Source organism: Anolis sagrei, chromosome 2 (genome assembly GCF_037176765.1).
Source record: "Anolis sagrei isolate rAnoSag1 chromosome 2, rAnoSag1.mat, whole genome shotgun sequence".
NCBI lineage: Eukaryota > Metazoa > Chordata > Lepidosauria > Squamata > Dactyloidae > Anolis > Anolis sagrei.
The window spans coordinates 70,231,402-70,353,297 of NC_090022.1; the positions used below are offsets into that span (position 1 = coordinate 70,231,402).

Sequence of the window (121,896 nt, forward strand, 5' to 3'; positions counted from 1 at the left end):
CACTTTATTTATATTCCACTTTATCTCCCCAAGGGGACTCAGAGCAGATTACAACATACACAGATAGGCAAACATTCAATGCCTTTCATACAGTGGAATAACAATAATAGACAAATAACATAGTAAAAGGTAAAAGCTTCCCCTTTCATCTCTGGCTTCTTTTTCCATTTCCAAGCTGAGGAGCCTGTTGTCCATAGACACGTCCTAGATTATGTGGCCACTATGGCTGCATGGACGCCCTTATTACCTTCCTGCCAAAGCTGTACCTATTGATCAATTCACACTTGCATGTTTTCAAACTGCTAGGTTGGCAGGAACTAGGGCTAACAGTAAGAGCTCGCTCCGACCCACGGCTTTGAACTGCCAACCTTCTGGTCAGCAATTCAGCAGCACAAGGTTTTAACCCATTGCGCCAACTGTGGCCCCAGTATTCAGCAAATTTGGTAAAAATAATATTTACTGAAAAATTCTACATAAAATAAACATTGCATAAGACATAGAATTCAAACAAACCAACTTTTTGCCATTGATTGTCATTCATACATAATTTGAACGCGAAACTCAGACTTTATCAGTGTAAAACCATGGATTCTTTAATTTAAATCTTTTATTTACCTAATATAAATCTTTCAAATAACTATATATAAAAGAAAATTGGAATTTATAACTTTCCCGCAACAACCATTCTTTTATAGTTGTATTGTAAAATCCTTCAGTATATCTTGATACCTTAATTGTTTTTTCTCTGCCTGTTGCTTCTTTTCTAGAAAAAAAGCTTCTTCTGTTGAAACCATTTTTCGCACAATCTGGCTTTGAATCTTGTCCATATTTTCATTAAAATACATATCACATGATTATTAAAATCTACATTTACCATAAATCTTATACTCAAAATATCAATGCCATTCAAGCTTCATTTCATGAGCTTTCTACTTCAAAAATCTCTTATTCCCCAATAACATTCATTCTTTTAACTACTCTAAACATCATTCAAAAAATTTCATAGCTGGTAACCTAAGGCTCTTTGCTTGTTCGCATCTTGGAGTAGTTTAGTCTTCACCTTTGGTTCCCTTTTCTGCCATTCTTTAAAAATATTTTGTTAACTTAAAACGCAGTTCTTTCGCATTTTCCCATCTAAATGGGATCTTATTCTCCTTATGTATCAGATGAAATCTCATTTTTCTTCCTGTCATTTTAAAAAGCTGTGAAAGAAGTGCAAACTCCAGACCAAAGCGTTTCTCACTCATGCATGTGGCTACATTGCTCTGAGGTTGGTAAGAAAGAAACAGCAGTGTGTGTAGGTAGGTGTTCTTACATTTTGCTTATTTTCTTTTCAGTTTCCCCCCTTTATTCTCAGTTTTGAAGGGTACATAAATGCAGCTTGACACCACTTTAACTACTCGATGCTGTGAAATCATGGGAGTTATAATACAAGGCCTTCTTTGCCAAAGGGTATTGGTGTCTCATCAAACTAAAATGTGAGCCATACAGGTTAAAGTAGTGTAAAACTGCACTCATTCTACAGTGTAGATGCACCCTAAGAGTGCTTTCCACACAACAATTTTACCATGCAATTGTCCTTCCGCCTTTATTGAATTTTGGAGATGGCATTATCTTCATCTTATAACCCAGCAGTGTTTCCCCTTTGCTACTTCCATCTTGTTAATTCAACAGACAGACAAACAAAAATGACAGAAAAGTGGCACTATGTCATTTTGAGTGGCAGTGCTGGTAGGTTTCCTTGGAAGTACACTTTGAAGATCATGCTGGAGATCTTGCTCATCCCTATATACCCCGAGGATTCACAGGCAAGTGTTGCTAACAGTTCTTTGACAAAAGGCTTACCATAGCTACTAAGATCATGCCTTACAGTAGATTTGGTGTGGGCATATTTCTACTTCCAACAGGTGTTTGGCACCGAGCCCTCAATGTACCCATGAAGTAGACAGACAACAATGGCAGCCTCAATCCCTCCCCCACCTTCTGAGCAGTTGTTGTTCAGTGTCCGAACAATCTGTTATGTGCTCAGTGGCACCCAGCTCCTGTTTGGGTAGCTCACGTTACTGTATAGCTTTTATCTCATCCCCCAGGAGTGTCACATTCCTCTGCCAAGGCTGGGCTGGTGATTGCTAGATGGTGAAAATTGCATTCTTCATTCTGGGCTTCAAATTTCTGTTCTGATTCATTTGTGGAAGAATGGGGTCAGAAAGGTCTGGGCATCCTCCTCCTCTTCTGTTTACATTTAATTTGTTTATTTTGCACATGGAGCGTTTTCTCTACTTAGGTTATCTGGGTCATCTCACTAGAGTCAGGAGCTGGGCTACATTGTGGGAGCATCAGCCAGCAGAATTGCTTTGGGAATAATAAAACTGATTGCTTTCACTCACTCTTTTCTGATCACAGTATTTCAGGTAGAAAAGAATTTTCGCCAAGATCAGACTGGCAGGAGATCCTCTTCAGCCCAGCTCCCCCTTTGCAGGATGTGAGTTGGATGAGGAAAGTTGTGTTCTCAGTATGCATTTCAATAGTGCCTCTGCTCTCTTTTTATATGACTGTGATTCAGGCTGAAAAGTGTGTGCATACATATTGTTGGAGCATGCAAGGAATCAGTGAGTGTGTGTGTGTCAACTGTAAAATAAGATGCATGAAGCTGATTGGCCGAGCAGGTTGAGCCTGGGACTTTTGGATACTGTTACATTTTTGTTCAGGCTTGAGTTATGCAAGTGCAGAGAGAAAAACAGAGAGAGACAGAGTTTGGGGTGTGCTCTCGCTTCATGAGCTGCTAAAGGAGTTTATCCACATGGACAGAGAAAGACCATTTTAAACCTCTCATAAAAGGACATTATGTGAGTTGGTGCAACTGATCACATTGTACATATGTTGTTCTGAATTAAGAAGAATAAACTACTTGTTCTTTATTGTTCCCCTGTGTGGCATATTTTCTTTCTCTGGCAAGGCAATGTATGGGCTGATCAAAAGTGAACTACATGTGGTTTATTTTACATTACGCTACACATATGTGTAGGTAAGGCTGGACATATGGCACTTTCAGAATAGACCTCCTTTTGATCATTCTTTATTTCTATTACTTTTTACACTGTGTTATTCATCTTTTGAGAGCCAGTGTTGTGTAATGACTTAAACGTTGGACTACAACTCTAAAGAGCAAGGTTTGGTTCTCTACTTGACCACAGAAACCCACTGGATGACCTTGGACGAGCCATACACTGAGCCCCAGAAAAAACATGAAAGTGCCATGCGTCCATTGCGATTTTCCACTCCAGTGAATCTGTTAGAAAGTGCTCCTTGCCACAGAGGTCAATTGAGCCCCTAGTGTCAAAACTGGTTCAAAAGGTCTTCAAGCTACAAACCTGATCCTTTAAGTAGAATTCAACTCCACTAAGAGCAAGCAACTAACCCAGCTATGGGACTCATGAAATGTTTATCAAGAGAGCTTTCGTCTCATCAAGACTGATTTACTCTCGCCCAAATCATTCATTACCATAGACTTTATAGATGTTAAAAAATGTAACAAACAAATCACCCAAAATTGCAGGGTGGCAGCTCAGTGGCAAAGCATATGCATATACTGAATAAGGTCTCAAGTCAAAATGAGCTGGTAGACTTAAATGGAGAACTACCTCTGTGCAGAAGGGCCAATGCTGCCCTCACAGTGATATAATTGATGCTAGGAAATGGAGAGAAATTCGATCAATGAAGCAAAATGAAATAATACCAGTGAGCTTAGTCATACTCTGATGTCAGAATCACTCATATCCATTTGATGTCATCCGGTCTGCAGTTAGCGTTGAGAGGATTTTCTCTGCTTGGTGCTTTGGCCCAGTTTTGCCTCTCCTCCCTTTTTCAGTGGGAGTGAAGCAGGACAGTCTCTGTGGCATTTCTAGAAGCGGCAGAAAGTGTGAAAATAATTTCCATTAACTGTCTCTGAGTTCCATTATCTCCACTGCTTTCCTTATCACCATTAGGTGATAGAAGACAGGATGAGGGGGTCAGCTGAAGTCTCAGCAGGCCAGATTAGGGCTGTTGACCAGAGGTCATCCATCCCTATTAGGACATGAAGGGGAAGATCCCCTTATGAAACCCTACACTGGTGTTTCTCAGTCTTCGGCCCTCCATGTGTTACATTTCAGCTTCCAGAAATTCCAGATGCCCAGTGATAAAGGTAGCCAATGGGAGTTGAAGTACAAAATAATCTGGAAGATCAAAGGTTGAGAACCATTGCCTGAGATAGCTATTACCTCTAGTATACTTATATATAGTCTGATTTTGTATACATCAATTTATTGTGGTAAATCTGAGGGAACTAAATGATAAATGGAGGAGCGAGCTAACTCGTTTCTTGGAGCTTTAGGCACTCAGTTTGGATTGCATAGCTCACCACTCAATCCATCGCCCTTTGTGTAATCCACTCAGCTGCTTGCTGTGCAGCTCCTGTTAGTTCTCAGCTGGTTCTTTTGTTTGGGCATCAATTACCCCAAAAGCTTTTGCTCAGCCAGCCAAGGTACAGTGTAATTTCTTATCAGGATTACTATGGTACAGTTATAGCAGAGTTGGAGACTTGGAGGAGTGATTTGTCCCCTCTAATCCTCCAGATGTTTTAAACTTAAGTTTAAGAAGCCACACCTAGCATGACTAACAGGGATTCTGGGAGCTGAAGTCCAAAACACCTGGAGGACCAGCTTACTGGCCGAGAGCATGTTTGGGTAGGATCTCTCAAGACAAAGGTGCTCCAAGACAGCCAGATAAAGGGGGGCGCAGATAGCACAGTGGATTAAACCACCCAGCTGCAGAAAATCTTGCCAACCAGAAGGTTGGTAGTTCAAGCCGCAGGTCAGGGTGAGTTCCCATCATCAGTCCTAGCTCCTGTTTACCTAGCAGTTTGAAAACAGTAATATGAGTAGATGTTTTGATGATGATGTTTTTTTGGTTATTGCTAGATTGATTTTAGATTGTATCTTGTAATTTGCACCCTGTTCTTTAAATGTTGTACACCGCTGTGAGTCGCCCCCGGGCTGAGAACAGCGGTATATAAGCACAGTAAATAAATCAATCAATCAATAGGTACTACTTTGGTGGGGAGGAAAAAGGCATCCATGAAGACATGCCAGCAATTTGATCAGGAAGGCGTCTACGGACAACAGTTTCCTCAGCATGGAAAAATGGAACAACAGCACCTCCCCACAGCCTCCAGATGCCAGAGATGAAAAAGAGGGAAGCCTTTCCTCTGTCTATGTACTGTCTGTCTCTGTTGTTAATTGTATAACAGCATTGAATGTTTGCCATATATGTATTCTGTAATCCGCTCTCAGTCCCCTTGGGGAGATAGAGCGAAATATAAATAAAATTATTATTACTATAAAAGAATTCAGTCCATACTTGAGATTATTGTACTCCCCCTGTCTTCAGCTTGAGTATACAATAGGCCGGGCATCCACTTTTGTGGGGGTAGAAACGCAAGACCCGTATGGAAGTGGGGAACAATAGAAAACATTATTTTTTAAACCTGGGATAGGACCTCTCTAGTAGAACTTTTAGCAGAGGTTGACCAGAGAGTCAAACAAAAGAATCTAGAGATTCCTAGAGAGAAGGTATTTATCAAATCTGCATATAATCAAATTTGCAGAGGTTAAACCCACAAATGTGGAGGGCTGACTGAACATGTGGTGCATTCAAACTAAATTGGATGCTCAGGTTTCACCCCTAGCAAATATGAGAAGAGTATGTGACAAGTCAACTGAACTCTTCCCATGAGATGTCAGTGCTGGCCACGGTAACACATGCTTTTTAGACACCTCTCATTTGGCTTGTATTTCATTTCTGACAAGTGTTTGCAACTTTCTCCATTTCCAAAATGCTGGAGCCTAATTATTGACTAGGGCTGGTTACATGCCAGCTAAATTAGCTATGCCTCCATGTCCAGATACAATGCAAAGCTGTAGTTATAATTGACAAAGCTCCCTATGACTTGAAACCGGGTTATCTGGAGAAATGTATTGTCCTTGTGAACCTGCTGATATCTTCAGGGAGGGCTATCTCTTGGTTCCCGTCTGAAGCAGTTTTTGAGGTTGTGAGAGAGGACCTTCGTTTTGTCTGCTCCTGAGCTGTGAAACGTCCTTCAAATGAACCTATTCTGGCATCTTCTCTGAGGCTGTTAGGAATTGTGGGAGTTAAAGTCCAAAGTTTGCCCATGCCTGATCTAAAACCTACTTCTGTTAAGTGCATAAATGCTGTAACAACAACAAAACTTTATTTATATACCGCTCTATATCCCCGAGGGGACTCAGAGCGGTTTCCAAGTAACATCATCAATACATACGGAGTAAACAACATAAACATAAAATTAACAAAGCAATATAAGCATAAAAAATCACAACAGCACATATGTATTTAAAATAATCCTACCTGTTCAAGGCAATTTTAAAAAGCTGGGTTGAAGCTAGTGCAATTTCTAGGAGGCCCTGGAAATTAGATGCAATGTTATAGCAGGTAACAACAATAATAGGTATAGTCTATGGCTGTTCACATCCAATGTCCTTTTGTCATCTGACAAAATGTTCAGTCAAAAATAAAGATATAAGAAATGCATATAAAACAAAGGGCCAGAGCCAACTAAAGTCCACTCTCATTGGATTTTGTGTAAATGGATTACCAAGGGGGAGGGATGCTGAGAAGGGAAAAGAAAGGTGATCCAGTACTCCCAGTTGAGATGGAGTCAAAACTTCTTGGGTTGTATAATGAATGCAATTTGAAACTACTTTAATTTCCATAATTGAATGCTATGTGAAATAAAGGTAGGTGTAGTTTGGTGAGAAGAGGCACGAAGAGAGGGCAAAAGGGAGAAACGTGCCAAGAGGAAGGCATGTCAAGTAAATCTTTCTCCTGACCGCCTTCCAATTGGAAATTGATGTCCTCATTGTGAAGGACCTTGCGGATCCACAATAGGTCTCTACAGTCACTGACAGATCTGTCACCAAGACTCAATCTCTGGAAGACAGTCATAGTTGGCTACCACTGATCGCCCATGATGTTGATGATCATGAGTTTAGGGTGGTTCCCTCTTTGGGAGAGAAGGAGAAAGACCATGGACTTCATCAGATGGCAGGCACGTGGCCAGGATTTTAATTTGGGGGGGGGGGTGAGGATCTACCCTAGCAAACCTTTTGTATCATTATCCCAATACCCCCATGCATATGGCATATATTGAGCATGGTGATCAGATCATGATATGAATAAACATAACAGTTTAAATAATGTACCAGTAAGGCCTTCTCACGGACCACCCTGAGAATTTCAAGCCCCTCAAGTGCCAAGGAACAGTGGGGGAATCCATGGGATGTTGGAATTCAATCCCACACTGCCCAAGTCCCCAGACCTCAATGAGAAACATGTTAGTTAGCTTAGAATAGTCTGAGGGTTTGCCTTCCCCATGTCTCCTGAATAACAGTTGGGAATGTGTGTGTGTGTGTCAGGAGTGACTTGAGAAACTGAAAGTCACTTCTGGTGTGGGAGAATTGGCCATCTGCAGGGGCATTGCCCAGGGGATGCCAGAATGTTTTGATGTTTTACCATCCTTGTGGGAGGCTTCTCTCATGTCCCCAAATGGAGAGCTGGAGTTGACAGAGGGAGCTCATCCATGCTCTCCTCAAATTCGAACCAGCAACCTTCAGGTCAGCAGTCCTGCCAGTACAAGGGTCAAAGCCATTACGCCACGGGGGGGGGGGGGGGCTCCTATTCTTCTATTTTTGGTTAGTTTACCCTAACAAAATCCTAACATGTGCCAATGGGGGAAACTGTTGGGCAGTGTCCTGTAGGGCCGTAGCCGGGGAGGGGTTAAGGTTTCTAACCCCCCCCCCCCCAAAACCTGGTTTACTCAAGAATTTTAACTGGTTAGTCAAGTTAAGAGTAAACCAGGTTTATTTTTTAAGGGCAGGGTTGAACTTTTAAGCCCCCTTCCCCTCTGGCTACAGCCTTGGCATTCCGCATCATCCCCTTACCATCCCACGGTGTTGCCCATCTGCCCCTGGCCTCATCCCACACTGTCCCTGATATAGTAAATGAGAACATGGGTAGTGTTTGTTGTTGTTTATTTGTGCAGTCGCTTCCGACTCTTCGTGACCTCATGGACCAGCCCACGCCAGAGCTCCCTGTCGGCCGTCACCACCTCCAGCTCCTTCAGAGTCAAGCCAGTCACTTCCATCCATCTTGCCCTTGGTCGGCCCCTCTTTCTTTTTCCTTCCTTTTCCCCGAGCATCATTGTCTTCTCTAAGCTTTCCTGTCTTCTCATGATGTGGCCAAAGTACTTCATCTTGGCCTCTATTATCCTTCCCTCCAATGAGCAGTCGGGCTTTATTTCCTGGAATATGAACTGGTTGGATCTTCTCGTGGTCCAAGGCACTCCCAGAACTTTCCTCCAACACCACAGTTCAAAAGCATCGATCTTCTTTGCTCAGCCTTCCTTATGATCCAGCTCTCACATACATAGGTGACTATGGGGAATACTATTGCTTTGACTATGTGGATCTTCATTGCCAGTGTGATGTCTCTACTCTTCACTATTTAATCGAGACTGATCATTGCTCTCCTCCCAAGAAATAAGCATCTCCTGATTTCCTGGCTGCAGCAATCTTTGCACCTAGAAATACAAGTCTGTCACTGCCTCCACGTTTTCTCCCTGTTTCCCAGTTATCAATCAGTCTGGTTGCTAGAATCTTTTTTTTTTTATGTTTCACTACAACCCAGCTTTTGCACTTTCTTGGGTAATAGTACAAGGGTTGAATGAAAAGTAATGCCTCCACCTTTGTAACTCAACAGATGGCAGTACTGGTACACGGCAGGTACTAGCTTGTTCAGTAGACTCTCCTCTACAGTTCCATTTTGGCGGGAAGCCTTAGCATTGAACGGTTGTGTTATTAAAGTGTGAAGTATGGAACCTCAGACAGCCGGTCAATGCAACTTAAACAACGTGCAGTCATTGAATTCTTGACAGCAGAAGGTGTCACCCCAAAGGAGTGTCACCCCATCAGAGAATGCCAGCTGTTTATGGTGATTGTGTTGATGTGAGTACTGTGCATTGTTGGGTGAGTAAGTTTAAAGATGTTGAAGTGGGAACATCTGACTTGCGAGACAAACAAAGAGTTGGATGTCCTGTGACAGCAAGCACTGAGTTTCAGAAGCAAAAGGATGACAGGTTGATTCAGGACGATTGTCTTATCACTCAGAGAGAAATTTCAAGAATAATCAGCATTTCTGTTCCCGATAATGAAAGATCATCTGTGGGGACATCAATATGTTTCTGATGAAGACATTGAGAGAACTGTGAGACACTGGTTGTGAAAACAGAGTATCAACTTCTTCCGTGACGGCTTCGGAAAACTTGTTCATCATTGGCAGAAATGTATCCAATTGGGTTGTTGTAGGTTTTTTCAGGCTATATGGCCATGTTCTAGAGGACTCTAGAACATGGCCATATAGCCTGAAAAAACCTACAACAACCCAATGATTCTGGTCATGAAAGCCTTCGACAATACAATGTATCCAATTGTCTGGTGATTATGTGGAAAAGAGAATAGTGGTAGTTAGAGAGCACATTCTAAGGATTATTTCTTTGTTGATTTATTAGAATATTCCCATCCAAACCCAAGTAACGAAGGTGGAGGCATTACTTTTCATTCAACCCTCCTCGTTACCCATATTCTCGGGTCAGCTTCTCAACCCGCTGCCCAGACACAGCCCTGAGGGATCCCCCTGGGAAGTAGCCCTGTGTCATGCGATGGGCTCTGTTGGGCTCCGTCCTGGCTGCGTCTCCGAAGCGTCCTAGGATGGGGAAAAAGCCCCGTGTGATGAGGTCGCTTGTAAACAATAACAGATCCACCGCCCTGAGCCACAACAGTGAAAAGCGGTGCCAAAGATGCCTTGATTGTCCGGTGTAGACACGCTCTTGCTCTCCCCGGGAGGGCTCACTGAGCCAGCCATGCCCTCCCATCACTTCCAGGAAAAGAGTGCCAAATTGGTCTGGGTGGCGAGGGCAGGGAGGGAGGGAGGGAGGGAGGGAGGGCGAGCGGGCAGCCCCCGTCCTTGGCAGATGGCCTTTACCCAGTGTGCATTGTTTCCCTGTAGTCTCCCTCTCGCTCTCCTTTATCCCTTGTAATTGGATCCTGGAGGGAGGGAGGAAAGGGAGGAGGAGGAGGAGGAGGGGGAGGAGGAGGGGAGGCTGCTCCTCTGCGGCGGGGCGGAGTGTGCTTCCTTTGGGGGGAGGGGGAGAGAGGCCGAAGAGTCCCGAGGCTTTGGCCCGCGCCTCCCTCTCGCTCTCGCTCTCGCTCTCTCTCTCTCGCCTGCCAAGCGTTGGATTTCATTGTTCGGGGCTGATGTCACTCCCAGTTGTCACAGACGCCTCTCCCGGTGACAATGTGGGACTAGGAGGCACAAAGGAGCCCTCCGGACAGAGCCCCAAGGTAAGGGGGTCCTTCCTGGGAGGCTGCGAAGGGGTGGGCCAAGGCACGGGCAGGCGCTTCCCTTCCCCAAGATTGCCCCCAATTCGGAAGCCCCGTCCGTTCCTTGCTTGCCGCGAGCGAGGCTCCGTCTGGAGGCAGCGCCGGGAAGAGGAAAAGTTTGGAGGGACGCCACTCTCCGCCCCGGCCGGGGGAAGAGTCCGGGGGTCTTTGTCCGGCCGTGGGGTCTTGCTTCCCTCCATGGCTCCCTCCAACTCCCGCTTTTGTCCTGGCAACGGCTGCTGCCCGGAGTTCGCCGCCACTTCCCAGCCAGGCGCGTGGATGGGCTCCGCGTGGGTTTCCTCCCCAAGATCTGCCTTTCCTCCTCCTCCTGGGGCTGCAGCGAAGGGTCCCAACTTCGCCCCCCTTTTCTGTTCCTTCCCCCCAACTTTATCCCCCTTTTGAGAGTCGGGGAGTCGAAGCCAAGGTGTCTCTCACTCAGTAGATCCAGTTGGGATGGAGTCCATTCTTCCCGGGGTTGAATGAATGCAGTCTAAAACCTCTTTAACTGCCCTGGATCCAAGCTATGGGATCCTGGGATGTGTAGCTTGGTGAGGCATCAACACTCTTTGGCAGAGAAAATGACCGACCTTGTGAAACTACAGCTCCCACTGGGTCCCAGAGTATCGAGCTATCAAGGCCATGGTCCAGTCCTCCCAGTTGGGATGGAGTCAAACCTTCCCCAGGTTGAATGAATGCAGTCTGGCACCTCTTTAACTGCCCTGGAGTCAGCTATGGGATCCTGGGATGTGTAGCTTGGTGGAGCACCAACCCTCTTTGGTAGAGAAGGTAACAGACTTGTGAAACTACAGCTCCCACTGGGTCCCAGAGCATTGAGCTATCAAGCCCATGATCCAATCCTCCCAGTTGGAATGGAGTCAATCTTCCTTGGGGTTGAATGAATGCAGTCTGGCATTTATTTAACAGCCCTGGAGCCAGGTATGGGATCCTGGGATGTGTAGCTTGGTGGGGCCTCAGCCCTCTTTGGCAGAGAAAATGACTGACCTTGTGAAACTACAACTCCCACTTGGTCCCAGAGCATTGAGCTATCAAGTGGTAGCAAGCTGCATTCATTCTACAGCAGGCATGGGCCACCTTGGGCCCTCCCTCCAAGTGTTTTGGATTTCAACTCCCACCATTCCTAACAGCTTCAGGCCCTTTCTTTTTCCCCTTCGGCCGCTTAAGTGGCTGAAGGGGGAAAGGAAGTGGCCTGGGGCTGTCAGGAATGGTGGGAGTTGAAGTCCAAAACCCCCGGAGCTATGTTTCTCAACCTTTCTAATGTCGTGACCCCTTAATACAGTTCCTCATGTTGTGGAGATCCCCAACCATAAAAGTATTTTGTTGCTACTTCATAACTGTAATTTTGCTACTGTTATAATGTAAATATCTGACATGCAGGATGTATTTTCATTCACTGGACCAAATTTGGCACAAATACCAATACGGCCATATTTGAATACTGGTGGGATGGGGGGGGGGGGTTGATTTGTCATTTGGGAGTTGTAGTTGCTGGGATTTAGAGTGAACATACAATCACAGAGCATTCTGTACTCCACCAATGATGGAATTAAACCAAACATATCACACAGAACTCTGATGACCAACAAAAATACTGGAATTGTTTGGTAGGCATTGACTTTGAGTTTTGGAGTTGTAGTTCACCTACATCTAGAGAGCACTGTGGACTCAATCAATGATGGATCTGGACCAAACTTGGCATGGATATTCAATATGCCCAAATGTGAACACTGGCGGAGTTTGGGGAAAATAGACGTTGCCATTTGGGAGTTGTAGTTGCTGGGATTTGTAGTTCACCTACCATCAAAGAGCATCTTGAACCCCACCAACAATAGAATTGGGCCAGACTTCCCACACAGAACCCCCATGACCAACAGAAAATGCTGTGTTTTCTGATGGTCTTTGACAACACCTTTGACTCCCCCCAGAGATCCCGATCCCCAGGGTTAGAAACACTGCCATGCAGGGAGGCCCAGGTTGGCCCATGCCTGTTCTACAGCATAGCGGCACCCAAGGAATGTTCAGTGCTGAAGGTGGGGCATTTGTGGGGATGAGTGTGGATGGAGGTCTCTCTGGAAGCCCCTTTATTCCCTGTTGCTCCCTATTTATTCTCAGCTCTGGAGGGGGCACCAGATCTCCTCCTCCTCCGCCCTCCCTTTACTGGGCATCCTTCTCATGCCACTCTATTCTCAGCTCTCTCCTGGCGCTGGCCACCTGCCCTTTCCATTTGTTTCCCTTTCCAAAAGCAGGAGGCTTTTATAGCTCCAACCTGTCAGCACAATGGGGACTCCTAAGCTCTTAGGACTTCTCCCTACTTTTTTTTTTTTTTTTTGCCAGTGCACCTCCTTCTCTTTTCTGGTGGGGAACTGCTTGCCTCATGCCTGGCCTCTCACAGCCAATCCTCAGGAAAGTAAGCGGCTGAGGAGGAAAAGGAAAGGGCCTGAGGCTGTTAGGAATGGTGGGAGTTGAAGTCCTAAATACCCAGAAGGCCCAAGTTTGGCTCCAGGGACTCAGCAAAATCTAACTCTTTCTCTTCAAGTCTGCTAGAGATACGGGGGGGGGGGGGGGGGATTTCCTGAGGTGTTCATCACTGCAAAGGAAAAGAATTATGGAGAAATAATAATAACAACAACAACAACAACAACAACTTCGTTTTTATACCCCTCCTCCATCTCAGGGCGGCTTACATAGGGACAAGCCTGAAACAAACATGGTGAAAAATATACACTCGGATATAAAATACAACAACATAATAAAATAAAACAGTAACATTGTATATAAAAGCAACCATCAAACCAAAACCAATGAACCTGCAATAGTAAACAATTCCTGGGCTCATGTGGACAACTCAATTGTGAGGATAGGGCTGGTGGGTAATGTGCATACATACTTCTTCGTGAAGTTTTCATGTGCCAAACGTTGTGGCAAGATGATGCCCAAATGTCAAGGCATAGTTCTCTGGGAAAGTGCTGCTCTTAGGGTTTGCCATAACATGAAAGGTCAAGGGAAGTTATGGTTCCTCTCTAGTCTGCTATGGAATAACACTGTGTCCAATTCTGAGCACCACAACGCAAGAGGGATATTGAGAAGCTGAACGTGTCCAGAGAAGGGCAACTGAAATGATCAAAGGTTTGGAAGCCAAGCCCTATGAGGGCTGAGGGAACTGGGTATGTTTAGTTTGGAGGAAAGAGGCTATGAGAGCCATATTTAAATACAATAGAGTCTTGCTTATCCAACCTTCACTCATCCAACGTTCTGTATGATCCAACACAGTCTGCCTCTCACCCGGATTCACTTCTGTTTGAATACATTGCAATGTTTTGGTACTAAATTCGTAAATACAGTAATTACTACATAACGTTACCGTGTATTGAACTGCTTTTGCTGTCGATTTGTTGTAAAGCATGATGTTTTGGTGCTTCATTTGTAAAATCATGACATAATTTGACATTTAATAGGCTTTTCCTTAATCCCTCCTTATTATCCAACATTTTGGCTTAACCAACATTCCATCAGCTCATTTATGTTGGATAAGCGAGAGACTACTGTATTTGAAAGAATGTCATAAGCAAGAGGGAGCAGACTTGTTACTTGTTACTGCTTGCCTCTTGCCTGGCATCTCACAGCTAATCCTCGGGAAATATTCATTTTTGGTCCCTTGTTCTTCACAGCCCTGCCTCTCTCTTCCTTTGCCTCTTCTGTCCCTTATATCTCTGCCCCATTCATCTTCCTTCCTGCCCTATTTCCAAGCTGGCAGCGCTGACAACGAGGCCCAGATTGCCATTAGGGTAATCCCCTGGGGGACAGGCTGGGTGATGATGAATCTCTACCCGGTTCCTTCTTCCATTTGCCACACAGCCTCCATTTCCCGCACCTGCCCCCTTCTTTTGGTGGCAGACTGCACCCCCCAACCCCTACATCCACCCTTTTGTTCCCAAACATTGCTGAAGGCCTTCCCTACCCACTCTGTTACTGACCAAGACCAGAGGACCGAGCCTCACGTACAATATGCAAAAGTGCCGATGGAGTTGGCAATGGTACAACCAACGGAAATGGACCTTGTCTCAGCCAGACTGGTCTCACAGCAGAGACGTTGCAAGGAATTCTAATAGACTCAATTCCCCGGCTATACAGAACTCTCCTCCCCTTTGTATTATGGAATAGAACACATTGATGCATGTTGGCAGTGGCGATCCTGAAACAAATTCCCTTTGTTGCCTACTTAGTTGCCCCATTGTTGTGGGGTGGGAATGATTTAGGCCGCAAAGATAGTTGTATTTAGACTCCGAGGTCTTTGGTATGTTTATACAAGTTCTGTTGAAATCAATGAGTGTATATCAGGCATGTGCAAACTTGGGCCCTCCAGGTGTTTTGGACTCCAACTCCCACCATTCCGAACAGCCTCAGGTCCTTTCCTTTTCCCCCTCAGCCGCTTAAGTGGAGGATGTTAGGAATGGTGGGAGTTGGAGTCCAAAACACCTGGAGGGCCCAAGTTTGACCATGCCTGGTGTATAGGCTTACTTTCAGTGAAAAAAATAGAGTGTAAGTCTTCAAATTCAAGCCACTTCCTGAGTTAAATGAGATGGCAATGTACCAAATGAGTTTCTTTTTTCCCCTTATCCAGCTGAAACATCATAAAAAATAGAACCAATGGCAGGTAGTGAACACAATATATGATACGTAAATAAATAAGAGAGATATATGTATCCTTTATCTTGTCAGAGTTTTTAATTAGTTTTAATTAATTGTTTTTAATAATTACATGTAGCCCGCCCATTGTCTCTGTGTCTATTGTAATTCTTATATTGTTATGTATTCATAGGTTCTATGTAATTATGATGTTGTTTATTGTTTGCGTTTTCGGTTGTGTTTTGGTTCTCTTTATTGTAATTCTTGTTTGGGCCTGACCCCATGTAAGCCGCTCCGAGTCCCCATAGGGGAGATGGTGGCAGGGTACAAATAAAATTTATTATTATTATTATTATTATTATTATTATTATCCATATTGTTGCTACTATTCCTTCATGGAGCCCATGGTGGCACAGAAGGTTAAACTGCTGAGCTGCTGAACTTGCTGACCGAAAGGTCAGTGGTTCACCGGGAAGCAGGGTGAGCTCCCGTAGTTAGCACCAGCTTCTGCCAACCTAGCAGTATGAGAATATGCAAATACGAGTAGATAAGTAGGTACCACTTCTGTGGGAAGGTAATGGCGCTCCATCCAGTCATGCTGACCACATGACCTTGGAGGTGCCTACAGACAAAGCTGGCTCTTTGGCTTAGAAATGGAGATCAGCACCATCCCTCAGAGTTGGATAGAAGTAGACTTAAGGTCAAGGGGAAACCTTTACCTACTCCTTCATGCCAGAACAAATAATTAAAGCATATGAGAGTTAGGATATTTTTCACTCATTCCGTGGACATTCCTGCAGACCTTCTGCCCAGCCAGAATGAGGAGACATCCTTAGTTTCAAAGCAGAATTATCTAGCAGATGTTTTACAGAATTCACCAAATGGCTGGAACGTGTTTTGTTTGTTTTGAAATGACGGTTCCTGCCTGTTAGGATTTGAGCATCCTCCTGCATCATTGCTTCTAATTAAAGACAAAACATTTAGGATACTGTGTTCTGTCTCATGTGACCAGCATCCTCCTTCATAAGGCCTTTTCTTAAGGATGTCTGCGGGGTGTTTTCTACAGTAGGAGCACTGTTCCAGCAAAGTCATCATCCTGCTTATGGTGCTTTTATAGCCTTGGCTCAATTATCCAAATTCCCCTTTGTCCCCAAACATTTGCTCCTTTGTCCTTTGAACATCCACACATCCTCCACCCTGTCCTGTCCTGTCCATGCAATTTGTGTACGAAACATCAATATTCAGAGCAGCTCTGAGGTCATCTTTCGAAGGGCTTCTACTTTCCTCCTCTTCACTATTCAAGGAACACACCAAGAATTGTTCTTGTGCTCCAGTAAGAGATCCCTCTCATGAGAAAGCTGGGGGTGAGCTGGGGAGGATTAATGAGAAAGCTGCCCACGTAAGCAAGCTTCCACTGGCAGCTTATTAAAACTATGTTATTCTTTGTGCCCTTCAGCTGCATTTGTAAGAAACGGGAGGAGAGATCTTAAGAGTGGCTTTGTGAAGAAGTTGAGATCCAATCAATGACACAGATGCCTCAAGAAAGACTTTGTCTTCATGCATTTGTAGAGAGATAGCATTGAATCACCCTGCACTTGGGATTTATCATATTTTCATCACATGACGATGTAAATAGTACAAGACTCAAATGTCTGTCCACCAACAGCTCCAATAATGTGTGATATTAAAAAGATCTGTTGCAAATGGGTGTTTCTACAGTGGTAACTACTGGCTTCCTTACGACTTCTGTTTTATATTCCTTCCATTGAACAAGGGATTTGTGTGTGATACTCCTTTTAGGATTACTCAGGCTGGAAGAGATTCTGAGCAGTCCATTCTTAGCCAAGAAGATGACCAACACCAATATCGTAACTGTAATTTAAGATAAGACTGTCCAACTCTGATTAAACCATTATTCTAACCTTTTTCAATATAAATGTGCTTATGTATCTTTCCAATAATAATAATGTTGTTGTTGTTCATTCGTTCAGTCGTCTCCGACTCCTCGTGACCTCATGGACCAGCCCACGCCAGAGCTCCCTATCGGCCGTTACCACCCCCAGCTCCCTCAAGGTCAGTCCAGTCACTTCAAGGATGCCATCCATCCATCTTGCCCTTGGTCGGCCCCTCTTCCTTTTGCCTTCCACTTTCCCCAGCATAATTGTCTTCTCTGATAATAATAATAATAGAGTAAAGTAATAAATGTTATAGTAACAATAATAATAGAGTAAAATACTAAATGTAATAATAATAATAATAATAATAATAGAGGTAAACAGTAATATAATAATAATAATAATAGTAATAATATAGAGTAAAATACAGAGTAAAATAATAGATAGCTTTGACTCAAGTGTAAGCCAAGGATTATACTAAAAAAAAAGGGCTGAAAAACTCAGCTTATGCTCAAGTATATAAGTACTTCCAATAACATCCATTGCTCTGTGTGTCATTAAAATGAATTGCAGCCCAGTTGCATTTTGTTGCTACTTTATTTGGTAGAATTGACTCTGGAAATGAAGCAGCCTTTGAAGCAAGAGTTCACTTTTATTGAACACATAGTCCTCCAGGTTTTTGGACTTCAACTCCCACAATTCCTAACACCTGAAAGGCCAAAGTTTGCCCATGCCTGACGCAGAGCATAACCTCAACAGAAAGGAGTTCTAACCAACAGGCAATTATAATTTTAACAGTGAAGCTTTGAGAATTTTCCCAGTGTTGTTTTTACGAATTATATTTTTTGAGGAAACAGTTTTCTATTTAGCAATGCCCTTGTGACTTTTATCTCAAAGCAACAAGCTTTTCTTGTATGTCATCTTTAATTTTAGTGCATTGCCTCCCAGACAACCTCACCACAGACCCTTTGCAAACCAGAGTTCATGGAAAATGTGTTTCCTGTGTAAGATTTAAGTGGGATTAGATATTGACTGCAGGCTCCCATAAAATGCAATAAACTTCGTGCCAACAAAAGCTAGCTACTGTGACCTGCTAACAGTCTGGTCACAGCGTTTATTTCTAAGTTATGGATTTTAGATCATTGAAAATCACTTTTACATTGTAAGCTTTGGGAACAGCAAAAGTGCTGAGGTTGATATTCTTAAAGGGCATTTTTTATTGTTGATCATTCTCAGAAGTATCTATTCATATGTTCACCCATTCCTGTGATGGGTTTTTAAAAATGGAATTTAACCATTTTTACCATGAGCTTTGAACCTTTCATGAAGAAAAAGAAAGATTATTGTTAAATCCTCCCACTTCTAAATTTAATGAAAAATCTAACACAATAAAAATACCCTGAAAGCAAAGAGCACACAAATGGAAAGTTTCAACAATCAATAGGTAAGAAAAACAAACAAACAAGAAAGGAAAAATGCATTGTATATTAGCTGTAATTACCTAGTTTTTGAAATCTGTAATTGTATTTTTTTAGCTTTGAAGATAGGCAATGCAAACCATGAACTCTTTTTGAATGTACTTTTCTATGGGTTTTCCGGGCTGTATGGCCATGTTCCAGAAGCATTCTCTCCTGACGTTTCACCCACATCTGTGGCAGGTATCCTCAGAGGTTGTGAGGTCTGTTGGAAACTAGGCACTGAGGTTTATATATCTGTGGAATGTCCCAGGTGGGGTGCTTTTCTATCTTCTGATCCTTGGTATAGTGTCATAATGACACTGATTTTCCATTTGTCATAATTCATTCCTTTGCGGAGAGAAAAAGCGGGGTATACATAAATATCACCATCATCATCTGACCTCAGTGGTGTGTATTTCTAACTGGATATTCATGAGATGGTACAGTGAGATCCACATAACTATGGAATTGATATTTGTGCCCAGCAAAAATTGTTCCCTCTTGAAATATGCTAAGTTCTCCAAGACAACTCTATGGTTTTCTGGGACTGGAAGTGAGGCAATTTGATAGCATTCAGTTGTGGCCACGATTTCAAGAAATTGTGGGTAAACTGGAAATCCATTCCTATGGATATGGGGATCTTACTATACTCAGAAAATAAAAACATATACATGACAAAAGGGGAGTCTATTATTTCTGTAGAAATTAAATAACAAAAGACACCAGCCAAGCTCTTCCTGACAGGGAAGTTTTCTGTATCAAGAATTCTCTGTTGAATTTTGTTTATCCTAACGGAGTGGTTGTGGTCTTCATGGCTTGCAGAAAGTCCTTGCTCAGGCCCTGGGACCCCCAGGTGGGGCTGGGGAGAAGATGCCATCTGAGACCTTGGGGAACCACCACTGGTGGGTTTACAATACTGAGCCAGGTGAACCAGTGGTCTGACTTGATATGAGCCAACTTTTCAAGATGTTTGTATCACTCCTGAAAAAGAATAAGCAATGAGTTGTCTGCAGTTTTTCCTCTTAAGGAATGAATGGATTCAGGGAATAACATCAGCGCAGAAATGCAAAGCTTGCCTCAGCATAATAAATAGGAATGCCCCCCAATGCAGTAGGGCTTGCTTATCACATTTTAAAATAAGCAAAGCAACACACATTGCTGCTTCTCTCCCATGGAAATGCCCTTAAGTCCATAGTATAACATAACCTGGGTCTTTCAGGATATATCCTTCCTGTGACGTGAAGGGGCATAGAATAGCAGCAGTGAACATGGTTGGAGGTGCAAAGGATGGGTCTTGTCTAGTTAGGCAAAGTATGCTGCAACCTTATCAGCAGAAACAACTTAGTTAGAAATTATTGCAGTTGTAACATCATAAATCAAATGTCTAAATATAAGTGTGCATATGTGTTTATGTGTTGACGTGTGTGTGTGTGTGTGTGTGTAAGTCTAGTCATGTCCATGGTGCTCTAAGCCAAAGAATCGGCGTTGTCCATAGATACCACCAAGGTCATGTAGCCAGCATGACTGCATAGAGCGCTGTTACCTTCCCGCCGGAGTGGTACCTATTGCATGTTTTTGAACTGCTAGGTTGGCAGAAGTGTGGGCTAACAGTGGGAGCTCACCCCACTCCCTGGATTTGAACCACCAACTTTTTGGTGTGTATATGTACATTTGCAAATAAAAGAGAAAATGCCAAAGAATGACCACAGAAAAAATAATGCAAAGTACCTACGGTAGTAAAAGCACAGCAAATTTGTTCACAAAGAAAATAACTGGCTCCTCTCCAGTCTGGAAAATAATATAGTCATGATAAGTGGAGAGAAGAAAAATATTTTTATCCTTAAGGGAAAAAAGCATAGAAAGCTAACATCCTTCTGCATACAATATGTGCAACAGAGAAAACTGAATTAGGGAAGCATCATTCTTCTTTACTGTCAATAACCTCTTATTCCTGTGTACACATTGAAAAGAACACTTTAAAAACTGAGTACTTTTGCTTTGTCCTGATTCGTTTAGTAAAATATTATTTTCCTAGTAGTTTCCTGACTTACAATAATAGAATCAAAGAATCATAAAGTTGGAGGAGACCACAAGAACTAGCCAGTCCACCCCATTTTACCATGCAGGAACACACAATCAAAGCACTCACATCAGTTGGCCACCCAGCCACTACTTTAAAAAGGACTTGTTTTTGTTTTGGTTATAATAAGAGCTGATAATAAAAGGGAAAAGGTCTAGAATTTCTCTTGGATTTGTGACTGCATTCTAGCTTCTTGAAAGATCCCAATACAGTATAATCCCTGTATCTATGGGGGATGGAGTCCAAGCCCCTCCATGGATACCTGAAATGGTATTTATTTGTTTGTTTATTGCTGTCAAAAGTGAATTGAGAATACAGTTATAATGCATACATAAACCACAAACAAAGTTAAAATCTTGGCACTGTACTAAATGTTCTTTGACCAGAAGCTGGCCACTTCAAGGGCCTCAGGTTTTGCTGTAAGAAGCTCCTCCATTGAGCATGTGGCAGGGCTCAGGCTGCATTGTAATAAGTGATCTGTGTTTGCTCTTCTCCACATTCGCATGTCATGAACTCCAGTTTTGAGTAATAGTCAACCCTAAATTTTGATCCTACTTGTCCAAAAGCATACCAAAGAATTGCACTGGAAAATCTAGAAGGCCCACAAACACTTCCAGGGGTGGCTTTTTTTTTTTTTTTTTTTTTTTTTTTTTTTGGAGCATGAGTAACTGAAGTCATGGATTCCAAATCTCTGGATAAGGAGAGTTATACTACTGTACTTATGACCTTGCTGGCTGAAATTAATAACACTGACTTATTTAAACATCAAGTTTCGTTTTAGAGGCAGCATGAGATTTCTCATTCTCCTTTTGTCTTTTTTATACTGAACATTTTATACTGAAACAGACTTACGAGGCTGTCTCCCTGCAAAGTGCTATCTTGAGTTACCTTGCAATACATTGGCCACAGGACTGATTTGAAGTCTTTTCTATCCTTCCTTTAGATGCATTCTGGACATATTTGTCTTCAAGTAGTGAAACTTTTTGCCATTCTGAACTGTTGTTTGTCTCTGTATATGGTTGTTTAAAACAAAAAGCTAAGCTGGCAAATATGCAGGGTGTACCTAATCTGAATGGAATCCCCAGTGTCGTAGTGGGTTAAAACGCTGAGCTGCTGACTTGCTGACCAATTGTTGGTGGTTAGAATCCAGGGAGAGGGTGAGCTCCTGCTGTTCGCTCCAGCTTCTGCCAACCTAGCCGTTCAAAACCATGCAAATATAAGTAAATCAATAGGTACTGCTTCAGTGGGAAGGTAACTGCGGTCCATGCAGTCATGCTAGCCACGTAACCTTGGAGGTGTCTACGGACAACTTTGGCTCTTCGGCTTAGAAATAGAGATGAGAACCAACCCCCAGAATCAGGCACGACTAGACTTAATATCAAAGGGAAACCTTTACTTTTACTTTATTTGAAGATGCATAGTCGACATTTATGGGGAAAGATTCTGAAAACACACTAAAAATAACAAAGCCACTTCAAATGAACGTAGTTTGCAGAGTTGATAGGTGGATCAGGGGAACTGATTCAAAAGGGATTATTTATGGATTTTAGAAGCAGAATTTCATTAGAATGAGAGGACTACCAGAACCATATTCTCAAACTGTTTTAGGAATATTGTCCATGATTTTTTTTTCTTGTGACGAGCGACTTGAGAAACTGCAAATCGCTTCTGGTGTGAGAGAATTGGCCGTCTGCAAGGATGTTGCCCAGGGGATGCTGGGAAGTTTTGATGTTTTATAATCCTTGTGGGAGGCTTCTCTCATGTCCCCATACGGGGAGCTGGAACTGACAGAGGGATCTCATCCATGCTCTCCCCGGATTCGAACCTCTGACTTGTCAGTCTTCAGTCCTGCAAGCTCAAGGGTTTAAACCAGGGGTCCTCAAACTAAGGCCCGGGGGCCGGATGCGGCCCTCCAAGATCATTTCCCGGCCCTCACTCAGGGTCAACCTAAGTCTGAAATTACTTGAAAGCACATAACAACAACAACAGTCCTATCTCATCAGCCAAAAGCAGGCCCACACTTCCCATTGAAATACTAATAAGCTTATATTTGTTAACATTGTTCCTCATTTTAATTAATGTATTGTTTTTAAGTGTTTTTTACACTACAAATAAGATATGTGCAACAAAGGAATTAATTCATGGTTTTTTTTTTTTCAAATTATAATCCGGCCCTCCAACAGTTTGAGGGACTGTGACCTGGCCCTATGTTTAAAAAGTTTGGGGACCCCTGGTTTAAACCATTGCACCACCGGCGGTGGAATCAGGGCATATGCACATTTTATTTATACAGAGTATTTACAATTACATTTGAAAGTGGTCTTATAGTAGTTGTTCTGTTCCTTCAAATAATTTGTAACTTATGGTGGTCCTATTGCAGAATTTCTCTGGGGCTGAGACTCTGTGAGTTTCCATATTTAGCCCAGGTTCTCAAATTCATGATCCAGTGTTCAAATCACTATGTCATTGGGCTTCTCTTACAGCACTACTGTCCTATTTATATATGTACCTGAAAAAGGGAGCTGCAGTTGGTCAAGCTTTCCCGTGTTTAATGCGTTTAAGCAGCAAAATATTGTTTATTTTAAAAAACCAGTCTTGTTATGGTAAGGAAGAGGAATCATTGCATGAAGACTGGAGAGCTCGAAGACAGTAGACTTGTTTAGCGACACATGTGAGCTTCAGATGATGCCCAGTGTGGATTTTTTTCCTTCTTCAGCTGGTAAAATATAGCTCTCTCCTCATGCTCGCCTAGCCTTTGACAGTAAGCTGCGTGCTTTGATGGAGAGCTCTGCTGAGCCCTGGGAGCCAAACTGCTGTCAATGGATCAGGGACTAATAAGAGGTGTGGGCCGATGATCCTTTCCATTGGCAGATATTGTCACTCATGCCATCTGCTTTCTTTCCAAGCTGCCATTTGCTCATACTGTCCACAGCATCTCTGCTCTCCGTGAGCTCTGAGAAGTCAGCTAAACAAGGGATTTCCCATTTTGCTGAAATTGCTTTGCCCTAGTTTTCAGGAGGTGGGGAATTGCTCCCTACACGCAGAGCAAATTCATTCAAATACACGGTATATCCAGGCCAGATTACTTATGTTGCTGAATACTAAGCATGTTTCTCAGGGTGGATACAGACAAGCAATTTAAAATCATTTTAACAGTTTGGAACTATTTGGAATGTAAAAGACAATTTAAAACACTGTAGTGTAATATACATAATTTCAGGACATATATATTTATATTGTGGTTGTATCTCTTTAAGTTGTTTTCATCCTTCGGCAACCCTAAGGTGACCTTATCACAGGGTTTTCTAAGGATAAGAGTGTGTGACTTGCCTAAGATCATCCCGTGGGTTTTCATGGCCAAGTGGGGATTTGAACTCTTTCTCCAGAGTCTTAGTCCAGTGCACAAACCACTACACTACATTTCTTTGGATTGTTATGTTTATATATGTGTCCCAAAGTTTGGATTGGATCATATGACCTCAAAATGAATTCAGCCAAGCATTTGGTAATTATAGAGATATTATTGTGAGTTTCGAAAGGTGAATTGTTTGTTATGCATTCTTTCAATTCTTTTCTTTTAAAAACATCATTTTATGGTCACTCTATAGTCCTGTTATCATAGCTATCTTGGGTCTTATTATTTTTTAAAAAAAATGCTACCAGAAGCTTTAGAAAAATGAACATTTGCTACGTTTCCTTCATTCCTTCGTCCCATGCGCAAACCACATGTGCTGCCTCAGAATTTAAAATATACGACTTTATAGATTTTTGTTTTCAAAGAACAGTGAAATGTCTCTGATAATCACTTGAGGAGCCTCTTTAAGGGTAAAAATAACTGTACTGGGATTATAGGCATAATGGTCCAAATTCCAAATTAACCTTCACTGCTGTTACATCATTGATTTTACTGCCCAAACTTCCCAGCTAAGTCAGATCTGAGCCAGTCTCTTTGGTCACCAACAAAAGCTCAGGGTATAAATGGGATTACATGCTTAATAAGGTTGTATTTCAATCACATGCACAGAGTTATATTGATCATCTACTTTGGTATGAGGAATTTTCTGCTCAGAATATATTACTGTAATGGATCATGTGAGAGGCCGACAGAATGGGCTGCATATGAATGCGTGGTAAATTATCATGCACAGTTAGAGGCAAATTGAAATACATGTTTTATTACTTAATGTGTAGCATAGAAGTAGATTTAGCTATTATGCATTCAGTAATAATAAATTCTGCCTATGACAATTATCCTCTGCTTGTTCCCTTTTCACAATATCTCTAATTTTTCTGCCATGTTTTGCCAATATAGCTCAGTCTTGATCTGTACACTCCTCACCATTCGGTACTAACTGTGAAAACCTGGCATGGAACAAAAGCAGAAGCATCTCTTCAAGGAGAATGTTAATGTTGGCATAATTTGTTTAAATCAAAATAATATTTGGCTAGAACACAAATGCCATAAACTATTATTTTGGCAACAGTTAAATATTTTATTGCACTATTTTGAAAACAGATGTTCTGCTGCTAGTTGGCTTGTCGATGACGGTAATAAATTATGGTCAGACAGTTTAGTAATATATTATATTTAACTGAAAAATATAAAAAGTTATCACATTGGAAGAAATGGGACCAAGTTTTTGGGCTTGTATGGAAACCGGGTGGTGCAGCAGGTTAAACCACTGAACTGCTGAACTTGCTGACCAAAAGGTTGGGAGTTGAAGTCCAAACCACCTGGAGGGCCCAAGTAATGACAATGCCTGGTGTATAGGGTTACTTTCAATGAAAAGATAGAGTGGAAGTCTTCACATTCAAGCCATTTTCTGAATTAATGAGAAGGCAATGTACCAAATGAGTCTCAGAGTTTCTTTTCTTCCATTATCCAGGTGAAACATCATTTAAAAACAGAACCAATGGCAGGTAGTGAAAGCAATATATGATACCTAAATAATTAAGAGAGATAAATGTACCCGTATTGTTGCTACTATTCCTTCATGGAGCCCCCAGGGGTGCAATGGGTTAAATCACTGAGCTGCTGAACTTAATGACCGAAAGGTTGGAGGTTTGAATTCAGGGAGTGGGGTGAACCCCTGTTGTTCGGCCCAGCTTCTGCCAACCTAGCAGTTCGAAAACATGCAAATGTGAGTAGAGTAAGCCATATAGGTATTTTGCAGCAGCAATTGATCCATAACGTCTCCCACTGTTCTGCCATATGCCATATTTGTATCTAAACAGGTAAAGATATTAAGCCAACCAAAAAGCAATAAGAAGTTATATGTATCAGGAAAACCAACATGGTGTAGTGGTTTTGAGCATTTACTAAGACTCTGGAGGGCTCAAATCCCCGTTTGATCATGGAAACCCACTGGGTGATCTTGGGCAAGTTACTCTCTCCCATTCAAAGAGGAGGAAGAAGGCAAACCTCTCTGTTACTAAGAAAACCATGTGTTAGGTTTGCCCTGGGTAGGCTGTAAGTCAGAAATGACTTGAAGGCATACAACAACAACAACATCTGCATCAGAATAACTGGAACTTAGTTATAACATACCAATAAGGAATGTGGATTGTGTCTTCTTTAACAATAGTTCAGTTCCACTATTGATAACCTTCTGAAATGTATATGTCCAGTAACAAATAATAATAATAATTATTATTATTATTATTATGGAACACAAAACGCCAGACATCACAATTGTGGAAAAGAAAAAAGTTTGAATTATTAATGTCGCCATTCCAGGTGACAGTTGCATTGAGGAAAAACAACAGGAAAAGCCCAGCCATTATGAGGACCTCAAAATCACACAGTCCTAGATGCTTGGGAAGTGTTCAACTTGTGATTTTGTGATACGAAATCCAGCATATATATTTCATTTGCTGTGACATACAGTGTTTTGTGTCAGAATAATAATAATAATAATTATAGTTATAATAATTATTATTATTTATACCCCACCACCATCTCCCCGAAGGGACTCAGGGCGGATAACATGAGACCAAGCCCAAGTAATTACAATAAGGCAAAATAAAAAGCATACAAAACAGATAATAACATCAAATAAAATGCATAACAATAACATAGCAAAGTCCCATACAGATAGTTGACATGGATGTGAGAATAGCCCAGTGCAAAATAAGCAATCCTAAACAACAAAAATCTTTACCTTTTAAACTTTTAAATGATATTAGATGTATGGAGACATTCTAAACCATGTACGCCAGTACTGTAAACATTCCAAATTAAAACCCAATCCTAGGAATGATTATTCGGGATCAGTGGTACTTATTCCCACATATGTGTTATTTACGTGGAGCCACCACACAGTTGAAATCAGCGCCAAAATATCTGGAAGTTATTTATGTTGTTATCAAATTTGTAAATACATTTTTTTGCACTGACCCAGAAAATATGTGTAGTTTCCTTTTATATGCCAAGAAGACTCCTTGATTCAAAGCCACCTAATTTAAATTATAGTATTAGTACTATAATAGAACTTGCCTCCTTTAACAAAAGAAAAGAAACATTTATGAGTGGGGTTTCCATGAAAAGCAGCATTGATACAGTTATGTTATATATACCAATAATTTAATGTTCAGAATTGGTCCTGACTGGTCCTGTGTGGAGATATGTTTCCACACAGTAATCACTCGGTCAGTAAAACTTAGATATGTACTATTTGCTATGCATTCCAGAATAAAAAAATGGTTCTGAAATGTTTGTGTTTATGTGCTAACGAGTCAACAACTTGCACATAAGGTATTGCCACATAACCTAGACTTTATGTTACAATTGTAATTCCTTTTGTAGTTGCTAGGGCTTCTGTTTGATATTTAGAAATACATATGTCTTTTTTGACATAATATTACCGTGAGGAACAGCCAAGGCTCAAAATGTGTCAAGGCCCTTTCATAAATATGAACTACTTTGGATTCCCTCTCATTTTTCTTCCTCTTCCTCTTCCTCTTCCTCTTCCTCTTCCTCTTCCTCTTCCTCTTCCTCTCCCTCTCCCTCCTCCTCCTCCTCTTCCTCCTCCTCCTCCTCCTCCTCCTCCTCCTCCTCCTCCTCCTCCTCTTCTTCTTTTGGTGAAATGCAAAAACAAGGCCAGCACTTCAAGGGCCAAAATTGTAACTGGGCCCTATAGTTGTGTGTACCTTCAAGTTGCCTGTCAACATATGGTGACTCCATGAATTCCATGGGATTTTCTTTGGCAAGAAATACTCAGCAGTGATTTTGCCTGGCCCTTACTTTACCTAGTATTCCTTGGTGGTCTCCTATCTAACTACTAACAACGGCTGACTCTGCTTAGAATCATAGAGTTGGAAGAAACCTTGTGGGTCATCCAATACAACCCCCTGCCAAGAAGCTGGAAAATCGCATTCAGATCACCCCTAACAGATGGCCATCCAGCCTCTGTTTAGAAGCCTCCAAAGAAGGAGCCTTTACCACATTCCGGGGCCCTGCTGTCACTGCTGAACTGCTCTCACAGTCAGGAAGTTCTTCCTAATGTTCAGGTGGAATCTCCTTTCCTGTAGTTTGAAGCCATTGTTCCACGTCCTAGTCTTCAGGGCAGCAGAACACAGGCCTGCTTCCTCCTTCCTATGACTTCCCCTCACATATTTATACATGGCCCTCATTTCTCATTTCAGCCTTCTCTTCTGCAGGCTACACATGCCAAGCTCTTTAAGCCACTCCTCATAGGGCTTGTTCTCCAGATCCTTGATCATTTTACTTACCCTCCTCTGAACACATTCCAGCTTGTCAACATCTCCCTTAAACTGCAGTGTCCAGAATTGGACACAGTATTCCAGGTGTGATCTGACCAAGGCAGAATAGAGGGGTAGCATGACTTCCCTAGACCTAGACACTACACTCCTATTTATGCAGACTAAAATCCCACTGGCTTTTTAAAACTATCACAGGATATTATTGGCTCATGTTTAACTTGTCCACAAGGACTCCAAGATCTTTTTCACATGTACTGTTCTCGAGCCAGGCATTGTCCCCCATTCTGTATCTTTGCATTTCATTTTTTCTGCTTAAGTGGAGTATTTTGCATTTGTCCCTGTTGAACATCATTGTGTTAGCTTTGGCCCATCTCTGTAATCTGTGCAGATCATTTTGAATTCTGCTTCTGTCCTCTGGAGTATTGGCTTTCCCTCTCAATTTGGTGTTGCCTGCAAACTCGATGATCATGTAAAGAGGAAGGGCCCAATTTGTGCTGTAGGAGAAGGGGAAAAGAAGGTGAAGACTTAGTTAAAAAAACATATTGAGGGAGTATCTTTGCATTGCATTTTCCTGACTAAGTGGAGTATCTTGTATTTGTCCCTATTGAACTTCACTTTGTTAGTTTTGGCCTATCTCTCTAATCTGTTAAGATCGTTTTGAATTCTGCTCCTCTCTTCTGGAGTATTAGCTATCTCTTCCAATTTCGTGTCATCTGCAAACTTGACGATCATACCTTCTAACCTTTCATCTAAGTCATTAGCTTCCAAGATCAGCCAGGATCTGGTGCTGTTTGGGCAGGACTTTTCAAACATTTCATGTTGGTGATACACTTTTGTATCATTTCATGAAGCAGTTATTCAGTTTTCTGAGCAAACTGAAAGTTAAACCAGGTATGCGCAAACTTCGGCCCTCCAGGTGTTTTGGACTTCAACTCCCACAGTTTTTGACAGCTGGTTAGCTGGCTGGGATTTCTGGGAGTTTAAAGTCAAAGTTTGCCCATGCCTGGGTTAAACCAACCCCTTACAAGAGATACAGGTGCATACACAAATTGTAATAATGTGTGAGGACACAGCATATCCCATTTATTTTTATAAAAATATATATGATTTATTGCTCATTACACATAGACACAGCCATTTCTTGCTATGTTCATGCAACAAACCTAAATGCCACAGCCGACACACGAACGTGTCTTAGACACCTAGTTTGGAAACCTCTGCTTGAGAGTCTTGAAATAAAAGCTGTGATCCAGGCCTTCCCCTGTGTACCTCTCAGATGCAGGGAAGAGGGGGAAGGGACGGAGGCATCACCCAGACAGGGAAGAAACAGTTTGGTGGCTCCTGTGCTGTTGTCTAGCCTGCCATAACTTGTTGTTCTTCCAAACAAAGCCCCAGGTTTTCCTGACACTCAATCTCCCAGGCAAGAATAAAGGCGCTGGATTCTAAATAAGCCCCCTGAGAGTCTTTGATAGGACAGTTGCCGCCTGGGACAGCTGAGGGAGATCAGCGGGGGTTCGTGTGAGTGACCGAGTCTGCATTTACACAGCTGTTCCTTCTCGCCTCATCACTGGGTTAACTAGCATTTTCAGCCTGTTTTGCTTTCGGATTTTCAGAAGGGGCTTAAGACACTTTTGGCTTAGGTTATCTTAGAAATCAATGTGTCTAACAGAAACAAGCTAGAGCCCCTCTTCTCCCTTCTGTTTTCCTGCCCCTCAAGAAGGCCATAGAGGTCCTGGTGGATGAAGAGAAGCGGTGGATGAGGGGAAATGCAGTGGTTGGCATCTCTGTCTGGGTTTGCGTTCCAGAGATGCCTTTGATGGGCCTGATCAGAAAGTCACAGATTATTAGCAGCAGGACTGGAATTGAAGCAGGATGATGGAGGTGACACAGAGGGCACTGCTAGACCAAACACAGATTCAGTAAGCCTGTGCAAAATGCAAAGGTAGGGTTTTTTTATGCAAGGAAGGTCATGTTTCCAACAGGAAAAGAAGCCTAAAACTCAAGTTGATTAGTGTGCTGGTTCACAGTATCATCAGAAGATAGTGAAGATGAGGAGGAATGTAGTGAAGCATAGAAAAGTCAGCTTGGTAGAGAAGATTGCTCTTAGAAATACGGTGCTAATATATATAATATATAATGAGTTAATATGGGACTGATAATTCTACCCTCCATCATGAAGCATTACAGAAAAACTTGCGCATCTATCAATGCAAGAAGACTCCCAATGTCATCATTCAGAAGTGGTAAGAAAGGAGCATGAGACAGTATACATTTTCAATAGCTGTTGGTCAGAGAGCACAGATCTCATTTCTCTTTTGAAAAGGAAAGAGAATAAACAGGAAAAAGTGGCACAGATTAACTGAATAGTCAGCCCTCCACATTTGTTGGTTTAACTTTTGTGGGTTCAATTAATATGTTGTCTCCAGAAATCTTTAGGTCACTCTGGAGGAAAGTACACTTTTCTTTGTGGGTCCTCCAGTATGATTCCTTGGTCTACTTCTGACCGAAGCAGACCATAGAATCACATTGGAGGACCTAAAAAGAGCCAGAAAACTTCTGTTGTCTAGCCTGCCATAACTTGTTGCGGTGGCCCAGTCTGGTGATCTAGAAACTAAAGTAATTAGAAAGTGTTGGTTTCTAATATATGTAATATCTTTATGCTTGTGGGTAAACAATATTTCTTGCTGTTTCTTTGTCAGTGTTGATGTGGAGATTGTCTGGTTTGCCTACTCTGGAACATGAAACATATAATTGTCCTTCTTTGGGGGTCCCTTTCAAATCTATGACACCATATCTCTCTCTGTGTGTGAATCATATATATCTATCTACATCTATGGCTGGATGGCTCTTTGTCAGGAGGGCTTTGATTATGTTTCCTTCCCCGGGTGAAGGGAGTTGGACTGCATGGCTTTAAGTATTTTCTGTTGGTCATGGGGGTTTTGTGTGGGAAGTTTGCCCCAATTCTGTCTTTTTGGGGGGTTCAGAATACCCTTTGATGTTAGATGAACTCCCAAATGTCAAGGTCTATTTTCCCCAAACTCAATCTGTGTTCGTACTTGGGCATATGGAATATTCATGCCAAGTTTGTTCCAGATCCATCCACATCACTCTCTGGATATAGGTGAACTACAACTCCCAAACTCAAGGTCAATGCCCACCAACCCCCTTCTAGTGTTTTCTGTTGGTCATGTGAGTTCTGTGTGCCATGTTTGGTTCAGTTCCATCATCAGTGCAGCTCAGAATGCTCTTTGATTGTAGGTGAACTATAAATCCCAGCAACTACAACTCCCAAATGACAAAATCAGGTTTTTTTGTGATGGTCACTCCTAGGGTTAGTGTCCAAATTTGGTGTCAATTCGTCCAGTGGTTTTTGAGTTATGTTAATCCCACAAACGAACATTACATTTTTATTTATATAGATGTGGGAATGGTTGTATGGTTTAAACTAGGCATGTTAGGAATTGTGGGAGCTGAAGTCCAAAACACTCGGAGGCCCAAAATTTGCCCATGCCTGGTTTAGACCTTTACGAGTTCTAGATCAAAATGAGGAACATAGACTCCCACGCATGCCTTTCACCATTGGCAGACCACAATTCTAATGCCCATAGTTAGAGTTCTTTATAATCATTTCTTTGGATCTAAATTACTCATTATGTTGAGCTTGGCTTTGAACATGAGACTCTGCAGTATTCTGTAGTACACATGGGCATAATTTATTCAATGCATTTTTAGCCACCTTTCAACAGTCATTCTAAGGTTACAGTCACTTGCTTGGAAATGAATCACATTCTGTGATGTTTACTTAGCAAATCTGCATAGGATTGCATTGTAATGTATATCAACATTGATTTTTCAGAAAGCGGAACTGATCTTTCACTTTGCCTTTGGATGTTTGCTTCTTCTCCATCCCCGTGTTTATTGGTATGTCCTTTTTTCCAGTTAGTGCTCATTATGTATTCAAGCTGTTCACTGTTCTTTTCGAAAAGAAGAGTTAATGAAATTTTTATATGAGCCATTTTTACAGTAAATGGTTCTAGACACTTAAAATGCAGCCCATAACAGACGTCTATATATTTAATGGATTTTTTGGACCAAACAGTCTTGTAGTATCTCCTAAAATATCATGATTTCTGCAAGTATGCAACTGCAGCATTGATGCAGAATCTGAGAGTGGGTTAATTTCTGTCGAAAGGGTAAGTGGCTGTAGTCCTTTTAGGCTTGCAAACTTAATCAGTAATGAACAGCATTGATTGTTGGTAGTGATATTTAGTTGAGGAGAAAGCACCCAAGAGATTTTGAAAAGTTCCCTTTTCTGGACCCTGACCTTCTATTAAACAAAGTATCTCAGGGATAATGTATTGCCGAAGGCTTTCATTGCCAGAATCACTGGGTTGTGGTAGGCTTTTTGGGCTGATTGGCCATATTCTAGAAACATTCTCTCCTGAGGTTTCACCTGCATCTGTGGCAAGCATCCTCAGAAGTCGTGAGGTTTGTTGGAAACTAGGAAAATTGGGTTTATATATCTGTGGAAGGTCCAGGGTGGGAGAAAGAACTCTTATATAGGGATACTTGTCCTATACTGTTCCAGTGATTACCCCACATCAACACCCAGCGGGGATTATCTCCCAGCAGTAATCCCTTTATGACATTTTGTGCATTTCACGAAGTGGACTGTAGTCAGCAGAAGCTTATGCTATAGTAATTTAGTTTCCATTGGACTCTTGGTTAGAAGATCTAAATTACTCAAAGTATCCCTACTCTAAACCTGAGGGTGAATGAAGAGTTTTGGGAGGTGAGATTGTTCCGGAGGCTTGTATTTTTAGTTGTAATTGTGTATCTCGTCTAGCTGCTGGATCACTTCTCTCACATATTATTCCGGGTGGATAATATACTCCAAATTTCAAAGGAACTATCTGACATGTTTTGGAAATGGATTTCACCACTTGTGATGCTGTCTTTAAATGCAGTCAAAAACCCAGAGTAGGTTCACTCCCAACTGAAAATGGAAGCTGCCAATGCTCCCTCTACTTAGTATTATAGCACTGCAGAACAATGCTATACTACTGGCTTCAAACTACAGGAAAGGAGATTCCATCTGAACATTAGGAAGAACTTCCTGACTGTGAGAGCTGTTCAGCAGTGGAACTCTCTGCCCCAGAGAGTCGGGTGGCTTTTAAACAGAGGCTGGATGGCCATCTATAGGGGGTGCTTTGAATGCGATTTCCCTGCTTCTTGGCAGGGGGTTGGACTGGATGGCCCATGAGGTCTCTTCTAACTCTATGATTCTATGATTCTGATCCACTTCTGCAGCCACTGTTTAAATGAACCTCTTTGAAGTTCTTCATTTGTACTATCAAGGCAATTTTGACAAATGGCTACTGTAATAATGGGTACTTCAAGTGCCCTGGCTGTGACTGCTGTGCTCATGTTTTGCAAATTCAGGACTGCCATGATTGAGTCACTCCATCTTTTATGCAAGCTTCTTTTTGCAATTACTTCAAATCTACTGAGCAGTAACATTTTTTTCAGAGTTGTATCATCAGATGACATATCTGAAGCACAATAGATTCCATTTAATCATTAGGTTCAAGTGAGAATTCAGGCTTGATTCGTTCTTAAACTCATGTATTTATCTTATTGGTAGTCCATCATAACTGTAGAACTTTCTTCCAGCTCCACATTCCAGATAAATTGATTTTCTTCCTGTCAGTGTTCCTCACCTGCCAGCTTTCACAAATACACATAGAAACAAAAAATACTACGACATGCCTGATTCTTCATTGGTATTTAATGAAATACATTTCCACTTGAGAATCATTGGAATATGTGTTGACAAAGGCTTGCATGGCTGGATTCACTGGGTTGCTGTGAGTTTTTCAGGGTGTTGTTCCAGAAGTATTCTCTTCTGATGTTTCTCCGACATCTGTGGCAGGCATCCTCAAAGGATGTGAGGTCTGTTGAAAACTAGGCAAGTGAGGTTTATATATGTGTGGAATGTCCAAGGTGGGAGAAAGAAATGGTGGGAGAAGGGAGAGAATGCTTCTAGAACATGGCCATACAGCCCAAAAAACCCACAGCAACCCATTGGAATATGCTTTGTAGTGAATTCATTGTTAGCCTATTCCTCTGAATGGAATATATGTCAATGGAATATGTGTAATAATGACAAGAAAATAGACATACTTTCTGTATGTTTAACAAAAAAAATGACTACCGCTGAAAAAATAGTAGGAAATTAATCTAAAGAGCTCTGCCAGATATATCTTATATAAACAGTTCAACTTTCTTTTGCTAAATTCTCACTGTAGTACATCCAGCTTCACTGCCAGTGTTAATTCACAGTTTAATTTCAAGCTGAGAAAAATCTGATACATGACAAGTTGTTTGAACATTTTGCATTTCAATGTGATCCTGTGAGCACAGGCAGTTGATTTATTTAATTTTTTATCTTGCCTTTCTCCAAGCAAACAAGTCCAACATTTTTATTTATTTTATTTATGGAATTTATAGCTCACCTTTCTTCCAATACGGGACCCAAAGCATCCCTTAGTATAAGTGAAAACAAAATAGGTAATTTATTTATTTATTTATTTTATTTCACAGTTTTGTATACCGAGCTTCTCAACCTCGTTGAGGGACTCAGCCCGGTTTACAGCCATAAAAACATATACATTCATTAATATATCATATATCACAAATTACAAAACAACTTTAAAAACACTAAATATAAAACTACAGTGGTCAGTCGTCCTAATAAGATGGATCTATATCCACTTCCATCCAGGGTCCTATGGTGTTGTCTCATTCCTCGAAGGCCTGACTCCACAGCCACGTCTTCACCCGTTTCCTAAATGTTAGGATGGATGGGGCGGTTCTGGCCTCCAGAGGGAGAGAGTTCCAGAGTCGTGGGGCCACCACCGAGAAGGCCCTGTCCCTTGTCCCCACCAGCCGCTCTTGCGAGATGATCTTAGTAATCTTGATGGTTCGTAGGGGAGAATATGTTCGGAGAGGTAAACAGGGCCGGAGTCATTTAGGGCTTTATAGGTCAACACCAGCACTTTGAATTGTGCTCGGAAGCTAATCGGCAGCCAGTGGAGCTGGCGTAAAACACTATATAGGAGAAAACTTTAATACCACTAAATAACCAATCAAATTAAAGCATTAATTTTAAACAGTTAGAAATAGTGATCATATAGCAGAAAATAAAGCACATCAATTGATCACTTTTCTTCCACAACCAGTTACATGCCTAAATCTTGTTTAGATAGGAAAAGTATTTGCTTGCAGCTGAAAAGAGAGCAGAGGGAAGCCAAGCAACAGTTTGTCTACACTGGCTCAAAGCCAGCATTGCACCAGTAATCGAACCTGGATGTTGACACGACACATAGGTACTTCCTGTCCATGATGTGGGGTAACACTGGCTCCACTCAATAGTCATTGGACTCTTCCCTATTACTACTGTGAGATAGAAATGAGAAGGGCCAGTCCAAAGTATTGCAACTCTCCTGACTCTGGATTTAGTTGAACATGTAGATGATCCCCGAGTCTTTCCTTAGAGGGAATGTCATAGTTTTGGAGCAACCACTGAGAAAGCTTCTTCCTGTATCCCCATCAACTGATTCTGTGAGAATTTTGGAATGAGAGATTGTTGTGTATGTTCAAGTCCTTGCTGATTTATGGTATGTTCAAGTCCTTTCTGATAGAGTCTTGAATTAAGCTGCATATGGCTTTATAGGTCACAACTAACTCTTTGGGTCATGCATGGAAACAGACTAATTATCAGTGAAGTTGTTTCAACAAGGGAGTTATTATATTTTGTCTTGACATTTTGTAGTTGGGGCTGGTTGAGAACCAAGAGATTTTGCGCAATAGAAATAAGCCTAACAGTGCATTCATTTGTTAGTTTTTTCCTCTAAGCGCTAAGGTTAGGCAATGCTTGTCTCTTTCAAACAGGAATTCTCAAACTTTTTCAGCTGCGGAGACTTTTTTGAAGCAAAAGTTTCTTGTGAAGGCCCAAGAAATGTTTATATATTATGTTACTAGCCATCCCCTGCCACGTGTGCTGTGTCCCAGTTTGTGTATATGTGCTTTGTGTGTGTATATATTTGTGTATATGTGTGTTTGTGTGTATATATCTGTGGTTTTGTGCATGAATTGTAATGATTTTTTTTAATTTTTGGCTTTTAAAGTCTCTTCCACTGTGGTTTTTTTGTTTTTTGTTTTGTTTTTATGACTAATGGTCACTTGTTGGCCTGATACGTGTATTGTGTCCAAATTTGGTGTCAATTCTTCCAGTGGTTTTTGAGTTATGTTAATCCCACAAACGAACATTACATTTTTATTTATATTGATGGAAAATTTTACACCCCATATTTCTGAAGTCAAGTCAGATAAAATGTCAAACCAGGCATGATCTGTAGATTTGTGTATCTGTCTAGCTAGTTTATATATAAAGTCCCAGGCCGCATTGTTTCCCACTCTGGGTGAGGGGAAAGAGAGACCATCAGTAAAAGGATCACATAGGAGAAGAGTGTTGAACTTTCTCCTACTTGATCTTGTCTCTGAGGCACTTATTTCCTGGCTCCCATAATGGAAGTGAGATGGAAATGGAGAAGAGTGTTTGGAACAAAGGATTTAAAGGGATGTAAGGCAGAGGAGGGAAGATGTCTTGGCAACCTCTCCCTCATTCTGCTTTTTCTACTAAAATAAGACTGACTTTTCTTTTTATGTGTGAAGGAGGCAGGCGCAATTTAAAAAGCGCATATTTCTCCTCTTCGTCTGTCCTTTAATCACAGTGCTTTTAGTGTGTTATGATTCTACCAGACATGACATTCTTTTGATACTCTCCATATTTAGATTCGGTTAAAAAGAGTGTGGGATGATGATGATGATGATGATGATGATTGCAACTGTTATTAATTTGATTTATACCTCAACCTTCCTCATAGGTGGTCAACACACATTTAAATTATGCATATTTAATTATGCAAAGTAATACATTTTATCCATCTAAAATACAGTATGTTGCATCCTAGAACAGGAACAGGACCCTCTAACCATTCATTACACCACACCTTGAATGAAGGAAGAGTCCTTTTTATTTGAAGAATAACTGGAGCCAACAAAAAGATGAATATAAAATAAGTAGAAGTCCAAAAGCAAAAAGCCAAAATAAAGCAGCAACATAAGCAAGTGTCCAAACATAGGAATAATAACAATGTCCCAAAGCTTGCAGAAATAATCCAAATGCAGTGAAAAACCAAGAGCCTTCAAACTAAAACCATGAATAGACTAGCCAATGCTAATCCCCTTGAAAGGCTATGAATCCTTAGAGACGAGGCCACATGAAACAGGAATATCCAGGAGACTTGAGCTGATTCCAAACGATGCCTGGTGTAAAGAAAATTCTCTAAGAGCTCAATTTAAGTCCCAAAAACTGGTTCCTACTCCCCCCAGTTTTTGGCCTTAACTGCCAAATTCTTTCTGATCTGCGTAAACACTGGACTTCTCGACAGTTCTGGCTGATTTCCAGACGGCGACTGGTCTTATCTATCTCCTCATTAACTGCAGCAGGTGTGAAACTATCTTGCAAACTCAAGCTTGGAAAAGGGACTAAACTTTCTTCCCTTTCTGTGACAGGAACGTTCTCATGAAAACTTAGCCTTTCCCCTGACCCTTCTCGAACAGAGTCTACAGTGACCTTATTGTCCAAAGTGTCTCCATTTTGCATCTCACCCTCATTGATCACATCAGGTTCACTACCCAAGTCAGATCCAGAAACATTAGAAGGGGAAAACACAATCACAGATTCAGGCTTAAACACAGGCTGAGTCCCAACACAGTAAAAGTAATGCCCACCAGCAAGGTAAATAAAACATTAGCTCAGTGGTTCTCAACCTGTGGGTCTCCAGGTGTTTTGGCCCACAATTCCTAGAAATCCCAGTCATTTTACCAGCTGTTAGGATTTCTAGGAGTTTAAGGCCAAAAACATCTAGGGGCCCACAGGTTGAGAACCACTGCTTAGCTTATTCCCTGAAAGCTTGTATAAATAAATGTGTTTTTAACTTGTTGAGGTTTTGCAAGATGCTCCTTTGTGAAGCGTTGCCAGCGTAGACAATCTCTCATGTCTGTTCTTCAATAAAATAGTTAAACTATTTGTTAGTTACCAAAAGTAAACATAACAATAACTTAGACAGGGCCCTCACTTTCAGAACAAGATATGGTGTCTGTCTTGATCAACAGATGTGAGGACACAGGAAGTAGGAAAGTTTTGGAGGGGACTGAATTCTGCGTGGCCACTGCCTGATGTGGCAAACTAAGTGCCCTTCTCCAAACAAGGTATGGAAATTGCTTCCCATATCACTTGTGTGTACAGCAGCATCCATCCATCCATCTGCGCTGCAACATAACAGAGACATATTTTTTGTGCAATTGCTATAGACAGCCCCCCAAAAGAATGGAATGAGTAGATAAGGAGGTGACAACAAATAAAACCCAAGGAGCTATATTGCAATAATTCATATTTCTGGTTGGTGTTTGTACAAAGATTAGAGGAACATCTTTTCTTTCATTTTAAGAAACAAAATTGTTGTCCATCCCTAAACTGAAAATCACTCCAAAATCGTGGTGTGACAAGTAGATTTTTGTATTCTGCATTCCTTATGTGTATGAAGCCTATCAAATTGGAAATTATTCCAGCACTAAGGAGTTCTGGTGTCTTTTCTGATGCTGTTAACCAATACTGTTAAGAAGGTTTGCTGCTCTCTGAACATTGAGCATTGTTATTACTGCCATGAGGCTGATTACCTTGTCTATTGATTTTCATAGCTAGTGTAATGGTTTAAGATAGTGATAGATATTTGGTTGGGCAGTGTAGTCCTGTGCCTCAGTCTGCCTAACAGTCTGTTCCACAAAGAAAGAGGGGAAAGGGTTTGACAGCAGTTGTGCTCATTTCTGGTCTATCAGAAGCAAAAAGTAAAATATACATCTGTAGGCACTTACTGTACAAACCTGTAGGCACTCATTGTACAAACAATGAACAAACTGACAGCTGATTGCACAAAAGCTGATTTCAGCTGTTGTAATGACACGGGACACTACAAGTGTGTTATTAATATACTTTGGATGCATCCACATTGGCAAGTTTTCGTATGCTCTTGCTGAAAATCATATGACGAACTAGTATAATCCACAGTCCATCTTGTGTCCTGTCACTGTTTGTCGTGGTATAACTAGTTCATTTTAAACCCTTTGTGAACCTGCCTTATTCAGCTATGAGCCTTCCCTGAGTTACAAGCATCCGGCTTACAAATGACTCAGAGTTAAGAGCGGGGGTGAGACAACAGGAAGTGAGATAAGTCTACTTCTTGGAAGAGAAATTCACTCCAGAAAGAGTTATTATCATGTGGAAAGGTGTCTCCACTGAAGCTTTCTCACCAATCCTTGTTTTCACAACAAGCCAAATTTACAAAATCCAATTTTCACAGGGACAGAAAGTGAGGTGAAATCTTCTGAACAGGGCGTTGATCCTTCCCTATGCTATCCAAAGCTTATATATATGAGTTACACTTTAAAATGTACCTGTTCCACTTACATACAAATTCAACTTAAGAACAAACTTACAGAACCTATCATGTTCGTAACTTGGGGACTGCCTGTACTTGAGTTGTGAAGCATTTTTTACTTTTCACCTTACTCACAGTAATTGAGTTCATGCTTTATAATTGCTGGTACATATCTAGTACTATATACATTGGCCATTGAAATCTGCTGGGGTTTGATTCCAGGCTCCACTTAGATAACAAAATCAGTGGATGCTCAAGTCCCATTATATACAATGCCATAGTGAAATGTGTCTCTAGTTTTAAATGGGAAAATCAACATTTGCTTTCTCTCTCTCTCTCTCTCTCTCTCTCTATATATATATATATCTATATATCTATCTGAATATGTGGATATGGAAGGCAGACTGTGAATACTTGTGTGTAAGTCGAGGGCATGACAGAAATTTGACCCCCCCCCCCCCCAAATGTGAGTTGATCTATCCATGGGGCAATGCTGGAAATTGATGACAATGATGCTGGTTTGATAAGCTCGGTGCAGTGTGAATGGGGCATGACAAAAGTGGGAGGGGGGTGAGGAAAGCAATCTGCTTTTATTAATGCAAAGGCAGTGGTAAGAGGCAGAGAAGAGAAACCCTTCTTGGTGTGACATGGAAGCAGTAGCTTCATCCCATTATCCCTCCCTTGCCCAAGCTAGAGAAAACAAGGCAACACCCCCACCCCACCCCCGTTTCTTCATCTTCCGTTTTGACCCTTATGGCATCCCCAGGAGAAACCTACTATGTAGTTTCCCTGGCAATGTTTGTTCAGAGGAGGCTTTCCATTGCCCTCCTTTGAGGTCGAGATAATGTCATTTGACCAAGGCCATCCAGTGCAATTTGAGCTTTGGTATCCAGAGTTCTAGTCCAATGCTCAAAACCCCACACTGCACTGAAGAGGCACAATTTTCAGTTTAGTTTTCCTAGAGTGTCTAATGAAGCCCCATATTTCCAGTTCCTAAACCTTGTGGCCTTCATCATAATGTATCTTTGGCATTTCTTTTTTAAAAGGAGAGTGCATGTACCTCATTACTTGTGTCTGTTTATTTCAAATTTAACTTAAACCACTTAACAGTTTAAAAAACGGTGAGTTCTTGTGGGTCTTTTCGGGCTATATAGCCATGTTCTACAGGCATTTCTCCTGACGTTTCGCCTGCATCTATGGCAAGCATCCTCAGAGGTGAGGTCTGTTGGAACTGGGAAAAAGGGATATATAAACCCTTTTTCCCAGTTCCAACAGACCTCACCTCTGAGGATGCTTGCCATAGATGCTTGCCATAGATGTTTATATAAGATAACACTATGTAACAAAATTTAAATTTTTTAAAATCAGATTTGAAAGTTTTATTTCCTGTCTAATTGTGCAGTACTGATTTTTAACATAGTTGTTATACTTTGTTTTTGTGAATTCAAACTATGTTGAATTGGTTGAGACTCTAGGAGATATTCGTTAAAAAACCATAGCAAAATGTGCTGTGGGATGTCCCGTGAAAACAAAGTTTTTGCAGTTTAATAACTTTTCCCATGTTTTTATGATAGAACCAATTAAGAAATGACATTTATAACCCAGGAACAAAAATCGTGTTACATAGTGTAATTTAAGTGAACATCAAAAAATTAAATATTGCTCACCAGAGGGCTATGATTGAACGATTGTGACAGATCAGGCTTTGCTTGATTAGAACAGTGACAGGACTACTGGTTCGGAAGAACCTTAGAGTGACAGGTGAGATATAGAATTAGAAGCTCTGATGAATGTTGGCAGTTTTGTCTGTTTTTTTCCTTCCCAACTGCTTTCATCCAGCACTTAAAGGTCTGAGCCAGAATCTACATGGTTTCTGTTTTCTGTGCCTTGCCATCATCTATGGAGATACGCATGTATGCTTTTTATGGTTTATATCAGAATGGTTTATTGAATAGAAACTTTTAGTGATTATAAGAAAACTTCTGTATCAGAGATTATATGCCTCTCAATCCTACTTACTAGACAGCAAGAAAGGAAGGAAGACAGTCACGTACATCTTAGTGGCTTCTCAAAGACACTTACTTGGCCATTAAGAACAGAATTTTAGTTTGGGTGGGCTTTTGGTCCGATTTATATTAGCTTTTTTCTGTGTTCTTAAATTTGAAGGCCACTTTGAATTATTAGGAATTCTTCCAGTGTCTATAATTCACTCCAGTGTTGTTATTTAAACACACTGGCAATTACTTCACAGATTGTGTTTCATGACATACAGACCCTTCGGGGATCTCACGCATGGGGACCAGTTCTGGAGGAGATTACCTCTTTGCCTACCCTGAAAATAGATCCTTGGAAAGAGTATGATTATTGTATATTGGACTGCCTTGTAACATCAAGTCAGATTGCCGGGGAGGTCAGGAGTTTCAAAAATAGCCTTTTATCTTAGTCCTATTTTTAATTCTTGCATTGCCTTTGTTGTGGTTGAGCTCACAAACCAGAGGAAAAAGAATTTCCTCCTTCTCAATCCATTGTCCTTCAGCTGTATCCCTCTCTATTCTTATGTTATGTGGTATTTGAAAAGAGGAGGGCTTATATAACATTTATGGGCCCCTCACTTTCCTGAGGCGTGACAGTTCCCAAGAGTAGCCCTATTTATGAGTTTTATATTGAGCTTGAGAGAGCAGGCAGACACCCAGACAGACAGATGGCACCAAATCAGCATCAGTTTTCCCCAAAGGCAGTGAGTGGCCAATACCTTGAGCCCCCAAATGCTCATTCTTTCTAAGAGGTGCCAGACTTTCTCCGTTGCTGGCCATATTGCCGTTCTCAGCTTGTTCCTCTCCTCCCTCTCCCCACCCCTGCATTAGTCTCAGTCCCACATGGGTTGGGAGCTGTGTTTGGCTGGCTCCACTGAAAACACACTACATCACTAAGCATTAGCAGGCATACACTTAAGAATATAGGACCCTTTGCAGCTCTTACAGTACTTTCCATTAAACTGTAAACTAATCATGGATTAAAGGAGGACCACTTTACTTGATTCTTTGCCAAGACCTGTTTCAGTCTCTGCCAATGCTTTTATCCATCTCAGCAATTCTGCCCCTCCCATTTGAATTCACTTTATGCTTTTATGTTGTTCCATTTGGAATTGTCTATAAAATATAGATTCTTAGATACAGACAGGTACACAACAGAACAGAGGAAACGGCTGGAGAGGCACCTGTTCTGTGAGGGAGGCATTATGTTCGCATTTCTGTGTACAAACCCACACGATCTCTTCGATCATCTGGAGGAGCCCTGCTCACGCTCCCACCTCCTTCGCAGGCACGATTGGTGGGGACGAGGGAGAGGGCCTTCTCGGTGGTGGCCCCTCGACTCTTGAATTCACTCCCTAAGGACATCAGACATGCCCCAATGCTGGCAGTCTTTAGGAGGAGCCTGAAAACGTGGTTGCTCCAGTGTGCCTTCCCAGAATAAGGAAAACCCTTAGCAATATGTCCTCAAATGCACTTTAATATTGATTTAGGATTGTCTGCACGCCCTCATCTTTCTCTGAAAACCCTATCCTAGTTTACCCTACCTTGTTCATGCCCAGCATTTTTAAATTTTAAATTTTAATTATTACATTTGGCCCAGCCATAGGTTTTTAATGCTGTATGTTATTGATATTGTTATTGTTTATTGCTTATTGTGTATTTTCTGTTTTTAAGTTTATTTTAACTGTTTTGTATTGACTATTTGTTATCGCCTTTGTTTATTGATGTGCTGTGGGTTTGGCCTCATGTAAGCCGCACTGAGATGGTAGCGGGGTACAAATAAAGTTTTATTATTATTTATAACTGCCTTCCTAGCACAATCTGTGGTACCTTTGTATATGTGTGTGTAGGTAAGTTGCCTGTCGATGTACAGCGACCCCACATATTTTATAGGGTTTTCTTAGGCAAGGAATACTCAGGGGTGGTTTTGCCAGTTTCTTCTTCTGAAGTATAGCCTGCAATGCCTGGTATTTCTTGATGGTCTCCCATCCAAATACTAGCCAGGGGCAAACATGCTTAGCTTTCCAGATCAAGACAGGATCTAGTACAGTGATTCTCAACCTGTGGGTCCCCAGATGTTTTGGCTTTCAACTTCCAGCAATCCTAACAGCTGGTAAACTGGCTGGGATTGCTGGGAATTGTAGGCCAAAACATATGGGGACCCACAGGTTGAGAACCACTGCTCTAGTGGTTTTAGGGCCTACCAAGGAGATGATGAATGCCACTTGCATTGCTGAGGAAAGGGAAAGTATTCAGTGTTGGCACACTGTGATAACTAGAAGTGGTCCATGCTGTCCAGAGGAGTGAAGTTGACCACATCGTATTGACTCCAGTAGAGCCCACAAAGCATATTTGGATCTAAATGTGTTGTGCCCCTCCTAGGATTCTCCCCCCCCCCCACCCCTCAGTCTTGCTCATTATAATAAAGCCCACTTTGTTATGAATGTATTAGTATGCACAACAACATCTGATTATCTGTTTATCCATCTGTTTATAGCAGTGGTTCTTAACCTGTGGGCTGTGGACCTTCAGTGGACCACAAGGACAATGAAGATGAAGGAGGTCCACGAGCCTCCTTCATCTTTATTTTATTTTATTTCTGCTCTTTTCATGCCGCCTGCCACTCCTTCCCTGTCACTGACCATGGCATATATTCTGTATCAGAAGCTAGAGCTGATGTGGTCTATCCATTGTAATTTTCTGAGTCAGCACCCCAAATCAAATCTAAAGTTGACCAAAACTGATTCATAACCCTTTTGGTACTAATGTTGGAGAGTGGTCCCTGGCAGGCCCGTAGCCAGGATTTCGTTTCGGGGGGGGGGGGGGTATATTTTTTTCAGGGGGGATTTGGGGGGGCTGAGTTTCGGGGGGGGGGCTGAGTCTGAGTGAAAGAGGGTCTAGCCTAGCAAACCTTTTGTATCATTACCCCAATACCCCCATGCATATGGGATATATTGAGTATGGTGATCAGATCATGATATGAATAAACATAACAGTTTAAATAATGCACCAGTAAGGCCTTTTCGCGAACCACCATGAGAATGCCTGGTCCCTGGTCAAGTAGTCCCTGGTCAGATGGTTCCTGGTCAAAGTGGTCCCTGGTCAGGACATCCCTGGTCAAAGTGGTCCTTGGTCAAATGGTCCCTGGTCAAAAAAAGGTTGGGAACCACTGGTTTATAGTATGTTGTTTTTCTCCTCTACCTTAAGAGTGTGGGGAAGAATCTCAAACTGAAAGCACTGTATTTAAAAAAGTGTATTTAATAAATATGTGCTTCTAGCCCTTACTGTTGTAGATTGCCTCGATCTCTCACAACACCAAATACATGCATACATATAGACAGAAATATATGGTTCCAAACAGAGAACTGCACATGATCTCCTTTTCTGCACACGAACGCACGCACACAAGTGCCAATTTATGTGTGAATGTGTAATGAGGTTGTGAGCCATATTATAGCATCCTAAAATTTTATTCCTTTGACCATTAGCAAATATGAATATATGTCTGAAGAATTAGAATATTTTCAAACATCAGCCATCTTTTTCTATATATACACACAAATGTATAAATGTGTGTATTTGGTGATGCTTTTGCTAAATGTTTTCTGTAAGTTACATCTGGAAAGGCTGTTGGGCTTTCTTGCGTATTACTGTTTTCCTTCATCCCATCATCATTATTCTCAAGAGTGCTCTGAGACAGGAAGCATCAAAGGAAGTTATATGAAGCCCAGCCACTTCTTACTAATCACTATAATCCTGCCAAGTCGTAGGACTGATTTACACGCAAGCTTGTAAATGCTAGACACTTTTCTCTCTGCATGTCTGTAGATTTGGCGACTTCAACACCTTCTACACCCGGGGTGTCGGTTTTCTTAGAAGCATATCCATGCATTCCTACACCATGGCATCACCAGACAGGATGAGCAGCTCAGATAATGGACTAGAAGAGACAGAGCTCAGCATCACCCTCACTCTCCGAATGCTTATGCATGGCAAGGTAAGGAAACGGAGATAACTGTAGACCTGGTCCCATGGCACTCAATAACAAAAATCCAATTTGGTCACAATTATTGTGAGGACATATTTCTGTTCAAACCTAAGTCCACAAACCCACTGGCATATCTCCAAACCAAGATGGCTTGAAATACTCCCTCCACAAAAATATAAAATATATTTCTGTAGTATATAAGGAATCATGAGATGGAAATATAAATGAACAGCTTTCATGTTTAGTAAATTAAATTAGCACAATACAAAGGTTTCAATAATTAAAGAGGTAGGACTGGCGATGGTGAGCTGGAAGAATAATTTACTCATTGAGCTGATAACTCCTAAATATTTTTATAATTTTGTTTTCTGATAAGAAGAAAGGGAGATTTATTGTTTCTGATTTGAAGTATGTAGACATTGTCAAACTCTTGCTATATGTGTAATGTGCGTTCAGTTCACCTTATGACATGCCCATAGGGTTTCCTTAGGCAAGGAATCCCCAGTGGTGGCTTTACCAGTTCCTTTCCCCAAAATATAAGCTATATCTCCTGGGAGCCATTGACAGTCCCCCATCCAAGTACAAACCAGATCTGACCCTGCTGTATGATCTTATTCCCTTCTAATTCAATTTCTTTTTTTAAATGTTTTTTTCCAGGAAGTTGGCAGCATCATTGGCAAGGTAAGTCTTATGTCGGTTGTCGTGTGTCTTATTCTCTTTTCGTGTCTCAAACTGTGCAAACCTGATTAGTTTTGTGTCTTCGATCTACAGAAAGGAGAGACTGTGAAGAGAATACGAGAACAGGTAAGTGTAATGAGGGAAAAGTAGCCCCATTCTGAATTTTGGGTTGGATTGGCTTTCTGTTATATGGCCTCCTATGCCATGGAATAGCTGAGAACTCAATTAATGAATGTAGTACTTACTTACTTAGGCGATTCCTCATAGCCCGAGGATGATGGTCCTCCAAGTGTAGTGTCTGGTGGTGACGCCATAGGTGGCTGTGGAGCCCTATTCTTGATCTGCATGTTCGCAGTGAGAACATCGGTTTCCAGGTGGAAGGCGGTCCCAGTCAGGATTGGCTTGACGCACCTTCCTCTTGGCACATTTCTCCCTTTCAACCTCCATTCATGCCTCTTTGAATTCACAGCTAACCTCCAGTTAGAGCACTCAAGGGCCAGTGCTTCCCAGTTCTCGGTGTCTATGCCACAGTTTTTAAGGTTGGCTTTAAAGCCCATCCTTAAATCTCTTTTCCTTTCCACCAACATTGCATTTCCCATTCTTGAGTTGGGAGTATAGAAACTGCTTTGGAAGATGGTTGTAATATATAAAATAGAGACAGTAACACTATCCTGCCTTACAGGGTTGTTATAACTATTTATGATAATGATTTGTTTACTTGTTTAGAGTACAGCCCGGATCACAATTTCAGAGGGATCTTGCCCAGAGCGGATCACTACTATTACAGGATCCACTGATGCAGTTTTCAGAGCAGTTTCCATGATTGCTTTCAAGCTAGAAGAGGTAGGTTACCTCATCAGTACAATTTCAGGAAATTTCAGAATGGGCAAATGTGTCAGAAAGTTGGCCGTGTTTCGAGTGAAACTCCGCCATTCCTTTCTGTAGATTTCTGAAGCAATACCCCAAAGGATGAACTCATTTTTTTTTAAAAAAAAAAAGCTTGCCAAATGAGTTTTGGGGTGTATTCGTCCCTCACTCACTAATTCAGGATATTTTTGTGCTTTGTATCATTTCCTTTCTTCCTCTCCCATGCTTCCTTTCGAGGTTTTTAAAGAAAACCCTAAAAAGCTTTAGTGCTAAAGCTGTAGGCTCCAATAATACTATTTCTATCCTGGGAAACCTGATGGTGCCCCCAGGAAGCCAAAGAACGCAAGATTAGGAAAATAAAGGAAGGGTGACATCATTGTCAAGTTTTCTCCACTTGAGTTCTTAAGAAAGCTTGCTAAATATGTTTGATCAGCCCCCGGATTATGTTTGATCTCTTCCCCTCTAAGCTCAGTGGTGGTCTTAGAGGGGAAGAGGGAAGGAGACAGGCACCATCAAGCTGCAGTCACTATTGGGTAGATGGGGGATTGCTTTGATACATCCAGACTCAGCAATAGTATGACTTTAGTGTTAAAGCTCTACAGAGGATTTTTTAAAAAAGTGTGTGTGTTGAAATGGGATTGTAGGAGAAGAAGGAACGTGCTGCTGCCAATGCAACTCCTTCTGCCCCCCTTTTAAAGACATGGGAGTGAAAGAAGCGACAGGAAGGGACATGAAATGGTGTGGGAGAAATCAACCCAAATTGCTCGCGTGTACAAGTTCTCAGATTAAATTTAGCGCAGAAAGAAATATATTCTTTCTCCACATAAATTAACAAACTAACATAGCAACTGTGCCACGGAGGGCAGAAATGGATCAGCTGTCTAAAATTTCCTTAAGTCAAGTGAGGAATATTGTTCCTTTGATAAAACTTGTAGGCTTCGTGCAGAACACAGAACGAAGACAATGGGCACTTTGTTTATAAGAAAAATGGGTTTTTTTATTTGTAATGTTTTGGAACACAACACACTTTACAATAGTAAACCACACTCCTTGTTAAATATTATGATTGAACACCAATATATTTTATTTTAAAAATCTGTATGATTTAATTTTTTAGAAGAAGAAAAAAATGCTTATACTAATTTGAAAGACATTGGCCTATGCCTGGAGAAGATTTTGAAATCACACTGTCTAATCATACGATGCATCTACAATGTAGAAATAATGTAATTTTCACCACTTTAATTGCTTTGGCCCAATGCTATGGAATCCTGGGAGTTGTAGTTTTACAATGTTTTTTTGCATTCTCTGCCAGAGTGTTGGTGCCTCACCATACTAAAGCTACATGAATCTATAGTATTGAGCTATAGCAATTAAAGTACTGTCAAATTACATTAATTCTACAGTGCAGATACACCCTCAGTCATGGTTAGGATATCAGGCAGTGTTATGGAATAATCAGGGGCTGCTCAACCCATTATGCATTTGCAGTATAGTTGATTTTGCCCAGGGGCACTCTTGAGGCGCTCTTGGGGGGAAACAGACGTTGACATATGCGAGTTGTAGTTACTGGGATGTATAGTTCACCTACAATCAAAGAGCATTCTGAACTCCACCAATGATGGAATTGAACCAAAGAAAATATATATCAGTGATTGGTTGGGGGGGGGGGGGAATACTGTTTGCTTACCATTGAAAATTACCTAGGGCTGACTCTGGGAGTAATGCCGGAATAGTCTTGGCTGTTTATTCCCCCCCCCCCCCCCCCGAAATATGAATACTATCAAATGAGACAGCTTTGGAAATCTAATTGGATGGGATTATGGGGGAAGGAAGCGAAGCAGACCAGCAGAGGACTTTTTTCTAGTACCATAAGTATAAAAGTGTATAGCAATTTCTTATTCCAGGCACTGGAAGAAAGGAAGTGCACGATGGATTGGTACCTACTTTATACTTAAGGAGATTTGAAGGAATCCATCCAATTTTGAACCTGTTTTATTTTAGGACTTGGGAACTGGAGCAATCAATGGCGGAACTGTCTCCAAACCACCTGTCACATTACGGTTAGTCATCCCAGCCAGTCAGTGCGGCTCACTCATTGGCAAAGCAGGAGCGAAAATAAAGGAGATTCGAGAGGTAAAAACTAAGTATTATTTTTAGAAAAGCGTGACCTTTTAGAGATCATAACCTTTTAGAGAAGAGCCAAAAGCCTGTTTGAATAGAATGGTATGCAACTGAATGTAATTATGCAAGGTAATTGGCTTCAGTTGTTAGACTGAATAATCTGTTGTTTCTGATCTGTTACGACAACAGAGATCTGTTACGAAAACAGCAGTTCTTCACAAGTATTTTTCAATGCCCAAAACATATCTACTCTCCCATAAAACAGCTTGTTTTATATTATGCACTCAAGAGACAAAATAAAATGGATTCTGGTAAAAATAACATATTTGGTTTACTCACAACCTTCATGTGTTCAGCATACACAGGTACACAACTTATTAGTCAGTTACAGATATGTTTGAGATAGTTTGTGTGCCTTCCAGTCAGAACATCTCTCTACAATAAACAGCAGACAAGTGTTTTGCAAGTCTATGATCTGAGCAGTCCCAAAGTCTAAAGAAGTCTGTGGTCTGTGCTTGTCTCATAGTGGATCAGGTGGTCTGCAGCCCCTCCTACAACTTCTCAGGAAAACATAGAGCAAGGGAAAAAACTGCACAGCAGAATATTCATACAATAATTAAGCAACAGGATTATAGGTAAACAAATTACAAGAGAAGATTTGAAGAAGGTTGTAATTTCCAACACTTATAGTGATAATTATTTCTGCCTCTTTTTCTTATTCATATCTGACTTACTTGACCATGAATACCACTTTTTGAACATTTGTTTTTTGGTACCTTACTGTTTTCCTTTCTGGATTTCATTGTTGTTATTGATCCTACACTAACAGAGTAAGATCTTTTGAAATGTCAGAAACCTTCTTCTGGCCAGAAGAACCTACTAAAACATTCCTTCTTTGAGAATCCAATTTTTCTTTGAGTTTTTTTTAAAGTGTATTAACGTCTGTCTAGGAAGTTATAAATTCAGCATGGACACCAAGATTTTCTGGCCTTGTAAATACTGGGCCAGATGGCATTTCTAACAAGAGTGCTCTCCCTGTTCATTAGACTGTCCAGAAAGACTAAGGATGTGGTTCTTGCTCTTGTTCTTATTCTAGACTACAGGAGCGCAAGTACAAGTAGCTGGAGACCTCCTCCCCAACTCCACAGAGAGGGCTGTGACTGTATCTGGAGTGCCAGATGCCATCATCCAGTGTGTGCGGCAGATTTGTGCTGTTATCCTAGAGGTATGCTTCTCCTTTCCCTTGTATCAAGCAGAGTCAAACATGTACAATGTGTGACCCATCCTACTATTATTATTGAGAGGTGGTACTCCATGAATGAATGTCTCCACATTAGACTGAATGACATCTTCTTTGAAACCTCTGATGGATGAAGTTCATTCATGGTGGTGTCAAAAGTAGAAAGAAGTATTACCCCCTCTCATGGTAGCAGAAACCAAGGTTATCCAAAGACACAAAATGGCAGGAAATTCAGGAGACCCAACTACTTTTTTACAAAGCAATTAGTTGAAAGTTTGAATTTAATTTCCACAGATGTAGTAACAGCTGCCCTCTTGAATGGCTTTAGATGAATTAATGGAAGACATGGCTCTGAACGGATTGCTTATCATGACATATAATATGAGAGGCATGCTTGCAAATACCAGCTAGTGGGATTAAGAATTGCTGTTTCACTGTCTTTTTATGGATATTAAATAGGGCTGGGCGGTTTCGTTTCGTTAATTCGTAATTCGTTAAAAATTCGTTATTTTTTTTAATAACGAAGCGATAACGAACCATTCTGGAGCAACTTAAAAACGAAACGAATTTTTAAATTCGTTTCGTAAATGCTTCGGATTCGTTATGTATTCGTTTCGTTATCGGTTTGAGGTCGTTTAGTTATTATTTCCGCATGTCTGGGGCAAGTTTTATAGTTGTTTTTTGTTTAATTAGTGAAAAAAAATTATAATATCACACCAACAGTCAACAACAGAGGGAGAGGGAAGCTTCAGAAGTTCCCCCTGTCCCATTTGGAGGTTTTTTAGCGTATTGCGCGGTCGCGTCCGCCATTAATGAATCGATTCGTTATTGTTTCGTTAAGGTTTCGTAATTTTTTTTACATTTACGAAATTTCGTAAATATCGAACTTTTTAAAAGAAAAAATTCGGAATTCTTTTAAATATCGAAACGCAAAAACCCCCCAAAAACGAATCGATTTTAGAAACCAATTTTTCCGTTGTTACCCAGGCCTAATATTAAAGGCTCCTCCTGATTGCCCAATACATTTGGGAAATACCATGGTATTTTCTTTCAATATTTATACATTGTAATGGCAGAAGCAGGAGGAAAAAAGATGCACAGTTCTTGCCAGAAGAGCACTAAGTTGGGACACATTTTGATCACCAAAAATCACTATAAGGAAAAGGTTGAAATCACTCATCTTGTTGCCATTTATCAGATTTGCAGCCCACTGTTTCTATTCCTTGGTGTTGTTTTTGTCTGGACTTATATCAAACCAAGCCATGGGTTCATCTAATTTGGCACTGTTTAGACTGACTGTCAGTAGTTCTCTGTGGTCCTAGGCAAGGGTGTTTTTTTTGCACTGCCATCAAGAGGAGTGAATCTACAATTTTCTATCCATATTTTGCCACTGAACTTGGAGGCAGCTTATTTATCTTTGTAAATCTTTCTGGGAAAAACTAATCTATCCCAGAGGTATATTATAATAGTTTCAGCCCACATGAATATTATCAGAAGCCCATCTGAAATCTCTTTCAAAGTTAGCCCTGCTACACAGCACTCAAATATATGCCACCCTTTTTTCTATCTGGTGGGAATTGTGCAGTCCTCCAGATATTGCTGAACTACTATTCCCAGCAGCCCTAGCCAGCAAAACCAACTAAGAAAAATGATGGGGACTTCAGTCCAACCATATCTTGAGGGCCACATGATTTCTACTCCAACCTGAACACAAAGCAAATGCCTTGATCAAATGGGTGTTGGCTAAAAGTATTCCCAGTCACCTAGCACAGTGCCAATATCTATTTCATAACTCAAGTGAGTTGAGGCTATCATAGGCATTTGGATGCAGCTGGGTGTACATGTGAGTTGTGTTTTATATAAATATAGAATGGCATCTTCTTTTGTCTCTTTCAGTCACCACCAAAAGGTGCCACTATTCCCTACCATCCCAGCCTCTCCTTGGGACCAGTTCTTCTTTCAGCCAATCAGGTAAGAGAGACATAAATCCTCAGGAAATATTTTGGCTTTGATTTTGTTTCTGACCACTTAATGTGTCGTGTGAGAGCCAGAATGTGTAGTGGTTTGAGTGTTGGACTACGACTCTGGAGATCAGGGTTCAAATCCATTTTGAGACATGAAATTACACTTAGTTATGCTGGGTAGGTCACACACACTCAGCTCAAGAAAACTGTGATGGGATTTCTTTAGGGTCACCATAAGTTGGAAACGACTTGAAGACACAGCAATAACTAAATATGTAGTGTAAAATATCAAGTCAGGCTGGAGCATACTTCATGGAAATCACTCTTAACTTTCTTACTTTCGTGCATTCCTTTGTCATGTGATAGGATACTTTCTGTTAGAGGCATTGCAGAATATAAAGGCAGAAAAGCATCATTACTCTTGACTGATGGAATGTACAGACAGGGGAGACTAAACCCAGGGCCTTTTCCACACTGCTCAATTAAAGCACTACAGGTACATTTTAATTGCCATGGCAACACCTCAGGGAATCCTGGGATTTGCATTTTAGGGAGATTTATTTACAGTTCTCAGCAACAACTACTTTGGTTGCTCACTAAACTACACCCAGGATTTCATAGGACACAGCCATGGAGTTAAAATGAGATGATAGTGTGGGGTTAATAAGTATTACAGAGAGTATATGTTGAGCAACAACAGTATTCTTAGTCAACAAGTTCATTTCAACCCTTTCACAGGCTCCTATGTTCTATCCAAAGTCTTTCAAAATTATGGTTTTCTTGACATCAGTTTTTACAGGATCCCCCTCTTGCCACCTGAGAGCTGAGTCTCCTAATCTCCTCTTGACAAATGCCATCACAATTCCTCCAACCATTTCCCTGGCAGCCCTCCATCTTGGGATCACTCTGTTGTTCCAATGTATCATTTTTTTACTTGACTTTGATCTTATCTGGTGTGTCATCAATCCCAATTTCTATTGTCTCCACCACATGTGATTCCTGATTCATCTTGGATTGGTCAACTTCATAAACTAGATTTCCGAACCTAGCGTCCATTGATTGGATTTTATATGAAACTTTTTTTATGTCTTTTTGTATTAAATTAAGTTAGTCAAATTTATTAGACACCTTCTAATTTAGTTAGTCAAATTTATTAGACACTTTCTAATTTATTATCCATCATTTGAACTTTATTTGAGATGGAGTCCCTGGTGATGGAGTGGGTTAAACCACTGAGCTGCTAAAATTGTTGACTAAAAGGTTGCAGGTTCTAATCCACTGTTAGCCTAAGCGTCTTCCAACCTAGCAGTTCGAAAACATGCAAATGTGGGTAGATCAATAGGTACCGCTCCGGCGGGAAGGTAATGGCACTCCATGCAGTCATGCTGGCCACATGACCTTGGAGGCGTCTACGGACAACGCCGGCTCTTCAGCTTAGAAATTGAGATGAGCACCACCACCCAGAGTTGGACACAACTAGACTTAATGTCAGGGGAAAACCTTTACCTTTAATTAATTATAGTCTGTTTAATTTGTTGTTAATTTTACTTCATAGACTCAGGGCATTACACATTCATTTATATGAAATTTGAAATGTCTTATTATGTATTATTTATTTCACATATTTGTCCCATATTTGTGCCCAGCAAATTCCCAAAGGAAGATAATAAGCATGCCAGAATAGGAATAATAAGAGAATCAAAATAATATTCAATGAATTCAACTTTTTCAGAACTGGAAGAATAACAAAACCAGATAATGTTTATAAAGGAAAAATAACAGCTGCGCTTTATACTGAGCTAATTTATAGGGATATTGCTCCTCAGTGTTAATACTATGCTTGGAATAAATATTACTTATTTTCTTAAAATTGTTTACCCTTGCAAAATTCTAGCAAACTGACTGTGATGCATATAGAATTGGCTTTAGTAAATATTGCCAACCTAGCACAATGAAGAAGTTTAAACTATTTGTTAAAATTAAAAATTAGTTACCAGATGGCCAAAGATGTGTGAGTTGAGGCAGAAAAATGTCTAGTGACAGCATAAAATCAAATCACAGCTGTGTATCAATGTTGTTAGCCAAAGAAATGAGGAAGACTCAGCTCCTGCACACTGATAAAATACAAGTACAAACCCAGAAAGTATTGGTATCAGCATACAGGTTATTTATGAGGTTGTAAACCTTTTAATATGCTGCCCCATTATTTTAAATGTTCTTTGCTGTGATACTTAACTGTTTGGAGCATTAAATTAAGAACAACAATATTTAATCTCCTTTTCAGTTGGAACCTACTATGATTTCGATTCAAAACTTTGTGTCAGTTACGCAAATCAGGATGTTTAACACATTTAAGTATCAAATACAGAACTATTCCAAGTATTGTAAGAAAAGTAGTGTTCTCCATTGGTTAAGTTGTTAACATTTGATTTGGAAAAGATTGTTTGCTAGGGCTATTTTTAAAGTAAGTATTGTTTCTATTTACTTGATATTTCGATCTTCTTGCTCAAAGGATAACAAAGACAGAAATTAATATAGTAGTCAGCCTTCCGCATTTGTAGGATAAGCTTTTGTGGATTTGATTTTTGACATAATTGATTAATGTGTTCTCTTTAGGAAAATCAAGGTTCTCCAGCTCAATTTTGTGGTCAGCTTCCAATGGACAGTGACCATAAAGTTGCACTGAAACTGCAAAATCTGGTCAGTGTAGACTTGTATAATCTAGTTTAGCCACATTGAGTTGTATGATATAGGTCTACACTGACCATATAATGCAGTTTTAAACCGTTTTATATGTTATATGTTTATACATAGGGCCTTAGACAGATGTTCTTTTGTGTTAAAACTGAGTTTTTTATTCATTTTTTTTACTTTTGCAGGGGTCCTGTACCCCTAACTCCCACAAAAGTGGAGCACCTCCTGGCATGTTATAGTGTGTCTTTAAGTCCTTTCAGACTTAAGCCAACTATAAGGTGAACCTATTACTGGGTTTTCTTGACAAGATTTATCTAAGGTGGGTTTGCCACTGTGTTCCTCTGAGGCTGAGAGAGTGTTACTTGCCCAAGGGCAGCCAGTGGTTTTCATGGTCAAGCAGGAATTTAAACCCTGGTCTCCAGAGTCATAATCTAGCACTCAAACCACTACACCACAATGACTGCATATATACATCTGGCTTTTTCTTACTGACGATGTTCTGTGCTTTAAACCTCCATGAAAGGTTTCTATTTGCTTGTTTGAGGTACTGGGCATGATGGAGACAGCTGGTAACATTTCTGTACTGTTTTTTCTGATGAAATGTCTACTTTCTCCTGATATGTACATGAATTTGGGATTTGCATGCAGCAAGCAAAATACAAGGTGTTGTGTGGATGGGTGTGGATAAAAAAATAAGTGTATCACTTCTTATTCCGATACACTTTGGGGTAACTCTTTTATCATCTCCCTCCTTTCCCTAAAATTTCTAGGGATTTTCTATGCAAGGACAATACGGTGGAATATCTCAAGCAGAGGTAAGTGTTGCTTTTTGGTCTCAGTAAATATTGGACTTTTAACTAGCACTCCAAGGTATTTCCATTTGCTTTAGGTCTGTTGTTGTTCATTCGTTCAGTCGTCTCCGACTCTTCGTGACCTCATGGACCAGCCTACGCCAGAGCTCCCTGTCGGCCGTTACCACCCCCAGCTCCCTCAAGGTCAGTCCAGTCACTTCAAGGATGCCATCCATCCATCTTGCCCTTGGTCGGCCCCTCTTCCTTTTGCCTTCCACTTTCCCCAGCATAATTGTCTTCTCTAGGCTTTCCTGTCTCCTCATGATGTGGCCAAAGTACTTCAGCTTTGTCTCTAGTATCCTTCCCTCCAGTGAGCAGTCGGGCTTTATTTCCTGGAGAATGGACTGGTTGGATCTTCTCGCAGTCCAAGGCATTCTCAGCACTTTCCTCCAACACCACAGCTCAAAAGCATCGATCTTCCTTCGCTCAGCCTTCCCTAAGGTCCAGCTCTCACATCCGTAGGTTACTACAGGGAATACCATGGCTTTGACTAGGCGGATCTTTGTTGCAAGTCTGATGTCTCTACTCTTCACTATTTTATCGAGACTGGACATTGCTCTCCTCCCAAGAAGTAAGCGTCTTCTGATTTCCTGGCCACAGTCTGCATCTGCAGTAATCTTTGCACCTAGAAATACAAAGTCTGTCACGGCCTCCACGGTTTCTCCCTCTATTTTCCAGTTGTCAATCATTCTTGTTGCCATAATCTTGGTTTTTTTGACGTTTAGCTGCAACCCGGCTTTTGCGCTTTCTTCTTTCACCTTGATTAGAAGGCTCCTCAGCTCCTCCTCGCTTTCGGCCATCAGAGTGGTGTCATTTGCATATCTGAGGTTGTTAATGTTTCTTCCAGCAATTTTCACCCCAGCTTTGCATTCATCCAGCCCCGCACATCGCATGATGTGTTCTGCATACAAGTTAAAAAGGTTGGGTGAGAGGATGCAGCCTTGCCGTACGCCTTTCCCAATCTTGAACCAGTCTGTTGTTCCGTGGTCAGTTCTGACTGTTGCTCCTTGGTCCTTGTACAGATTCCTCAGGAGAGAGACAAGGTGGCTTGGTATGCCCATCCCACCAAGAACTTGCCACAATTTATTATGATCCACACAGTCAAAGGCTTTAGAATAGTCAATGAAGCAGAAGTACATGTTTTTCTGAAACTCCCTGCCTTTCTCCATTATCCAGCGGATATTGGCAATCTGGTCTCTCGTTCCTCTGCCTTTTCTAAACCCAGCTTGAACATCTGGCAACTCTCGCTCCATGTCTTGCTGGAGTCTTCCTTGCAGGATCTTGAGCATTACCTTACTGGCATGAGAAATAAGGGCCACTGTACGGAAGTTTGAGCAGTCTTTCGCATTTCCCTTTTTTGGTATGGGGATATAAGTTGATTTTTTCCAGTCTGATGGCCATTCTTGTGTTTTCCATATTTGCTGGCAAATGGCATGCATCACCTTGACAGCATCATCTTTTAAGATTTTAAACAGTTCAGCTGGGATCCCATCATCTCCTGCTGCCTTGTTGTTAGCAATGCTTCTTAAGGCCCATTCAACCTCACTCCTCAGGATGTCTGGTTCTAATTCATTCACCACACCGTCAAAGCTATCCTCGATATTGTTATCCTTCCTATACAGATCTTCTGTATAGTCTCGCTTTAGGTCTAGTGCCTCCAAAATTTCCCCTTATGTTGATTATCTTGTTTTTCTTGCTTCCTCATTCCTGCCTTCCTTCTATTGAGATTGTAGAGTATGGCAGAATTCATGACTTTAGGCCCCTTTCACAGAGCTGGATAAAATCCACATTGAAGTGAATTATATAGTAGTGTGGACTCAAGATAATCCAGTTCAAAGCAGATATTCTGGCTTATCTGCCTTACTTTTCTGGGTTATATGGCTGTGTGGAAGGGCCCCCATACAACAAGACCAGATTCCTTCACTTACTTGATTTAGCTTTGTTAATTTTTAACTGCTCAGGCAATTAGTTTAGTTTTAGGAAAATGCAGTAACTTGGTTCCTCAGCCACCAATCCAACCTCTCACGAGTCTAGTTGGCCTCTGTAATCAAATTAGTATCCACTAGCATTAAGGGCTCCAAAACTGAGTATCATAGGAAGCTACCTTTTAGAAGGAGCTCTTGAGAAATGCTTCCCAAAAGTCCTCACAAAGCACGTTGCTATGGATGAATATCAGACATCACTAAAATGTCATTTATCTTCGCACTTTTAGCAAACTGGTAACACTGTTCTTCATCCAGACACTTAAGGCTAGGAAACCAGATAGAGGATCCTAGGGTGGGAACAAATCTGTCCCTCAAACCCCACTTTGAGGATCTCATGTATAACTGATACTTCTTCTGCAATTGCTGATTGCACATTCTAAGCCAATCTTAGAAAATTATTTTTTGGACTACAGCAGTGGTTCTTAACCTGTGGGTCCCCAGGTATTTTGACTTACGACTCCCAGAAATCCCAGTTAGTTTACCAGCTGTTAGGATTTCTGGGAGTTGAAGGCCAAAACATCTGGGGACCCACAGGTTGAGAACCACTGGGCTACAGCTTTCTGAAGTTGCAATGTGTTGTAGATCAGCCTGAGATTGATGGGTTCATGGATGTTTTAGAGGGGATTCTGGGACTGCCTGTGGGATTTCCAGGGACAAAAGTGATGAAGATTTAAGTCAAGGTAATGATACATCTTTCACTGACTGGAAAAGTGCAGGCCTTCAAGGTCAGTCAAAACAGTCAGAGACATTAGATAAGGAGGAGTCGGGCGGAGAAATAAGTGATACTGAAGGCACCCAGGAAAAAGCACCTGGAGACACAGAAATCAATGTAGGCCTTCATTCACAGATCACAGGAGAAAATAGACATCACAGGGCAGAGCATTTGCGTGGGAAAATTGGGGGGGGGGGGGGGAGATTCCCTGGAAGACAAAATGCTTTCATGGGTGGCTTTTAATTGGCAAGTTGTTTACTTTAAAATTAGTTCAAGCAACATAGTGTTTTGAGTAAGAAGCTAAGCCTGAGTTCCTGGTTCCTAAACTGTTAGCCTATATTCTGCACTCTTACGTGGTGCTGTTGTCATAAGGGTTTCCAGGCCTGGGGTGCAACACAATGGAAGTTTCTGGGAGTTGTCCAAAAAGTTGCTGTTCTGAACTCTGATTCTGATATCTGTTAATACCTAAGACTTATATGTTTTGCACTTTACTGTATGCAGATATTGGTTCCTTAAGAGTATAGGATTTCAAACCTCCTTTCAGCACTGCCAGATTGAGGAAGCTTTCTTCATTCTAGATAATGATTTTTTTCCCATGCTGTTGTTAGCATGTCCGATAGGACATTCATCTATTTTTTTAATAGTCAAGATGAATACAAGTATTTTGAAGTGTGTCTCTATTGTCTTCCCCTTGCACAGGTGACAAAACTGCAGCAGCTTTCAGGACACCCTGTCTCGTTTTCTTCCTTGGGACAAACTCCATCAATAGTAGCAGGTGAGCATTGTACTAAGTGCTTGGTAACCAGATCTCTAAAACCACTTAAGCTCCCAGGGTCATCTGCAGCTCTGGATCTATAGAGGCTGACAGAGAGGATCAATCAATAGGTGCCCCAGCTGCCTTTGTGATGCACTGAGGCACTCAGAGCCCTATTGAAGGGCAATAAAGCAATAGTCATTCCTGGAAAGGGAGAATGCAGAGACTTCAAAGAGCTAAACAAAATAGCAAATTGATGTTGACATATTAAAGTTCTGATGTCAGTGGAGAGGAGAGGGGAGAGTATGGGTAATAGCAACCTTCTTCAAGCCTCCTGTACTATTTATTTGTTTGTATATAATTCAGATCGCTTACTGTATTGTATATGTGTGTATTGGTATGTAGTTTTCCTTAACTCCGTGTTGTGGGATTTAGGACTGTTCATATCTCAGACTCCCATTTCAGAAACAGTATGCTTTTAGAAGTCTGTAAATACAGAATGCTTTACAGACTCTATTAGACTCCTAGATTAGAAAGATGCTTTGTGAGTTATATTTGCTTACTGCTTTGTTGTTTTATTGATGTGTTGTTGGGCTTGGCCTCATGTAAGCCGCCCCGAGTCCCCTTGGGGAGATGGTGGTGGGGTATAAATAAATTATTATTATTATTATTATTATTATTATTATTATTATTATTAGACCAGTGGTTCTCAACCTGTGTTTTGGCCTACAACTCCCAGAAATCCTAGCCAGTTTACCAGCTGTTAGGATTTCTGGGAGTTGAAGGTCAAAACATCGGGGGACGCACAGGTTGAGAACCACTGCTTTAGACTATGGACTGTTAAGATTATTAGAAAGATGACCTGTGTTATCTGTACAGAGAAACTGATTCAAATCCTATCTGTAACTGGATTGATAAGCAATGTACCTGTATGCTGGTTACATGGTTTGTGAGTAAACCAACTATGTTATTTTAACAAAGACTATTTTTGGTCTCTTGAGAGCATGATTTAAATCAAGATGTTTTAAGGGAGAGTAGATGTTTTGGGGAAAACTGAAAAGAACATTTCTGAAACTCTGCTTTTTTCTTTTTTTTCTTTTTTTGTGCATTTGCATATTTTTGTTTCTAACAGTTCAAAGAGATATCTAGGTATATCAGTCTAACAGCTGAGAAACCTAATTGCCTTTCATGAGTACTAGTGGATATTTACCACTAAAGAGAAGGTTGACTCAAGCGAGTTTTTAACTCTTTTCCGGAAAAATCATACTTTACAAAAGGTTAGGATCTCTAACAAGGTCATGTCTTTCCAAAGCTTATGATTATTCCAAATAGTGTGAATGCCAATTAATCTCCAAAGAGAAATTCCTGGTTTTCCCAAAAGGTTATAAATAACAATTTTCCAAAAGAGAGGAGTTGGCCATAATGCCCCCTCCCCATAAAGCAGTATTTTTAAGCTAGAATGGAACAATTGGGAAAGTGTTTGTGCTCTGCCATCAGGAAAGTGCAGTGTTGTATGGATACAATATTAACTTGGAAGAGTAATGTCTGGTAAGTGCATCCACAAAGACAAAGGAGTTGCTGATACTATTTCTGAAAATGTCTGAATGCTTGATTATGGACATAATTAAGTATTCTGAATGTAATGGAATAGAATGGAATGACACTATGAGGATGAGATTAGAGGGCAATTAAATACAGAAAATATTGAACATATTAGTCATTCAAAACACATTGTATGAAAAGAAAGTTATCCTGATTCAAAACTCCGAACATAGAACAAAACTTGCTAAAGAATACAAGTCATGAAAACAATGGGAATATTGCAGACTGAATGGGAATTATTCAACATAGTGGATCCTTATAACAAGGGCCTTAAATGGGAATTCAGGACACTGGATAGTTTCAGATTGTTGTGGTTGCCTAATATCCATTATGAACTTCAATTTGGCATAATTCTGTCTGAGATTGTCAGCGTTTTCCCCAGAAAAGAAAAATAAAAGAGAGGCAAAGAATACATCAAGCAAAAAGGAATCTGAAATCAATAGTAAAAAGCAGAGAAACAGCCCTTAAATTAGCTGTGCCAAACCTCTATATTTGCAATGAAACACATTTATTTATTTATTTATTTATTTAGCAATAAAGATCTGAATACGAAAAGAGCATTGAGTTAAACGTATTGTTGAAGGCTGTCATGGCCGGAATCATGGGTTGTGAGATTTTTGGCCTATATGGTCATGTTCCAGAAGCATTCACTCCTGACGTCTCGCCTGCATCTATGGCAGGCATCCTCAGAGGTTGTGAGGTCTGTTGGAAAATGGGGTTGATATATCTGTAGAATGTCCAGGGTGGGAGAAATAACTCTTGTCTGTTGGAGGTAGTTGTGAATGTTTCAGTTGGCCACCTTGATTAGCATTTGATGGCCTAGCAGTTTTCAAGGTGTGGCTTCTTACTGCCTGGGGGAATCTTTTGTTGAGAGGTGATTAGCTATCCCTGATTGTTTCTTGTCTGGAGTTCCCCTGTTTTTGAATGTTGTTCTTTATTTGCTGTTATGATTTTAGAGTTTTTTTTAATACTGGTAATCACATTTTGTTCATTTTCATGATTTCTTCCTTTCTGTTGAAATTGTCCACATGCTTGTGGATTTCAATAGCTTCTCTATGTAGTCTGTCATGGTAGTTGATAGAGTGGTCTAGCATTTCTGTGTTCTCAAATAATATGCTGTGTCCAGGTTGGTTCATCAGGTGCTCTGCTATGGCTGACTAGTCTGCAGTGCCTTTCGTGTTTTCTATTCGTGTTGGGCACTGTGTTTGGTGGACCCTATGTAGCATTGAGTTAGGTCTAAATTTTGACATCTCTGGAGTTAAAATGTTAACCAGAAGTAGAGAACAGGCATAAAAACGTTTTAGAGTCTTGATTACAACTAGATTGCACAGTGGAATAAAAAGCAGGAAACAATAAAATCATCGGTGTCTCTGTTGGAAAATCTCTGTCTGCAGAAAAAATTGCATGAGGAATAGGAAGAACATCCTCTTTTACAATTCATGTGTATATGTATCCTGGATCTTTGGAACAGAAATGAACAGCAGAAGATGCACATTTGATTTAAAACTGGGTTATCTGGATAAAAATTAGGATTGTTTCTTATTTTATTGGAAGACAAAAATTGGTTGGGAGATGGGGTCTGTGGCACGCAGGGAGAGGCAGGGAGGGGCTTCCTCTCTCTGGAATTCGACTGAGACCGTCTAAAATTAGTCCAGTGTAATGTGACCAAAGCAAAACGAAAGAAAACAAAAGGCTCTTCTTGCTCTGCAGTAGCTGGGAAGCCATCCAGTCCCTTGTGAGCCTCCCCACACCCTCCCTCTTTGAGGTGTGGTGTATTGGAAGGAGCTTTAGGATGCTACACATTGCATTTCTTTTGTAGCCTTTGAGCTCCCCTCCCTTGGGAAAATTAGGATGATCAGATATCTGCCGAGGAAGCATCCTGGAGAACCCCAGTTAATGCTGCTCTCTTTCTCTCTCTCTCCCTCTCTCTCCAGGCCTGGATACAAACTCTCAGAATAGCTCCCAGGAGTTCCTCGTACCCAATGATGTAAGTCAGGCTTTGCTGCACATTATGTCTCATCTAAATTTGTTTGTGATTTGATGGCCTTCCCTTTTGCATCGCTGTCAGTACAGCCACTTCAGAACAATTCCGCATGATTTGCACCACCAGAAAGGCTGATTCTGTCACTGAAGTCGTGCCCTTTCTCAAGAAGTCTCCCTGTTCTGTTCACACATGTCTAACAGACAGCAGCTGACATCTTGTAAATGAGTTAGGCTAAATCCAACTTATGCCATCATAAGTGACAACCAAACTTTCCCCCCACCTTTTAGACAAGTCTTTTCCTCCAACTGGTCCATTTCCATGTGGTTGGAAGGTGGGGTTGGGGAGATCACTGTTGATATTTTCCTGTAGCTGGAAGGATGCAGTTGGCAGTGATATCCCAAGGAGCTCATGAGGTTCTGTGGAAGCCTGTTAACAGTTTCACAAGAGACAGGAAAAAAGCTGGAAGCTTCTTTGCTGATCCCATACTCTCTAGTAACACAAAATCACCATGAGAGTGGAGGCCTGTGTAATTTTAAAGGTGGGTAGCTACATCTCCCAGTGCAGGATTGCAGCTAAGTATAGTCATTCCATTCAGATGAGAGCAGAATCTGCAAAATATGTCTCATTGGGAAGCTTAATCACATTGCTACTCCCAACTAGAGTAGACCTATTAAATCCACTGGCGAGTGGTAAGATGTTGCTGTGAGCTGCGTTTGCTGCATGTAGATATTTTGGAATGATTTGCTCAGAGCTGCAGGAAGAGGTTACTTTCCTGAACTGTTACTCCATGATTCTCCAGTCTGCATGGCCAGTTGTAGCATGTAGCCCAAAATTGGGTAGTCCCAACTAGAGTAGACTGTCTGTATCACTTGCTGAATGGTACATTAACTCATATGTGCTAAATGAGCTAAATAGTGGTTCATTCTCATGTGGTGGGGGACATGATCAGCGGAAAAGGTTCACTGCAGACTCCTCTCCTCCTCCTACCAACATGTGAGGTGTCCTTTGCACTGTCCCTGCAACTGTACTTGCTAAGGGCCTAGAAAGGGTGAGTGTCAACATGGAAATGCACCAGAGTTTCTTGTGCCCACCCACACGACCAGCTGCCAGTGTGCCAGGGCCTGTGCTGCAGATGTCAGCACATGCTGCTGGGCACATTATACAACAGCAGCCACTGCTGAAAAGTCTAAGAAGGCAGGAAACGAGTGGGCAGAAGGCAATGTTGACCTTTATTTTTGCTCCGCAGCCCCCTGGAAAAAAATAGTAATTTTGAAGGATTTTTGTTTAAATGAAAATCACCAGAGAACTAACCCATTTTATTTATGAAGGCCAGCTTCTGCCACATTGTGGTAGAAACCCTAAAGTACAAGACTGAAAGAGGTTTTAGATTAGGCCTTTATCTTTTTACTGCTCTATCTGTTGAATTTTTGAGGATTTTAGAAAATAGCTTGTATTTATTTATTTGTGTCATGAGCGAACCAAAACAGTTGTATTGCATTAAAAACAAACAAACAAAACACAAAGTTTGCAGACTTGGTATTCTATTAAATGTCCTTTGACCAGTAGCAGGCCACTTAGAGTGCCTCTGGTGTTGCTGCAAGAAGGTCCTCCGTTGTGCATGTAGCAGGGCTCAGGTTGCATTGCAGCAGGTGGTCAGTGGTTTGCTCCTCTCCGCACTCGCATGTCGTGGATTCCATTTTGTAGCCCCATTACTTAGTTTGTATTCATAATACTACATTTCAACACACACAAAAATCTATTAAGGAGAAAAAGATGGAATAGTTGAACAGTTCCTCTGAATTACTGGCATGAGAGTAGCTCCCGGTGGCGCAATGAGTTAAACCCTTGTGCTGGCAGAGTTCGAATCCAGGGAGTGTGGTGAGCTCCCGTCTTTCAGTTCCAGCTTCCCATGCAGGGACGTAGGAGAAACCTCCCACAGGATGGGGGAAAAAAATCCAGGCATGCCGTGGGCAATGCCTTGCATCTTTCAGATGGCCAGTTCTCTCACACACAATTGCAGTTTCTCACACCAGAAACAACTTGCAGTTTCTCACACCAGAAGCAACTCAAGTTTCTCCTGACACACACACACACACACAAAACTGGCATGAAAAGCCCTATATCTGAAAAATCTCTGATATTCCTCCTGTTCCTGAAGACCTTTCTTAATAAAGACAAAACATGTGTTCTTCTGGCTACATTTCAGACTTATAAAATACCCTAGGTCTAACATAGCACCCTGGATGCACATACAACTACTAACAGAATTAATTAGATGTTATTAGTCTTATTTTCAATTTTGAGGGTTTTTTTTCTGATCCAGGTATCTTTAACAGAACCTTGGAATACCAAAGCAAGTCAAGTTTGTCTAGTCCACTTCTTCTTAAACTGTGGGGTCCCAACCTCAAATAGATTCCCCTATGTTGGGGTCTCAAAAAGGTTTTCTGAACATCACCTACTGGCTGTTTCAGACATTTACATGCATCTGTTTGCAGTGTTTCCAGTGGACTCTGCAGGTGATGTTTCAACTGTGCTTCATAAAAAGGAAAATTAGCCTATTTAGCAAGCATTGCAAATCCTGATTCGTTATTAATAAATGTTTGATTTTTATACTTATTTTATTTAGCTATATATTTGGGATCTTGTAAAAAAAAAAAGATCAGGACAAAAGGGGTTCCAGGTGGAAAGGTTTAAAGATACCCTGATCTAGTGCACCCTTGCCATGCAGAAATACACAATTACAGCACTTGGGTAAAATTTCAACCCGATCTCTGTTTAAAGACCTCCAAAAGAAGGAGAGTCCACTTGCTCTCCTGCCAGTCTTTCCCCACCCTCGATTAGTTCTTGCAGCATAGAGTTTCTCCCTGACATTTAAGTATAATCTCTTTTCATGGAGCTTGGATTTTTGAAAAAGCAGAAAATAAGTTAGTCCATCTTCTATGTGACATCCCTTCAGATATGTAAAAATGGCTATTATCATAAGGCTTAGTTTCCAAACGTTCGATCAATTTGGTCACTCTTCTTTGGACATGTTTCACGTTGTCAATATATTTCTTAAATAATGGTGTCCAGAATTGAAAATGGTAGAAATTGAGCATCCCTTATCTGCAATTCCAAATTTGGAATATTTCAAAATCCTAAATTAAAATAAGAGAATCATAGAGTTGGAAGACGCCTCGTGGGCCATCCAGTCCAACCCCCTGCCAAGAAGCAGACAGATAGCCATCCAGCCTCTGTTTAAAAGCCTCCAAGAAGGAGGCTCCACCACACTCCAAGGCAAAGATCTCCACTGCTGAACATTAGGAAGTTTTTCCTAATTGTCCCAATGGATGGCTTTGAGAGCAACACCTTTGTTTTCTGATGGTTCAATGTTTCATGAAAAAAAAAATATTTAAAATATTGTATCTTTGTGGATAAGGTGTATATAAAACATAAACTTGGATTCCATCTTCAAGACAGCTTGTTATGTATATATATGCAAATATAGGTATTCAAAAATCTGAAAATCAAAGCACCTTCTGATCCCAAGCTTTTCAGATAAGGGGATACTCAAACTGTATATTAATTGAGGTCTGACCAAAGAAGAATAAAGTACCTGAGTCTTGACAAGTGCCAGCTAAGAATCCAATATAGCATCTCTGTCGTGCTCTAGGCTTTAGTTTCAATTTCAAGGAACCATCTAAAAGGTGCTGTATATGTTTGAGACACTCAACTCCTTGAGTGTCTCCTTTGAAGATAAGACTAAGAAATGGAGTGAGCTCACTTGCCCCGATAACTGTGTTGAAAAGAATAGAATAGTGGTATTGTCGAAGGCTTTCATGGCCAGAATCACTGAGAGTTTTCCGGGCTGTATGGCCATGTTTCAGAAGCATTCTCTCCTGACATTTCAGATATATAAACCCCATTTTCCTAGTTTCCAACAGACCTCACAACTTCTGAGGATGCCTGCCATAGATGCAGGTGAAATGTCAGGAGAAAATGCTTCTGGAACATGGCCATACAGCCCAGAAAACACACAACAACCCAATTGAATAGAGGGTTGGTTTACTGTGGCATTGAAGTAGTCAGCAGTTTCTTCTTTTATAGTAACTCCTCACTTCCTAATTAATAACTCACTTTGCTCAATGCAGTTTTATGCTCTGATGGCAACCTTTATGGTGCCATTCCAGGCAAGAGACTAACCCTTTCCTCCTCCTTAGCTCATTGGCTGCATCATTGGCCGCCAGGGCAGCAAGATCAGTGAGATCCGGCAGATGTCTGGAGCACACATCAAGATCGGGAACCAGACTGAGGGCTCTGCTGAGCGCCATGTGACCATCACAGGCACTCCGGTCAGCATCACTTTGGCTCAGTACCTCATCTCAGCCTGGTAAGGGCCATTATAACTGTTGGTGGTGGGCAGCGTTGTGGGGAGAGTGATGCAGCACTCACACAGATTTATGAAGATACGTACAGATGTGGAACCTTTCTGCTACGCCCAAACACTGGGCTTCTTAAGTGGTTAACTATTTGGGAATCAAGTTATGACACCTTACACTTTGGTGGGTGAATTGTGTAGTTTGCAAACACTCTGTCTTTGGCTTAATAAACAGGAGTACTAAACATGGCATCATGAAGTGTTCCCATTACTTTGTCATCAGCCTTTCTCACTAATGCTTGTCTTGTCTGCAGTCCAGATGAGAATACCCAGCCTTTATATTTTCACAAGACAAACTGATGCCTTGGCCTATTAGCTGCCATAATTGAGGCATACTTTATCCTGACCTGCCACTGCTTTTTTCCAACTTTTTTTTCTAGCTCCAAGCCACAACAAAACACAAGTCAGACTTACCCAAGAAGAATGGTGAAATTGCTCTACTTTATCAAAGAGATAGCCACATTTAAGTAGAGTATAGAAAGATATTGCAATTTCTTGCTGTGATGCCTTCAGACATTTCCAATTCTACGAGACTTGGATCAGGAAAAAGCCTTCATATTCCCTTGGTGACTGCCATTTGGGGGCACCGATTCTAAAAACACACTGTGTCATTGAAAGACACATTTTTCCTGTTTAAATTGGTTTTCCTGTTGGAATAACTCATTTCAATTTTCAGTATGTCAGCATATTCAAGAAACCGCACAAAGCTGGAGGAGAATCACACATACCCCACCCCTTGCAATGAGAAAACAGATAAATAATACTGTGGCTATTATTTCAAGTGAATTACCCAGGAAAGTCAGGAAGGGAAAAAGGCTGATACGATTTGGAGTGGTAGAACTGTGTAAACAGGGTCCACTACAAAGTGACCTTAGAATGTGTTGTCTAAGGCTTTCATGGTCAGAATCACCGGGTTGCTGTGAGTTTTCCGGGTTGTATGGCCATGTTCCAGAAGCATTCTCTCCTGACATTTCTCTCACATCTATGGCAGTCATCCTCAGAGGTTGTGAGGTATATTGGAAACGAAGCAAGGGAGGTTTATATATCTGTGGAAGGGTGGGAGAAATATGTCTTGTCTGTTGCAGGCAAGTGTGAATGTTGCAATCAATCACCTTGATTAGGATTAAAAAGCCTTGCAGCTTCAAGGTCTGGCTGATTCCTTCCTGGGGGAAATCCTTTGTTTATCCAATAAATAAAGAACAAGACTCTGAAAGCAGGGGAAATCCAGACTTAAAACAATCAGAGCCAGCAAATACCTACCAAAAAAGGATTCCCCCAGGCAGGAATCAGCCAGGCCTTGAAGCTGCAAGGCTTTGCAATGGTAAGCAAGGTGATCAATTGAGACATTCACACTTGCCTCCAACAGACAAGAGTTCTTTCTCCCATCCTGGACCTTCTACAGATGTATAAACTCCCTTGCTTAGGTTAACTCACAACCTCTGAGGATGCCTGCCATAGAGAGAATGCATCTGGAACATAGCCATACAGCCCAGAAAACTCACAGCAACCCAGACCTTAAAATAGGAGCTTTGATCTTCCCCTTTCCAATACTGGCTGACACTCTCCCTACTTTATGGAGGAGTTTTCAAAGGTATAAACATAGTCTTGCTGAAGAGGATTGTGGAGGAGAAAACATTATCTGGATGTAGAAAATATATCCTGAGCATCTTGTCACCTGCTGTCGTCTCTGTGTGTGCCTGTTCTTTGCACATATCATTATGCATGCCAATGCAAACACATGTCTGTGTGTTCTAGTTGCATATGCATACTTGTATGTGTCATGCAAACTGCACATGGTCACACCTATGCTGCGCAAGGCTGTATACGGTGGAACGCATACACCGAAGTATGTATCCGCACCTGTCTGCATTTGTGTATGTGAATGTGTATGCCATGCATGGATCTCATTCTTTTTCCCTTCTTGTTCTCCAGTTTAGAGACGGCCAAATCTACCTCCCAGACGCCCCCCGTTGACCTCGGCATGACTTTCTCCCAGCCCCTCACCCCTTCGCCAGCCCCAACACTGACCGCAGTGGCCGCACCTCCCCCAGCCTTGCTTGGCGCTCCCTATGCCATCTCCCTCTCCAACTTCATCGGCTTGAAACCCGTCCCCTTCTTGACGCTGCCCCCTTCCTCAGCCGCGGGGCACAATGGCAGCCTTGCCACCTACACGACCAAGATCTCCACAGCCAATGCCAGCAAGAAGGCTGAGAGACAGAAGTTCTCCCCATACTGAAACAGGAAAGTGGGCTATGGGCCAGGGAGGGGGAGAGCTTGGTTAGAGGGCATCAGCATCAGGCCACTCCAAAGCAGGACTCCATGGGGAAGGAGTAAGTAAGGTGTGTGAGAAGGGAAAGCCAATTGTACATGAAAGTAAAGTTGGGAGAGGATATAACCTGGACAGCTGCTTGAGCATTGTGCTCATGAATACTCAGCCAGAGAAATGGTTCTTCTGCCTCCATGGGTCTCAGCTGCTCTTGCACCTGAGATCTGTGCAGTGAGTAGAACCTCTGAGTTTCATAGTATTACCTCTCTTGTACAATGTCCGCCCCATGCTCAGGAGTGTTATTTTCCCCTTTACCTTCCCTAAACCTATCAGATCTCTCTCAGGAAGGATCCCAACGTATTTTTAAAGGAACACTTACATTAGACAATTTGACAATATCCCTTCCCACACAATTCTTTGAATTATACTAAAGGAGTTTGAAAACACGGGAAAAGTCTTTTCTTAATTAAGGCAGTAGGTGGTACTCACTAGACTTGTGGTGATGATAGTTGGAAGTATTCTGCTGTGTCTCATGAACTGCATTTCTCAAGAGCAGAACTCAAAAGGTTTCTGGTTCGCATAGAACTGGAAATGGGATATGCCCCAGATACAATGTAATTACTAAGAAGTAAAGTCTTTGATGCTTTGTCCCTGGCACATTATTGCAGTCTCGTGTCTCACTATAGCTAAATAAGGAAATGGGGAAATAAATGCTTTCACAACATACAACCAGGTGCTCAATGGCAATCCTCTCCAGCCACCTGCTGTCCTCCAGTTGAAGTGGATTGTGAGTCCCATTATCTCCATCAGCTTTCTGGGGATTGTGGAAGTTGTAGTTCCATAAAGTTGGGAGAAGTGGCAGGATGAGGCAAAGTTCTGGAATTGTACCTCTTACTAGAAAATTACTACAAGAACAAAGAGTGGAATGGTACACTCTCACCAAACATTCTGTTAAATTGACAGGGCCTGGCATAGCAACTGTGGTCCCATATTTGGCTTTCCATATTATAAAAATGAACAATGACTAATCTGAAATACTCTGGATTAGAGCTTTCAGCACTGGATGCCAATCTCAGCTGCTCACTTTGTAAGTGGGTGACATCAGTTCCTCTGTTTATTTGATGGAAGATTCCTCAGGATATCTCTCATTGGCAGGATATGTAAGATATTGTCTTGCCAATTAAGTACCGTTGAATTTATTAGAATGTTGATGTCTCCTGTAAGTGCTCACAAATTTGTTTTGATCTCTTACAGGCCAGTCCTAAGTATATTTGCTCAAAAATAGCCGCATTGCATTCAATGAAGCTTATTCCCTCTGAGTACTGAAAGCTACCTTATTACTGGACAACACCATAAATCCATCTAGCTTGCAGGAGGGGGGAGTACTTTGTAGGCTGAATAGAGTTTCCCAGCATTTTGTGAAGAAGTTGAGGGAGGGCATTGCCACAAAACATTGCCACCAAGGTACATGCATATGTATTAATTTCTCCATCTCAGGGGTGAGCAACTACACAGGGGTAGCTTTTCTAGTGTTTGCACCAGCTTTCTAATTCAACCAAAAGATGGTGCATCACTTCCAACTGCATTGTTGGTTGATTTTTTGGGGGGGTGGGGAGAGATCTTGGTAGGTCACATAATTACATTTCCATATTTTGTAGTGATTTTTGAGGCATTTGGAGTAAATTTTGATTTAAAATATTTGCCATTAGAAATTGTGGGGAGCATGGGATCCACTTTGGTACACCATGTTTTTTCCCTCTTGACAGGTGGGTTCGCAAACCCTAACAGTTGCCTGCCTTTGATCCAACTCAATATTATCTAGATTGATAAGCAACAATCTATGACTTAAGTAGGCATTATTCCCAGTTGTACCTGGAGATGCTAGGGACTGGATTTGTGACGTCCTTTGTACAAAGCATGAGCACTACCAGCAAACCTCTCTCAAGGGGGATTCACTCGCAAGTGGGGAAACGATAGCAGCTTTAGTGATTTAATACATTCTGCCACATTTCACTCACTGAAAAGGTTTGTCCTTGTCAGCCCTTGGTTATCATTATCATAAGGATGCTTGTGTGAGTGAAGAGGTGGCACCCAGAGACCTCAGGTTGAAGCAGATGACTATTCTAATTATACTTCTGATCAGTATTACTGACCAGTCTGTCTGGAACTGGCACTTGAGACCTCGATAGGCTGTCATCCTAACAGCGGATCTTGTAATTCACATTGCTACATTCAGTAATTATATCCCAATAGATTAAATGTACCATATAGACAAGGTCGGTTTGTTAGATGATTTGTAAATTGGTAGCTTTATTGACATGGGTTCTGATTGCCATCCCGTATAAATGGGCATGTTGTGTTGCTTTGTTCAAATACTGCTGCATTAACTGCAGGCTACCTTTGTAAAGCAAATTATAACTGCGGATTATCTTTGTATAGCAATGTGACTGCTGGATGAATCGGGAAAACTGGTTGAAAAGCAACAATATTGAATTTGGCTTTTCCTGGTGAACTCTGCCCACTCTGCTGCCTACAGCCACTTGGTATGTTATAGTCAACTGCTGTTGGCAATGTCTCAACAGTCACAACGTATCCCCTTTTCAACTACATCCTGTTCTTTCTCTGGCCTCTCTGGGAATCACGAGTAATGTAAAACCTTTACTGCATTGGACTCATTCCTTTGGATTACAATGCCAAAGATATCAGGAAAAATAAGAGCAGAGCTTAGAAGTTACTTTTAAGAAAATAGCATGCCGAACCTATCCACAGCTGAGCTATGAGACTCAAGCCATCATCAACATACTGTCCATTTATGCATAGCTTCAGCCTGTTGTGTTTATATTTTGTAAAAACCATTTCAAATTCTGACAAAAGTCAGGCTGAAAAGGGCAAAACTGTTGGATTCACTTAGTAATTCATACCCATGTAACCAGGTAGAATATAGATGGAAACATTTTGACCTTCCATATGTTGCAAATTTCAGCATGACTGGAGTAAAGGATCATGGGGGCTGAAGTCTACAACACCTTGGAAGACCAATGGTTTCCCACCCTTGATTTCGAGAAGCAAGATCTCATGGTATCTATGTTTGCCAACAGATTTTCCCTCTGTAATGAAATAGCTTTGGTGGTCTTGAATAGCCACCACAGATGAAAGATGAATGTGTAGTCCATAAATATAATGCAGGGCAGGGCAGGTGGGGTAATATATAGCCTGTCACATAGTTTCAATATTATTTTTATTCCCAGCACCATTGAAATTTGGTAACAAACTCCACTGTCAATTTTGGGCCAAAAAACAAACAAACCCTGTTTTGCAGAAAAAGGAAATGCTCATTTTAAAAAGGGTTATCGTGGACTACTGCCACAATACATCAACATACTACAACTTCCTGGCCTTAAAAGTAGTATGTTCTACATGCTTTAAATCAATTATATCCATTTGGCTGCTGAAATTTCATAGGGCGGTCAGCAGGGATATAGACCATCAAAGGCGGATGGGGAGGGGAATTGTTTCCAGACCCACTGAAGTTGCCCATCAGATTCTTTGAGTCAGATTCTCAGATGATGTACCTCAATACTGCTGCATATCAATATTTTGATCCCACAAGAAAGGAATGGAACCAATATTTTCTACTGCAAATCAACCAGTTTTGGCATCGTACCCCAGCTGGTACAAAACTCTCTTGTTCTTCCTGTGTGACTTGCAAAATACTCCTACCTTTCCTTGCTGCTTGGAGGAATCCCCACCCCCACCCCCAAATCCTCTTTGGCTTGTCTTTGAAAATGCTGTACATATAATTCTATATTTTTCCTCCTTTGTAACTTATCATTGATTTAATAAAAATGCAAACTCTGCCTGTTTAGAGGTAATGTGATTACATTCTTTAAACCTTTGAATCAAGAAAGAAAATGTTTCCAAAACGGACAATTGGGTTGGATGGTTTAGTAAAATGGGGTGCTGAAAGATAAAACTTTTGTATTGTTTTACCTTAAAAAATGATGTTGGCTCGAATTTCCAGATCTTCTTGTGACAGATGGGCTTCTCCATGACAAGACATCATCAACTGTCAAGTTTGTATTGAAAGTATGGAAAATACTACAGAGTTTTTCCCTTTTTCGGGAAATTCAAAAGAACAAAATCCCCACTAGCAAATAATGTGGCTTTACGCAGCACATTCAGATTGCATTTTTTTTAGTGATTCAGAATAAATATCACTTACTGATGGTGTCCTGATCCTGGGTAAGGCAAATCAGAGCCATGGCTGAATTCACACCTGTGAAACAATTTGTTCTTACCTCAATCCTAGTCTTGTTTGAACAGATAACATTCCTCTATTTTCAAAGTGAAAGCAGTTTTTTTAGATAGATGCCTGAGGGCTCTCTTGGAAAAATACATTGCCTGCAGCCTGGACCAGGGCAGAATGCTTACCTAAACATCCGCATTCAGTATGAGTGATATTGCTCCCATTTTTCAGTTCAGCATATATACAGTTGGTGGATATCTGTATATTTAAAGCAGTGGTTGTTGACCTGTGGGCTGCAAGCCTCCAGTAGGCTGCAAGGACAAAAATCTGATCTGCGAACCTATTTATTTATTTATTTATTTATTTATTTATTTATTTATATTGATTTTATTTCCACTCGTTTCACACCACCTGCCACTCCTTCCCTGTCACTGGCCATGGCATATGTTCTGTATCAGAAACTAGAGGTGATGTGATCTATCCAATGCAATTTTCTGAATCTGCATCCCAAACCGAATCTAAAGTTGACCAAAAACTGATTTGTAACCCTTTTGGTACCAATGTTGAGAGTGGTCCCTGGTCAATAAAAAAAGGTAGGGAACCACTGATTTAACGGTAGCACAGTGTTTGGACTGCTTGGGGTTCTTGGAGACCATAGTTTTTCCTCAGGAAGGAAAAGATAGGGTGAGCAGGGAGAAGAATAAGCCAAGTAGAAAAGCAGGGCTCAAGTTGGGAACAATCCGGGATCTATATGCCCCCTGAAGGACCTCCCACATTGGGACTGATGTTGATGTTGGCCCAACAGAGGCATCTTCCGATGGAATGAATGCATTTTCGAACCCCCCTTCAAATCCATTTAAATCTGCTTCAGTGCAAATCTATTTAGGATAGGAGAGGGAGGACACTTTTTAAAAATGGGAGTTATATTTTATTAAACTCAATGGGAATTTAATTCTGGATACTACTAAAGATGTCTTGGGTCAGGTAATACTTCTACACATATTTACTTGGAGTGAAGTTCACTGTCACAGGCACTTACATCAACCTAAGGGCCAAAGGAAAAACAATGATTTGTGCTTCTGATCTATCATTCATTAACAGTGCAATTGGATATGTACATATACAGAACTACGTCCAGCTGAGTTGAGATGGGGCAAAGGATTGCAGTTTTATTGGACAATAAATTGTGTTGGGGTTCAACAGCCTCCCTTCTGCTTTGAGTTGTGTTTAGAACTTTAAAATACTCTTCCTGTTAATATTTCCTCAGCCTCCTGTACTCCAACACCCTGGTGCCATTGGGAATTCTTTGATATTCAGATTAAGAAAAACAAAGGCAATTGGAGTTTAAGAATGGAATGTGCCACAATTGCCAGGAATTGCCAGCGAATTGTCCACAATAACATTTAGATAATGTTTTAAAACAAAAAACAAACCAAATCTACAAATATGAGAACTTCCAGTGGCATTTGCACCTGTTTATTTCAAGTAATATTTCAGAGGAAGGAAATGAAAAAAGCACCGCTGGAGATTCCTGGCCTAAGAAAACCACATGAAATGCATAGGGTTGGTATAAGTCACATACACATATAGCAAGAAAACAAGAAAAAGTTTGGTAATGTCTGTATATTTCTGGCTAGAAAACAAAACAGCTCTCTTTTTTCTTATCAGAAACCAAAGCAGGCACATAATTTGGTATGTACTATAGAATTAAAGAATTGGAAAATGTGGCAAAAGGGACTAAAATATACATTTTCCAATCATGTTAAAGAGAATGCTTACAAAGTGGTGTTTAGATGGCATTTAAGTGCACACCCCCTCCCCCCATATAAAAAATGTATAAAGGAGCAAATAACAAATGTTGGGAACGTGAAGTTCATAAAGGGTCCTACACGATAAGCTTCAGACTAGAATTCATACTACTAGGATGATCAAATAACAAAAGACAATGAATGAATACTGCAGTACATGTTAACAGTGGCAAAATAAATTCCTATCTTCAACAATGGAAAAAGACAGAACGCCAGCTATAGAAGATGGGACAGTGAAGATGTGGGAACTAATAGAACTGGATAAATTAACAATTTTGTTGAGGAATTTATCACTGGGCACATTCTTAAAAGAATTTTATGAATATAAGGTAAAGGTTTTCCCCGACATTAAGTCTAGTCGTATCTGACTCTGGGGGTTGGCGCTCATCTTCATTTCTAAGCCGAAGAAAGGACATTGTCCGTACACACCTCCAAGGTCATGTGGCTAGTATGACCTTAGGGAAGGCTGAGCAAAGGAAGATCGATGCTTTTGAGCTGTGGTGTTGGAGGAAAGTTCTGAGAGTGCGAGAAGATCCAACCAGTCCATCCTCCAGGAAATAAAACCCGGCTGCTCATTGGAGGGAAGGATACTAGAGACAAAGTTGAAGTACTTTGGCCACATCATGAGGAGACAGCAAAGCCTAGAGAAGACAATTCTGCTGGGGAAAGTGGAAGGCAAAAGGAAGAGGGGCCGACGAAGGGCAAGATGGATGGATGGCATCCTTGAAGTGACTGGACTGACCTTGAAGGAGCTGGGGGTGGTGACGGCCGACAGGGTGCTCTGGCGTGGGCTGGTCCATGAGGTCACGAAGAGTCGGAGACGACTGAACGAATGAACAACAAAAAGAGAAATCTTAAACTATAGAGAAAACTTCAAAAGGCAATTTTTTGGCAAAAGGAGGCAGTCCTTTTTAAAACTGGTTTATGTATGTATGTTTCTATTTTAGAATTATATGTAATTAGAGTAGGGATGTATGTTTGTAGGAGAAAATGTAGCTATCGTTTAAGTATGTTTTTGTGTATGTATATATCAGTGGTTCCCAACCTGTGGTCTGTGGACCACCAGTGGTCCACAAGAACGAAAATATGGTCTGTGGCCTCACCATTACTACCCTGTTGCCTTGAAACCACACGGCAATGAGAGCGACTGATCTTGCGAAACCCTCTTATAGTGCCGAGGCAACAGGGATGTCAGGAGGGAAGAGACTGACTACCCACGAAGGATTACTACTAACACATTAGCTCTAGATGATTAAATATGTTTTTCTGTGGGCAAGCAGATGGCGACTACTGGATGGCATATGTTCTGTATCAGAAACTAGAGCTGATGTGGTCTTTTCAATGCAATTTTCTGAATCAGCACCTCAAACAACCAAACCATATCTAAAGTTGACCAAAAACTGATTTGTGACCCTTGTGGTACTAATGTTTATTTATGATTTATGTACAGTATTTATATACCGCTTTTCTCACCCCGGGGGGGGGGGGGGAGACTCAAAGCAGTTTACACAGAAAGAGTGGCAAAATTCAATGCCTTACAAACATACACCAATTACAATGTTGAGAGTGGTCCCTGATGAAATTGTCCCTGGTGAAATACAGGTTGGGAACTACTGGAATATGCATAAGTATTGTTGTTTTCTTTAGTTGCATTTTTTACATTAAGAATTGGAAGTTTTTAAAAATCCATAAGTTCACAGGGGACTTGGTGGCACACATACACACACATTGTGCCCTCGGCCAGTCCACGTGGAATGAACACAGCCTGTTGCTGTGCGAATAATCATTTTTAAAAAGCAAGAGCTCTCCTTTAGACTTTTGGTTGCTACAGCAACTGCAAAAGGGCTGTTTGCTTGCTAGCATGTGGATATGCACAGGGCTGCTGCAGTTATCTCTCCTGTGTAATAAGCAGTGTGAAGGGATACTATCATATGCTGCCACTCAGGAACACTCTTATTTCCTGGGCAGATAAGGGCTTGTAAAATCTGTGTGCATCTGAGGAAGACATCTTCTAGGACAGTGTTGATGGGAGTCCTTGTGAACACACTGCCCCCTGCTGGACCTGTTTGGAATCAGTTCCCAGATGTTGTCAGACTGTTGTGTGTCTTCAACCCATTTCTGACTTATTAGCAACCATAAAGCAAACCTTTCACAGAGTTTTCTTGGCAAGATTAATTCAAAGGAGTTTTTGCACTTGCTTTCCTCCAAGGCTGAAAGAATGCAACTTGTCCAAGGTCACCAAATGGGCTTCCATGGCTGAGTGAGGATTCAAACCCTGATCTCCAGAGCCAAACCACTCCCCAAAACCCAGGCTATATTGGCTAGATCTTTTCTGAATTCTAATACAACAAACTTTCCAAGATTGGAATCCATTAATCTGCTGCACATTTTGTCTCCTTTACCTTCAGCAAGCACCTAAATATATTTACCCCAGATTACTAAGGCTGAAGCCTTCTATGTTCAATGGGACTTATATCCTAACAAGTGTGTTTAGACTTGGACCCGTAATGTGATGCCATTCCAAAACAACTTTTTGAGCCTGATTTATAACCTTCTATAGCAGCAATAAAGAATGTGTATAACTCTCTGGGTACTATTGATGCAGAATTATGACTGACTCACCATTAATTGGATAGGACTGAAATTGCAATCTAACAACATCTGCCCACATTTGATCTATAGCAACATGGAAGGCTCTAATATTTCTAGGCATCTGCTCCATTCTACCAGGAACTATTTGGCCTGGACCTCAAAGGCCTTGAATTCCTTTTATTACTATCTGTATTCTGAAACTCAAATTATTTCAGAAATATATTGCTATAGGTGATTTATGTGGCATCACAGCATCAATTACAGAAAATAGGATCTAGTACCCATCACCATGGGGTATAGCACAAAGATACAAAGTATAGCACAAAAATACATAGGCAGCATCCTAGGGAATCCTGGGATTTGCAGTTTAGGGAGGGACATTTGGAATTCCCAGCCAGAGAGTTCCAGTACCTGACCAAACTACTGTGATTAGTTGCTTGATTCCATGGCATTTTTGTTGTGTACCTTCCATCATTTCCAACTTATGATGACCATTAACTGAACCTACAACACTGTTTTCTTGGAAAGATTTGTTTGTAGGGAGAAGCCACTATGGTTTTTTTTCTTTGGCTGAAAGAGTATAAGTGGTCCAAGGTCACCTACTGGGTTTGTATGATCAAGCAGGGATTTGAACTCTCATCTCCCAGAGTCCTAGTCCAATGCACATGCCACCACGCTAGCTCCTCCTCCTCCTACTCTCTAGCAGTATATCATATTCCTTTCAAACCAGAACTGAAATATTGAATGGGCTATCCAGATCACAGTATTAAAAAATTAAGTTTTCTCCTCGTAAATGAGGTCTATATATGCTAGTAAATGAGGCCTGAATACCCCAAAGCAGTGGTTCTCAACCTGTGGCTCCCCAGATGTTTTGGCCTTCAACTCCCAGAAATCCTAGCCGGGATCCTAGCTGGTAAACTAGCCGGGATTCCTGGGAGTTGTAGGCCAAAACACCTGGGGACTCATAGGTTGAGAACCACTGCCCTAAAGGCACCAGTTCCCATATGATCTTGGAAGCTCAGCATAGATAGGTCTGGTTAGTACTTGGAGCTTTAAGGCAACATTTCAGAGGAAAGAACTGGCAACATAATCTCTTGAGTATTCCTTGCATAATTAAACTCTATAAAATTCGTGAGATCAACATAAAATGGGCAGGTGACTTGAAGGCTCATACACACACACACACACACACACACAATGGAACGATTACAGATACAATGTGTAAAAGAGTATGTGATGTGACAGATGGAATAGTAATCAGGTCAGTAAAAACAACTGCAAGAACCAGGGGGTGAGGAGTGGGGGGAGAATTGCAATTTCCCTGCAATTTTCCCCCTGGCTCATGCAGTATGTATAACTAACAAAGAATTGGGGTCAGTTGGGAGGAGAAAAGCCGGGCTGCTCACAGATTCATTGACACACTTTCCTGGGAGATGGACTGATGGCAAGCTCTGCTTGGGGGAAATCCTGAGAAAAGAAAGGAAGATGAGAATTGGAAATTCCCAAATTGGGCATCATGAAAACATGCTGGGGACAAAGGAAATCTGACACCAGGTTTCAAGAATCAAATTGCCAATTTAATAGTTATAAATAATAATAATAATAATAATAATAATAATTATTATTATTATTATTATTTATTTGTAGACCACACTAATAAAGCAAATGCAGCCAGCTCTTGGTATCCACTGAAATTTCATTTCTGGACCTCCTATAGATACAAAAATCTGTGGATGTCCAAGTCCAATTATATATAATGGCATAATGAAACGGCGTCCTTTATATAAAATGGCAAAATCAATATTGGTTTTTAAAAAATATTTCCAGTCCATGGATGATTGAATCTGTGGATATGGAGGGTCAATTGTGCCAATGTTATCACCATGACCATCCAATGGAAAGTTTACAATTGTTTGTGTGATAGTCCATGTATTCATTCCTAACAGCTCATATTCCTAATATTCCACTCATTCCTTGTCCTAACAGTAGTTATGTATGATAAAGCTGGTCATAACAGTAATGATGGATGGCAAAGGTACTGTAGAAATATAATTATATAACTAAAAATGGTCACGCTATTGTGTGTGTGTGTGGGGGGGGGGGGAGAGGTTAGTACATTAACTTTAAAAAAGTTATGTAGAATTGGATATAAATCTTTAAATAAATGTAATAAAATTCCATAGAAGATCCTCACAGGAGCTAATTCCAATATCTCAAACTGGGCAGATATTTAGACACTCACACATTACAAAAATGCACAGGTCCTTGTGTGAATAAAACATGATGCAGGCATTGGTCCTGCACAATTATGGCAGAGCTTCGGCCCTGCATCTCTTTCAGGCACAAGGAGGCAGCTCTCTGAATTGCAGCTGTTTGATGGAAAATCGAAACCTTCCTGAACCATTCTGGATGAACACAGTAGCTTTCTGAGGCATTTGCTTTTGAAAGAGTTCATTTAGACAGCTTTTTATAACTTTGCATTTCACCTTTGATAAATATGCCAGCAGACATGGAGACAATTAAAGCTAGGTGCTTCTTTGATCAAACTGACTTACGTTGACTGAAACAGTTGTGAACAGATTATGCCATTTCATTTACGGACTGATGCAAAGTGGAGACAGGGATGGCACTTGCACTGTGCTTCCAGCAAAGCAGCTTCAAATTGCTGCATCTCAAAGGATGGAGCAAACGGTGTGTGTCTTTATTGACCAAGATAATCTAGTGTTTTAGAGTAGCATCACATATCCTCTACCCACCATTTCACAAAACTGGGACATGTGTTTCCGGGCAATATCAGTGTGTGGCCAAGATGACAAAAACTATGAATGATGAACACACAAACTAAGGCTGCATCTACATGAAAACAAAAACATAATACACATCTGCTGCTGCTAATATATGAGATCTCTGGTAAGTATATCCAGTTCTTGGCCCTTAAACTGACTTTACTTTGCACTAAGCAAAGTTGGGGGCTACTCCGGAGGGTGTAGGAAGCTCTGATGTATCTATGGGCTTTGTGGATATCTGGATCAGGCCCTGTTCAGTTCAATATGTTGTCCACATACACACTGCCATCACGATAAGCACAGGGAAGGAGGCGAGTTGTCCCTGTGCCACCACTCCTGTCCCTTGATGGCCATGAAGCCCCCTATGAGCACTTGGCCATTGCAGTCACATTTGCTGAGCGCATAATGGGGTGCCCTTTCTGATTGTACAGGCACTCCATTAAGACCTCAAGAGATGCAACCACAATGGCAATGTGCTTTCAGGGAACTCCTTGGTTGGTGACAAGTGGTGGCACAGTGGGATTGATCCACTCTTGACCTGGTAAACATCAATGGGGCATTGCAAAGTGAGCATGATGGCCCCAGATTGAGCCATCCCATCGAGAACATAATGCTGAGTCCTAAGAGAAACTGTAGCAGTTTGCTTTTGCCTAATCCTGCTGGGAAGGGCAGGAATCTGCCCTCTAGTGAGTTGGCATGAGAGAAAATTAAGTGGAAGTGTCCCTGCCAAATTTTAACAGTTGGAATATCTATATACTCCAGCAGATTCAGGATGGCTCTCATAGGAACACAGTTTGGCAATGCTCACCACAGCATTAAGCTTAAGCTTTAGAGGAAAAAGAGCAAAAGCTTTTCCATAAAGTAAATAGATAAATGGGCCCATGTATTACTTTGAAATGGTACATGTGCAGCCAAGTGGTGCAGTTGTAATAGGGAATACTTTCTGTTGACTGGAAAACGGAACACATATTGTCAAAACACTAATGTTTCTACCCTAAAGTGGTAAAAGGCCATTTTGACAACAGATATAAGAAGTCTACTTTACTAGACTCCTAGATAGTGGTGAGCAAAATCAATCTCTCTGCATCCTGTTCTCCCTTGTAGGTCTGTCAAAGATGTCTGGGCCAACCAATACCAAAGATGATGCTCAGGTTTGTCCCTTTTGGTTAGGCCCTACTTGTAATCAATTGATTTGGTTCTACAAACCCAATGGGAACCACTGAAGGCTATAGCAGTGCTAACTCTTCACCCCCACTTATGCCATGATTTCCTTTCCTGATAATGATAGCATTCAAGAGAAAGGAGTTACTTACTACATGCTCTTTGAATAACACAGACATGTTATTTTTTAATTATAATTCTCACAAAAAGCATGCTGACTGGCAGCTTCTGTGAGTCCAAAAATTAACTTTTCCCAACTTTGTTCATTCATGTGGAAACTAGCATGTAGGAATGTTTCCTAGCAGTTACTTTTTGGATCATACTTAGCAGATTCTTGGTGAAATAGCTTTAAAGGAGAAGCAGTTGTTACTGTAGTCCCCCCCCCCCCCCCCCCCCGCTTTGGCAGATGTACAGCTCTGATAAGACTCAAAAGATAAGATGACCTTTGCTAATTAGTCCAATCTCTTCTGGGGTTGTTAGGAATGGCAGCAGGGGAGTCTTTGTAATTTAAATGTCTCAAGAGGACATCCACCCTTGAGTATACTTTCTTGTATCACATGCATCAGGCACTGAAATAATAAAAAGTAATAATAAAAAGGCAGCCATTCAATATCTTGATCTTTATTTGTTTTAAAACAGTTGGAGTTTATTTTTTAATTGCTTGCTGTTTTCATTAAACACTTGTTACAGAGATTAGATCTCCAATTAAGAACAAAGTTCAGAGGAAATTCTCCAATAGGAAGTAAAGCATTTAAATCCAACCTCACTATGGATCAAGTCGTGGGTGATGAGAAAGACCCTTGTCAGCTTGAGACCCTGAAGAGATTCCGCCAGTCAAAGTAGGCAACATTGGCTAAGAGATGCCACATCAAGAAATTGCGGGCTCTTTAACTTTTCCCCTTTTCCAAGACATGCTCCTCTGCTGATCTGTGCTTGTTGAGTCAACTACAAGAGATCTCACAACCCCTGAGGATGCTTGCCATGGATGCAGGTGAAACGTCAGGAGAGAATGCTTCTAGAACATGGCCATATAGCCCGAAAAACCTACAACAACCCAACCACAAGAGACTCAGATTAAATTTCAATCCCAAAGTGTGATGGTCATGTTGGGGGTTGGAAATGTAAATGAACAGAAGCTTTACCACAGTTTCTGAACCAAGATATACCCTGCAGTATAATAAAGTGTCACTCAGGCTCATGTAACAAGTAACAGTATTTTTACTTTCATTCAAAAGATCAAACAGGGCAACAAGATATACAGCAGTCTATCTGAATTCACATAGAGAAAAGAGGGAATAAACAATCCCTTTAAACAGTTTTTAAATATGCCTCATTTACTTTATAAATAATCAGGTTTCTGAGAGTTGACAGCCATTTCCTTCCTAGCTATTTCCAGTCAGGGCTCTCTTCCCACTCTTGGGTGAAAATGGCAGTTAAAACAGTTTGTCTCAGCAGCAATCCAGAGACAGCCAATCAGAACTCCAGCTCCTGGCATGCTCTGCCAATCAGCTGCCTACACGTCTTTCCAGTCAACCCATTTATATCATGGTGTCTCTTTACATGGAAGTGAACATTTACATGCATGTGTATAGAAGTGAACATTTAGATCAAGGGTGGGAATGTCACCCACTAAATACTGTTGGACTGCCACTCCCAATATTCCTCTATGTTAGTTTGAGATACTGGGAGTTGCAATCCAACAATATTAGTGGAGGGGGGGGGGGGTTTGCCCAATTCCTATATCTGGTGTAGATTCATGCATAGCCAGAAGCTTAATTCCGTACATGGAACAGAGTAATGTGTGCCCCTAAGCAAATAGAGAAACCAAAAATGAAATGTCCTCGGAAATGTCCTCAAGGTTTGTTTCTATTAACAGAAGATTGTTAAAAGTAATCACAACTCTAAATAGTCACTTACAATCACTCTTCTTCACCTCTTTCATTAAAAATGCTCCCTTCACTAGTCCAGCAGGAGACTTTTGTTCAAAGGCATTGCATACTTGCTGCTAGGTCTCATGAATATGGATAAATATGCTAATCTTCTACCTCAGTAGTCTGCACACAGACCAGGTTTAGGAAAATAACTTTTTGGCTATACTGGCCAGGAGTATCTGAGAGTGGTAATTCCAAAAAGGTAACCTTTTCTCTGAGTTTAAATGGAAGAAAGTCTACTTGAATTCAGTGCAACAACTTATATATTCATATATATAAGTCTAGAATTTTTAGTCAAAATTTACCCAAAAAACCTGGGTTGATGTAGTAAAGGTAAAGGTTTTCCCCTGACATTAAGTGTCCGACTTTGGGGATTAGTGCTCATCTCCATTTCTAAGCCGAAGAGCTGGCATTGTCCGTAGACACCTCCAAGGTCATGTGGCCACTGGCATGACTGTATGGGTTGACTTATCCACAGGCTAATGTAAGGAGAGTATCTTTTTCAAAAAAAGGAACCATCCCCTTCCATGAGCAGAATGGTGAAAGATAAATGCTTCCTGCATCCTGGGAGATCCTAAAACAATGGTTCTCAACCTGTGGGTCCCCAGGTGTTTTGCCTACAACTCCCAGAAATCCCAGCCAGTTTACCAGCTGTTAGGATTTCTAGGAGTTGAAAGTTAAAATATCTGGGGACCCATAGTTTGAGAACCAGTTCCCTAAAAGATGCAGTGGTTCCGTCTACATTATCCACTATAGCACTGCTTTTGCCATTTTTGATGCCTGGGTGGGAAATGGCAGTGGCAGACAGGGGCAGCTGACCCCTTTTCCATAGAATAGCTCTCAGCATATCCATAATTTTGGCTCCAAAAACTGCCCTCATCTTATCCACAAGGTCAGCTTGTACATGAGTAGAAATGGTTCTTCCAGAGATAAAGTATACAGCTTAAGTCAGTCAGTGAGCATTTAAAACAAATTTCATGACTAGAATGAAAGCCAAAACCATATACGAGTTGAGTATTCCTTGTCCAGAATTCAAAAATCTAAAATATTCCAAAACTAAAATTATCCACATGGATGGCTGATATAGTGACACCATTACTTTCTGATAGTTCAGTGTACACAAACTTTGTTTCATGAACAAAATTATGAAAAATATTATAAATAACTGTTTTTCGGCTGTGTGTATATAAAATGTATATTTTTAGGTTTGAGTCCCATCGCCAAGATTATGTCTATATATAACAATATAATTATTCCAAAATCCTAAAACATCCGAATTCTGAAACACTTCTGATACCAAGCATTTTGGAGAAGTGATACTCAACCTGTATTCACTGTCTGTCATTTTATATAAGCAGCATCTCCGAATTTGATAGGGTCATCATATGTCTGTGAAATAAATGAAGTTGCCCATTACAAATAGCAAGTAATGCCTTGACCCAAACTCTCCCTTTTACTCTGACAGCCTGCATTTGTCACATCAAACCAATCAAGAGATTGCTTTCATTTTAGATCAAGGCTGACTCTCTAGAAGTGCCTTGAGGCAGACAGGTAGTGTGCGGTCTTGGCCTGCTACTGTGAGCTGTCTCATTGATCCCAGCTTTGCGTGTCTATTTCAGCTGCACTCTCTTAGAGGTCACAATGAACCAAATGATACAACTGCACAGAGCGAAAGGCTTTGCTCATCTGGAATGAATCAGCTCTCTTTCTGCCTCGGTGAGGGAACAAGACCTGCAGTGCGGTTTCTTTCTTTCTTTCTTTTCTTTTCTTTTTTTCTTTTTGTTAACTTGTCTCTGATCATCCCAGAAGAACTGAAACATATTTACCCACAGAAGCCATTGCTGTTCAAAAAGCTGTGTGTTCATACATCATAACAAACTATTATTTGGCTTGTTGTGATTTTTGAATCTGCCCCTGCCAAAAAAAATGGCTTGTCAATCAGCCATAATACAAAATCCAAATCTATTATTTGTTGTTTTATGAATTCTGGTTTGTCTAAACTGTCTCTTATTATGACATCCAAACTCACAACCATGACTTGCTGCTAGTGGCGGCTGGCGATTTCTATGTTTGTGGGACATTGAATTTAGTCTGAACTTTATAAGAACTATCTAAGGTGATGAATCTGTTTAGGGGATAGAGTTCAGTACCATGGACACATCTTTACAGTTCATACTAAAATCCAGAGTGATTTCACTGTGCCACTGACAGGTGAGACACCACCAGCTGCAAGTACCAACATGTTACCTTAAAATAAAACCTGACAAAAGGGACAGCAAAAACAAGCAAGAAATAGGGAGGATAAATCGCTGTTAATTCGGTTGTTTGCTGTACAAATCAAAGTTTAAACAACCACGATTAACACAAAACATGGCTTATTGTGAGTAGCTGTGTTCCATGAGCACCAATATGTAGTTGACTATTTTTGAAATTGCCCAGCTTTAAAGCAGAAGACAGTCAATATTTTGCAAACCTATGTTCTAGATTTAAGCTGCTTTTAAAAATCAATTCTGTCTTTATGGGGAATCAAAGAGGCTCTGTAAGGAACTGAAAAATCGTCAGCCCCTTTTTAAATCAAAATTCCCAAGGTTCTTGTATAGAATATATACATATTATATACACACAGACCTTCCCTGTGTGTATGCGTGTGTATGTATGTGTGTGTGTATAGACAGAGTAGAGTCTCGCTTATCTAACCTTTGCTCATCCAACTTTCTGTATTATCTAACACAGTCTGCCTCGCACCCAGATCCACAGCTGTTTCAATACATTGCCATGTTTTGGTGCTAAATTCGTAAATACTAGGGCTGGGCAACCACGGAAAAATTTGTTTCTAAATTCGATTCGTTTTTTGGGGGTTTTTGCGTTTCGATATTTAAAAGAATTCCGAAATTTTTCTTTAAAAAAGTTCGATATTTACGAAATTTTCGTAAAATTACGAAACAATATGAAACGAATACGAAACGAATACGAATCAATTCGTTAATGGCGGACGCGACCGCGCAATACGCTAAAAAACCTCCATATGGGACAGGGGGAACTTTTGAAGCTTCCCTCTCCCTCTGTTGTTGACTGTTGGTGTGATATTTATAATTTTTTTTCACTGATTAAACAAACAACAGCTATAAAACTTGCCCCAGACATGCGGAAATAATAACGAAACGATTTCGAAACGAATACGAAACGAATACGAAGCAATTACGAAACGAATTGAAAAATTCGTTTCGTTTTTAAGATGCTCCTGAATGGTTCAATATCGCTTCGTTATAAAAAAAATAACGAATTTTTAACGAATTACAAAATTACGAAACGAAACCGCCCAGCCCTAGTAAATACAGTAATCACTACATAATGTTACCATGTTTTGAACTGCTTTTTCTATCAAGTTGTTGTAAAACATGATGTTTTGGTGCTTAATTCGTAAAATCATAACGTAATTTGACATTTAGTAGGCTTTTCCTTAATCCCTCCTTATTATCCAACATTTTCACTTATCCAATGTTCTGTCAGCCCCCATTTATGTTGGATAAGCGAGACTCTACTGTACACACACACACACACACAAATGTATATACGACATTAAGAGTCTTCCCCAACCCTATTTCCTCTAAATGTGTTAGACTGCAATTTCCATCATCCCCAACCAGCATGACCATGATCAGTTGCAGGATGCTGTCCAGTGCTTTAATCACAGCCTTCCGATGAGGAGAGACTTACATTTATCTGTGCATTGAGACATTGTATTTATGCTATCAAACAAAAGAACAAAGAATGGGAAGTAGCCTTGCACACCTGCAATATGGTATTGCAAATTCGTGAGCAAAAGGCAGAAATGGAATTGGCACAAAAAGACCTTTTTGTGTTCATTGTTGAGGCTTCCGTTATCATATCCCCAGTCATGTAGAATTCCCATAGATGCTGAAAGATTTAAGTAGTACACTCACCTCCTTCCCATGTATAACTTTCAAGCATCAACTCACAAATATAATAGATTCTGATCATAAGAGCTGTTGGACAACAAAACAAACTGCCTCAGAGAGTGGTGGACTTTCTCTTTACAGCAGTTTTAAATAGAGGTTGAGTTGGCACCTGCCAGGAATACTTTAATTGCATATTCCCAAGAATTAAAGGGTTGAACTAAATGGTCTTTGCAGGCTATTCTATGATTCAGTGTCCAAGACTAGTGATGCTACTAGAGTCACTAGTAGCAAGGTGTTCCTGGGGCTGGAATTAACATAGCTAGAACGGGTCTCAGTTGTACAGCTGGTCCTTTGCAGAAACTGGAGGAAGTTCTCATGGATTGAGCCTTCTGGACTGGAGATGCACAGTTCTTGGCCCAAAGGCGTGCTGAGGCAATGTCGTCCCAGCTTGGCCAGCTCCTCCCTGATTTGACAGTTCAATAGCCCATAGAAAAAAGAGTTGGTGTCATGTAGTGCAGTAACTCATAGCGTCACCTCCCCACGCGTCAAGTGAGGAAGTGCAGTAACTCATAGCGTCACCTCCCCACGCGTCAAGTGAGGAAGTTATGTGCAGCAAAAGAAATAAGGTGTGATGCTAAAAGAGAACTGAGGCAGTTATTAAGAGTTTAAGGCCCAGCACAACTGGTGGCATGAGGCGGAGAGTGCACAGCTTTGAGGCTCACTATAAACCTATGTCCTGGAGATAACATGACACCAAGGATTTAAAAAAATAAATATTAAAAAATTTAGTTGAAACACTGCACAAAAAATTGAGTCATTTTGATGTCGCCCCCTCGAACTGTGTGACTCAATATGGTCCACCACATCCACACTTCTCTAATGACGCCACTATCCAGGGCAACCATATTAGAACACTTCCTGGAAATATGACTTTTATAGAAGGAGTAAACAGGAGTTACTGACTTACTATCGATCAAGAAAATCCTCCCACTTAACTCTCAATTGCTGAGGAAACGAAAACTTCTTCACACCCGTATAACAGTATTAAGGTGTTGGGAAAATGCATTTTTCACTTTCTGTTCACATCAATACATCCTACATGGGCTGTGGTTGCTCCAGACTAATAACATGAGTATGTGATGGATATGACAGTTCTCTCTCTCCTGATCTGTGCAGCTTTGAAGCATTTAAAGTGAGCTATCACTGCCAGTACTCTGGAAGTTGGGCAGTTCTTCTCTTCAACACTGGACTGAAATCCCGTGGGTTAATCCCCAACTAGAGTAGACCCATTGACTCAACTGTTGAATAGACAGTAGGAAAATCCAATTGATTCAATGGGACTACTTGAGTCCAGACTAACAAAATAATTTAGACCCTGCAGTATACAATGGATTTTGAAAAACACCTTAAAACAGTTATAAAACAACCTGGCTTTCTATCTGCTACAAAGTCAGATCATCCCCCTTTCATTACAGGATCAGTGAGGAATAGCACCATTGGTTCTGGTAGGTATGTAACAGAACATTAGTGCTTTCAATAAGAACTTTGGAGGGATTTTCTGGAAAGTCCTTATGCACAATACTGTCTCTTTAATCTGAATTCAGTATTACATACTGGTCCCTGATAGGTTGTTAAGAATGGGGTAGACGGGAATTATCATCACCCATTTAATCACATTTGCCTCCTTATTAGAGAGAAAGGTAATTGTTCAGCTGCAGATTTCCTCCACAAAGGAGGCTCAGGATGTTCTCCCAGAGCCCTGCACCTTCTCTTCTTCCTCTTAAATCAGAGATGATTGGGAAGAAATGGAGGCAGGGACATGAATGTATTGTCCTTTGGTCAATTGGTTTCTTCAGGGATTTGTCCAGGAATTCTAAATCCCATTGCAGTCTGGTCCAAGGTGTTCCTGGGGCTGGAATTAACATAGCTAGAACGGGTCTCAGTTGTACAGCTGGTCCTTTGCAGAAACTGGAGGAAGTTCTCATGGATTGAGCCTTCTGGACTGGAGATGCACAGTTCTTGGCCCAAAGGCTTGCTGAGGCAATGTCGTCCCAGCTTGGCCAGCTCCTCCCTGATTTGACGGTTCAGTAGCCCATAGAAAAAAGGGTTGATAGCAAAAGAGGAGTAGGCAAGCCAGGTCACAACAATCTCACTATAACTAGATATTGAGGCAGGAGAGGTGAGGGAGCAGTTTAAGTGGAAGGAGAAAAATGGAAGCCAGCAAGAGAGAAATTGGCCAACAATGAGGACCAAGGTCAAGGCAGCTTTATTCCCCCCAAACCAGCGGTCTGGTGACAACTTGGGTGGCACATTCCTAGTTGTGATTATAGTAACCTGGCTGTGAAGGGAGTCTGATCTTTGTCTGGGTATGGTGGCAGTCCAAGATGGGACGGGCTGAGGTGCATGCTGTGAGGAAGCAATCCGGGCTACTTTGTAGATGCTGCCATAGACAGCAAAGATGATAACAGTGGGCACGATGAAGCAAAGGAAGCTGAAGATGATCACAAATACCTTTTTGTGGGCTCCAGGGCTCCAACAAACAGTACACTTGCTGGCACTGCTGGCACCATTATCTTGGGGCCAGCCAACCAGCGCCAAGGCAGCCACAAGAACAGACTTCACCCAGATGAAAGCCACCACAGTAATTGCTAACCCAGTAGTCATCTTGACTTCATACCTCATTGGGTGGACAATGTAGTAGTAGCGCTCAATGCTGATTACAGAGATGGTGAGGATGGAGGCACTGATGAAACAGACGTTCAGGAAGATCAGGGTCTGGCATTCAGCAATACTATACAGTACTCGGTTGAAGCAGGCTGAGCTGGAAATGATCCCCAGAGGCATGATGAAAATGGCAGACAAGAGGTCCACCAGGCAGAGGTGGCAGACAAAAATGAACTTCCTTAGCAGAGGTGTCTTGAGGATGACAACCATGACCGCTGTGTTGGCAACCAAAGCAATGACACTCAGCATGACCATGAAGAAAATACCAATCGCTTCTTGGAACTGGGACACACCAGCTGCATCCAGTCCATAGGTAGAGTTAATCCTCGTTCTGTTGACCATTGTATCTGAAGTCTTCTTCAAAGCCACCTGAGCCTTACCTGCAAGAGCCACCAGTATATGCTTGGATCCTCTGTCACTGACACCATCTTCTCTTCTCGTAGTTCTTTATCTCTGCAGAGAACAGCAAAAATTTAACAACAAGCAATGAAAGGGAACCGCCATGAGTCGCCCTAAAGGGCTGAGAATGGCGGTTAATAAATGCATCAAATAAATAATAAATAAATAAATAGAATGAAAGCAACTTGTGCCTGCATCATATTGGTTGCTCCAATTTAAATCAACAGTGAGTCAGCTCATAGACAAAACTTAATAGTTGGGGCAATCAATGGGGCTCACAACTTGATGATCTAACATGCAACTCAAGGCTACTAACATTTTGGATGCTGTCATCCTATTAACACATTGATGCTGTAATGAGATAGTGATGAGTACACAAAGGGGTTTAGAAGTACATTTGAGACTGACAGAAAGAAATTTGTAGCATAGACTTCCATAGGCTTGTTTTTGTTTTGTTTTTTTGTCGTGTCAGGAGTGACTTGAGAAACTACAAGTAGCTTTTGGTGTGAGACAATTGGCCGTCTGCAAGGATATTGCCCAGGGGACCCCCAGATGTTTTGATGTTTTATCATCCTTGTGGGAGGCTTCTCTCATGTCCCTGCATGAGGAGCTGGAGCTGATAGAGGGAGCTCATCCACGCTCTCCCCAGATTCGACACTGTTACCTGTCAGTCTTCAGTCCTATCGGCACAGGGGTTTAACTCATTGCGCCACCGGGGGCTCTTTCCATAGGCTGAGTATATATCATCAGATGCATGAAGTGAAGTGCTTGTTGATAGGCATGTGTGCCCATGAATGAGCAGATGCATGTGTGAATAGTAAAAGAAATGCAAAATGTGTGGGTATGGCGATGAAGTGGCAAGTTCCTCATTGGTGGTCCATTCATCTGATGAAGTACACTTAAATCTATGAAAGCTTATGCTGCAAACTTCTTTCTCTCCGTTAGTGTCAAAGATGTTTACAATATCCCTTTGCATGCTGATCCAGACTAACACGGCTATGTCTTTGAGATAGTTATGAGACAGTCTTCAATATACTGCATCAAAAACGTGCTCAAGACATCCAGTGAATCAAGTTGATAAAGCTGGGCAGAGTGGTATTGTTGCCTTCTCTGCCAAACACAAAACTACAGTTCCCACGATTCCATAGTATGAAACCATAGAAATTAAAGTGGTGCCAAACTGCATTAATTCTACAGTGCAGATGCACCCTTGGTGATGGTTTGATGAGCACATATTACTCCAGAAGCATCCACCCATTGGGCTCTGCAAACCTTTCTGGCTTCTCTGGTACCTATGAAGTCAATGAAAAATCCCTACCTTTCCTTCTACATTTTAGTCAAACCTGATTCTCAGATTTGTGCCATTAAGAAGAGATTTGCCATTGCCTCCCAGAAGAGCAGGACTGGCCCCTTTAAATGCAAAAGAAAAAAAAACCTGAAACCTAGCAAGGCTGCATTATGAAATCACTGCTGACACCAGTGCAGAAATTAATCTAGGAGGTATTCAGTGAGTCACGTTGGGCTGAGATGGAATATTTCTGATACACCTTTATCAGGGTCATCACTGAGAACCGACAGCGGTGGGTATTTCGCACAGTGATATCTCAGTAGGTGGAATAGTTTGCTTGTTTGGTTGCTATGCACTTTATCTTGCTGAACAATATGTGGCAGTTTCTAGCAGACTTAATGCAGAGTGTGGATGTCCCTTTGTAAGAAATTTGAAGTCTCAACCTAGATTAATTTAAAATCAAGACTGAACTTTGTGGGTGGCTGTGAATAAGGTACCTCCCAAAGATCCCTGTGAGCGACCCTTTAGCAGTCACCATGTCAAGGATGGGAACCCACCACCATATTCAGATAAGGACAGATAATGCTCCCCCCCCCCCCAGTTGTAAAATGGAAATAACAGTAATTTATCTTCCATGTTTATTATGGGGATGGCTAGTACATTGTATGAGTTTTACACACAAAGAGGGATTATACTAGTTGTATTTAAATCAAGGTTCAGATGAAAGACTTGCATTCTTGCTTCGGCTATTAAGTGTGGATGTCTGCTTGGTATACAGTCACCCCTTCACATTTATAGGCTTAACTTTTGCAGATTTGGTTAATATGGTATCTGTAAAAATCTCTAGGTCATCCAATGAGACCCAATGGTCAACTTCTGGTGGAACCCCCAGCGGAAGTTGACCATTGTGTTATACTGGGGGACCTAGAGATTCCTAGAAATGTGTTCTCTCAGGTAAATGTGTGGAGAGCTGACTTTTGGAAGCCACTTTCTAAACTGAACCCTGAGGATACATCCCCATCTCATACACACATGGCATCTATGTCTTTCAATAGGACTTTCTCTTCCCTCACACACCGCTCAGCCTGAAATTCTGCATTCAGAGCATAGGAATCAGAGTTGTCTGACCACTTCCTAGCTCCACAGATGCAACTCTCTGTTAGATATTTGCCTGTGTTTTTTTAGCAAAACTTCTGTAAATCAGTTGGCTTTCCATATTCATTTGTGCTAGTTTCAGGGCATGTTTGACTACAGGTACCTTCCCTTAAATTTTCTTTCCTTTGGAAAGGCACCATGCTTGAGAGCCCCAATTGTGTATGAAACACAATATTGTCCTCTCCCCACCAACATTTCACAGATTGGAGACATGTGACCAAGCAACACGAGAGTGTTGTCACAATGACAGATGTTACTAATAATAACACACAAGCTAGAAGAGGCTACATCAGATTGCTTTTGCCTGAGCCTATGGGGAAGAGCAAGCTTCTGTCCTTCCTCCCCATCCTGCTAATTGACTGCAAACTACTGGTAGCTTTGCATTTTGAACTAATTTTCCAACAGAGGGAAAGTGACAGGAGAAGATTGGAACTGGGGCATTTTAAAAACAGCTGAAAAAAATGAGACACAAAAAGATTAATAGGTACTCCTCCTGATGAATTGGGACAGTTGGAGAGTATATATTCATGACTCTTATAGGCATTTTAGGAAAGTAACAGAGTTGGCAGTAATGACCACATCAGACATCAGACATCAGAAAAGCTGCAAGACCAAGAACAAACTGCAAGAGTAAAGACAAAGCTCCACCCAGAGGAAAAAATGTTCTTCTTACCATACATCTAGGGAACCACTGACCACATAGGGAAGCTGATGAAGAAACACAACCTACAAACTCAGTTCTTGTGGGTTTTTTCGGGCTATATGGGCATGTTCTAGAGGCATGGCCTATAGCCCGAAAAAACCGACAAGAACTGAGTGATTCTGGCCATGAAAGCCTTCGACATAACAACCTACAAACTATCTGCAGACCCACTAAGAAAATCCAACAAATGCTACGTTCAGCAAAGGACAAGAGGGATCCTCTCATCTCTGCAAGAGTCTATCCTATACCATGTAACTGGGGACAAATATAACAACAACAAGAACAACAACCTTATTTTTGTTCCCCCCTCCATCTTCCTGAAGGGACTCGGGGCAGTTTATGTATGGCACAACATGCCAAAACAAAGCATAAAACAAACACACAGTACAATACAACAAGGTAAAACTTTCAGCATATAAAAACAAAAGTTTAAAACTCAAAACAACACCCAGTGTCCTATGGTCCTATGTCCTACATAGGGACCATCAAACACTAGTAGAGGAACATGAGACACACTGCAGACTAATTCAACCCGAGAAGTCAGCCATAGCAGAGCACCTGATGAACTAACCTGGACACAACATGTTATTTGAGAACAAAGAAATGCTGGACCACGCTAACAACCACCATGTCAGAATACACAGAGAAGCTGTTGAAATCCACAAGCATGTGGACAATTTCAACAGAAAGGAGAAAACTATAAAAATGAACAAAATCTGACTACCAGTATTTTAAAAACACTAGATTCGAGACAGTAAATAAAGAGTAACACTCAGTGAACAGGGAGATTCCAGACAGGAAACAATCAGGACCCAGCTAACACCTCCCAAAAAAAGGATGTCTAAAGCTGCTAATCAAGGTGGCCAATTGCAACATTCACACTTGTCTCAAACAGACAAGAGTTCTTTCTCCCACCATGGACATTCCACATATATATATAAACCCCACTTGCCTAGTTTCCAACAGACCCCCAACCTCTGAGGATGCCTGCCATAGATGTGTGCAAAATGACAGGAGAGAATGCTTCTGGACATACAACCCGAAAAACTCACAGCAACCCAATAACCCCATCATCAGAGGAATGACAAGAGAGCATATGGGAATCACCTTTCATATCATAGCTCAGAAAAACGTTGAACTTCCTTATGCTGTCTGACAAAGTTATTGCTGCTGTTACTTTTTGTATCCAATCTTCCTCCAAAAATCAAGACTCAAAGTGGTTTAGAAGTTTAAAAGAGCAACACAAAAAGTAAACATCATAATTGAAGTAGTCACAATGTTATATCGCAAATGTCTAGTGAACAGAAAAATGTACCGGTAATTAAAAATAAAAAGCCAATAAACTAGCAAAGCTTAGAAAAATACAGTATCCCATAGTCTGTTCTTCAAAGTATTTCTGGATCAAAGGCCTGTTGGAATAAGTGCTTTGTCAGCTGACAGAAGGACAGCAGGAAGAGGGGCATTCTGGCCTCCCTGGGAAGGGAATTCCAGAGTTTAGGAGCAACCACCAAGGAGCCCTCTCTCACTTCCCCATCAATTGTGCTAATGAAGGTGGTAGAATTGAGATAAGGCACTCTCGGGTCCCAAGAAAGCAAATAACACCCAAACTGCCCACCTTGTGTTAGATGTAAATCCCATCAAACACAGGGTGAATCATGTTCCCTGATCGCCTTTCCAACTGAACAGAAGCATCGCTCTGTCTTGTCTTGATTAAATTCAGTTTGTTTGCCCTCATCCAGTCCATTACTGAGGACAAGCACTGCAAATAAATATTGCAAGCGGAAGATCCTCTCTGTAAAGTCACCGTGTCCAAAATCTGTTGCACATGCTGAACAGCCGGGCGTTTGGGTTGGAACAGCACAGTATGCACAAATTACTACAGTTTCTTTCTGAGACAGCTCTGCTAGTCCCCAAGGAGGCTTGGCATGGAAAGGAGCTATATTATTCATGTGACCCACATTGCTGAAGCAGCATGGGATGCAGGCAGCCAGGCAGAAATTGCCCCACGTGCTCTGATAACATTCAAATCAGCTTTGGATTGCAGTAGCAAAACACCCTATACATCTTAGCCCACTGCAGTATTTTAAAAAGAAAAATAAGATGGCACAAGTCTTTCCCCTCCTTAATTTTGTAGAAGACCATCTCCTGGGCATATAATATAAGAGGACCCAAAGATGACTTTTGGTACAAAGCTAATCTAATAACAAGTTGTTATTTTTTTAATGAAATGTCTAGTTTTGAACCTCTGCACACAGACAGAATTTGGAGACAGATATGCTGATAAGGAATCTAATTTCCCACTTCCCCTGCTGGGAAGTATAGTTTGTGATTGACCCAGGTATAGCATTCTGTTCAAATGCCAGTTCATTATTGAGGCTTCTCTTACACCTTTGCATTGCAGGGCCAAAAGTCCCCATGCTTTTTCCCATCATGGGAAGAGGGATTTAAGATTGGGAAGCTCTCCTCACACTCTTATTGTTATATTCTTAAGCAAAAGAAAAATAATAATGAGGTGAACCAATGACAGAGATAAGACCTCTCATAAAGTTTAGTCTTAAAATCACTATGATCTCAAAGGAATCTTATTAGAGGAAGTCTTCCATAGCCATAGGGGATACATTTCCATCAAGACCACAGTTACCCAAAACAATGGATATTTCAGAATGCCATTAAATTATTGGACTTCCAGCCCCAGAGTACCATAGAGTTGCACTCAAGGTCATAGCACATTCTTAGAGGGACCGTTTTTCTCCAAGTGTAAGTAAGTGAGTGGTTAGGTTCTCCAATGCAACTCTGTGGTAACTTCTGTGGAAAGCACACTATGTGGAAGACCTACCAAATTCCTAGACAGACTACGTTTCCCAGCTGCAAGAAAGTGAAGCCACAGATATGGGCTTTACTGTTATGGGAGTCTTATTGTACCACTTTTATATTGATCAGTGCATTCTCACTCTCTCAGACACGCATACATATACACACAGAGCATGTGCCTATATTTAGTTATTAGTTGTAGCACAACTTTGAACGCACTCACAAAAGCTTGCCTAAGTATGTTATGTACATTCTTCCTCCCAGTAATGATGAAAATGATTAATTGTGTTCTTGATTGTCATTGGTCTGTATATTCTAACATACCTGTCATTTTTACAAGGCACAGACATGCCTAGCCTACACAATTTTGTACACAGAGTTACACACACGTGTATTTCATGCTCATATCCAATGAGAACAGCAAACATTCTGTCTTATATATCAACACAATAATGGATGATCTGATCCCAAAAGACCACCTTTTTCCAAAAGCAGGAGGAAGCTGTCACATTAACTTCTCCATCTCCTCTTCCCTAGAAATAATAGCAGATTCTTCCTCTGAGCCACATGGTAAACTCAATATTTGCTGAAAGGGGGGCTGTATAGATCAATGGGTCTCACCCAGTCCCAAGAGAACATCTCATTTTCAAGTAGCAGTCCAGAAACTTTGGTTCCTATTTTTCCAATCATGCAATTGTGAAGCATTTACTTTGGAGACAGCCTTGAAAGAACTTAAAAATAAGACAACAATAGTAGTAAGAAAAACTGTCTCAAACCAAAATTGCCCAGTATAAAAGGAGAGGCACTGAAACTAGATGAAGTTGGGGCCATGATAAAGACTGGAACAATTTGATGTCTAGTATGGAGGGTACTATAACATCAGTGCTTACCACATGTTGCACTTGACGGCTTTGTGTATGCAGGTAATGATAGCGCTGGGGTTGAAATAATAATAATAATAATAATAATAATAATAATAATAATATGAACATAATGATAGTGATAGTAATTATAACAAATATCTAACACTGGGTACTTTGAATTTTTTTGGAAGTTTACAAGTAATTACATACATTATAATATTTTGGATTTTGGAGATGGTGAAACAATGCCATTCTTGTTATGTGCTTTCAAATTGACTGATTTATGATCTCATCACATGTAGTCTCCCAATGAGAGCAACAGTGGGGGATTCGCCAGGCAGCATGGGGAATCCAGCGGGCAATGTGGGAATCCATCACCCTGTGCCCGCAGCATTACCTTCCCCATCCCATGGGGGAAAGTGTCACTGCCCAGCTTCTCCTCGCACTTGTCCCATTGTTGGCAATGAGAACATAGGAAGCCTTCCGTGTTCTCATTGCTCTGTCCTACAACATTTTCACCACAGTTCAGGGATGGAGCCCTGCCAGAAGTAACTCTATATCACTGGGTTGTTGTAGGTTTTTTCAGGCTATATGGCCATGGTCTAGAGGCATTGTCTCCTGACGTTTCACCCGCATCTAGGCAAGCATCCTCAGAGGTAGTGAGGTCTGTTGGAACTAGGCAAAAGGGTTTATATATCTGTGGAATGACCAGGGTGAGACAAAGGACTCTTGTCTGCTGGAGCTAGGTGTGAATGTTTCAAATGGCCACCTTGATTAGCATACAATGGCCTGACTGTGCCTGGGGCAAACTTTTGTTGAGAGGTAATTAGATGTCCCTGCCTGCTTCCTCTCTGTTGTTGTGCTGTTGCAATTTTAGAGGTTTTTTTAATACTGGTAGCCAGATTTTGTTCATTTTCACAGTTTCCTCCTTTCTGTCGAAATTGTCCACATGCTTGTGTATTTCATTGGCTTCTCTGTGTAGTCTGACATGGTGGTTGTGAGAGTGGTCCAGCATTTCAGTGTTCTCAAATAATATGCTGTGTCCAGGCTGGTTCATCAGGTGCTCTGCTATGGCTGACTTCCCTGGTTGAAGTAGTCTGCAGTGCCTTTCATGTTCCTTGATTCGTGTTTGGGCGCTGCGTTTGGTGGTCCCTATGTAGACTTGTCCACAGCTGCATGTACACGGTAGACTCCTGCAGAAGTGAGAGGATCCCTCTTGTACTTTGCTGAACTTAGCTTTTGTTGGATTTTCTTGGTGGGTCTGTAGATAGTTTGTATGTTGTGTTTCCTCATCAGTTTCCCTATGCGGTCAGTGTTTCCATTGATGTATGGCAAGAACACTTTTCCTCTGGGTGGATCTTCATCTTTACTCTCGTGGCTACTCCATCTTTCTGTTTGTAGAACTCATTGTCCCACTGAAAGTAGCTGGTGGTGAGGCAATGGTGAAACAGAGCTGTGATGTCTTCTGGGAACCTCTGGTTGATTAGTGCAATGGTGTCTGCTACCAGGACCATGGTAAATAGACACACCACATCGAAGCTGATCAGTTTGTCATTGGTATTTAACTTGAGATTGCTGATTTTTTTTCTATGAAGTGGGCTGAGTCCTTGATGTAGTGTGCAGTGAGCCCAATATGGCTTTGTAACTGTGCAGCAAGAAATTTTGCTAAGTTGTACGTGGGGGATCCAATGGCACTCACGATGGGTCTGAGTGGGTCTATATCATTTCATGGGATGTGGAGGGCTCCGTCCCTGAACAGTGGTGAAAGTGTCATAGGATGGGTAAATTTGTCCATGTGATAAAGTCCTTAGGCAACCTTATCCTGGGGTTTTCTTGACAAGATTTGTTCTGAGGAGGCTTGCCATAGCTTTTCACTAAGGCAGACAGAGTGTGACTTACTCAAGGTTACCCAGTGGGTTTCTTTGAAAATAAGTCTGGTCCCCCATAATCCTAGTCCAACACTGAAGTCATTACGCCAAACTAGTTCTCAAAATGTTAGCAATGTTGATGCTTTTTAAACAAGGAACTTAAACTATTTAACCTGTTTGATTGATTTTGCTGGTATGCTGCCCTGAGAGCTTTTGATACAGGTTACAATAAGAATATTTGAAGAAGAAAAAATAAAAAAGAAGTTTCCAGGAATGACCATAAAGAATCCCGTGGCCCCATAAATTCTAGCAAGTCTTATATCATAAACATTAATGGACTTCATTCATCTGATTCAGCATTAGAAATAATCCAGAGGAAATATAGGCTCATGCCAAAGGAAATGTGCTAGTCTTTGAGTTTCTCAAAGACTTTCTGTTGTTTTTGCTGTAACTCGCTAGCAATGGCTTCTCTTCTACCTTCAAAATTATCTCCTGTGATGAGTAATCCAATCAATTACTCCCGTAACAACAAGTCACTAATTGCCTTTTAAAAGTATGGATCCAATCTCTAAAAACTGGGAATACCTGTGGAATGTCTGTACAAGAATAGAAACTTCTGGGAAGTCTCTTGTCCTGTTGCCCATTCTTCTTAGTTGACCTCACTGCTGATATTTTGACTCTAATGCAGAAGACCATAGAATCATATATTTGGAAGAGATCACAAGAGCTATCCAGTCAAAACCCCTGCTATTCAGGAATGCACAATTAAAGTATTTCCGACAGATATCCACCCAGCCTTTGCTTAAAAGTCTCCAGAGGTGACTCGCCCCTACTCTGTGCAAAAAGGGCACAGAGAAATAAGATATCTGAGGCAGAATTGGCCCAAGACTATTTCAAGTATGCCAAAACCAATTTGCTCCTCACTACAACATTTGAATGGCCTAGAAACTCTGATTGTGCATTCCTGCATGGCAAGAGGGTGGACTGGATAGCCCCAGTGGTCTCTTCCAACTCCAATTCTATGATTTTATGACATCTCACGGGGCCTTCCTAGACTGCAGAATGGTAAACAAAGTTCCTACAGTGGACAACTGCCTAACAATAGCTTCTAGTAATCACAATTCACAAACCAAAGCCAGGATTAGTTGTGGTGATGAGTGATTCCAGACAAGGCTTTTACTGTGCAGTTACAATGCCTCATTTATAAAAGCTTATGGGAAGGACAGATCTCAGTGTCTTCCATTTGCAGCCCTCCCGTGTTTTCTTTCCTTTGTTTTTCTCCACTTTTTGCCACTAGGGGAGAACATCTGCCAAGAAGAAAAAAGTGGGGTAGCTTCATTGTGCTTTTTAATGGTCCCTTCACCTGACAACACCTAAGCATGGACCAAGATGGGTCCTCAAATGTTGTGAAGCTAGACATCCAATCTTCTTTATGTACTATGGCCAATGGGAAGAACATTGCTTGATCTTTCTTTTCACAAGCACCCAGCAGTGTGGGAAACTCTTTTGTGTGATGCTAACATGGAGCATCTGAAAGAAAAAAGCTTGCCCCACAAACCTCTAACCAGCATGGCTATTGAAGGCATGTGTGAATAAAGCAACCACATCAAGAAATGTCCTCAACTGACCTAACTCACACAGGTTGGCATCCTGTTGATTTAAATACAGAAAACTTGTATAAGATTATGTATATCTCAAGGAAGTTGTTGGAAATTTATACAGTGCAAATGTTTCAAATCAATGTTGGCAATGTCAAGAGAAGTGTTTGTTGTCCCTTTTGTGGTGTAAGAAGGTGAACAATTATTGGCCTAAGATTTATATGTTATTTCATAAAGTTTTAAATGTAAATTTTTGAATGTAGCTAGAATTATTTTTGCTAGCATTATGGGTAAAAAATTGGAGAATTAAGTATGAATTACTTCTTTAATATGTAATGGCAACAAGAATATTGTTTGCCCAAACCTAGAAATAAACCCAAGCACTGATGATGAAAAAAGAGATTGCTAATGTTAGCTCAGATTCCCAAATTAAGGTGGGTTTTAAAGGATAAGTCAATTGAAGACTTTGTGAAAGACTGGAAAACATTTGTGAGTTTTTTGGGAAACCTGTCAATGTAATAATCTGTGGTTGTGGTTATTGGTAATTTTAGCATGGTTAGGGGTTCTGTAATGGTAGAATAATATAATTTTATTTCTCTATGCATTACAATTAATATTAAATTAATTTATTGATGTTATGTTTAATTTACTGATGATAGGCTTTAATTTCAAATTAGATGTTGATGTTATTTTCATATGCAGGGTTTCTCTGGGATTTTTTTTTATCAGTATTTGTCTGTTTTATGAAGGCATTGAATGTCTTCTGTTGTTATGTTGGAATCCACCCTGAGTCCCCTTGGGGAGATAGGGCCGAATACAAATAAAGTATTATTATTATTATTATTATTATTATTATTATTATTACTGCTGCTGCTGCTGCTGCTACTACTACAATAGAGTCTCACTTATCCCACATAATCAGGCCAGCAGAACATTGGATATGCAGAAATATTGGATAATAAGGAGGGATTAAGGAAAAGCATATTAAATGTCAAATTACATTATTATTTCAGAAATTAAGCACCAAAATATCATGTTTTACAATGAGTCGACAGAAAAAAAAACAGTTCAGTACACAGCAATGTTATGTAGTAATTATTGTATTTATGAATTTAGCACCAAAACACTGCAATGTATTGAAACAGCTGTAGATCCAGGTGGGAGGCAGACTGTGTTGGATAATACAGAACGTTGGATGAGCGAAGGTTGGATAAACAAGACTCTACAGTATTAGGACTGAAGTGGGGTCAGAAGGAAGTTATATGACTTCCTTTCTCCCCTTCTTTTCCTCTCTGTTCATTTTTTCTGTTTTTTTGTATTTTCTTTTTGGGTTTATTATTTGAATGTACATTCCTCTGACTCAAATGATGATGATGATGATGTCATCAAAAGCTTTCGTGGTCAGAATAACTGGGTTGCTGTGAGTTTTCCAGGCTGTATGGCCATGTTCCAGAAGCATTCTCTCCTGACATTTTGCCCACATCTATGGCAGGCACCCTCAGAGTTTGTGAGACCTCACAAATTCCGAGGATGCCTGCCATAGATGGGGGTGAAACATCAGGAGAGAATGCTTCTGGAACATGGCCATACAGCCCAGAAAATTCACAGCAACCCAATAATAATAGTAATCCACTGTGCGGAAGACAGTGAAATAGCTCTGGGGGGAAAATAGGATAGAAACACACGCAGAGAATCCAATAAGTCTGAAGCAAAGTAACAAATTAAACTGAAACATCATTTTCATAATTTGATTCCAGCTATGTTGACAATAGTCCAGGCCCTGCTTTCTCCCACAGCTGCCCAGAGGGTCTTTCTTTTGATCTACTGGTCTTCTATTGGAAATCTTCCATTGATTGACATTAGCCAGCCTATGGGAGAATAGAAGGTCTTGTACCAATATACATTATTTCCCTTTACTGCACTGACTATTGTGCTGTCTTTTAAAATAACAATCTCTCCCTTTTTAAACCTGCAGTTGCAGGCTCTTCTTCCCCATAAATTCCCCATAACAAATTAGGTTCTGTTTAAACATTGTCTCCTCTGAGGTTTTGGTCTCTCTCCTTGAATTCAGGTGAGCAAATCCTGACCTGGCATCTCCATCGAATGCTCACTTGTGCTTTACACCCTTCATAGTCTTTCTGTCCTTTCCTGCATCTTCTGGAATGTGATGCTCAATACATCTTAGAACTGTAACCTGGAGACATCCATTCACCTTGAATGGTCTAGAGGACCATGCTGTGGAAAGGAGCAATAAAATGCCCTCTTTCCATGAATGAAATGCCTGTCTCTCCCCACAGACACACTTCCTCCTAGAAGATCCCAAGAAAAAGGAACTCACCCAAGAGAAGTGCACTGGGAAGTTCTTGGGTGGACCACAGCAGCCCTGGTTTTTGCTTCCTCTTGTTCAGTGAGTTCTTCATAACTGGCTGATGAGGACAATGTGCACTTAGCCTCCACTATTTGTCCTGTCCTGGCAATGGATTCAAGCTAGCCACACCAGGTCTCCATTCTCCCCAGTATCCTTTCTCTCCCTTCGATAGTAGGCTGGGGATGCTCCCCTGTACCAGGAAGCAAGGAGTATTGTCCTATTTACAATGATCTGCTTTGTCTGTGGAGTCAATGTCCTTCTCCACTCAGGGGGGTGGGGTGGGGAAGAGAGCCCTCAGCTGATGATACTCCATGGAGGGGAAAGATGCAGGGAGAAAAGATGCAGGGAGGATGCACACAATCCCCAGGAAGACGTTGCCCCCTCCTCTTCCTCCTCTGAAAGTCACTGCTAAATAGATTTTCCACACCTGGAATAAGGCGGCAAGGCAACGTCTTCTGCTGCTTCTTCAGCGTGTGGATGCTGGCACAGGCTGTCACATCTGGGCTCTGCCTGGCCTTTTAAAGCACAGTCTGTCACTCACCGAGAGAATTCTACTGGGTCCTAAGCACCACCCACATAGCATAGGATGCTGTGACCCCAGCTGGGTCACACTCTGGAATCAGACAAGGCAATGGCAGTGGTTTCAAAGTGGCATCTGAGGCATTCCCCGTTCTTCCAGGGAGATAACGGAGCCTGGTTGTTTCCACTGAGATGCATCCAGCCTTAACTGAAAGGGGGGAAGAGAAAGAAAAGGAAGATATTTGATTTCTTCTCCCATTCTGTGGGGAAAGCTGAACAGAAAAGGTCCCCTGGGAGCTTGAAAGGCCTGCTTACCAAATTGCATCCAGGGGTTCTGGATACAGTCTGGATACAAAGGCTGAGCATTTTTATAGTATTACTAGTCATGTGTGTATGTGTTTTCCCGATTTTGTACTTTACCAGCACTAAGATATGATTCTGATTACATGTACCATCTCATTTCTGTGCTTTAACTTCATGTTAAATGTACTTATCATTTTGCCTTTTCTTTCTCCTTCTCTCTCCCTTGTTAAGAATTTTCCAAAACAGTAACAGATTAAATGATATAAACTGAAAGATAACAAGAGGGAAGAAAAACAGTAAAAGCAAAAATAATAAAGACAAGTAAGAAAGGAGCTTCTTACTATTTTTTTTTTTTTTTTACTATTCTTAATAGTAAACCTCAAAAAGTTTCAGGAATTTACGTTTGCCCTCCAACCTTTCTAACAATGTTTATACATAAACAGGCAATGTGTGGTTGCCTGTGAAGACTGTTCAGAAGCTTCAATTTGTCCAACGGGTAGCAGCCAGATTACTCACTGGAGCGGGGTACAGGGAGCATACAACCCGCCTGTTATGCCAGCTCCACTGACTGCCAGTCTGCTACCGAGCACAATTCAAAGTGCTGGCTTTAGCTTATAAAGCCCTAAAAGGTTCCAGCTCAGCTTACCTGTCCAAATGTATCTCCCTCTATGAACTCGCTCAGAGATTAAGATCATCTGGTGAGACCCTGCTTTCAGTTCCATCTCCCTCGCAAGTGTGACTGGTGGTGATGAGAGACAGGGCCTTCTCAGTGGCAGCTCCTTGGCTATGGAACTCCCTCCCCAATGAAATTAGATCAGGGCCCTCCCTCCTGGCCTTCAGAAGAAAAGTAAAAACTTGGCTATGGGACCAAGCCTTTGGGCAGTAAGCAGTACAAGGAATGATCAGGGATTATGTGCAATTGATACGATATTTGGAATGGCCTGGACTACAATTGTTGGATTGTGTGATTTTAATGTCTATATTGATATGTTTTTTAAATCCATGTTTTCATGTTAAATGATGTTATGAGTTATGATTTAATAGATAATTATATGTTATTGTCGTTATGTTAGGTTTCTGTATGTGACATATTAAATTTTGCCATAATTACGTTGGAAACAACTTTGAACACCACCCCCCCCCCCCCCCGGGTGAGAAAAGCTGTATAAGTGAAGTGTGTGTGTGTGTTTGTGTGTAATATTATCATTCATACTTCTATTGCTTTACCAAATCTACTGATGATCAAAGACTCCAGTTAACATGTTACTTTCTTACTTTCTCTCTCTCTCTCTTTCTTTTTCCTCTTTCTTTCTTTTTCTTTTTCTTTCTTTCTTTCCTTCTTCTTCTTCTTCTTCTTCTTCTTCTTCTTCTTCTTTTTGCAAATTGCCAGTTAAAGTTTCTTAGTCTGACATAAATGTTGCCAATGATTTTTCTCAGACCATTGTTATTAATTTGTCCATTTCAGCTAAATCTGTCCATTTCAGCACCCAGTCCTCACTGGTCTTGCTCCATTACTGTAATCTTGCTGCTGTCTTCATTAACTTTTGTGTGCCTTCAAGTAATTTCTGACTTATAGTGACTCAAATCATTCTAGTCAAGTTTTGTTCAGAGAGGGTTTGCCTTTGAGAGAGTGCAACTTGCCCAGTATGTATTAATGGCCAAGTGGAGATTTGAACCATGGTCTTCAAAGTCTCAGTCCAGGACTCACACCACCACACCACACCACACCACACCACACTGGCCCTACTGTAGTAATGTTCCATAGTTATTATCTATTTCATTCCTCACCAATCCAATAGGTACAGTCAGGGTTTCAATTAACATCAGCTTTCACATTTTTGGCATCATCCTATGTATTTGGTTCCATAAATGCATCTCTGCCTATGAACCCACCAGGACTTTGAGATCTTCCAGGGAGACCCTGCTCTCGATCCCGCCTGCTTCTCAAGTTCGGCTGGCGGGGACGAGAGATAGGGCCTTCTCGGTGGTGGCTCCTCGGCTGTGAAACGCCCTTCCTACGGACATTAGACTAGCACCATCTCTAATGGTATTCCGCAAAAAGGTGAAGACCTGGCTGTTTGAGCAGGCGTTCGAATAATTAGTGTAATGATTGGTTAATGAACACTGGAATGGAACAATGGATGACGAATCTGAAACATGTTTTTGCTGACGAGACAACAGTGAATGGGTATTGTAGTAACTGTTTATTAATTGTGTAATGTGTTAGGTTGTTAACTGTTTCTATACTGTAGCACTGAATTTTTGCTGTTCGTATTTGTTGTGAACCGCTGTGAGTCGCCTTTGGGCTGAGAACAGCGGTATATAAGTAAGGTAAATAAATAAATAAATAATACATTTCACAAGTCCTACGCATTTACAACATACATTTAAAATAGCTTTATACATTTTGGCCATTTTTTATGGTATCAAGTACAAAACAATACATCATCTTGTAAAAAGATTTTGGTGAGGGGTGATGTATGCCTTCAAATGAGAATTGTCCTTAGCTACAAGGATGGTGAATGGTCTCTTGGACTTCAGCTCCCCAAAGGCCCAGCCAGCATAACAAAAAAGATGGAGTTATGGGAGTCATAATTCAAAATAAAAGTTCTCCATTGCAGCAGTGGTGTGTGTTTAAAACACCTCTTATTGTTGTTTAAACAAGGAAAATGGGACCAGATTATCTTTGTGTCTGGGATTATATCCCCCTCGTTCCATGTCACTGCAGAGTTGGGAATAAAACCAGAACCACTATTGAATGGCATTCAGTCCATTCTCCTATTGAACATTGTTTCCAAATGGAAGCTTCTGGGAAGCTCAGCAATGTGGCGTGGTTGTTGGCCCTCTGTTAGATTTTGATTCCCCAGCAACTGATGCTCAGTGCAGTTCTATGATGCTCTATCTGAATCTGGAAGTTCCCTATTGAGATCACAAATAAGAGCCATCTGGGGCAGAAAGCAATAGGAGGAGTGCTGCTTGGAGCTTTGCAAAATATAACTTTAAATATAACAGGTCATCATTAAACTTCATATATTTTTGCCATTGCAAAAATAAAGTGGCATTGGGATACCTTTGAGACATAGGAATGTAGCATTGCAAAGGAGCTGCTCCATCCCCCTTATTAATTTGGTTGTCATTTTGTGCACTTTCCTCAGCTTCAAAATAAATATTTGGGGGTTTTGCCAAGCAAAGAGCTTTGGCGAAGAGACTGGGATCGCGAGTTACTTGCTTCACCTGTTTCCTACATAGGCAGCCAAGTGAAATGGCAGATCCTGAGGCAATAATCTCGGAGAAGCATTCAAATCTGAGCACAGTGAGTAACAATGCAAAAGAGGAAGCAAATCTAAATTAAAGCTTTGACTTACTGCACCCAAAGTGTTTACAGAATAATATACTCTTTTTTTAAATCCAACTTTTACTGAAAGCATCTTCTCCCTTATTCATGTGTTCTAGGATGGAAGTTGGTCTAAGACTTAAGTCATATTGTAGCTATTATACCATACAGTCTTAACTTTTGGAGCAAAATCCTTTCATTCCTACCACATAAAACAAGGACATTCCTCTCCTTGTACTTCTCTGGCCCCTTCCGCACCGCTGAATAAAATCCCACATTATCTGCTTTGAACTGGAATATATGACCGTGTGGACTCAGATAATCCAGTTCAAAGCAGATCTCGTGGTATTTTCTGTCTTGATATTCTAGGTTATGTAGCTGTGTGGAAGGGCCCTAAATTGTCATCTCTAAATAAAATAAACTGCACTAGCCACATTTTAAAATGTAGAAAATTTATATCCTCAATGTTTTACATGCTTATGTATATGGTTAGAGTATAAGTAATAATCATTTGCTATCACTCTTACAAATCTCAAACCATATCAACATTTTATATAGTGAGCGTCAGCAATGTCCTTTCCCAGTTATTGGTTCAACTAAGACTGTTTTTAAACCTTTTGTAGAATTGGTCTAGAGAGAATCTTTGATCTGTATTTCCTTTCCCTGTTTCCTTCTCTTTTCTATTATCACTTATTTGCATGTAAGACAGTGTTTCCCAGACCTCTGTGTTTGTCCAGTTAATTAAATGTTTGCAAAGCACTCGGCAAGATTCAAAGAAAGCAGGTGGCAACCCTGCCGTGCTTCCTTCCCATGAGCATGAATGAGCAGAGGTTAAGAAAAAGGAGCTATAGGAGAGAAAGCATCCTGTGTGCAACCACCACCAGGAGGAAGAGGAGGAGATGTGATCGCAGTAGTAGAAGTTTAAAACAGAAGAGGGGAAAAAACACTTTAAAAATAGAATGTTCCATTCCTCCTTTGGATGTTCAAAAAGTATTTTTGTTATTAACTGAATATTTAAGAAAATAATTGGATGTGTTCATACCCTCCATCATTTCACAGATGAATATCGGGACATGTGTGGCTAGGAAAAAGTTTTTCGTGAGGAAAAACACAAAATCTAGGAGAGGCTGCAGCAGCATGGTTTTGCATGGGAAGGGCACAATTCTCACCTCTTCTTTCCTTTTTGTTGAGTTAGCTGAATGCAATCTATTTACAGTTAACTATCACAGTTAACTACATTACCAATTTGGTTTAATGTAGCACTTTTCTATTACTGCCATCAGTTTACCTGGTCCTTTATAGAGTTTGGTGTTTAGCCAGAATACTTGGATATAAATCTGGAAATACTTAGGTAAAAGGATTAGAAAGTTGGAATACTGCCAGAGAGTTTCCACCTTCTAGATAAATTCATTGTTAAAAAATCTGGATTGTATTGTCAAACACTTTTATAGCCAGAATCACTGAGTTGCTGTGAGTTTTCCGGGTTGTATGGCCATGTTCCAGAAGCATTCTCTCCTGATGTTTCGCCCACATCTGTGGCAGGCATCCTCAAAAGTTGCAACCCAAATCTGGATTGCCTTCTGCTTTGTTTTTCCTGAGAGGTTTGAACATCTGTATAGCAGGCAGATAGAACCTGGTTGTCTTCATGCAGAGTGCCTTAGCACTTTGAATATGATTCATGCAGATGGAAAGATGTTATCCGTTGGTTTTTGAAAAATTTTCTAAATTTTTTGCATGCCAGGAAAGAATGTAAGATTTTAAAACATCTGAATGCAGAATAAAGTGAAACTGTCAGATTGCCTCAATCTGTAAGCCTTAACATTAAAATCGAGTAGCAAGTTGGACAAGACAGTTTTTGAGCTCCCTTCTAATTCTCCATGCTTTATTTGACTGAACATATCAATGGCTCTCATAATTGGCTCTGTAAAAAGTCAGACGGCCGCTAAAGAAGTCTTGGCAAACAAACCATCACTTGCAGTTGCACATCTTTAAGCGCTTTCATTGCTACTGTGTTCCCACAGGTGCTGCTGCTTCTCTTGGCAAGGCCACCGTAGCTATTACCTGCTGGAAACAAGAGTAGCTACTTTAGCAGAAAGAACATGTGTTTCTTGGAACCAGCCAAGTGAACATCTTGTTTGCAGTATCTGCCAAAACAATTCCTTCCACAAGTGAGCAAAGACTTCATTCATATGTGCAAATGACATCCTTGTTTGATGGTGAGAGTTTCTGCAAAACACAGGAGAGGAAGCAAGGCTTTCCCTGTAGCAACACCCCAATTGCAGAACTCCCTGCCAAAATTAACCGAGTTTCATCTCATAGCCAAAACATTCTTATTCTGCTTTGCTTTTGGTCCATGAAACAGCTCTGGGTATTTTAACCTGTTGGTTTTAAATTGTCTTCTAGAGGATTTCTTAAGTTTATTTTCTCCAAATAGTTTTTATTGTTTTAAAGTAAGGTTTACAGTGAAAGTGAAGGAACACATTATAGTGGTATAGTGAGAGAAAAGGAAAGAACACGAACAGGCAGGAAGAGTGGGAGAGAAAGAAACAAAAACAAAAAACTGAACAAAAAAGGGAACAAAAAAGGGGGGGGGGGAATAAAAAAATAAAAATACGACTTCCCATTGTCCTCCAAAGAGAAATATTATTTGATAGAGTATTTATCTTCTATTTTTCTCTGTCAATTTGCCTTCTTCAGTTGTTGTTCTTCATACATCAGAAACGTCTATAATTAGTGTTATTCTATTACTTTGAATAAAGTCTTTAAAGAGTATTTTTTAAGTTTTTAAGTTTTTCTTTGTATATTGTTGTAAATGTTTGTATCCATTGTGCATATCTGTGAAGGACTTTATAGACTGTGATGTAATACATACATGCTTTGAATTAATAGATTAGATTTAGATGGTATAATGGTATAATGCAGCCCATCAGATGTCATGAGAGCATAGCCAATAGTGAGGAATGCTGGGAAAGAGAAGGGATTGGACTAATTGTCCTTTATGGTCCCTTTCAATTTGATGATTTTGTGCTGTGAGCTTGAAAGAGATGCTGTGGAACCCCCTAGGCTTTCCTCAGTTTTTTTAAGGGTCAGTGAGTTTTATATTTCCACATGTGCTGGAGATTCAGTCTCCTTATCTAATATATGTATTTATAGCTTCCATCACCATAGCATCTCTGTGCCTTACCTGTATTTACAAAGGGAAATAATAATTAAAGGTCTGGGTTTTTAAACCCTTCTCTGCCTACTCTCAGCCTGAAGAAGAAGTGGATAGATTACATGATAAGGGCTCTTTTCAATTTGTGTGAGTTGGCCAGCCAAGAATTGCTGGATGGGTGTTTTGTCATTCAAAGTCATTTCACTTTGGTCAACAAGGTAAGTAGCATTTTGTGAAATATGAAGGAAAGATTAGTTGATCTGTGCCAAGGTCATTCATTCTGACTGGTATACAACTACCTTCAGGGCATTACCACTGAAACAGCTGCCTTGTTGGAAAACTATTACAGGCTACACAACGAAGACCCATTTAGTGAGCAAACCCTCCAGGCAGCGCAGAGCATTGTGTCCTCCATCTCTGAAGCCAAGAAAGAACAGTGGATCAAACTGATCATAGAGGTCGACATGGGCAGGAGCAGCCAGAAGGCCTGGAGGCTACTGAGACGGTTGAGCAATGACCCCTCACAAACTAATACCCATGCCAAAATAAAGGCAGATCAGATAGCACACCAACTCTTGAAGAATGGGAAACCCAACTTTGCCACCAAAGTAGGAAAGAAACCAATAGCCAGGCAACCAGAGATTGAGAACAACAACCTCCATGAACCCTTTACATCTAATGAATTGGACATGGCTCTCAATAAATGTAAAAATGGCAAAGCAGCTGGCCTGGATGACCTACGGATGGAACAAATCAAGAACTTTGGTCCCAAAGCAAGGCGTTGGCTGCTGGAGCTGATGAACAACTGCACGGCATCCTGTCAGATCCCCAAAATCTGGAGGAAAGCAAGAGTCATCGCCATCTTGAAGCCAGGCAAAGACCGTAATGACCCAAAAAGCTACAGACCAATCTCCCTGCTGTGCCACCTCTACAAAGTTCTGGAGAGACTTATTTTGCATAGAACTATGGAAAAAATAGACCCCTGTCTGATCCTACAGCAAGCTGGCTTCAGAAAAGGCAAAAGCTGCACATCGCAAGTGCTGAACCTGACTCAGCACATAGAAGATGGCTTTGAAAGGCAGCAGATCACAGGAGCTGTCTTCATAGACCTGTCAGCAGCCTATGATACTGTGAACCACTGCCTCCTCCTGAGAAAAATGTATAATATCACAAAGGACTACCACCTCACCCGCCTCATAGGAAACCTGCTACAAAACAGGAGCTTTTTTGTTGAGTTTCAGGGCCAGAGAAGCAGATGGCGGAAACAGAAGAATGGCCTGCCTCAGGGGAGCGTGCTTGCTCCATCCATGTTCAACATCTACACAAATGACCAGCCACTGCCAGAAAGGACAGAGAGCTTCATCTATGCTGATGATCGTGCCATTACTGCTCAAGCAGGGAGCTTTGAGACCGTAGAACAGAAGCTCTCCGAAGCTCTAGGTGCTCTTACTGCCTACTACAGGGAAAACCAGCTGATCCCTAATCCATCTAAAACACAGACATGTGCCTTTCATCTCAAGAACAGAGAAGCATCCCGAGCTCTGAAGATCACCTGGGAAGGAATCCCACTGGAGCATTGCAGCGCACCCAAATACCTGGGAGTCACTCTGGACCGTGCTCTTACCTACAAGAAGCACTGCCTGAACATCAAGCAAAAAGTGGGTGCTAGAAACAATATCATACGAAAGCTGACTGGCACAACCTGGGGATCACAACCAGATACAGTGAAGACATCTGCCCTTGCGCTGTGCTACTCTGCTGCTGAGTATGCATGCCCAGTGTGGAACACATCTCACCATACTAAAACAGTGGATGTGGCTCTTAATGAGACATGCCGCATTATCACGGGGTGTCTGCGCCCTACACCACTAGAGAAATTACACTGCTTAGCCGGTATTGCACCACCTGGCATCCGCCGGGAAGTAGCAGCCAATAGTGAAAGGACCAAGGCAGAGACATCTCCAGCTCATCCCCTGTTTGGGTATCAGCCAGCACGCCAATGACTTAAATCTAGACATAGTTTTCTAAGATCTACAGAGACACTCGCTGGAACACCTCAGCAAGCGAGAGTCCAAAAGTGGCAGGCTCAAACCCAGCACCTCAACCAATGGCTGATACCAAATGAGAGAATCCCTCCTGGGCACACAGAAGACTGGGCGACTTGGAAGGCATTGAACAGACTGCGCTCTGGCACCACGAGATGCAGAGCCAACCTTCAGAAATGGGGCTACAAAGTAGAATCCTCGACATGCGAGTGTGGAGAAGAACAAACCACTGACCACCTGCTGCAATGCAACCTGAGCCCTGCCACATGCACAATGGAGGACCTTCTTGCAGCAACACCGGAAGCACTCCAAGTGGCCAGATACTGGTCAAAGGACATTTAACCAGCTACCAAACTCACAAGTTGTGTATTTTTCTGTTTGTTTGCTTTGTTCTGTTAGACTGGTTGTTCTGACACGACAAATAAATAAATAAATATTCTGACTGGTGGGTGCTCTCCAAGGTCCTGAGCTATGGTCTCAACTCTCTCCTAAAAGCCAGCTGCCTATAACAATGTTTTAGCTGGAGTGTCCTCACTGAGATTGGACCTGCATGCAAAACAAGTGCTCCCTTATAGCACTTAGGTCATCTAGCTCATTTTCTTCTCCAGAACAGCCAGGAAAAAAAAGCACCAAGGAGCTTTTCTTTTTAACAGTCATAAAGCAGGGTTCTACAACCACTACAGAAAATCCTAGACTCCAGAACCAAACCAGTCTGATTCAGACCAATTCAGATTAGACTCAGATTGATTCAAGCCAGGGAGAGCTGTTGCAGTTCAAAATTTGGATCGGTCTAGACATCACCACTATGGAAAAATGGTGAGGTTATGGGAAAAAGGACGAGAGGAGTTAAATTACCAGCATTTGTGGATGGAGAGGGGAATCTATCTATCTATCTATCTATCTATCTATCTATCTAGGAGAGACTGAAAAAAGCAAATAACAGCACTATTTTCAAGTGGAACTGGATCCCAGAAGGATACTATGAAGCTGAAGCTGATTTTATAAAAATGATTGAAAACAGATGTTCACAAAAAACGTGAAATAGTTCAAGTTCTGCCTTCCTTAGGGATGTCATTTAGCACTGTAGAGGTTAAAAAAAAACAGCAAGGAGCAGGGAGTGGGTGGGAAATATAAGGCTTGACTCACAACAATGATAAGTAACAAAGTAACATGACTAAATAAGTAAAATTAAATAAGTATTAAAAATCAACTAGCAGTCGGTCTCTACAAGTGGTCAATGACACATTAAATACATAAATTAGGCATCCTCAAACTGTGGCCCTCCAGCTGTTTGGGCCTCCAACTCCCAGAAGCCCTAACAAGCTTGTTCAATTGTCAGGAATTCTGGGAGTTGGAGGGCCGCAGTTTGAGGATGCCTGATATAAATAAATGGTTCGGGCCCAGCCTTCCTGAGGACCGCATCTCCTCCTACGATACCACACGAGCCCTGAGATCATGAGGAGAAACCCTTCTCTTGGTCCTGCCACCCTCTCAAGTGTGGTTGGTGGGAACAAAAGATAAGACCTTTTTGGTAGTGGCCCCACAGCTCTGGAACTCTCTGCCCAGAGAGGTGTGATTGGCCCCCTACCTGCTGGCCTTTCGCTCTCAAGGTAAAACCTTTTTATGGTACCAGGCCTTCCCTGAAGATCAACAATAGGCAATCTCTCTCTCTCTCTCTCTCTCTCTATATATATATATATATATATATAAAATCTTGGACCGGCAATTATTTTAACAGGGCCTAAAGCAGGGGTCCTCAAACTTTTTAAACAGAGGGCCAGGTCACAGTCCCTTAAACTGTTGGAGGGCCGGATTATAATTTGAAAAAAAATATGAATGAATTCCTATGCACACTGCACATATCTTATCTGTAGGGCAAAACCACTTAAAAACAATGCAATAATTAAAATGAAGAACAATTTTAACAAATATAAACTTATTAGTATTTCAATGGAAAGTGTGAGCCTGCTTTTGGCTGATGAGATAGGATTGATGTTGTTGTATGGCTGAAACCCCATTTCTCTGTCTCTCATATACACACACGTAATCCCTCCCTCTCTCCCTTTCTACTACTATAGGCACATAACTTCTTACTGCACAAGCAGCACACAGAGATCATAGACACTAGCGTGTCAAGTGGCTCAGCTATGTGATCAGGCACAGATGTCACAAAAGTCAGGGCTAAAAAAAGAGCAATACTTCACTGGTGCCATCTTACAGAACAATGCCTCTCTCTCTCCTTCGCAGCAACAAGAAAGGATGTCTGACAACAGCAAATGGTCTTTTGCCACCAATTGTTCTGTTCCCTCAAAAACATAACATCACTTCCCAGTCAAAGCTACATTTTTATGAGACATAGTGACCCAACAGTGTTCTGTTAGGCCAATTGTGATCAGCATTTGGCTTCTCCTAGCTAATAAAATTAGGGTGTATGGTTTCCAGAGAGTTGCAGATTGAGGAGCAAGGGATTCAAACCATGCAGTTGTAGATTGTTGTAGGCCTCCCAAGTAATTTCTGACATATATCAACCCTATCACAGGGTTTTCTTGACAAGATTTGTTCAGGAGAGGCTGCCTTTGCCTTAGGGATTCTTAATGAGGTGTTAAGAACTTAATATGTTTGTAACTATGTGGATTGTGTTATGCCTTGTTTATTTAAATTGTTTTTATAATTTTCTTGAGTTTATGATTTGAGTTTGCTTATGATTTGTTCATATACTACTGTTGGCAATGGATGTTTCCTATTGTGTTTATATGGTTGTGAGCAACCCTGAGTTCCTTCGGGGAGATAGGGCGGGCTATAAATGTAATTTTATTTCATTTCATTCCTCTGGTGCTAAGAGAATGTTACTTGCTCAAATTCATCCAGTGGGTTTCCATAGCCATGAACTCTGTTTTCCAGAGTCATAGTCTAATGCTCAAACCACTACACTGCACTTGCTCTCTGTAGCTATAGATAGCTTCAAGCAAACATAAGCATGCTCTATAAGGAGGAAAAAGGGAAAGAATAATCCAAGTTTTTGTGACAACTTGATTAAGTCAGCTAAAAGGGTGCAATTTTGGGAGATATATTTGAGAACTCCCAACTTTTTCTGATACTAGGTGTTACAAAAAGCAGGTTGAGCTTTTTTGAGAGGGGAAAAGACTGGTTGTGTCAAATATATGTTGTCTGTTTTTGTTGTGTGCCTTCAAGTCATTTCCAACTTATGATGACCCTATGGTGAACTATCATGGGGTTTTCAGGGGTTGAGAGTCTCAGTAGGATGCATTAAAGTAGGAAAAGTATGAAAGGATGTGTAGTACACAAATGTGGTTCTTGCATAGGAGTGAAAAACTTTCTGGAATTCATAGTGGATCTCTCAGAATCTCTCAAGACTGCCATCATTGTCAAATCAGTATTGAATTCACCACCACTGTTGCAATGGCTGCCAAACTTGCTTGATGAATGACTTTTTATGGTACAATAATAAAAATAATGTCTTTTTATGATACAAGTCAGGAAGGAAGCAAATGGTGTAAGAACAGGAAAGAGGGAGGAAGAGGCAGACATAAGTTTTACAGCTAGAAGTGAGGAAGGTGAGAAAGGGCAGTCTATAAATAAAGTTATTATTATATGTGTGGATTTATGGTAATATTGGTAGCTCTGGTTTTCAGCAGCAGCATTTACATCAAAAGATGAAGAATATCTGCTTTCTTGGGACTCTGTTGGAGGAACTAATTCAGCTGTTTTCTCTTTTACATGGAGTAACCTCTAGGAATACTGGGAGGAAGAAGGCAGCAAGGCTGAATCTTCAGTTCTGAAAAATGTGAGATCCAAGTGTAAATACCAAGCTGTTGATTCTGAAATTAAAGTACTGGTATTTGCATTTCATATTAAAGTTGAATGAGAGAAGAAGTTCTACAACATTCCAGCAAGGATGACAAAGGTGATATAATCATTTTGTCTGTGCCCCTGCCTTTTTGTTTTTCTGTTTCCTTTATCTATATTCTCAGACCCTTTTGCTTCCTTCTTGCAGAGGTCACTTCCTCCTTCTTCCCAAAAAATAGTTTGTCTTTTATGGCTCTTTGTCTAGAAAATGGCCATGAGGCTTAATATAAATGCCAAATAATTCCCAAACATTTTAGATTTCAAGTGGAACACAACCTAGGATTCTGGAGGAGGGTTTTACAGATAATATGCACTGCTGAAAATATAGATTCATGGTTCCTGAAGTAAATTAAGCCTGAGCTCTCTCTGGAAGCCAAGATTACTAAAATGAGACTGTCCTACTTTCATCATATAATGAGAAGACATGACTAACACTACTAATAATGCCAAAGTAGAAGGCAGTAAGATGAGAGTAAGACTGCATTACAGATGGATTGACTCAATCAAGGGAAGGCACAACTGTCCTAAATGGGCAAGACCTAAGCCGGTCTATTGATGACAGGATGACTTGGAGGTCTCTAATTGATAGGATGACAGTGACTTGATGTCACTGATAAACAAAACACCCAGGAGGGAAGGAGGGAGGGGGCATCATGAGAGGGCCTCCTGGAGCATCCTCTCCACTGGAAATCAGGAGCCCAAATGAATTGCTGCTCCTAGAATATTTCAAGAGTAGCAAGTCTTCTTTTTAAAACACACACATATTGAATAGGAGAATTTCCAGGACATATGAGATAGTATTCCATCAAAATTAAAATTTAAAATCCTGGCACATTCCTCAGGGATTAAATCTTGGTTTGTGAACACAGACAGATTTCCTTCCTACATCAGAGTTTACAAGAACAGGAATTTTTAAAAGGAGTTTCTCAGAAATCTCTCTGGTTGAATATATTTAACTTTTAAGTATTACATGCTCAGAAACCTGGAAACTGAATCTGTCAGTTGTCTACCATAAAGATTTTTTTAAAGCTCAAATTATTTCAATTCAAGATCTGAAGAAATTTCAGAGTATTGATACATCATTATAAAATAACATAGAATCATAGAATCATAGAGTTGGAAGAGAACTCGTGGGCCATCCAGTCCAACCCCCTGCCAAGAAGAAGGAAAATAGCATTCAAAGCACTCCCGACAGATGGCCATCCAGCCTCTCTTTAAAAGCCTCCAAAGAAAGAGCCTCCACCACACTTTGGGGCAGAGAGTTCCACTGCTGAACAGCTCTCACAGTCAGGAAGTTCTTCCTAATGTTCAGGTGGAATCTCCTTTCTTGTACAGGGTGCAGCAGCATAACTTCCTTTTTTCAAAACTTAATAAAACCCATTGTATGAATCAGAATTTTTTTAAAACAATGTAGGCGCATACCTAATGTTTTGTTTTACGTAGTTTTGAAGATTAAATTAGATAGGTGATGCCCCCCATTCTCTATACACTGAGTAACCCGATTTCTGGCATTTGTCATGACTCTTGCCAGCATAGCAGGCATTATGTTGGCAATTTCTTCCTAGATGTTGGTCTTCAAATCTTGTATGGGGTTTTTTGAAATCCTGTGTTTATGTGAACCATCCAAGGACCCTACAAGCTTTGAAGACCAACATCCAGGAAGAAATTGCCAACATAACCCCTGCTATGCTGGCAAGAGTGATGACAAACGCCAGAAATTGGTATAATTCAAGAGAGCTCTTCTTAGGTTCCAATAGTTGATAGCTGTACAAGTGATGAGAAACATCAAAATAAGCTCAGTAAGTATTCTAGCCAAAGGGCTCCAAATTTCTTGATGCAGATATGGTTGACTTTCAAAACAAAAAAGACCAGCACTGGAAATGATTCCAAAACCATTTGGCAATATAAACATATCTTATTTCCAAGAAATAAACAGAGCTTGTACATTTTGATTTTGTGGAGCTAGAAAAAAGCCATTTCCAGTACTCTTTGGCTCAGAAATTCTGGAGGTTGTGAATTAAGAAAGTATCTTTTCCAACATCTGTGAATAAATTTGTGAGTGGAAAAACTAGAAGAAAGAGCACTGGGATTGAAGTTGCCATTGTGAGTTTGCCTTGAAATGGGCATTTGGCTCTGGGTGCCAGTGTAGTTGTTGCCTGGCAGTTTGCCTCAAGTGTAACATGTTGAAATAAATAGGCAGAAAAATAGGTTCTTTATTGGATCTGTCAAATTGTGTTAAAACTATCTCTGAACTTCTGAGCTGACTGAAATTAAATAGCCAATATTAGTACTGGGACTATGTTTAATTAGTACAGTCACAGGTTGCAAGTATGGTTGCCAAGGCTCACTTTACCCTCCCCCAGTGTTTGAAGAGTCAACTGATTTCCTATTCACTACAGATTCCATGGACAAAAGGCGCTCAAATTAATCACTTTCTGCTTTGTGTCAAAGGCACTGTGCGTTGCCATTGATTCAGTAGATTTGAAAAGGTTGTCTGTTATTGAGTATGTCAGTACAGTCAATGCTCCACACTTATGGGTTTAACTTTTGCAGGTTGGATTATTCATAGATTTGATTAATATGCTCCGTCTAGGAATTTCTAGATCCTCCAGTAAAACTTTATGTTCAACTTTTTCCAGAGGTTGATCACAGAGTCACATTAGAGGACCTAGAAATTCCAAGAGATGTATTCCCTCAAATTAAAAAAAAAAATTTCTTAATTTGCATTTTCCCTATCTTTGTGGGGATCATGCACCCCAAGCCCCAGAGAATACAGAGAGCTGACTGTATTAGAAATAATCAGCCTAATAAAACTGGTCTACCCTTTTGTCTCTGTAACATAGTACAAAGATTAGCCTCTGTGTCTAGTCATTTGGATAATTATTTTGTATATTTTCTCTCCTTTTTTGACTTCATCTTCCTATGTCCTCTTCCCCCTTCCTCTCTCAGCAGAACAAATAGAACTCAGCTTTCCTTAAGCCCAAAAATTTATAATCTCCTAGAGCCCAAATCCAGCCCAGGCTTTTCTGACCAGTTTCCACAGATGCCCCAATTTGAGTGGCATTTCTCAAAGCCTCACAGCCTCCATGGTTGAGATAAGTTAGCTCTTTAATTTAATTTCCCCATGTAGAGCAAAACTTGATGTCCACATTATAGAATTAATGCAGTTTGACATCACTTTAAATGCCGTGGCTCGATGAATTTTGGGATTTGTTGTTTGGCAAGGCATCAGCACTCTTTGGCAGAGGAAGCTAAAAGCTTTGTGAAATTACAGCTCTCAAGACTCTATAGCCTCTTTCTAAGAAAGCAATGGATTGTTTGCATTTATGTTCGAATCAATTCCCTTTTAGAAGCCCTGTTCCAGGGATAGGCAATTGTGCTGCTCCAATATTATTGGATTGTAGGTTTCATAATTCCTCATCATTTGCTAGCTGGCTAGGGTTGATGGAGAGTTGTAAGTCAAAAACATATAGAGAACCACACTACTCCTCCCTTTTTCTGTATAGTGCTAATACTTGATAATCACAAGTGTAATTATTGTAAATATTTTTTAATTTTGTGTGTATACAATATCCTGAGAAATCGTTTCTTATTCATGTGAGTTACAAGGACTGTTCTACTCTCTGTACCTAGTTTCTAAGATTGTTTTAAGGAACAGTTCAAGAGTATGCATCAAATCTTTAGATTCTGAGAATTTTTTAATGAGATCTGCACCTTGTCTTACCTGAGTTGCTTGCCCAAATTACATGTAATTGGTTTCGACCTGTGATTCCTACCCTTTGGTCCCCCAAATGTTTTGGGCTTCAGCTCCCAGAATTCCTGACAATTGATTGACTTGATTGGAGCTTCTGCAAATTGAAGTCTCAAACACCTGGAGGAACAAATATTGGGAACCACTAGATGAGCAAAATATTTGGTCCTGTTCCCTTTGCCATTGTCTCATTAGCTAATATGGATTTCCTGGCACAGGACAATACCTCCCCCTGCTTTGTATAGATCCTCTCTGCTAACGCTACTAACTGTGGTGAATGGGATAGACCAACGATTCCAATTTGAATAATTACTCTCTTAGATTTATCCTGGACTCGATTAGTCAGCTAATTGTCCAGTGCTGGAATTCCTCTTCTAGTACATAATAATAATGTATTGTCCATCCTACCTTGTTGTTTTCATAGTGCTCTTGTGTACTGGGCCATTACTGCATTCCTATTTTACAGGCAGTTAAAAAAATACTAATCTTCTCACTGCCATCTAGTGGGTCCATGTCTAACAACTCAAGGGTCTCAAAGCACTCCTCTCTGTTTAATAATCCCATGTGATGTTTCCATTGGGCATAAGGGCAAATTACATTCTGTTGTATAGAGTTTGCACTTTTCCTATGATTTCACAATCATAAGAATGATAATCACACCCTGAAACAA

At 41.0% G+C, this 121,896-nt stretch overlaps 2 protein-coding genes across 10 annotated transcripts; one reads left to right on the forward strand and one right to left on the reverse strand.

The window, feature by feature from the left end:
- The first annotated feature begins 10,245 nt into the window (after positions 1 to 10,245).
- PCBP4 (poly(rC) binding protein 4) lies at positions 10,246 to 110,999 on the forward strand. 6 transcript variants are annotated; one of them, XM_060765827.2, is made up of 15 exons: positions 10,247 to 10,472; positions 32,166 to 32,230; positions 38,521 to 38,647; positions 45,735 to 45,903; positions 46,552 to 46,575; positions 46,666 to 46,698; positions 47,299 to 47,415; positions 49,444 to 49,575; positions 50,660 to 50,788; positions 52,700 to 52,774; positions 56,232 to 56,276; positions 59,709 to 59,784; positions 63,300 to 63,352; positions 67,549 to 67,718; positions 69,699 to 73,897. In XM_060765827.2, the coding sequence occupies exons 4-15, from the start codon at positions 45,793 to 45,795 to the stop codon at positions 70,000 to 70,002; spliced, it is 1,269 nt and encodes a 422-aa protein (XP_060621810.2). In that variant the 5' UTR covers positions 10,247 to 10,472; positions 32,166 to 32,230; positions 38,521 to 38,647; positions 45,735 to 45,792; the 3' UTR covers positions 70,003 to 73,897. The 6 variants fall into 6 exon arrangements, 5 of the variants coding, with proteins under 5 accessions (XP_060621810.2, XP_060621809.2, XP_060621811.2 ...); XR_010909162.1 differs by lacking the exons at positions 32,166 to 32,230; positions 38,521 to 38,647; positions 69,699 to 73,897 and adding exons at positions 108,231 to 108,388; positions 110,431 to 110,999 and having other exon boundaries at positions 10,246 to 10,472; XM_060765826.2 differs by lacking the exon at positions 38,521 to 38,647.
- GPR62 (G protein-coupled receptor 62) lies at positions 83,231 to 104,904 on the reverse strand. 4 transcript variants are annotated; one of them, XM_060765836.2, is made up of 2 exons: positions 104,681 to 104,904; positions 83,231 to 91,653 (listed from the first exon to the last, which is right to left on the reverse strand). In XM_060765836.2, exon 2 carries the CDS (start codon positions 91,540 to 91,542, stop codon positions 90,316 to 90,318), a length of 1,227 nt encoding a protein of 408 aa, XP_060621819.2. In that variant the 5' UTR covers positions 91,543 to 91,653; positions 104,681 to 104,904; the 3' UTR covers positions 83,231 to 90,315. The 4 variants fall into 4 exon arrangements, with proteins under 4 accessions (XP_060621819.2, XP_060621818.2, XP_060621821.2 ...); XM_060765835.2 differs by having other exon boundaries at positions 104,224 to 104,903; XM_060765838.2 differs by lacking the exon at positions 104,681 to 104,904 and adding an exon at positions 98,447 to 98,506.
- Positions 111,000 to 121,896: the final 10,897 nt, after the last annotated feature.

Bases quoted from the DNA above. Each gene is read 5' to 3' on its own strand.
- PCBP4 (XM_060765827.2), top strand. From the start codon at position 45,793: ATGCATTCCTACACCATGGCATCACCAGACAGGATGAGCAGCTCAGAT. The intron at 56,277-59,708 runs GTAAGTGTTGCT...CCCCTTGCACAG, and splicing joins GTGGAATATCTCAAGCAGAG to GTGACAAAACTGCAGCAGCT. The intron at 59,785-63,299 runs GTGAGCATTGTA...CTCTCTCTCCAG, and splicing joins AACTCCATCAATAGTAGCAG to GCCTGGATACAAACTCTCAG.
- GPR62 (XM_060765836.2), bottom strand. From the start codon at position 91,542: ATGGTCAACAGAACGAGGATTAACTCTACCTATGGACTGGATGCAGCT.